The sequence below is a fragment of the Trachypithecus francoisi genome, unplaced genomic scaffold, assembly GCF_009764315.1.
Source record: "Trachypithecus francoisi isolate TF-2019V2 unplaced genomic scaffold, Tfra_2.0 Lachesis_group21, whole genome shotgun sequence".
In the NCBI taxonomy this organism is placed as follows: Eukaryota; Metazoa; Chordata; class Mammalia; order Primates; family Cercopithecidae; genus Trachypithecus; species Trachypithecus francoisi.
This window is the reverse complement of record NW_022681467.1, coordinates 58,597,862-58,710,288: the sequence shown is the minus strand read 5'-3', so window position 1 is coordinate 58,710,288 and position 112,427 is coordinate 58,597,862. Positions and strand designations below refer to the sequence as shown.

Sequence of the window (112,427 nt, the reverse complement as noted above, 5' to 3'; positions counted from 1 at the left end):
GGTTTTGGTAGGGAAGCATTTGTGGGCCACACCTCACACCTTCTCTTTTGGGGCCTGCTGGAACTCCAGTCTGGATCTAGCTCTAGAAGGAAAACAGAGGTGGTGGTGGGTCCTGGGCAGGATGGTGGCGCCTTACAGGGCAGCTCCCTAGGGAAGGCGCTTGAGGGTCTTCAGGCAAAGGGGTCTCAGCTCCCCAGGCAGTGGTGGAAGAGCCGCATGTGCCTTCAAAGAAGACTTGCGGAGTTTACGGGCAGATCCCAACAGACCTGCGGGGCTTGTGGTCCTCAGCGTCACTGGGATCTTCCCACATGCCCCCATTCCAACGTCAGGTTCCAGTTCTTTTCCAACTTCCCTTAAACTTAACAAAAGAGGCACTGCAAAGTCAAAACTGTAGATTACGCTGTAATTAAATCATCCAGGAGACGAGGCTTCAGGTTTGTTTTGCAGAAATCTCAGCCCCATGGCTACAGGAGATAAGGACTTATTCAAGGCATAGAGGCTTTCAGGTTCCTTTTTCGGACTCCAAGCTAGGAATTTAAAGCACCGAGAGCTGGAGCTGCTGTGTCCATCACTAGCAGCTCCTTGTCCTGCTAATTCCCGTCTACAGCGTCACCAGCACATGGGCCAGTGAGACATGCCTGCCTCCCTCTTTCTTCCTCAGCTCTTTCTCTTCCCCCTTGTTCAATTTGCTTGGAAGCATGAAAGAAGAAAGTACAGGGCCGCCCCCAACCCCTCTGCTTCTGCCCATCACAAGTGCCATGAACCTATGGTCCCCACCATCTCCTCTCTCTTCTCCCACCTCTTCAGCAAGAAGCAGGTGCACATTTGGATGGTTTGATTGGATGCTGCCTACACATTGTGTATAAACTGAAGTTAGGGCAGGTACTCACCACAGTTCTTGCCATTGGTTTTAACATGGAAGCAGTAAAATGTAAGAACACTTGTTTTGGGCCGGGCACGGTGGCTCAGCCTATCATCCCAGCACTCTGGGAGGCCAAGGCAGGCAGATCACGAGGTCAGGAATTCAAGACCAGCCTGGCCAATACGGCGGAACCCCATCTCTACTAAATATACAAAAATTAGCCGGGGTGGTGGTGGACTCCTATAATCCCAGCTACTTGGGAGGCCGAGGCAGCAGAATTGCTTGAACCCAGGAGGTGGAGGTTGTAGTGAGCTGAGATCACACCATTGCGCTCCAGGCTGGTTGACAGAGCGAGACTCTGACTCAGAAAGAGAACACTTGTTTCACAGTGTGGGATGTTGGTGGTCAAGATATAATGAGACCTCTCTGGAAGCATTACTTCCAGAATACCCAGGGTCTACATTTGCTGGCAGACAGCAATGATCATGAAAGAATTCGGGAAGCGGCAGATGTGCTGCAGAAAAGGCTTCTGGCAGGTGAGTGTGGAGACGCAGCACCACTGCTCTCTGCAAACAAACAGGGTTTGCCCAACGCTTGGGCCATCAGTGCGACGACAGATGAGCCAGCTCTTCAGTCTCTTCCTAATAGGACATGGCATGTTCAAGCCACTTGTGCAACACGGAGCTGGTGTGGATGAGGGACTTGACTGGCTGTCAAATGAGTTTTCAAAACATTAAATGGAAACTAGACATCTAACCAAAGACATGTTTGATAAAATTGGTCCAGGCTTGCTACAGCAAAATTAGTTTGTATGTTGGTTAAGAAACAGCATCTGGGACTGGCTTGGGCAGAATAATAAACTTAGTTTCTTGCCAATTATTGTTTGCCAGATATAATGTTGTTATTTAGCAATGTGCTTGGTTTTAAAGAAATTCTTCTTAGGAAAAAAGTGTCCCCATTTACTTCCCATAAGCCTAAAACCTGGACATAGTTGTGAAACCTTTAAATAAACCACCTTGGAGATTAAAATACAGAAAAATAAATACATAAGGCGGGCGCGGTGGCTCACGCCTGGGGGAGCCCTGTTGGGGAGGCGGTGAATCCCCTGAGCTTGCTGGAGACCAGCCTGGGCAACATGATGGTCCTTGTCTCTATTTTAAATAAATAAATAAAAAAGGCCGGGCGCAGTGGCTCGCGCCTGTAATCCCAGCACTTTGGGAGGCCGAGGTGGGTGGATCACGAGCTCAGGAGATCGAGACCATCCTGGCTAACATGAGGAAACCCCAAACCCCGTCTCTACTAAAAAAATTAGCTGGCGTGGTGGCACATGCCTGTAATCCCAGCTACTCGGGAGGCTGAGGCAGAAGAATCGCTTGAACCTAGGAGGCGGATGTTGCAGTGAACCAAGATCATGCCACCGTACTCCAGCCTGGGTGACAGAGACCCCATCTAAAAAAAAAAAAAAGAAAGAAAAAAGAATTCAGGCTGGGCATGGTGACTTACATCTGTAATCCCAGAACTTTGGGAGGCCGAGGCAAGCAGATCACTTGAGGTTAGGAGCTCGAGACCAGCCTGGCCAACATGGCGAAACCCTGTCTCTACCAGAAAAATACAAAAAATAGCCAGGCATCATGGCATGTGCCTGTAATCCCAGCTACTCGGGTGGCTGAGGTAGGAGAATCGCGTGAACCCAGGAGGCGGAGGTGGCAGTGAGCCGAGATCACACCACTGCACTCCAGCCTGGGTGACAGAGCAAGACTCTGCCTCAAAAAAGTTAATTAATTAATTAAAAATAAATAAAGCACTGACTCACCATTTTCTTTTCCCAGGTTATCCAGGGCACTTGGGTGAAAGCATCACCCGTTTTTACTAGAATGTTCAATGGCAGCCTTGGTTCCAGAGGCACTTGGTGAATTCTGCCCATCGATGACCATTTGCATGAATTATCAGCGCCTCTTTCATGAGGGAAACGGGGTCATGAATGCTTTTAAATCAAAGGCAATCAAAGATCCAGCTCCAGAAAACCCAGAATCAGCTTTGATCACTCCACATCACAGAACAGAAATACCAACTGGCCCAGGAGTCCAAGAAGCTACAAGAGGATGGGAGGAAGGGGGAGCAGTTGCCCGCTGGCCTGGTGACCCCATCCTGCTCAACCTTCCAAGAATTAAAAAAAGAAAAAAAAAAAAAAAACCCTGCTTGCTATGGTCTGAGTTTGTATCCCTCCAAGAGTCATACTAAAACCTAATCTCCACTGTGGTGGCATTAAGAAGAGGGGTCTTGGCTGGGCACAGTGGCTCACGCCTGTAATCCCAGCACTTTGGGAGGCCGAGGCGGGTGGATCACGAGGTCAGGAGATCGAGACCATCCTGGCTAACACGGTGAAACCCCGTCTCTATCAAAAGTACAAAAAGTTAGCCGGGCGTGGTGGCGGGCGCCTGTAGTCCCAGCTACTCAGGAGGCTGAGGCAGGAGAACCACTTGAACCCAGGAGGCGGAGGTTGCCGTGAGCCAAGATCGCGCCACTGTACTCCAGCCTGGGCGACAGAGCAAGACTCCATCTCAAAAAAAAAAAAGAAAAGAAAAGGGGTCTTTAAAACAATGTCTGGGTGCAGTGGCTCATGCCTGTAATCCCAGCACTTTGGGAGGCCGAGGTGGGAGGATCACCTGAGATCACGAGTTCGAGACCAGCCTGACCAACATGGTGAAACCCTCTCTCTACTAAAAGTACAAAAAAATTAACCGAGTATGGTGGCATGTGCCTGTAATCCCAGCTACTCAGGAGGCTGAGGCAGGAGAATTGCTTGAACCTGGGAGGCGGAGGTTGCAGTGAACCAAGATCACACCATTACACTCCAGCCTAGGCAATAAATTGAGACTCCATCTCAAAAACAAAAATAAAAAATAAGGAGGGATCTTTAGGAGGTGACTAGGTCATGATGGGAGAGCCATCCTGAATGGGATTAGTGCCTTTTTACAAGAGGCCTGAGGGAACTGATTTTCTCTCTCTGGTATGTGAGGATGCAGCAGGAAGGCACCATCTGAGCGGAACAGGCCCTCACCAGTCATCATATATGCTGGTGCCTTGATCTGGAACTTTCCAGCTTCCAGAACTAGGAGCAATACATTTCTGTTTTTTATAAGTGACCCAGTCTAAGGTGTCTTGTTATGACAGCACAAATGGACTAAGACACTGCTGGATTTTTATTGGAACGGCATACATCAATTTTGGGAATAACAGACATCTTAACACTATCAAACCTTCTAATCCATGAACATAGTATACTCTATATTTGTCCATCTTTTTAATTTATTTCAACAGTATTTTGTAGTTTTCAGTGTACAGGTCTTTCTGTCAAATTTATTTCTAAGCTTTTTGTTTGTTTGTTTTTTGAGACTGAGTCTCACTTTGTCGCTGAGGCTGGACTGCAGTGGCGTGATCTCGGCTCACTGCAACCCCTGCCTCCCAGGTTCAAGCAATTCTCCTGCCTCAGCCCCCTGAGTAGCTGGAATTACAGGTGCCTGCCACCAGCCTCGGCTAATTTTTGTATTTTTAGTAGAGATGGGGTTTCACCATGTTGGTCAGGCTGGTCTCCGACTCCTGACCTCTGGTGACCCGCCCACCTTGGCCTCCCAAAGTGCTGGGATTACAGGCATGAGCCACCATGCCTGGCCCTATTTCTAACTTTTTTCATATTTTTTTTAATACCATGGTAAATGCCATCTCTTAAAAATTCGGTTTCTGATTGTTGCTATTGTATAGAAATACAACTGAATTAAAAATTTTTAAATTTGAAATAATTGTAGATTTACAGGAAGTTGTAAAAATAGTACAGAGAGGTCCCATGAAGCTCTCACTCAGTGTCCCTCAGTGGTTACAGTTTACATAACTATAGCCCAATATCAAAACTAGAGGGTGAGCGCGGTGGCTCACGCCTGTAATCCCAGCACTTTGGGAGGCCGAGGCGGGTGGATCACCTGACGTCAGGGGTTAGAGACCAGCCTTGTCAACATGGCAAAACCCCATCTCTACTAAAAATACAAAAATTAGCTGAGCATGGTGGCAGACGCTTGTAATCCCAGCTACTCCAGAGGCTGAAGCAGGAGGATCACTTGAACCCAGGAGACAGAGATGGCAGTGAACCGAGGTTGTGCCACTGAATTCCAGCCTGGGCAACAGAGCAAGACGCCATCTCCAGAAAAAAAACACCTGGGAACAAATATGGGTCCACTGCATGTGTCCAGTTCTGTGGCATCTTCACATGTGCAGATTCATGCAGCCACAGCCAAGACCCAGCTCTCCCTCTCACCACAGAGTCCTTCATGCTACTCCTTAGGGTCAACCCGTGTTTCTACCCCCCATTCCTTCCCCTTGGCAACCATAAATTTGTTATCAATTTCTATAATTTTGTTATTTCAATACCATTATATACATGGAATTATACTATATAAGTTTCCTGGGGCTGCCGTAACAAACCACCACACACTGGGTGGCTTTAAAAAGAAATGCAGCCGGGCGCAGTGGCTCACGCCTGTAATTCCAGCACTTTGGGAGGCCAAGGTGGGTGGATCACTTCAGGCCAGGAGTTTGAGAGCAGCCTGGCCAACACAGTGAAAACCCGTCTCTACTAAAAATACAGAAATTAGCTGGGCGTGGTGGCGGGTGCCTGTAATCCCAGCTACTCAGGAGGCTGAGGCAAGAGAACTGCATGAATCTGGGAGGCCGAAGTTGCAGTGAGCCAAGATCGCACTAATGCCCTCCAGCCGGGTGACAGAGGGAGACTCCACCTCAAAAATATTTTAAAAAATAAAAAAAAATTTTAATAAAAAAATAAAAACAAGAAGTTAATTTTCCCACAGTTCTGACGGCTGGAAGTGCAAGCTCTAAGCGGGGCAGCTCTGGCTTCCTCGAGGCCCTCCTTTGTGGTCGCAGATGGCTGCCTTTCCACTGTATCCTCACGTGGCTTTTTAATGAATCCCTGCTGCCTCTTTTTAATAAGGACCCCAGTCATATCAGATTAGGTCTCACCCTCACGTCCTTGTTTTAACGTAATCACCTCTTTGAAGGCCCTGTCTCCAAATACTGCCACAGGCCGGGCACCGTGGCTCACGCCTGTACTCCCAGCACTTTGGGAGGCCAAGGTGGGTGGATCACGAGGTCAAGAGATTGAGACCAGCCTGATCAACGTGGTGAAACCCCGTCTCTATTAAAAGTACAAAAATTAGCTGAGTATGGTGGTGGGTGCCCGTAATCCCAGCTACTTGGGAGGCAGAGGCAGGAGAATCGCTTGAACCTGGGAGGTAGAGGTTGCAGTGAGCCGAGAATCGTGCCCCTGCACTCCAGCCTGGGCGGCAGAGTGAGACTCCATCTCAAAAACAAACAAACAAAACAAAAAACAGCCACATTCTGGGGTACTGGGGAACTAGGGACTAGGGCATGAATATATGACCTGGGGGGCCTCACCGTTCAGCCCATGACATCTACTGTATGTGGTCTTCTGAGACTGTGTGTTTTTTTTCCACACAGCTCAATGCCCTTAAGACCCATCGGAGTTGTGCGTATCAGTGCTCAGTCCTTCTTATTGCCGAGTACAGTTCCATGGTAAGGATGAGTTCGTTTGTTTGACTGTTCCCCTACTGGTTGTTTCAAGTTCTTGGCTATTACAAATAAAGCTGCTATGAACATTCGTGGGTAAGTGTGTGACGAGATGTAAATTTTCTTTCTCTGGGATGAGTGCCTGTCATTGCTGGGCCATGTGCCAAGTGTAGGCTGACAGATTCTTCGTGGGCCCGCTCGCCGTGGGACACCTGTGCCACCTCGTGACTCTGCAGAGTCCCAGCACCAAGAAGTCCTCACCGGGTGTGCCCCCTCGACCTTGAGCTTCCCAGCCTCCAGAACTGAAAAGAAACACTTTCTTTTTCTTTATAAGTTACCCAGGCTCAGTCATTCAGTTTGAGTTACAGAAAACAGACAATGACAGTCATAACATAAAATATTTTAATGCTGGCCGGACGCAGTGGCTCACACCTGTAATCCCAGCACTTTGGGAGCCTGAGGCCGGCGGATTACAAGGTCAGGAGTTCGAGACAAGCCTGGCCAACATAGTGAAACCTCGTCTCTACTAAAAATACTAAAAATTAGCAGTGGTACAATCTCAGCTCACTTCAACCTCCACCTCCCTGGTTCAAGCAATTCCCCTGCTTCATTCTCTGCAACCTCTACCTCCCTGGTTCAAGCAATTCCCCTGCTTCGTTCTCCCAAGTAGCTGGATTACAGGTGCACACCACCACACCTGGCTAATTTTTTTGTATTTTTAGTAGAGACAGGGTTTCACCATGTTGGCCAGATTGGTCTTGAACTCCTGACCTTGTGATCTGCCTGCCTTGGCCTCCCAAAGTGCTGGGATTACAGGTGTGAGCCACCGCGCCCGGTCTGCTCCATGTTTTTTTTGTTTCGTTTCGTTATTTTTTACTTTTTTGAGACAGGGTTTCGCTCTGTTGCCCAGGCTGCAGTGCAATGGCACAATATCAGTTCACTGCAACCTCTGCCTCCCAAGTTCAAGTGATTCTCCTGCCTCAGCCTGCCAAGTAGCTGGGATTACAGGTGCACGCCACCATGCCCAGCTAATTTTTGTATTTTTAGTAGAGATGGGTTTTTGCCATGTTAGCCAGGCTGGTCTCGAACTCCTGACATCAAGTGATCTGCCCGCCTCGGCCTCCCAAAGGGCTGGGATTATAGGAGTGAGCCACCGCGCCCGGTCCTGCTCTATGTATTTTTAAGCTTTCTAATTAGATGCATTTAATTAGGAAAATGTTCTGTCCCCTATTTCACTGTGAAATGACCAGTATCTCTGGCAAAATTCTTGGCTCTGAAATCTACTTCAGTATTTTTTTTTTATTTTTTTTTCAGACCTGCCCCCTTGACATTGACTTTAGTATTTATGTGCCTATTCCAGCTCCTTTCGACAGTGCTGGGGAGGTATGCCTTTTCCATCCTTTCACTATTTGTCTCTTTATTTATTTATTTATTTATTTATTGAGACGGAGTCTCGCTCTGTCGCCCAGGCTGGAGTGCAGTGGCCGGATCTCAGCTCACTGCAAGCGCCGCCTCCCGGGTTCCCGCCATTCTCCTGCCTCAGTCTCCCGAGTAGCTGGGACTACAGGCACCCACCACCTCGCCCGGCTAGTTTTTTGTATTTTTTTTTAGTAGAGACGGGGTTTCACCGTGTTAGCCAGGATGGTCTCGATTTCCTGACCTTGTGATCCGCCCGTCTCAGCCTCCCAAAGTGCTGGGATTACAGGCTTGAGCCACCGTGCCCGGCCTATTTGTCTCTTTAAAATGAGTTTCTTACAGGCACTGCAAGGTCTGGCTTTTTTTTTTTTTTTTTGAGATGGAGTCTTGCTCTGTCACCCAGGCTGGAGTGCAGTGGTGTGATCGCTCACTGCAAGCTCTGCCTCCTGGGTTCACACCATTCTCCTGCCTCAGTCTCTCAAGTAGCTGGGACTACAGGCACCGACCACCATGCCTGGCTAATTTTTTTTTTTTTTTTTTTTTTTGAGACGGAGTCTCGCTCTGCCGCCCAGGCTGGAGTGCAGTGGCCGGATCTCAGCTCACTGCAAGCTCCGCCTCCCGGGTTTACGCCATTCTCCTGCCTCAGCCTCCCAAGCAGCTGGGACTACAGGCGCCCGCCACGTCGCCTGGCTAGTTTTTTGTATTTTTTAGTAGAGACGGGGTTTCATCATGTTAGCCAGGATGGTCTTGATCTCCTGACCTCATGATCCGCCCGCCTCGGCCTCCCAGACTGCTAGGATTACAGGCGTGAGCCACCGCGCCCAGCCTCCAAGGTCTGACTTTTTATCCATTCTGGTCTCTGCGTTCTCATTGATGTGTTTAAACCTTTTACATCTTATGTGATTTTTTAATTGGATTTAAATCTGCTATCTTGCTATTTATTCTCTATTTGTCCCATGTGCTCTTTGTTCTATTTTTCTTTTTCCTGCCTCTTGCATTTTAAAATTTTGTATCATTTATTTATTTACTTTAGAGGTGAGGTCTCTGTCGTTCAGACTGGTGCGCAGTGGCACAATCGCATCTCACTTTCTGCCCCTTTGAGAGTCTGATTCCATTTTCTCTCCTTTATCGATTATTAGCCATCACTCTTTGTTGTTGTATTGCAGTGGTTGTGCTAAGGCTCATAATAAATAGCTTTAACTCGTCCAGTCTCTTCATTCTTCTGTGGAGACCGTGACTTCTATCCAGTCTCACCTTCCTTTTGTCTGAAGGACTTCCTGAACATGTCCTATAGTGCAAGTCTGCTAGTGATGGATTATTTTAGCTTTTTTAAGTCCAAAAAAGTCTTTATTTTGCCTTTGTTTTTGAAAAATACCTTTGCTGGGTACAGAATTACAGTTATCCCTCAGTAGCCCTGTGGGGTGGGTTCCAGTACCCCCCATGGATACCAAAATCCATGAATGTTCAAGCCCCTTATGTAAAATGTCATCGTGTTTCCATATAACCTATGCACATTCTTCCATACACTTTAAATCATCTGTAGGGGTGAGCGTGATGACTCACACCTGTAATCTCCGTAATTTTGGTAGGCTGAGGTGGGAGGATCACTTGAGGCCAGGAGTTCAAGACCAGTCTGGGCAACATAGTAAGATCCCATGTCTACAAAAAATAAAATAAAATAAAAATTAGCAGGGTATGGTTGTGTGTGCCTATGCTCCCAGCTACTCGGGAGAGTCATGCAGGAGGATCGGTTGAGCTCAGGAGGTCGAGACTGCAGTGAGCTGTAACTGCACTACTGCGCTCCAGTCTGGGAGACAGAGTGAGACCCTGTTACTAAAATATATACATATCGAAATTACTTATAATACCTAATGCAACATAGATGCTAAATAAATACTTGTTATACCATATTGTTTAAGGAACAATGACAGGGAGGAGCAGTCTGCGCATTTCAGTACAGAAGGAATTTTCTGTTCTGAGGATTTCGACCCTTGGTTGGATTCACAGACACACAGCTTGTGGATACAGATGCCTGACAGCGTCAATGAACTTTCCCTTTCCCTCAGCACTTCAAAGCTGTGATTCCACCGTGTTCGGACTCGCATTATTCCTGAAAAAATGTCTGCAATCATTCTTTTTTTTTTTTAGAAGGAGTCTCACTCTGTTGCAAGGCTGGAGTGCAGTGGCATGATCTTGGCTCACGGCAACCTCCACCTCCCAGGTTCAAGCAATTCTCGTGCCTCAGCTTCCCGAGTTAGCTGCGATTACAGGCACGTGCCACCATGCCCAGCTAATTTTTATTTTTATTTTTAGTAGAGACGTGGTTTCACCATGTTTGCCAGGATGGTCTCCATCTCCTGATCTCATGATCTGCTGGCCTCAGCCTCCCAAAGTGCTGGGATTACAGGCGTGAGTCACTGCGCCCGGCCTGCAATCATTCTTATCTTTGTTCCTCTGTACACAATGTCTCTTTTGTGTGTGTGTGTGTGTGTGTGTGTGTGTGTGTGTAGCAGCTTTTAAGGTTTTTCACTGATTTAAAGCAATTTGAGGCCATGCACGGTGGCTTATGCCTGTAATCCCAGCATTTGGCAGACCAAGGTGGGCAGATCACTTGAAGTCAGGAGTTCGAGACCAGTCTGACCAACATGGCAAAATCCCGTCTCTACTAAAAATACAAAAAATTGTCCAGGCATGGTGGCACATGCCTGTAATCCCAGCTACTTGGGAGGCTAAGGCAGGAGAATCACTTGAACCCAGGAGGCAGAGGTTGTGCTGAGTTGAGATCATGCCATTGCACTCCAGCCTAGGAGACAGAGCAAGACTCCATCTCAAAAATAAATAAATAAATAAATAAAGCAATTTGCTTTCCGTCTTTGTGTAGTTCCTTCGTGTTTCTTGTGTTCGAGATATGTTAAACTTCTTGGGTCTGTAGGTTTGTAGTTTTAAAAAACTTTTCAATCATTACTTTTTTTGTTGTTTTGTTTTTGTTTTTTGAGACAGAGTCTTGCTCTGTTTGCTAGGCTGGAGTGCAGTGGCGCAATGTCTACTCACTGAAACCTCCACCTCCCGGGTTCTAGCAATTCTTCTGCCTCAGCCTCCTGAGTAGCTGGGATTACAGGCACATGCCACCACAACCGGCTAATTTTTTATATTTTTAGTAGAGATGAGGTTTCACCATATTGGCCAAACTGATCTTGAACTCCTGACCTCAAGGGATCTGCCTGCCTCGGCCTCCCAAAGTGCTACGATTACAGGCGTGAGCCACCTCACCTGGCAATCATTACTTCTTAAAATGTCTTTCTCCACATCCTTCCACCCCCAGGGGGCTTCAAATCACACTGCTTGAAACGGCCCCACAGCTCACTGATGCTCTGCTCACTTAGCCTTCTCTCTCTGTTTTACTTTAGATGACTTCTGTTGCCATGTCCCTGAGAGTTTTAAGTCCATGCTTTCCTCCTTGGTATTGTTTTCTGAAACCTGATGTTTTGCCCAAAACTGATATATTATTTTCATGTATATGTGTGTGAGTTTAGCTTTGCATGGTTGAACTTTCATAGCCCATTGCTGAATCATTGTAATATATTGGCCTGTGTCTAAACTGTGATGAAATGAGCGAAAGATTAAGACCTGGCTTAGAAGACGATGTGCAAGTCACAGGCCTTTAAGTGTCCTAATGTCTAGACAGAGAACAGGCAACTACTGTGTGAGATGGAAATGTGGGTGAGAGGTTAAGTACAGGAATTATTTCAAGATTGCAAAAATAAATCTCTTAAAGACCATATATTACATGGTTCCATTAACAGGGAAGGCCCAGCCTAGGCAAACTCCTGGACTCAGGAAGGAGATTAGTGGCTGCAGGTGGGGGAGGGGCAGTGTGCTGACTGCTATAGGGGACCCGTGGTGACAGGGGCAGTGGAGGCCAGCCCAGCGCTGGGAATGCACCACTACCGTCGCGCTGTGCATTTTTTTTTTTTTTTTGAGATGGAGTCTTGCTCTGTCGCCCAGGCTCGAGTGCAGTGGCGCGATCTTGAGTCACTGCAACCTCTGCCTCCTGGGTTCAAGTGATTCTGCTGCCTCAGCCTCCTGAGTAGCTGGGATTACAGGCGCACACCACAATGCTCAACTTATTTTTGTATTTTTAGTAGAGACAGGGTTTCACCATGTTGGCCAGGCTGGTCTCGATCTCCTGACCTCCTGATCCACCCACCTCGGCCTCCCAAAGTACTGGGATTACAGGTATGAGCCACCGCGCCCGGCCATGCGCTGCGCATTTTACGCGGATAAAGCGGATGGCCTGGGCACTGTGGGTCCAGGTAGCTGTTTTGACAACGTCTTCATCCCTGCGGCTGTAATGGGGCGCACGTGCACACACAGATGTGGCTTCTCCCCAGGGTGTCACCGTGCAGGTACCAAGCTGACTCCAGCGCAGCTGCCCTCGCAGGGCCTCAGCGGGGCGTGGCCGGACAGCAGGGGCGTGGCTGGGAACTGGGGGCGTGGCTGGGCCGTGGGAGGCAAGCGGCCGCCGACGTGGGGCGGGGCCGGGCGTGCGGGCGGTTGGGCGAGGGCGGGGCCGGCGGCGGCGGGTAACGGAGGGGGCGGGGCTAGCGCAGGGGTGGGGTTGCCGTTGCGGGGTGGGGCGGCGCAGGCGCAGTGCGAGGCACTCAGCGGTTTTCCCTCCCCCAACGGCGCGCCAGCTGTGGCCGGCGCAGCGTAGTGCTCGGGCCGGGGGTCGCCTCCCGCCTCCCGCCTCCCGCCGCCCGCGTCGCCCTCGCCGCCGTTGGGCCGCGCCGCGCCGCCATGTCGGGCCCCGGGCCGCGGGAGCCGCCGCCGGAGGCAGGCGCGGCAGGCGGCGAGGCGGGCGTCGAGGGCGCGGGCGGCGAGGGCGCGGGCGGCGGGGACGCGGCGCTGGGCGAGCAGGGACTGAGCTTCACGACCACCGACCTGAGCCTGGTGGAGATGACGGAGGTGGAGTACACGCAGCTGCAGCACATCCTCTACTCGCACATGGAGGCGGCGGCTGACGGCGAGCTCGAGACGCGCCTCAACTCGGCGCTGCTGGCGGCGGCGGGCCCGGGCGCGGGCGCGGGCGGCTTTGCGACGGGCGGTCTTGGGGGCGCGGCGCCCGTGTACCCCGTGCTGTGCCCGTCCGCGCTGGCGGCCGACGCGTCCTGCCTGGGCCACATCGACTTCCAGGAGCTGCGCATGATGCTGCTGAGCGAGGCGGGCGCGGCGGAGAAGACGCCGGGCGGCGGGGATGGAGCGAGGGCCCGGGCTGACGGCGCCGCCAAGGAGGGCGCGGGCGCTGCTGGACCCGAGGGCGCGCCCGAGTCCCGGGCCAAGCCGGCCGTGCGCGTCCGCCTGGAGGACCGCTTCAACAGCATCCCCGCCGAGCCGCCGCCCGCGCCGCGCGGCCCGGAGGCCCCCGAGCCGGGCGTGGCGCTCAACAAGTGCGTGCCCGGCGGCCGGGGGCTGGCAGGGCCCGGGTGGAGGCCGAGGCCGGGGCCGGGGCGGAGGCAAAGGGGGCCCTCGCTGTGCACGCCCCCAGCCTCCCTCCCGGCGGCACAGGGCGCGGACCCCACCGGGTGTGGGGCCTCCCCGAAAGGCTGTGTGCGCTGTGCGGGCCCCGGGGAGCAGGTACTTCCTGGAACTAAACACCCCCCGCAGTGGCCCCGCCTGGAGAGTGGGGCCGAGCGCGCAGAATTCCTGGGAACCATGTGCTCAGGGTGGCACTCTTAGATGTCAGGGAAGCCTGGGAAGGCCCGACGCGGGTTTGCAGGCTTTGAACTCTAAAATGAGGCTCCAGCCTGCAGCCGCCCCCTTGGTGACCCTCAGGAATGGCTGTGGAAGGGGCTGAGTCCGCAGTTTGTTGCTCATCCCAACCTGTAGTTGCCCGTCGTGGTCAGACTGGAGGATGGCAGAAGAAAGATTGGTGTCAGGATGTGACGAGAGCAGGGAGGTGGCACAGATTTGGGACGTCCACAGCAGCACTAGTTGATAACTGTTGTGTAGAGATTTCCAGGATGAGAGTTGAGTTGCTGTCTGGAAGAAGTGGCCAGAGCCGTGAGAGTGGGATGGTGGATTCTTGTCTGCCACGTATTCCTGACACTTCTGGGCTTTCTTTTGTCTTGGCAGTTTGGTAACTCTCATTCGACATCCATCTGAATTAATGAATGTTCCTCTTCATCAACAACAAAACAAATGTACAACATTAGTGAAAAATAAAACTGCTGCTACAACTACTGCTTTGCAGTTTACGTACCCACTGTTTACTACAAATGCTTGCTCTACTAGTGGAAACTCTAACCTTTCACAGTCACAGGTAGGGAACATGATTTGTGAAGCTTTGCTCTTTTGTATTAAATGGGTAAATTTTAACTTATTTTGGTTAGGTCCCAATTACTTTTTTTTCCCTTCAGTGAGCTTAATAACCTTTTAAGCCGGGCGCCGAGGCTCACGCCTGTAATCCCAGCACTTTGGGAGGCCGAGATGAGTGGGTCATTTGAGGTCAGGAGTTCAAGAGCAGTCTGGCCAGCATGGTGAAACCCCGTACGAAAATTAACCGGGGGGTAGTGGTGGACACCTGTAATCCCAGCTACTCAGGAGGCTGAGGCAGGAGAGTCGCTTGAGCCTGGGAGGTGGAGGTTGTGGTGAGCTGACATCCCGACGCTGCACTCCAGTCTGGGCGACAGAGTGAGACCTTGTCTCAAAAAAAAAAAAAAAAAAACACCAGTACAAGTTGAGTATGTGGTATGGGAATGTTTTAAAATCTTCAGTGCAACTAAAGTTCTCCAAATTACGTATTGCTAGCTTTGATGTTTGTTAAGTGCATTTTATTTGTGCAGTAAAGAGGACATTAAGCCACATATTGATAAAATTCCTGTTGCTTCATTTTTTTCCAGAGTTCTAGTAACTCATGTTCTGTACTTGAAGCTGCCAAGCACCAGGATATTGGATTGCCTAGAGCATTTTCTTTCTGTTATCAGCAAGAAATTGAATCCACTAAACAGACATTAGGTAGTAGAAACAAAGCTTTGCCTGAGCAAGTGTGGATTAAAGTGGGAGGTAAGCGATGAAGCAGCAGGTAGTGGGAGCTTTCTTGTGACCGAGCCGTGTGGCTGATGGTATTTTGGCCTTGGGGGGGTAGGGGAGACAGATGGTTTGTACACATGAGAAACAGTCTTGGAGGTGTCTGTGTATCTCAGGGATCCGTCCACCCGCTTCCCCATCTTCTCACTTTAAACATTATGCTGATTCTCAAATATAATTAACCTTGATGTGGGAACATTGAGTTTGAGGGCTTTTTCATAACATTAAAGTGACAGACTTACATAAATTTTCAGTTATCTTCAAGTTACTGAAAGTACTTTATAGTTTTTTATTTTCTTTATTTTGTACTCCATGAGTGAGGCAGGCATCTCACATCTGCTGAAAGCCTTTGGATGGGTGGATGCTAATAGGAGGACCCTGGGCTGCCAGTGAGAGGCCGTAAGGTGATTCAGAAAGTTTGGAAATAAAGTCACTGCTGAAGGCACTGCTGTGCTCACCTGCCTAGCCCCTTCCTCCCTGGGAAACTGGTTTGTCAAGTGACCCGATGAAAAGAACACTCCTTACACTTAGCTTTCCAGGAGTTGGTGAAGACAGGACGGGGATGAGAGCCACTGCCTTCTCCTGTGTCAGTCACTCCTTTTCCTCCATACAAAATTTTATGCCAAAGTGTATGTTCACATTTGTAAGATACAAAGATGAGTATTAAGTTAGCCTCTGTGCTGACTACTCAGGTTAAGGAATAAAATGTCACCAAAACAACTGAATTCCTCTCTCCTGCTGAAAGCTTCATCATCCTTTTGGAATATGTGCTCTGTGTGGCATACACGTGCACATGAGCACGCCTGACAGTCACGTGCCTGCGGTTCTTTGATGGATACAGTTCCATATATGCACACGTGGCACAGCCTGTTATGCAGCAGAAGAGCTCGGACGCTACTTACGTAATGCTTTGGGGAGGAGAGCCACTTCTGAGGCGAGGGCATACACTTACGCTGCTTCAGTTTTGTTCTGAGCATTGCAGTAAAATACTGTCATATTAGAATAATTGGATTTTTTTCTTGTTCTTAGAATAATTGTATATAAAGAAAACATTTTGGGAGGAAATATGTCCAAGTGGTTTTTTTTTTTCCATTCTGACCTTCAGAAAAAGTAAACAACTTCTTGTTTTCTGTATTCATAGATAACACTTGTTGATTAAAAAGAGGGACTTTGGGCCGGGCGCGGTGGCTCAAGCTGTAATCCCAGTACTTTGGGAGGCTGAGGCGGGTGGATTACGAGGTCAGGAGCTCGAGACCATCCTGGCTAACACGGTGAAACCCTGTCCCTGCTAAAAATACAAAAAAATCAGCCGGGTGTGGTGGTGCATGCCTATAGTCCCAGTTACTCGGGAGGCTGAGGCAGGAGAATGGTGTGAACCCGGAAGGCGGAGCTTGCAGTGAGTGGAGACCACGCCACTACACTCCAGCCTGGGCGACAGAGCGAGACTCCATCTCAAAATAAAAAAAAGGCCGGGCGCGGTGGCTCAAGCCTGTAATCCCAGCACTTTGGGAGGCCGAGACGGGCGGATCACGAGGTCAGGAGATCGAGACCATCCTGGCTAACATGGTGAAACCCCGTCTCTACTAAAAATACAAAAACTAGCCGGGCGAGGTGGTGGGCGCCTGTAGTCCCAGCTACTCGGGAGGCTGAGGCAGGAGAATGGCGTAAACCCGGGAGGCGGAGCTTGCAGTGAGCTGAGATCTGGCCACTGCACTCCAGTCCGGGCGACAGAGCGAGACTCCGCCTCAAAAAAAAAAAGGGACTTTGGATGAGGTCATATTGGTTGCATAGCACTTGGAAGACGTGTTTAATTTGACGATTGATTCTTGTTCAGTTTCATTGTTTTTGTTTTTGTTTTTTTTTTTTTTTGAGGAGGAGTCTTGCTCTGTCGCCCAGGCTGGAGTGCAGTGGTGCGATCTCGGCTCACTGCAAGCTCCGTCTCCCGGGTTTACGCCATTCTCCTGCCTCAGCCTCCCGAGTATCTGGGACTACAGGCGCCCGCCACCATGCCTGGCTAATTTTTTTTTTTTGTATTTTAGTAGAGATGGGGTTTCACCGTGTTAGCCAGGATGGTCTCGATCTCCTGACCTTGTGATCCGCCCGTCTTGGCCTCCCAAAGTGCTGGGATTACAGACGTGAGCCACCGCCCTGGCCGTTCAGTTTTGTTGTATAAAATAGGCTTGGACTTCCCGTTCCCTGCTGACACTGAGTAACTACATTAGTACATCTCTTTGTGGTTCGGTTCTCTGTGCTGCTTACCCAATAATGTTTATATCTTGGATTGAAAAGGCCAAAACTGTGTTCAGCATTAATTGAGATAAGATATAAAATTAAAAACCACTTTTTTTCTTCCTTTGCAAAGAAGAAGCGCTATGCAAACAAGCACTGAAGAGGAATCGGAGTAGAATGCGTCAGTTGGACACAAATGTAGAGCGAAGAGCCCTTGGAGAGATTCAGAATGTGGGCGAAGGTGCCACTGCCACACAGGGCGCTTGGCAGTCTTCGGAGTCCTCACAGTCAAACCTGGGGGAGCAGGCCCAGAGTGGGCCCCAGGGAGGAAGGTCTCAGCGTAGGGAGAGGCATAACCGAATGGAAAGAGATAGAAGGTAATACCTGCGACTGCTTGTCAGGCTGACTCATAAATGATTACCTTAGTCATACATGGTTATCACAGATAAAATGATCCTTAGCCGTTTCTTCGTTCAGAGGATAGAAAGGAGGTAGGAGCGTCGTTAACTTTCCCAGATGGATCAGGGATCCCCCAGACCGTGCCTGGGCTCGCTGGCTTATTAGGAGGACTCCCGGGACTCAGCATGCAGTCACTCTTAGGCTGTGACTTACTATGGAGAAAGGATGCCAGGTGAGATCAGCAAAGGCACATGGGAAGAAGGCAGGAGATGAGGTGCAAGCTTCTAAGAGTGTGCCCTGTGGAGTCAGGCAGGATGCCCCTCATGCCCCCAGTCATGTGGTCTGAAAACATGGGAGAGGTGTTGCCAACCGGGAAAGCTTGCTAGAGACCAGGGGCGTGTCACGTAGGCACGCCCTCCCTGCATGCAGCCACAGTCCAGTCTCCCAGAAGGAAAACAGGTGATCAGTGTCAACCATATTGTTTGCACAGTGTAGGTCCTGGGAGCCACTCTTAACTCTACAAATCGCAGACTCCACTAAGGGCCAGCGCTGACTGCAGGCCTTTCTGAGGAGGGTGATCAGGCTGTTATGGGAACTGCTGCTTAACCAGCCAACTGAGTTCTGCAAGTTTTGCCTGGTTCTTTTAAGATTACTGGGAAGAAGGAGGTTAAAATTGTTATTTAAGTGGTTTTGTCTATAGATTTTATTTGTGGTATCCTCCTTTGTAGAATTAAGAGGTGGTTAGTTTTTTTTTTTATAATTGGGTTTTCTTTTCTTTTTTCTTTTTTTTTTTTTTTGTGAGATGGAGATGTACTCTTGTTGCCCAGGCTGAAGTGCAGTGGCACGATCTCGGCTCACTGCAGCCTCCACCTCCCAGGTTCAAGTGATTCTCCTGCCTCAGCCTCCCTAGTAGCTGGGATTACAGGCATGCGTCACCACGCCCGGCTAATTTTGTATTTTTAGTAGAGACGGGGTTTCTCCATGTTGGTCAGGTTGGTCTCGAACTCCTGACCTCAGATGGTCTGCCCGCCTCGGCCTTCCAAAGTGCTGGGATTACAGGCGTGAGCCACCGCGCCCGGCATGGCAATTTCTTTTAAAGGGACCTATTCAAACTAGCTAGGGCAGGGTGCAGTGGCTTATGGCTGTAATCTCAGTACGTTGGGAGGCCGCGGTGGGAGGATTGCTTGAGCCCAGGGTTTGAAACCAGCCTGGGCAACATAGCAAGTCTCTGTCTCTAAAGAAAAACCAACAATACTAGTGGTGGTGCACACCTGTCGTCCCAGCTACTTGGGAGGCTGAGGTGTGGGAGGATCGCTTGAGCCCAGGAGGTCAACGCTGTAGTCAGCTGTGATCCCGCCACTGCACTCCAGCCTGGGCCACAAAGTGAGACCCATCTCCCAAAGAAAGAAAATAAAAAAGCTAGCTATGTATCTTTTTATGATACTTATATACACATAGACTAACTGAGGGCTTTCCTCAGCCTACTGTGAATTATGAAGGGCATTTTGCTTGCTCTGACATTTATTTAATAGACATTCATTGAGTACCTGCTATGTAGAAAGCCTTACACTGTAGTTGACAGTTTGAAAGTTTGACTTCTAGCTCTACTGCATAGACTTGTGGTTAGAGTTGAATGAGCTGATGCGTAAAGAGTGTTTGGCTCGATACCTAGAAGTCCAAAAGCACCTAGTGCATGCCAGCTGCTGTTTTACCAGCAGAGTCTCTAATTAAAATTCTAAATACACGGTGTGAAGATGAGTAACAAGGGCCATATTGAATAAGTTGCTCAGTATCTGCTTGTTTAGGACTTTGCATGGTACTGAATGTAATATGTAAAAGTTTAAAAAATAGTCTAATAACAAGACTCCAATTGTTTTTCTCTACGAAGACCGAGTTTCAGAATATTACCAGAGTGTTGGGTCGCGATCCTTTCAGAATCAGGGCCCCTTGGAGAATCTGAAAGCTGTGCATGAGCTCCTGGTAGGGTTTTTAGCCCATAAAGGGCAAGTAATATCAGTCTTGAATGAAAGAGTAATCTGCCCAATTTGGACCCCTCACTGGTCCAGACGGAAGAAGGTGTCAGACAAAAAATGTTGCTTCCAATTTCAGGGGCTTTGGAACCATCCCTAATCCAGAGACTTGAACCTGGCCCGTGAGAAGTAAATAAGGAAAGCTCCAGGGAGTGTGTGGGTCATGGGGCTGCCGAGGGCACCCAAGGATGCTCTGGCCTCCCGAAGGCAGTAGCTGCCTCTGTAGACGAGGCCGTGGCAAAGCTGTGGGACTTCCTGTGGTGATGGGCATTTCCGTGGCACTCAGTGGCCAGGCCTCACGGGCTCTGATTCCCTCAAGTACTACAGCGAGATGCTTCCTTTTACATATTTGTTTTGCTCCGGCCTCTCTTGGTGATGACTTTGGGTTTTGACTGTAGGCGCAGAATCCGCATTTGCTGTGATGAGTTGAATCTCTTAGTACCGTTCTGCAATGCCGAGACTGACAAGGCCACAACTCTGCAGTGGACCACAGCATTCCTGAAATATATCCAGGAAAGACACGGAGATTCTCTTAAAAAGGTTAGTGGTAGGCCAGGTAGATTTCCAGAATTTTACAAATTTTACTTATCAATGTCCCTCTTTTTTCCTAAGGATAACTCAGACTATCCTTTGCTTCCTGGAATCTAATGTCAAATACTAAGTCCAGTATGAACAAAGCTCTGCTCATTAATGATATAACTTGTCATTTACTGAAGTGTTAGTCACAGCCTACATGTGTTACACTGCAGTGTATAAATGACTGTGAAGAGTCAATTGTCAGATAGCAGATTGGGCCCCTGCTCTGTACGGTATATTGTACTGGGGCTGACGGGTGTGTAGGACATGATTTTTGCCCTCAGAAAAACTTGTGAAAGGGATAGAAGCAAGAATAGAAAAAGAAAAACCGGCCAGGCACAGTGGTTCATGTCTGTAATCCCAGCACTTTGGGAGGCCGAAGTGGGAGGATCTCTTGAACCCAGGAGTTTGAGACCAGCCTGGGCAACATGGCAAGACCCCATCTCTACTAAAAATACAACAATTAGCCTGGTGTGGTGGCGTATGCCTGTAGTCCCTGCTACTCGGTGGGGGGCTGAGGAGGGAGGATCGATTGAGCCAGGGAGGTGGAAGCTGCAGTGAGCTGAGATCATACCATTGCACTCCAGCCTGGGCAACAGGGCAAGACCCTGCCCCACCCCCACCCACCCTAAAAAAGAAAGAGAAACAAAAATGCAGGTAAGTGACAAATAGTCTGATATGGACTTCAAATATGCCCAGCAGGTTAGTAAGAAATATACGTCTGTGGACCGGGTGACTGTACGTCTGTGGACTGGGTGACTATATTTCTGTGGACTGGGTGACTAGGGAGGAACCGGCGTGTTAGCGCCAGCATATCCAGTCTCTCAGGACAGCCACCCTGCCGTGATCCTGTCTGTGTGGTCATGGCAGTGGCCTGCAGCAAGCCATCATGGTTGGCTGGAACTGGACGTGTGGTTTGAATGTGGGAGTTCAGTCAGCCCCTCAGTGGCCCAAAAGGAAGACGGTGTCAGTCACAGGGCTGGTTCTGGGCCCTGCCTTAGGGGGACCCGAGTTCCAGGTCCCGGCCTCAGCGTTGCAGTGGCCAGGGTGAGTGGCTCTTTGGCCCTCCAGGAGTGAGCACACCTTAGTGAGATAGATCCACAGGGCCCTGACTTTGTACCTGGTCCAAGCTGTGGGGGAATTGCTGCTGTTGACCCAGGCAGGAATTGACTAGAGAACGAGCTAAGGTTGCTGCAACAAACAAGGACCCCTTTCAAGAAGGGCTCCCAGGCCTGGCGCAGTGACTCATGCTGTGATCCCAGCACTCTGGGCGGCTGAGGCGGGTGGATCATTTGAGGCCAGGAGTTGGAGACCGGCTTGGCCAACATGATGAGACCCCCGTCTTTACTAAAAATACAAAAATTAGCTGGGCGTGGTGGCATGTGCCTGTAGTCCTAGCTACTCAGGAGGCTGAGGCAGGAGAATTGAACCGGGGAGGTGGAGGTTGCAGTGAGCCAAAATAGCGCCACTGCACTCCAGCCTGGGTGACAGAGCGAGACTCCATCTCAAAAGAAGGGCTTCTGGCCGGGCGCGGTGGCTCAAGCCTGTAATCCCAGCACTTTGGGAGGCCGAGATGGGTGGATCACGAGGTCAGGAGATCGAGACCATCCTAGCTAACACTGTGAAACCCCGTCTCTACTAAAAAATACAAAAAACTAGCCGGGCGAGGTGGCGGGCGCCTGTCGTCCCAGCTACTCGGGAGGCTGAGGCAGGAGAATGGTGTGAACCCGGGAGGCGGAACTTGCAGTGAGCTGAGATCCGGCCACTGCACTCCAGCCTGGGCGATAGAGCGAGACTCCATCTCAAAGAAAAAAAAAAAAAAAAAGAAGGGCTTCTGTGTCTATGTTGTGGTGGGGCTGGAGAGAGGCCCCCCGCAGCTGGGCTATGTTGAGTGAGGGCTCTTCTCTTCAGCGCCAGGCAATAGTTTGTCTTGTCTCTGTCCCTTTTTTATGTCCACATGACATTTACATCTTGTGAGTTGTATAATTTAGGTTCTTTATTTTCATTATGCATTTAATTGCGTTCTATAGCGATACTATGTTAAATGTATTCTAATTGGATCATTTATGGTTACTTACAATGCAGTTACTCTTGAAAATTGTTGTTAGAGGAAGACTGTTGATTTGTTTTGATAAAATAAAGCTTTTGTGTTTTAAAAATGCTTTAATGTTTTGGTTTTGTGTATCAGCAAATCATTATTGATCTAATTTACTCAAATAAGACAAAGACATTTATAATTTTTGAAATTAAAAAATGTTAATTGTATGTACAGTCAAAGATTAAGTAGACCAGATGTTTATGGATATGATATTTTATATACATTCTGTTTGCTGAATATTTCTGAAATGTAATTACATTGAACCTGATTATTTCTGGGTCACATTATTAGACCCACCAAGAAATAGGCTGAGGTCAAGTCAATTCACAATTTTTTCGGAGAATTAGAACCTAAAAAGCCAAAACACATGGGTTCTTAATTATTTCCTTAGTGGCGTCCCCCTTTTACTTGCGTGCGTATTTTTGTCCTTAAAGACATAATACATTAGAGTTGTAAGTAATTTCTGTATATTATTTGGTATACATTTCACTCAGCAAGTCTTTTCCAGTGTGACCAGGCACTGCTGACGATGCTGGGGTACCCTGGGCAAGACAGAGGCATGTCTGGCATGGAGGGAGGTGGGGATGAGTAAACGTGAAGACAGTGGGAGCAGGGCCTTGTGGATGGAGGATGCTGCTCTGAGCCAGTCTGACTGGGGCGCTGCTTTGGTTGGGTGGTTGAGGGAGGCTCCCAACCAAGGCCCAATGATGACAGGGAGCTGGCAGCCGGGACCTGGGAGCTGCAGGGTCTGAGGAGTGCCTGTCTGCCAGCCAGCGTTGCTGGGCAGGGCCCTGGGGCAGGCTGGGACCTGGGGGACCCCAAGTCCTGAGGGCTGGGGGCCTTGGCAGTCTTCTGGCAGCAAGTGATATGACCTGACCCACGTCACCCCACTGCTGGGGGCACCGGATGCTGGGAAGTAGGTGTTGGACTGGGGTGAGAGTGGAAACCAGGAGTCTGCAGCAGCCGGGAGATGTGGGTGGCCGGGCAGTGGCTGCCAGGGGGCGGCGCTGGGGAGGAGGAAAGGCACGAGGCTTCTTGTGTTTGTGGCGGTACCAGTTGGGGGGTGTGATGGGAAAAAGGCGTCAGGATTTGGCTTCAGTGACTGGGTGGATGGGGCTGTTTACTGGGAGGGAAGACTCGGAGAAGCAGGATCTCAGCATTCTGGGGGCATCAGGTGGGGACATCGGGAGGCAGGGGATAGACAAGTATGGGGTGAGGGCAGGGCGGCGTCAGCCATCAGTGATTCACTTCCTGTTAGTTTTCTAGTGAACATAGGAAGTACAGTGATCATCTGTACGCCTATCCTTCAATCTCTGCAGTGAACATTTACTGTATTTACTTTGTACACACGCACAATTTCAAAGACAATTATAGACACGAACCTTCATCTCTCAATATTTCTACATAAATCTTTGAAAGACAGGCCTTCCACGGAACCCCAACACCACCATTATGCCTCACCAAGATGATGGCTGGTCGCTTTCATATCCTCCCATGCACAGACTGTGTTCAGATCTGTCCAAAATGTTCTTTTATTGCCACCATATGTGCCCAATTTTTTTCATTTTAATGTTTATTTTATTTTTTTGAGACAGGGTCTCGCTGTCTCCCAGACTGGAGTTCAGTAGCAAGATTATGGCTCACTGCAGCCTCTGCCTCCTAGATTCAAGCAGTCCTCCTGTCTCAGCCTCCTAAGTAGCAAGGACTACAGGTGTGTGCCATCATGCCCAGCTAATTTTATTTTTGTAGGGATGGGGTTTTGACATGTTTCACAGGCTGGTCGCATACTTCTGGGCCCAAGTGATCCTCCTGCCTCAGCCTCCCAAAGTGCTGTTATTACAAGCATGAGCTACCATGCCTGACCAATGTTTTAAATTTTTGTAGCAATAGGGTCTTGCTATGTTGCCCAGGCTGGCCTCCCAAAGTGCTGGGATTATAGGCATGAGCCACCACACCCAGCCAAAATATTCTAAAAATGACTTTCATAGCTGTTTTTTTCCCACAGTCCAGCACCCAGCCATGGATTATACACTGCATTTGATGACGGTTTTCAAGCTCTTTGAGCTGCAAGAATCCCACCCACAGCTATTAACTATGGCATTGAGGTTTTGAAGAGACAGGTCAGTTATCTAGAGAGTGCCCCACATTCTGGGTTTAGATGGCTCTATTTACTTTTGGTAGTTTTAAATTTTGGTGTAATTTCCAACTTACAGAAAAATTGCAAGAACAGTACAAAGAGCTCTTTGTAGGCCTGTCCAGGTTTGCTCCATTCTCCCTGCCAGTCCCAGTTTCCCGCCAGTATCTTTGGGATCCATTTGATAGTAAGTTGCAGACACCATGCTTCTTTATACCTAAGTACGTCTGTGTTTTTTTGTTTTTGTTTTTGTTTTTTTGAGACGGAGTCTTGCTCTGTTGCCCAGGCTGGAGTGTAGTGGTGCGATCTCAGCTCACTGCAACCTCTGCCTCCCGGGTTCAAGCAATTCTGCCTCAGCCTCTCGAGTAGCTAGTACTATAGCCGTGCGCCACCACCCCCGGCTAATTTTTGTATTTTTAGTAGAGATGGGGTTTCACCATGTTGGCCAGGCTGGTCTCAAACTGCTGACCTCAAGTGATCCACCCACCTTAGCCTCCCAAAGTGCTGGGATTGCAGTTGAGCCACCACGCCCAGCTAATTTTTGTATTTAGTGGAGATGGGGTTTCACCATGTTGACTAGGCTGGTCTCGAACTCCTGACCTCAGGTGATCTGCCTGTCTCAGCCTCCCAAAGTGCTGGGATTACAGGCATGAACCACCACACTCGGTTTACTTTTTTTGTTTGTTTGAGATGGAGTCTCGCTCTTGTCACCCACTCTGGAGTGCAATGGCGTGATATCGGCTCACTGCAACGTCCGCCTCCTGGGTTCAAGTGATTCTCCTGCCTCAGCCTCCCGAGTAGCTGGGATTACAAACGCGCGCTACCACGCCCAGTTAATTTTTGTATTTTTAGTAGAGACAGGGTTTCGCCATGTTGGCAGGCTGATCTCAAACTCCTGACCTCGGGTGATCCACCTATCTCAGCCTCCCAAAGTGCTGGGATTACAGGCGTGAGCCACCACACCTGGCCTAGTTTTTAATTTTTTTTGTTTGAGATGGAGTCTTGCTCTTGCCACCCAGTCTGGAGTGCAATGGTGTGATCCTGGCTCACTGGAACCTCTGTTTCTTGGGTTCAAGTGATTCTCCTGCCTCAGCCTCCCGAGTAACTGGGATTACAAATGCACGCCACCGTGCCCTGCTAATTTTTGTATTTTTATTAGAGACAGGGTTTCCCCATGTTGACCAGGCTGGTCTCGAACTCCTGACTTCAGGTGATCCGCCTGCCTCGGCCTCCCAAAGTGCTGGGATTACAGGCGTGAGCCACCGCACCCGGCCCACGTGTTTACCTTTTTTTTTTTGAGACGGAGTCTCGCTCTGTCGCCCAGGCTGGAGTGCAGTGGCCGGATCTCAGCTCACTGCAAGCTCCGCCTCCCGGGTTTACGCCATTCTCCTGTCTCAGCCTCCTGAGTAGCTGGGACTACAGGCGCCCGCCACCTCGCCCGGCTAGTTTTTTGTATTTTTTTAGTAGAGACGGGGTTTCACCGTGTTAGCCAGGATGGTCTCGATCTCCTGACCTCGTGATCCGCCCGTCTGGGCCTCCCAAAGTGCTGGGATGACAGGCTTGAGCCACCGCGCCTGGCCCGTGTTTACTTTTTAATATCCATAACGATGAAAATGAGGACATTTAACATTGGTGCAAGACTGTTACTCACATTTTGCCTGCTGTTGCGATAGTGCCCACTACAACTTTTTCCCCAGTCGGGATGGCATCTGGGACGCTGGTTGTGTGTCGTTGTGAGATGCCCCTGCACACTGGGGGCCCTGAAGGCGCCGGCCACACCTGGGGCCTCCCGTGTGGTGTCTGTCCCTCCCTTCTTCACACCAGCAGGTGGCTGAATCCCACTTCGTGTCTCCCTGCCGTCTGCATCAGGCCCTGGTGTTGCTGTCCCTCACATGCTGTCTGGCGTCAGGCCCTGCTGCAGACTCGGACTGGCCTGTCCCTTCTGTCCTCCTTTCCTGCGGACACACTGTGACTTCTCTCATGATCCTCCTGTGAGAACTCCCTGGACCTCGTGTCCTGTACTGGCAACCGCCCATTTCCCTGCTCTCCTTGGCTGCCCGGCGCTTGTCTGTACCTCTTAAGCCACTGCATCCTCTCTTGGATCCATTCCCAGCAGCCTGTGACCATGGCCTCCCATGCTGTTTAGTCACGCTACCATGCCCAGCTAATTTTTGTATTTTTAGTATAGACAGGGTTTTGCCATATTGGCCAGGCTGGTCTGGAACTCCTGACCTCAGGTGATCCGGCCGCCTTGGCCTCCCGCAGTGCTGGGATTACCAGCGTGAGCCACCACGCCCGGCCTACATTCAGATTTTCATTCTGGTTTTGAACATGCCACTGGAGGGCCTCTCGGCTGCAGAGCAAGCCTTTGCCGCTTGTTCGTGGCAGGATGAGCCGAACGCTGTGTTGTGACCTGTTTTAAAAATAAAGCATCTTGAAAAAGAAAAGCCATTCTCTTTGACCTCATGAGTTTATGTCTCCTTAGCTCTGGCCACCTGAGCTCCTTGGTCCACTTTACCCCCCTGGCCTGGGCTGTGCTGGAGTCTTTCTGGGGCTCAGTCATTCACTTTTTGGTTTTTCATGTGGGGTCAGTGGTAGTGCTTTCTCTGTCATAATTTGCTTTTATCTTTATTATCCAAACACCTTATTTCTTTTATTTCCTTCTTTAATTTTATTCTGGCATCTTGGGTTGAAAGCTTATTTCATCTATCTTGTTTTCTAATCAATGCATTATAGTAAATTTGTCCTGGTGTGTTTTTGAAACATTTCACAGGTGAGGACGTAATGCTTTCATTGTTTCTCAGTTCTTTTTTTTTTTTTTTTTTTTTTTTTTGAGACGGAGTCTCGCTCTGTCACCCAGGCTGGAGTGCTGTGGCCGGATCTCAGCTCACTGCAAGCTCCGCCTCCCAGGTTCACGCCATTCTCCTGCCTCAGCCTCCCGGGTAGCTGGGACTACAGGCGCCGCCACCTCGCCCGGCTAGTTTTTTGTAGTTTTTTTTTAGTAGAGACGGGGTTTCACCGTGTTAGCCAGGATGGTCTCGATCTCCTGACCTCGTGATCCGCCTGTCTCGGCCTCCCAAAGTGCTGGGATGACAGGCTTGAGCCACCGCGCCCGGCCCATTGTTTCTCAGTTCTAAGTAGCTTGCAGTTTTTCTTTTTCTTTTCTTGTTTTTTTTTTTTGAGATGGAGTTTCGCTCTTGTTGCCCAGGCTGCCGTGCAATGGCGCGATCTTGGCTCACTGCAGCCTCTGCCTCCCGGATTCAAGCAATTCTCCTGCTTCAGCCTCCCGAGTAGCTGGGATTATGGGCATGTGCCACCACACGCAGCTAATTTTGTATTTTTATCAGAGACGGGGTTTCTCCATGTTGGTGAGGCTGTTCTCAAACTCCTGACCTCAGGTGATCCGCCCGCCTCGGCCTCCCAAAGGCCCGGCCGCTTTCTTCCTGTTAATAACTTCCTGGTATATTTTCCTGACATATAGTTAGAACTATTTCTTTTTTCCTACCAAGAAATTTTTTTTATTGTTGGTATTATTGTTTTTCTTTTTCTTTTCTTTTCTTTTTTTTTTTCTCTCTCTCTCTCTTTTTTTATTTTTAGCGAGGGGCTCTCATTCTGTCACCCAGGCTGGAGTGCGGTGCAACCACAGCTTATTGCAACCTTGTCCTCTCGGGCTCAGGTGATCCTCCTGCCTCAACCTCCTGAGTAGCTAGGACTATAGGCACCCATCACCACCACGCCTGTCTTATTGTTATTCTTCTCATATTCACAAATCTAATATGGGTATCTACTTTGGTACGTTATCATCTCAATATGTTTTGATGTTATAAAAATTCCTTTAAAACTCGACTATTTCACATATGTTCTGTTGCAAATAGATGCTGACTGAGAGTGCAGTGACATCAGTACTATGTCTCTGGCCTGGGCTCGGTTGAGGGGGACTAAAGGGATCTGTTCCCCTCTTTCACAGCTGCCCCAACTCCCAGGAGACGGGTTGTGGGCGGGCCCTGCAAGGGTCCAGATGGAACCACAGCTTAACCCTGCCTCTGCCCAACTGTCCACGGTGAAGGCAGACGCTGGGGCTAGCCTCATCACTGTGTGAAAAGAGCTGAGATCTCGCCAGTGCCTGGTTATGTCTGAGAATGATTATTTTCTTCTTCCTTTCTTTTTTTTTGAAATTATCTTCTTTTAAATTTAGATGGATAATTAAGAATGATTCCAATTTAAGGTTCTAAGCACAAAATCCAGATACGTCAAGTTATGGACTTGCCTCCTGCAGATGAAATCAGCAGAGTTGATGGAAAGAATCCACGACACTCCTGCCGAACAGCAGATCACAAATGAAGCCGGAAGCTTTGCATTTGAAATTTCTATCTGGGCTCATTTCCAGGATTCGGATTCCTGAAGGCTTCGTCAGCACTTAATTCTTTGTTGACTGAAGGGGCTGGGACCGTTTCTGCACACACAGACTGATCTTTGTCATCAGTCACTTTTGTAAGGAGAGAGCAGCTAGGACACGTTGCCACGCCTTCCCCATTCTCCAGATCTTCTTTGGTGATGGCGAAGTTCTCTCCACATGGGCAGGGACAGAAATACGTCTCCGAGTCCTCGTCATATCGGAAGTGCTCGATTTCCACCTCGTCGCGGAACACTGCCATGGTCAGCAGGGTCGCTGAAGGGGTGACGCCCTGGCAGTCTGAGACCGTCTCCGAGGGTCCAACTGTGGTGGAGCCGGCCTGGGCTCTGACTTTCATTTAATTATCCTAAAAGGTGAATTCTATCTTACCAAATACAGGCAATTTTTTTTTTTTTTTTGAGATGGAGCCTTGTTCTGTCGCCCAGGTTAGAGTGAGTGGTGCGATCTCGGCTCACTGCCAGCTCCGCCTCCCGGGTTCACGCCATTCTCCTGCCTCAGCCTCCCGAGTAGCTGGGACTACAGGCACCCGCCACGTCGCCCGGCTAATTTTTTGTATTTTTAGTAGAGATGGGGTTTCACCGTGTTAGCCAGGATGGTCTTGATCTCTTGACCTCGTGATCCGCCTGCCTCGGCCTCCCAAAGTGCTGGGATTACAGGTGTGAGCCACCGCACCCTGCCAATGTTTTTCGTATGTAGGCTTTAGGTATCAGAATGTAGGAAATTATCAAAATGTGGGGTCATCTTAAATTGCATCCTAAAACCTTTTAAAATTTGGGAGGAAACCAGGTGTGGTAGCTCACACCTGTAATCCCAGCACTTTGGGAGGCCGAGGTGGGTGGATCACCTGAGGTCAGGAGTTCGAGACCAGCCTGGCCAACATATTGAAACCCCATCTCTACTAAAAATACAAAAATTAGCCAGGTGTGGTGGCACATACCTGTAATCCCAGCTACTCAGGAGGCTGAGGTGGGAGAATCACTTGAACCCAGGAGGCAAAGGTTGCAGTGAGCCGAGATTGTGCCATTGCACCCCAGTCTGGGTGACAAGAGCGAGACTCCATCTCAAAAAAAGAAAAATTGGGAAGAAATGAGTATATTTATATGCAGGCGTAGATTCTGAGTGTACGCAGTAGTTGGAAATGGCAGCTTGCTTGGTTGGGAAGTTGCTTAAAAGTGGATGGGTGGAATGTTACAGCCACTCCAGATGGTTTGGAAGTTAAATCCTTGGCAGCATGCCTCTTACGTCCTCTGGACTTGAATTCAGTACAAACTTACCACAGCTCATCAGCAAAGAGACTACACAGGCTGGGCGTGGTGGCTCCCGCCTGTAATCCCAGCACTTTGGGAGGCTGAGGTGGGTGGATCACCTGAGGTCAGGAGTTCGAGACCAGACTGGCCAACATGGTGAAACCCCGTCTCTACTAACAATATAAAAATTAGCTGGTGGTGGCGGGTGCCTGTAATCCCAGCTACTCAGGAGGCTGAGGCAGGAGAATCACTTGAACGAGGGGAGGCGGAAGTTACAGTGAGCCGAGATCATGGCATTGCACTCTAACCTGGGTAAATCTCAAAAAAAAAAAAAATTTAAAAGCTGGACGTGCTGACACGCACCTGTAGTCCCAGCTACTCGGGAGGCTGAGCCTGCAGTGAGCCTTGATTGTGCCACTGCATTCCAGCCTGAGAGACAGAGCAAGACCCTGTCCAAAAAAAAGACAACTGAAAAATGGGCAAAGCACTTGAATAGACGTTTTGCCAGAGAAGATACACAGATGGCCAATAAGCCCGTGAAAGATGCGCCAAGCTGTTAGTCATTAGGGAAATACAAATCAAGACCCAATGAAATACTACTTCACACGTATTAGTATGGCTATTAAAAAAACAAACCAAAACAAAAAAAACCCAGAAAATAGCAAGTGTTGGCAAGGATGTGGGGAAATAGGAATCCCCGTGCGTTGCCGATGGGGGTGTGAATGGTGCCACCGCTGTGGAAAACGGTATGACAGCTCCTCAGAAGGTTAAACAGAGAATCACCAGAGAAGCGTAAACCCCAAAAAGGTGAAACGGACCCAAATGGATGCTTTTCTAGGAATATTCATAGCAGCACCTTTCACAGCGGCCAAAAGGCAGAAACTGACTCAAGTGGGCTCCAACAGACAAATGAGTAAACAGATGTTTACCCACAACAGAACCTTATTCAGCCATGACAAGGAATGACATTCTGACCCAGGCTCCCGCGTGGATGGCCCTTGAGGACGTTGTGCTGAGTGAAATAAGCCAGTCACAAAAGGACAAATCCTGCAGGATTCCGTAAACGAGGCACCTGGATCCGTCAGATTCATAGAGACAGAAAGCGGAATGGTGCGTGCCAGGGGCTGGGGGCCGGAGCGGGTGTGGAGTCAGGGTTCAGTGGGTGTGGAGCTGCTGCTTGCGGTGATGAAACGGTGGTGGTGGCGGCTGCACAGCATTGTGAATGGACTTCACACTGCTCCACTGTTCACTTACGTGTGCTCAAAAGGCAAATTTTGTTCTATATTTTAATACCGCAATAAACTATATATAAACCTGGATTTAATCGTGTAGAATGCTATGTTTTAAAACAAACTTAACGGAAATTTTCAAATGTGCACAAAAATGGAGAGAATAATGAACTCCCAGGTCCCTCTAACTCAGTGTCAGGCATCAGCTTGTTTCTCCTATGCCCTCGCCCACCCTCCCCCACTGAATTATTTTAAAACAATTCCAAACATCATTTCATTCATAAATATATCTTTAGAAAGAAAAGGCCTGTTTAAAAACGACCACACCATCAGTCTGCTTCCCAGACGCCTTCGTTCCTTAGTACCCACCTCTGAGCCTCCTTCCCCAATCTGAGCAGAGGCTCCCGTGAGCCAACAGGTGTCTGCAGTCAGCTCGTTTGAATCAGGGGCCAGACGTCGCATTTGGTTGATAGTTTTTAAATGTATCTTATCCCATAATAGCTCCCCCTTCCTTTCTTCCTCACCGCTCATTTGTTGAAAGGGAATGATTTGTCCTGTAGACGTTTCCACATTCTGCACTTGGCATACCCGTGGTGGTGGGCGCCTGTCATTGGGCCGTCACCTGCGCCTCTCTCTGCGTCTCGGTCTCTCCTTTGGGAGGTTGAGAAGTTTTGTAAAAGACAGGTGGTGTGACAGGAGCAAGTCCACCCCACCCCCACCCTGCTGGCAGGGTCTCCCCAAGGACAGAGCCATCTCAGCAAGCAGCACCTCCACCGTGCGGGCCTCAGAACCCTCCGTGTGTGGCAGTGCAGAGGGCAAGGGAGTCGCCCTGGGATGGGGGTAGATGCCCCGACTTGTTGATGGTTGAAACTTTTTAAAAGTTTATTTTTTTTTTGAGATGGAGTTTCACTCTTGTTGCCCAGGCTGGAGGGCAATGGCCTGATCTTGGTTCGCCGCAGCTTCTGCCTCCCAGGTTCAAGCGATTCTCCTGCCTCAGCCTCCTGAGTAGCTGGGACTGCAGGCATGTGCCACCACACCTGGCTAATTTTGTATTTTTAGTAAGAGACAGGGTTTCTCCATGCTGGTCAGATTGGCCTCAAACTCCCAACCTCAGGTGATCTGCCTGCCTCAGCCTCCCAAAGTACTGGGATTACAGGCATGAGCCACCGTGCCCGGCCTAATGGTTGAAACTTTTTAAAAATTTATTTTTGGCCGGGCGCGGTGGCTCAAGCCTGTAATCCCAGCACTTTGGGAGGCCGAGACGGGCGGATCACGAGGTCAGGAGATCAAGACCATCCTGGCTAACATGGCGAAACCCCGTCTCTACTAAAAAATACAAAAAACTAGCCGGGCGAGGTGGCGGGTGCCTGTAGTCCCAGCTACTCGGGAGGCTGAGGCAGAAGAATGGCGTAAACCCGGGAGGCGGAGCTTGCAGTGAGCTGAGATCCGGCCACTGCACTCCAGCCTGGGCGACAGAGCCAGACTCCGTCTCAAAAAAAAAAAAAAAAAAAAAAAAAAAAAAATTTATTTTTTTGAGACAGAGTTTCACTCTTGTTGCCCAGGCTGGAGTGTAATGGCATGATCTCGGCTCACTGCAACCTCCAACTCCCAGGCTCAAGAGATTCTCCTACCTCCACCTCCCAAGTAGCTGGGATCACAGGTGCTTGCCACCACGCCCAGCTAATTTTTGTATTTTTAGTAGAGACGGGGTTTCACTATGTTGGTCAGTCTGGTCTTGAACTCCTGACCTCAGGTGATCCACCCACCTCAGCCTCCCAAAGTGCTGGGATTACAGGCGTGAGCCACCGCGCCCGGCCTGAAACGTTTAGTATATACACTGTACCTTCTCTCAAATGCTGGGGTTACAGATTTATAGCTAGGGCCTGTTAATGGTTGGAACATTCATTATTGTGGTATATTTTACCACAATAATACAATGTGGCCAGACATTCTGAGTACTGGAAAAACTAAATAAAAGTACATGTACAGTGTAACTGCTATTTGAAAAAAAAAGTTCAAATCTGTTTATTACATAAACCCCATTGTGAAGTATGACCCAGGTTCATGAATGACACCTTAAAACAGCATATTTTAAAGTCATTTACGTGGCTTTTAATTTCAACCTTTTGCACTTTGGAAGATAGCAGTTTTCATGTCTATTAATTCAGTACATTAACCATCACTTCTTAACTTTAGGAATTTGAGAGTGTATTTTGCGGTAAAACTGGCCGAAGGCTAAAGCTGACCAGACCAGACTCCGTGGCGGCCTGTCCTGCACAGCAGAGTCTACAGAGTAGCCCCTCGATGGAGATCAAGTGATTGGACTGAACAGGAATCCTTTGGGAGTGAACAGCCATTCCTTTGTGATCTATGCACATTTTCCACAATCCTGGAACTCTGCTCGGATCGTCTGACTTGAAAAGGACGTGACTCAAGCTGACGGGACTCCAGTAGGGACTTTGAGAGCACATTTTGTAAAAATATTTATCTAGAACCAAATACTTATCCATGAATGTCCTCTTAGACCATTTGGGGATGAAGCCATCTGAATAATTAGTAAGCATTTTTTCAATGCCCTGATTCCATCATGTTTTCTTAACATGATAAAAAATTAACATCCCTTGTACTTTCTTTAATCTTAAAAAGTACACTGCTTTTTACTTATTGTACTTACATTTTAAATACGCCCCTTTAGCAATTGGAACGAGTTAAATTGTTAACTGAAAACAGTTTGGAAATTTTATTTCATTTGTTAGGTCACACCCCCTTGTAATGATTCCGAGTCGCGTGGTGGTGTACTGCCACATGCAGGCCCACTTTAAACCTTGGTGCTAAACATTTTCCAGATACTTGCTTTAAAGCTACTTTTCCACAAATGAAATACTGTAACAGTAGATGCTTAAATGCCCACATTTCCATATCGAGAGTCATTACTTTATGTGTAATAAACTGTGGTGTTTGGAATTGAGTTTTTACATGAGTGGCTTTATTTATCACAACAGGTAATAGCAATAGACGTTAGTGCAATACAAAGTCACCCTCAATAAATACTGTTAATTGGAGATGCAAGTTTGTACACAAAACATCAGACTACACCTTTGTATGGGAGAGAATTTACTGTACATTAAATTCTTTATTTTTTGTTACTCTGTAGCCAGTCATTAATCTGAAGATTTAATACATCATTTTATTGGGATGAGATCACAGTCTCTACACAAATGCTATGTAAACAAGTTACTGAATATTTTTCATCTCATGGAATTGTACACAATGTTTTATACAAACACCCCGCCTTCTCCCCAATGCTGGGCTTACATGTTTATTAGCTAGGGCCTTTTGAGGTATGCGCTCAGGCGACAGCCCGATGAGGGTGCTTGCTGGCAGGGCCCACACGTCCAGTCGGCGGCCAAGGGGCAGCTGGGGCGCTCACTCTCCTGGACGTCGCCAGCCTGCCACACCCCTGCTCCTTCATGACCGCCCACTGTGCTTCAGGCGTTCTTGTCACTTGCTTATTTCCTTACGTTGAATTTTATGAGCTTCTAGAGCCTGATTTTTCCCCGACCCCTCCTAACACGGCTCCTTGGCAAGCTGAGGTGTCGCAGATCCCCGGTGTCCCCTGGGCCCCAATGGCACCTGGACGCCCAGGATCTCCGGGAGGCCCAGGCTCGCCGGGAGCACCGTCCTGGCCATCCTTGCTGGTGCCGGGCACGCCTGGGGGTCCTTGGGACAGAGCAGAAGGGTGAGTTCAGCTGCAGCCGGGACTGAAAACAGGGGTACTTGGTGTCCAGCTGCGAGGCAGCCCTGCTCTTCCATCAGCCGTGGGGGGTCGGGGAGGCCGAGGGAACAGGGCGCACAAAGGCTCTCCGCGGGGCTGGCTGTCGGGAGTGCCCCGAGAAGGCCAGGCGTGGCTAGCCCCAGGCAAGGGCACGGAGCCGTCCTGAGGACACCCACACTCTGACTTACTCGGGTTTGGTGGGGGCTGTGTGAGTGAGGAGTGGATTTGTAGTGGGCAGGGGCCCGGGGTGGGGGCCCAGGGTGGCTTTGGTGAGTGATGACAGTGGAACCATGGGGGAAGGTGTGAGGGAAGAGGGAGTCAACCGCCTAAGTCGAGGTGTCAGAGCCATTCACTGAGATGTGGTGACAAAGTCCCGAATGGTGTGGTCATGGCACAGCTGGGAGGCTGCTGTCCATCAGCAAGCGCACCACAGATGCTGTTCAAAGCCACACAGGTGGAGAGATGCGGCTGGGGGCCCGGGACACCTGCGCATTGGGACACCAGGTAGAGGCAGACCTAGGTCAGCAAAGGAGAGCCCAGGAGCATGGGGCACCCAGAGAGCAGTGTGAGTGCATGGAGGAGAGGACAGGGCTCCAGGGCAACCAGGGAAAGGTGGGAGCGGGTGCCTTCTCGAAGACTGTTTGGGATCCTTCTCACCTGGGTGCACACATCCTTGAGGTCTAAGGCCTCCTGGTTTTGAGAAGGCACCAGGCTAAGGCAGGGGCGGGCAGGGGATGGCCTTTGCCAGGGATCCTGGCACACCTCCCTCCGTGACAAAGCATTTATTTTTGACATTAGAAATGGAAACATTCAATATATGCACGGGTCAATTAAGAGAAAATTCTGTCTGAATTTAACTGAAATAGATACTGAATAGCTTAAACAGAATCTAACCAAATCGACTGAGCTAAAATAGATCCAGGAGGATCTGCTTACTGATTAAACTTTTTTTTTTTTTTTGAGACGGAGTCTCGCTCTGTCGCCAGGCTGGAGGGCAGTGGTGCGATCTCGGCTCACTGCAACCTGCAACCTCTGCCTCCTGGGTTCAAGCGATTCTCCTGTCTCAGCCTTCCAAGTATCTGGGATTACAGGCACCCGCCACTATGCCCAGCTCATTTTTGTATTTTTAATACAGATGGGGTTCCACTATGTTGGCCAGGCTGGTCTCAACCTCCTGACCTCAGGTTATCCACCTGCCTCAGCCTCCGAAAGTGCTGGGATTACAGGTGTGAGCCACCGCGCCCATACATTAAACTTTTATGTATTACAGTGGTTACTCAGACAATTCCTAATCTTGCCTCTAAGATTGCTTTGCCAAGAGAAGAGGAAAAGAGACCCATTCGTAACCCAAGCACACCCCACATAAAGCTACAAGATGGCGGAGGAGATGCCACCCAGTGAAGCCGTGCTGGCCGCGCACTCGTACCTTGGGGCCCCTGGTCTCCGTCAGGCCCGTCCAGCCCTGCTCCTGCCACGCCTTTGTCTCCTCTGTCACCCTGGTTTCCTGTCACGAGGTGTGGACACGGACACATGGTTAGAGTATCTGTTGCAGCCACAGCACAGCGGTGTCTGATCGACTTTTCTTTTTTTTTTTTTTTTTTGAGACGGAGTCTCGCTCTGTCGCCCAGGCTGGAGTGCAGTGGCCGGATCTTGGCTCACTGCAAGCTCCGCCTCCCGGGTTCACGCCATTCTCCTGCCTCAGCCTCCCCAGTAGCTGGGACTACAGGCGCCCGCCACCTCGCCTGGCTAGTTTTTTTGTGTTTTTTAGTAGAGACGGGGTTTCACCGTGTTAGCCAGGATGGCTGATCGACTTTTGTAACAAACAGGGTTCCCGCTTTTTACCAAAGTACAGACGTCACACACAGGGCTTGACGGGGTCCGACAAGAGGGACCCACCTGTACACAGTCTTGTGCTGCAGGACGGCTGCAAGTCGACGACCCGCCGTATAGGCGATGGTGGTCCCATGAGATTATCATACCCAATTTTCACCATACCTTTCCTGTGTTTGGATGTGTTTAACACAGATACCCACCACTGTGTTAGACCCGCCCACAGGACCCAGCACAGTAACAGGCTGTGCAGGTCTGCAGCCATAAGCCCCAGGCTGCAGCCATAAGCACACGGCCCAGGGGTGAGGGAGGCCGGGCTTGCGCAAGTGAACTCAGATGTTCTCACAGCGAAACCGCCCAGTGGCACAGCGGTCAGAACATATGCCTGCTGCTGAGCCCTGCATGGCTGAACGACCTCCTGGACCTCCGGCAGCCAATTTGAATGGGATTTTAGTTTTGTTCAAAATATTTATGCCTATTAAGCAGTTGAGTATTTATTAATATTTTGTAATCCTATTTTAAATGATTTTCGACCCATGGGTCATCTAAGGGCATTTTCACGTCCCTCTAATTGCGTCATTCAAACCTTACGCCTGTGTTTTGCTGGGTGAGGAGAGGGGTGTGTTACCATCTTTTTTTTTTTTTTTTTTTTTTGAGGCGGAGTCTCGCTCTGTCGCCCAGGCTGGAGTGCAGTGGCCAGATCTCAGCTCACTGCAAGCTCCGCCTCCCGGGTTCACGCCATTCTCCTGCCTCAGCCTCCCGAGTAGCTGAGACTACAGGCGCCGCCACCTCGCCCGGCTAGTTTTTATATTTTTAGTAGAGACGGGGTTTCACCGTGTTAGCCAGGATGGTCTTGATCTCCTGACCTCGTGATCCGCCCGTCTCGGCCTCCCAAAGTGCTGGGATTACAGGCTTGAGCCACCGCGCCCGGCCATCTATTTTTTTTTGAGACGGGATCTCTCTCTGTTGCCCAGGCCAGAGTGCAGTGTTATGATCACAGCCCACTGCAGCCTCAACCTCCTGGACTCAAGGGATCCTCCCACTTCAGCCTCCTGAGTAGCTGGGATTACAGGCGTGCCACCATGCCCAGCTAATTTTATAGAGATTGGGTCTCACTGTATTGCCTCAGCTAGTCTTGAACTTCTGGCCTCAACACATCCTCTCGCCTCGGCCTCCCAAAGTGCTGGGATTCCAGGCTGAGCCACCACGCCCAGCCGTGTCAACCCTGGCTTTGTGTGCCCGGAAGCCACGAGGCTGGATGCATACAGGTCACTCTAGGATTTGCTCCCAGTAGAGTGAGCCTTTGTCAGCGCAGGGATCCCGTAAGGCAGGCAGCACCACAGAGCCGGTCTGTTTTGTCTGATGGTCATTGCGGCAGCACCAACTTTGTTTTGCTTGGTGTTTGTGTGTCTGTTTCACTTCTGCAATCCTGCTACCTTCTGAAATTGATGAGAAGCACAGGTGCCATTGGCGGTGCCAACGTTGAGGCAGTCACTGCCCATCTGCACATCACGCACGACCATGGGCGGGAGCAGTGCCCATGGCCTGGGAACTCGGGTGGGCCTCCCCAGCGGGGCAGCAGGCTTCAGTGGTCCCTGGTGCCCAGTGTGTCTGGCGTGAATGGCCCGACACTACGGGCTGACCTACTGTGCCCTTGGGCAGCAGAAGGCGGTCCTGTTGGTGCTCCTTTTCCAGGGAGGGGGCTCAAGGCACAGCAGTAACAGAGGCTTCCAAGCGAGGACCTGCAGTGGGTCCAAGAGTGCATTTATATTCACATTCAGTTCCCATGGTCAGCTCTGGGCATCGTGCCAGCTTCACTGACCACGGCCCGAGGCACCAAGCACCTCTCCAGGGAGTGGCTCCTGCCGCAGACGTGCCCATCTTCACAGGGCGCAAAAGTGCAGCTGTCCCAGAGGCCGGCCAGGATGGCCAGGATGGTCAGGACGGTCAGGCACATGGGTCACTGTGGTCTCTGCTCACTAATTCCACCACACCCCTCTCTGAGAACTGGTAATGGTCATTAATGTGCTTTTTGAATTTTCTTTTCTTTTTTCTTTTGAGACGAAGTCTTGCTCTGTTGCCCACGCTGGAGTGCAGTGGTGTGATCTCGGCTCACTGCAACCTCCACCTCCTGGGTTCAAGCGATTCTCCTGCCTCAGCCTCCTGAGTAGCTGGGATTACAGGCACGCGCCACCACGTCCAGCTAATTTTTGTATTTTTAGTAGAGATGGGATTTCACCATGTTGGTCAGGCTGGTCTCGAACTCCTGGCCTCAGGTGATCCACCCACCTCGGCCTCCCAAAGTGCTGGGATTACAGGCGTGAGCCACCGCGCCTGGCCTGAATTTTATTTTCAAAGTCTTGAAGGAGTCCAGGTCTCTATCTGGAGAAAATCTTATGTGGTCTCTTTCTGAAGATTGCAGTCCCTCATGTGGCATAAGACTCACCTAGATGGCCTGAGAAGGTCATAACTTAAAGAAGTTTCCAGGAAAACAGGAAGCTATTTGATAATTTGGACATAAGGACAACAAAATGAATTTGACACCGAAGTGCTGAAAATCTTCAATCTCAGTATCTTTAAAATAAGTGAAATAATATCACTAACTATGGAATACAACCACCTTGCTAAATAGTTCAATTTCGTCTCAGAGATGAAGACGAACTCGCAGAGTTAAGTTTCCTTTAGAAACGTTTTTCTTAAGCTATTTTTGGGAAGCAGGACATTATCTGGTCCGGAAGGTGGGATCCACTGGAATCGTGAGCTTTAAATCCTTCACTTGGGCTAAAGGGCAGCTGACCAGATGTCGCAGATGGAAGGCATCTTGACATTTAAAAATTCTGGTAAGGGTTCGTGTCCAACGGTTAACACAGTTGTGTGTCTTCCATGCCTCCAGACCTCCCCAGTTTATACCTGGGTACCTCAAAGCCTTTCTGGCAAGTCAGCACTGCCAGCCATGCACACAGCACAGCCGCATGGAGGATCAGCAGTTCATCAGCGAATGTCAGGGATTTTCGTCTTGTTTCTAAATTAAAGCTTTCTGTGTTCTTTATAGCCCTTAATATGGAGAGAACTTTGAGTTTCGTATGTTTGCCTTTTCCAACAGAAATTTTCACATGCTGCCAGTTTTCATGAAGGTGCATCTTGTCAATATAAATGCAACTCTGACTTATTCATTCCTCACATTTTATTTTTTTGAGACAGAGTTTCGCTCTTTTTGCCCATGCCAGAGTGCAATGGCGTGATCTAAGCTCACTGCAGCCTCCGCCTTCCAGGTTCAAGCGATTCTCCTGCCTCAGCCTCCCGAGTACCTGGGATTACAGGTGCATGCCACCATATCCGGCTAATTTTGTATTTTTAGTAGAGACGGGGTTTTACCACATTGGCCAGGCTGGTCTTGAACTCCTGACTTCTTGTAATCCACCTGCCTTGGCCTCCCAAAGTGCTGGGATTACAGGCATGAGCCACCGCATCCGGCCATTCCTTTTTTTTTTTTTTTTTATGGAGACGCCAGTCAAGCTGGAGTGCAATGGTGCAAACTCAGCTCACTGCAACCTCTGCCTCTGGGTTTCGAGAGATTCTCCTGCCTCAGTCTCCTGAGTAGCTGGGATTACAGGCGTGTGCCACCAGGCCCGGCTAATTTTTGTATTTTTAGTAGAGACGGGGTTTCACCATATTGGTCAGGCTGGTCTGGAACTCCTGACCTTGTGATCTGCCCACCTTGGCCTCCAAAAGTGCTGGGATTCCAGGCGGGAGCCACTGCCCGGCCTTCGCCACAGTTTTAATCAACCTCTCCCTGCCAAATATTGTTCTAATGGTATTTGAGAAAAATATCACATTTTAAAAATGTTCCAGTTCCCACAGGATTACTAAGGCGTTAACTGCGCTAGGCCCCAAAATATGAGGGGCCCCTGCCTTCTGGGAATTACCACTGAGGGCGCTTGGCAGGCACCAGAAGCAGCGCCTACTAACAAGTCAGTCTCAAGGATTTTTACAGCAGGGTGACCGTATCGTGGGGTCGACCACTCACCTCTGGGCCCGGGGTCTCCCAGCTCCCCAGTGGGACCGCGGTATCCGGGGGGTCCTCGAGCGCCAGGGTGACCAATGGAGCCTGGAGGTCCTGGGGGTCCAGGGGGGCCAGCTGGACCGGGCCGGCCAATGGACCCTGGTGCCAAAGGCTTCCTCAGGTGCGTGGCTAACTGTGCAATTTGTTCTTCGGGAAAACAAGGGCGCAGACGTTTACTTGAGAGAGGATCATCAAAAGTATTGTTACGTAAAGCCTAAAATATCTACAGAGTGCTGCCTTCCAGAAGGAAGTTTTCCTTCTGATTGATGGAAAATGGTTTAACTGCTTTGGGGTGATGAAGGCCGGAGCTAGAAAGGACCCCCCCAACCCCTTGGAGCCTGAGAAGCCTGAGAGAGGGAAGGTGAAGGAAGTGCCCTTGAGGGTGTCCGGGGACCTGCCCTGCCAGCCACAGGGGTACACTCCGCTGTTCTTGTACCCATCGCATTCAGTAGACTTTAGGGCGTCTGCTGCGTGCCGGGCATCTGGTTGAATCCGGGGCCGGAGAGTGGGCCATCCTCTGGTGCAGAGGACGGGCAGACGCCAAGGCGGACGTGGACCCCCAAGGGCTAACAGGCAGGGTGAGTGCTAGCGGCTCAGTCGGGCTGGAAAGTGGTGGTGCGAAGGCTGTGTGTAGCCCCAGGCACGGGAACCCCAGGTGGGGACAGGCCCTGCCGCAGCCGTGCAGGTGTCTGACTTACCGCTGATCAGCTCCCCACACAGCTCCCTGATGTGCTGCTCGCTGGCCTCCTTCCCCTGGAATTCACCCCACACATTCGTCAGCATGCGGGCGGCAGCCTCTGTAAGGCCTTCCCACCATCATCCCGCAAAGTAACTTCCTTCGGAAAAAACACGATCTCAATCCTGTGAAAGCTGGAAAAGCGACGTACCGGAACGCCCGGCTTTCCCGTGATGCCAGGAACACCCTGGACGCCCTGGAGGCCCAGAGGACCGGGGGGCCCGGGGACACCCTGAACGCCGCTGGTGCCGTTAGGACCCTGGATGCCTTTAGGGCCCAGCTCCCCTCGACTGCCAGACTGCAGAGAAACAGAGGAAGGCGGGTCAGGGGCGAGCCCAGGAGCCCAGACCCACCCTGATATGCTCTTTTCCTGGCCGGCACGGAGCCATCTTACCCAGCCTTGACCAGAGCAAGCTTTTTTACAATCTCAGAACTGAGCAGTGCCCTGCAGGACTGCCTGGTTGCCCAGCAGTGGGCAGGAAGCCAGCAGGCACCCACAGATTGTGTCGTCGGAACAGTTGCCGGGCACTCACCTCTCCCTTGGGTCCGACCGGACCGCTGGGACCCTGAGGAGAAAAGAGTTGTGTGTTTTAACTAAGTGTGTATTGTTGGGTGGGTGGGAAGTAGCCAGTCGAGGATAAAACAAATCAACTCATCCATACACCTGCTATTAGACTACATCCAAATATTGACAGTGGTTCCTTCCTTCTGTTCTTCTATATACATTTTTTATATTGCTGTGATTGTGTTGATTGATTGAAGCTTTTTAAAAACTTACTTTCCCGGGAAGAGTGACTGTGGTAGCTGTGCGGTGCTATCTCCTACACACGCTTACTTCGTTTCCATTCCTTTTTCTTACTAACATGCCTAATGCTAGGCTGAACCTCTCTGCCCTAAAACCCTGGAACCCCCTCCAGCCAGGTCCTCAGGAATGACTGGCCGCAGGTGCGTCAACACACAGTCGGCTGGGTTGAATGTCTCCTCCAAAACACATGCTGGAATTGAAGGGCCACTGCGATGCTGTTAAGAGGTGGGGCCTTGGCCGGGCGCGGTGGCTTAAGCCTGTGATCCCAACACTTTGGGAGGCCGAGACGGGCGGATCACGAGGTCAGGAGATTGAGACCATCCTGGCTAACACGGTGAAACCCCGTCTCTGCTAAAAAATACAAAAAAACTAGCCGGGTGAGGTGGCAGGTGCCTGTAGTCCCAGCTACTCAGGAGGCTGAGGCAGGAGAATGGCGTAAACCCGGGAGGCGGAGCTTGCAGTGAGCTGAGATCCGGCCACTGTACTCCAGCCTGGGCGACAGAGCGAGATTCCATCTCAAAAAAAAAAAAAAAAAGGTGGGGCCTTTAAGAGGTGATTAGGCTTGAGAGCTCTGCTCTCCGGAGTAGACTAACGCCATTGTCTCCACAGTGGGTTTCTCATGAAAAGGATGGTTTGGGCCCCTTCCCCCGCTCTGGCACCTCCTCTCAGCCCTTCTGCCTTCTACCAGGGAATGACGCAGTGGGGAGGCCCTCGAGGGATGTGCCCCTCGGTCTGGGCTTCCCAGCCTCCAGAACTAGGAGCCACATGAATCTCTTTTCCTTGTAATTACCCACGCTGTGGTGTTCTGTTACAGCAGCAGAAAACGGACTGACACAGCCTAACCACACATCTGAGGGACCAACCGGACCCGGTACCATGCCCCACTGAGGCCAGGAGGGTTGGGGTCACCTCACACAGCCCAACCGTGCGAGTAGCTGACAGCAAAGCCTTAGGTTTCCCGAAATGCCTGCCAGGGGCTCTGCCCCTCACCCCACAAGCAACAGTAGCCAGGTAGGGCAGCTTCTGGGATTCCAGGGTCCATTTGTCAGGGTTGTCTAAGAATTCACTAAATGGGCCAGGCGCGGTGGCTCATGCCTGTAATCCCAGCACTTTGGGAGGCCAAGGCCGGCGGATCACAAGGTCAGGAGTTTCAGACCAGCCTGACCACCACCATGGTGCAACCCTGTGTCTACTAAATACAAAAATTAGCCAGGTGTGGTAGTAGGCACCTGTAGTCCCAGCTACTCGGGAGGCTGAGGCAGGAGAATGGCTTAAACACAGGAGGCGGAGGTTGCAGTGAGCTGAGATCCCACCACTGCACTCCAGCCTGGGGACAGAGTAAGACTCCGTCTCAAAAAAAAGTTAAAAAAAGAATTCACTACACAAAACACATACAACTGAGATCTTTTGGCCAGAGGCACAGAAAGTTCACATGGGGCTGCGGGGGTCTGCCAGAGACTGGGGTCCCTGAGGCTAGGCTGCTTCTGTTTCACCCAATCACAAAGGAAAGACTTAATCATAGATTAAAAACCCTGGCCTCGGGAAAGCCAGAAAGGCCTTCCTTCCCTCGGACGCATGACTGCTCCATTTGTTACCTCCAGAAGGAGAAATGTGTCTATTAAGGGACTCAAACAAGAACCTAATTTTATGCTTCACCTGAGTTTCAGGCCCGTGGAAGTGGAGTTTTCTTCAGTTAAAACCCAGCTGTGGGCCTGGCGCGGCGGCTCACGCCTGTAATCCCAGCACTTTCGGAGGCCAAGGCGGGTAGATCACCTGAGGTCAGGAGTTTGAGACTAGCCTGGCCGACATGGTGAAACCCCATCTCTACTAAAAATACAAAAATTAGGCCAGGCACGGTCGCTCGCACCTGTATTCTCAGCACTTTGGAAGGCCGAAGTGGGCAGATTGCCTGAGGTCGGGAATTCGAGACCAGTCTGGCCGGCATGGTGAAACCCTGTCTCTACTAAAAATACAAAAATTAGCCGGGTGTGGTGGCAGGTACCTGTAATCCCAGCTATTCAGGAAGCTGAGGCAAGAGAATCGCTTGAACTAGGGAGGTTGCAGTGAGCTGAGATCGCGTCACTGCATTCCAGCCTGGGCAAAAGAGCGAGGCTCCGTCTCAAAAACAAACAAACAAACAAACACCCCCCCCCCACCCAGAAAACATAAAAAATTAGTCGGCTGCGGGAGGGCCTGTAATCCTGGCTACTCGGGAGGCTGGGGCAGGAAAATTGCTTGAACCAAGGAGGCAGAGGCTGCAGTAAGCCGAGATCGCGCCACTGTGCTCCAGCCTGGGCAACAGAGCAAAACTTCGTCTCAAAAAAAAAGCCCCCCAAAAAAACAAAAACAAGAAAACAAAACAAAAACGCCGCTGTGACTGCTTCAGGCAGGTGCCACTCCCCGGGGCAGAGTGCGGGAGCCCCACAGGTCTGACCGGGTCAGGTCAGACTTCAGAGCCGCCTCGCTTTCCTGCCAGGGCCTCTGCCCGACCCTGCCCCATCCCCACGCTGCCCAGCAGAGCTGCAGATCTTCCACGGAGAGCTGCAGATTTTGACCCTGTCCCCAGGACTGCTCCCCGGCCACAGTGACGACCTCGCTCCCAGCTATTGGTGACAGTGAGGTGACCTACTCACCAGTTCTCCTTTCTCCCCAGGAACACCGTCGGAACCTGCAATGCCCTGAAAACAATACACCCCAAAGTTAAAAGAGCTGCTGATGCGTGAGTAGAGACTTCATGCCTTAAACTCCCTGCTCTCAAGCCTCCGTGGGTGTAAAGTTCATCCTGAGGTCCAGGCCAAAGGCCCAGGCCCCAGGGCTGCCTTTTCATCAGCTCCAAAGGCAGCCCAGGACCCTGCCTTGGGAGACCTGCAGGCAGAGGCGGGGCCAAAAAAACGGAAGACATTTGTTTGCATAATGAGGCTTTTCTGCCAAGTAGAACCTAGGGTGGGGGTTCGATTGCTGCAGGCCCTCCAGCTGTATGGAAAGGCCTTGTGCCCAGAAGTGAGAGCACTGCAGAGGAGCCACAAAAACCACCGCCCCACGCACCCAGACAGGCAGTGCAGGAGGGCAGGGCAGCCACGACCACGGCCCCACCCTGACACTTTTCCAGAGAGAAAAGTGCTTGGAAGAGTAGAAATGCATTTCGAATCTGCCTGCAAAACACACATGCAGAGCCTAGCCCCTTCCCTCTGTTAGTTCTCCAAAAGGACAACAGGAAACACCTCGGTCCTTAGGAGGGTCCCTATTGGTGCCTCCTGTACCAGAAGTAGCTGCTGTTGCACCCAGGACCATGCAGGGACACTCTGGCCAGCCATCTGCACCCAGGAAGGCAGCGGGGCACGCTGGGGCATGCCTGGGGGCTGGGTGCCCAGTGCTGTTGTCGCTGTCCTAAGCAGGAGTGGCAGGAGCCAGAAAGGGCGACCGACGGAGACAGCAAGAGGAGAAAGGAGGCTCAGCATCCCTAAAACACAGCCAGGGCCAGAGCCAGGGCAGGCAGAGTCTGGGAGAAGCTGTGCAGCTTTGCCATCATTCCTTTTGCCCCGGCCTGCGCCCAGCTCACCTGGTCTCCCTTAGGGCCTGCGGTGCCTCCCGGACCCTGGGAGTGGAGAAAAGGCTCTGGATTAGAGGAATGACAGGAATCCCTAAAGTAAGCCTGCCCTGGGCCCAGAAATGGTAAACACCTCCCCACATCCCCATCTGTGCTGTACAAAGGGCTTCTGTGAACACAGGCTCCCAGACACAGGCCCAGAGACCAAGGTCCGGTTCACAGCCTCTGGGCCCGATGGCTCTGTCCAGTCTCCCCTTGTGGGTAGTGCAGTCCCGTTAGGTTTGGCATTGTCTGTAGCACCCGTGAATTCGTGCGGGTATTTTTGCGCAATCGCAGGATAATTCCATCACAGTGGAGTCAAAGATGCAAAAGCTCAGCTAATCACCTTCCCCTGGGACTGTGAAATTAGGACATGTCCGGGAGTTGCTATGAACCCCTTTAAAAAACGTCCACGTGCTCACATGGCCGTGTAAGTGAGAACTTGCCCAAGGGGCAGAAAAGCAGGAGGCTTTCCTGTGAGTTTAAAGCAAAAGGGAAATTCAGCCACCAGGCCCCACCCACACCTGGGACAGGCGCAGTACCCGCAGGGCAAGTGCCAGCCCTGACATCTCTCGGAGGCCCTGAGGTTGCTGGCATGGCCCCCACCTCTGGAATGTCCTGCCTGGAGGCTAGAGAACAGCCCGCTATTTCCCATGGGGCGGTGGTGTCTACAGCCCTGGCCACCACCCTGGAATGACCATCACCCTGGAGGCATGGGCATCTGTAGCTGTGTCCTGGTGGCTTCTCAGGATTCACGTCTAAAAAGGGGCCTGTCTGCAGGGCAGAGGTGGCCACAGCAGGCACACGAGGTCCCCAGGGACCTGGTGGAGCGTGGCTGGGGCCCAGACCAGACCCATAGGCTCCTCCCAGTGAGCTGGGGCCCTGGGCAGGCCATGTCCCCCTTCTGCCCGGACCCCCAAGGAGCCAACGCTGCAGCTGCTGCAAGACCAGCAGGAAAAAGTCTTGACGAGGTAGAAACTGTGACTGTTGCAGTCACTTGGGACTTGGTGTTCAAACCCATCTTATAGCAGCGCAATCCTCTGTCAATGGTGCCTCCCCAGACACTGCAGGCAGGAGCAGGCCTGGCTCCTGGAGCCTCAGCCTCCACTGAGGAATGAGCACTGCCTGTGTACAGGTCACCCGCCAGGTCCCCTGCCAGGCCTCTACACAGGGCAGGAGGCAGAGCCCAGGCTCCTGCAGCCGCCCACCCACAAGGAACACCACATGGAAGGTCAGAGGGGCCGAAGGCGCCACAGTTGGGGCCGATGCCACTGCCTCCACCATGCAGGGAGACACTGCCCATGGTCAGAATTGCCACCGGGAGCTATGAGGGCCTCTCCCTGTCTGCGTCCCAGGGCACTGTGGTAGGGGGTGGGGGACTGTGGTAGGGGGTGGAGACTGTGGTAGGGGGTGGGGGACTGTGGTAGGGGGTGGGGGACTGTGGTAGGGGGTGGGGGACTGTGGTGGGGGTGGAGACTGTGGTAGGGGGTGGAGACTGTGGTAGGGGGTGGGGGACTGTGGTAGGGGGTGGGGGACTGTGGTAGGGGGTGGGGGGATTGCGGTAGGGGGTGGGGGTGGGGGCACAGGGGTGCTTCCTGCTGAGAGGGCCACTTACCCGGTCGCCCACATCACCTCGGAGGCCCTGGGGGCCTGGAAGGCCGGGGTCTCCCGTGCTGCCCTTCCGGCCCTGGGGAGGGAGGTCCTGGCTCATCAGTGCCCGTACCCTGTCGGGTCTCACCCATCTGGGTGTGCCGCCCCCTGTTAGGCCCTTGCCCCAACCTCACCCACCTGGAAGCCTCGGATGCCAGGGGCTCCAGGAGGGCCTTGCGGGCCGAGGGCCCCCTGGAAGACAAAGGTGAGGTGTGAGCGGATGTCTCAGGGTTCCAGGAGCCCCCAAGAGGTCCCAGGGAGCCTGGCTTGGCCTCCCCCCAGAGCTGGGTGGACACTGGAGCCAGTTCTAAGCCACCTGGCTGGATTGCTGGGGACAGAGGCAGGGCTACCTCCCAGGGCAGTTTAGGGGGTCTCAGAACTCAGGCATGCCCTGGACCCAATTTGTCAGGCCAGACTCGGGGCCAGGCACCCATGCCCATGGCTCCCCTGACCAGGGTCCTGTGCTGTCATCTCAGTCTACGGGCCACAAGGCTAGGCTCGGCATAGAGGGCTTGAAAACAGGGCAGCTCCGGCCTGGCCCGGACCATCTCCCAGTGGGCGAGGGACACGAAGGCAGGGCCCCACACCTCCCGGCATCCTCAGCTTTTGTGAGCCTGGCTCATCAAGGCAACCAAATGCCACCTCGGCCTGCTCAGAAACTGGGCCCATGTGCCAATGGCTCAGTGCTAACCCCCAACCCAGGGCCACATCCCTGCACTCACCGCTGAGCCCCGGTGGCCAGCCTCACCGCGCTCCCCAGGCATGCCAACATCTCCCTACAGGGAAGGGAAGGAGGGTGTGAGGGCAGGGCCTGCACACATGCGAGATGGGGTGGGGTCTGGGGCGCCACAGATACTCACAGGGACGCCTGGCTCTCCCGAGGGGCCAGCCTCACCCAGCTCCCCAGCTCTGCCCTGCAGGGAAAGGAAAGCTGTGAGTGCCTGCCTGCACCTGCATTGGGGCCAGGTCACTGGCCTCCCGGCCCCTCGCCTCCCGCCCTCTCGCCTCCCCTTGCAGAGAGAAAGCGGCTGCAGCCACATACCCTTTCTCCCTTCTCGCCTTTGGACCCTGCTCGTCCGGGGAGGCCCTGCCAGGAGAGAGTTTGAGGTCAGGCCTGCCGGTCAGGGCAATGTGCACACAGGCAGGGTGCAGGGGCCAGAGTGAGTGCACCCAAAGGGCAGGGCTGACTTCTCCCAGCCTTGTCGACCTTACGTGCAGCTTTGAGAGCTTCCCTGGCCTTGGATGCAGGAGCCCCTACTCAGGGCCCCTGGGGGTGATGACTGCACGGCATCCAGGGATGGCCATAAACATGTTCACACATGTCCCATGTACATATGAATAAGCACACATATGCAAACCCACCGGCACAGCACCCACTGGGAGCCAGGGGTTGTGCCAGGCCCTGATGGACACAGGCCCCAGAACCCCTCACAGGGAGCCAGTCCTACAGCGGCCAACCCACCCAGCCCAACAGGGGCCCCTGGGCAGGCAGAAGCTGTGGTGCCCCAGGCTGGCCCCACCCACCAGGCACTCACCGGCAGCCCATTGGGGCCCTTCTCTCCCGGAGCACCGTTGAGACCAGCCTCTCCCTGTGAGGACAAAGATTGGGGTGGGGAAGGGGAGGCTGAGGCCTCAGAAGGCTGAACTCCTCTCCAGTCCCCTCCCTCTCATCACACCCTGAGCCCCATGCCAACCTTCTGGCCATCGAGTCCTGGCACGCCATTCCAGCCGTCCTTGCCCGGCATGCCCTGGGAACAAGGGATGCGTAAGGCCCATTGGGCAGGCGGCCCCCACTCCCTTCCTCTACAGTCCCGCCCTGGGGGCAGCCTCCTTCCCCATCAACCTAAAACTGTGTCTGCCCCCAAACCCTGGCAGTTGTCTGGTTTCATGATCGAGGTGGCCTGTGGCAACCAGTGCTGCCTTGGTGACCACACAGGCGAGGGGTGCAGGGGGTGGCAGAGGCAGTGCTGAAGCAGCGCTGACGCCCGAGGCCTCGTCCACGAGGCACATCATGGTACCCTAAGGGAAGTTCGGTTCTGGCCCATTTTACGGTGGAAAAACTGAGGCTTGGGAGCCAGGACTTAGGCCAGGCCTGCCTCGTCCACCCTGGACTGGTTTTGAAATCAGGACACAGCCAAGTGCTGGGTGTCCCAAGAGAGGGCACCGCTCCAGGGGTAGAGGCAACATGAGGGGCTGGAAGGGAGCTCCAGTCTGGGCTGAGGGTGGGCACACAGTAGGAAGGAAAGTGCCTGCACGGGTGCCTGGGACCCCAGGAGTAGCCACCTCTGCCCACTGGTGCTGCCCACCCACCCTTACTTCCCGTGTCCTCCATGCAGGCAAACCCAGCCTGAGGGCCCTACTCCTGCACACTCGTGAGGCTCTGGGCAAAAGAGAAATGTGCAGGGCAGTGGGGCTGTTCAACCGTTAACCCGGATTTCAAGATGGCCACAGCAGAGGGCACTGAGCTCCATCCCTTCTGAGTGCGGTCTCTGCCTGTACGTAGCCAGCACCCAGGGGAGGAGCATTCTCTGGGGAGTAGCCACATGCACTCACCGGCTCCCCACTTGGCCCGGCCACTCCGGGGATTCCCTTGGGACCAGGTCTGCCCTAGAGGACACACAAGTGACAGAGGCAGTGGCAGTCTCTTCCCAGATGGCCTCACGCATTCCCCGGCCAGCTGCTCGGGGACACCAAGGAGCTGTGGGGGGCAGTGGCAGGGGCCATCCCTGACCACCACCCTGGGGCCTGTGGGTGCGCGGAGAAAACTGTGTTTGGATCCATGGATGCTGCAGCACGGCTCCGTGGCTCCCTGCTGCTCCGGCTGCGAGGGCTCGGTCGAGAGAGGTGTGGAGGTTGACCAGTTTGGGGACGGTCACTTCAGTTCCACTCCTGGAACGCTTGACTTTCCTTATGTCTCTGGACTTTCCTTATGTTCACTTGCTCAACCCAAAGAGCCGTTTCTCTGGGGGCAGGATCCAAGCCCTGGAGCCTGGTCCCTCCACCCGGCCCACTGGCTGCTCTGCAGGGGGCCACAGAGCTCCCATGCGGCTCTGGGAGAACGGCTGGGGCCAGGGAGAGAGCTGGGGCCCTCCAGGGCCAGGCTCACCCCCATGCACCCCCAGGCCCAACCAGGGTGGCCCCTCACAGTCTCACTCCCAAGTGTGCCCCATCCCCAGCACGAGTCAGGAGGGAAATTGGGTTCTTCCACATAAGGACCCAGGGAACCAAGTTCCTTCTCACTTACGAGGTCACCCTTGGGGCCGCGGAACCCTTCTGGGCCCCTCTCGCCTCGGTCACCCTGGAAATGATAAGGTGGGACAGGGACAGAGTTAACACCACGGAGATGGTCAGAGTGGGATGGGGGCCCTCCAGGCCTGAGCAGGGGACAGCCCTCCAGGAGTGGTCAGAGATGGCTGGAGGTGCCACAGGGACAATGGTGACCTCTCATTCCACATCCAGAACCAGAAAGGAGGTGAATGTCCCACGAAGAATGGATTCCATTGGTAAGCACCCACTACTCATGCCACAAGCCCTCCCAGGGTGTCCAGGGAACAGCTCAGCCACAGAAGGGGGGCCCCAGTGGGGCTGGGGGCATCTGGGAGGAGCACAGGGAAAGGGGAGAGAGGCCATGAGGCACGGGGCCCACCGTCCACGGACACACGTACCGCTTTCCCAGGCGCTCCTGGGATCCCAGGCGGCCCTCGGAACCCGATGGGACCCTGCAGAGAGAGGGGATCCGGGGTCATCTTGTCTGAGGCCTAGCTGGCATCCCCCCAGTGCTCCCTCAGGGGAGGCCCAGACACAAGCAGCCCTTCCTCTAGGGCTCCCCAGCAAGTTCCCCCAAGATGCCACCTGATCGTCTCCAAATCCCTCCTGCCCCTTGCTCTGGCCTAAGCCACAACAGCCCTCACAGCAGCCTGGGACTGCGTGCTGGTGTCAGCGAGCAGTTCATCAGCCCTCGCCCAGGCACACGTGCGAACAGCCCCCACAGCAGCCTGGGACTGCGTGCGGGTGTCAGTGATTGCTGACTGTCAGCCCAGGCACACGCGAGAACAGGGGCCCAGAGCAAGGCCTGCGCCACAGCGGCGGCGGCCAGAGCCAGGGTGCCGGCTGCTTCAGAGCGTCACTCATGGGGCCCATCTGAAGTCTGGAGGTGTGGACAGCCAGGCCCCCAGCCACCTGGCCGGCCCCCACTAGGGGCTGCAGGACTTACCCTGTCCCCAGGGGGCCCGAGTGGCCCTGGCAGTCCTTGTAATCCCCGGGGCCCCTGCGGGAGAGGCACAGTTGCAGAGACTAGGGCTTCACCTCCACCCCGGGGAGTACCCAGGGCCTCGGCCCTCGGGGTACCCCTGGGAGCCCTGGTGTCTTCCATGAGCCCTCAGCCTCAGCTCAGGTCCCCCAGAGGTAGGGGGCACCAGCCTTGAAATCAGCAGCCTTGGCAGAGGTGAGACCCCCAGCCAGGTCGCGCTCCTGTGCCTGGGTATTGGCCAAATGCTCCCCAGCCTGAGATGGCCCCTCGGGGGTAGATATGTGCAGGGCTGAGTTCCCATCCCACCAGCCTTACCCCTTCCTAGCCTCACCTGCAGCCCCACGCTGCCCGGGAGGCCGGCGGGCCCAGGGGGGCCAGGGTCGCCCTGAAACAGAGGGGACAGGGTGGTCAGTGGCCCAGTCTGGCTCTCCTTGCACCTTTCGCTGCCTCCAGTCACCCTAGTCAAGCCCAAGCAGCTGGGGGTGTTGCCCCCTTCACAGTTGTCCTTGGAGGCTCTGTGAAGGGGTCACTTGCCCACAGCTCCGGAGCAGTCCTGCGAGTCTCGGTGGCCTCGCCCTGCGGGGCTGGGTCCGTGGTCACCGTTCCCATAAACCCTTCAGCCCTGTCCAGGCCCCTCCTCATGGCCAAGCAGAGACCCCTCTGATGTGCACCTGGTGTCTCCTCATCTGATCACTCCAGTCATGCTAAAGGCCATCCCAGACCTGGTCCCCTGGCCTGCACGTGACGATGGACACCCTCCATGGATAGCAGCCACAGGTGAGGGAACGCTACAGCCTAAAGAAAGTCATCCTCACAGACGCCTCTTGCCCTGGCCACAGACACAAACCAGGGAGCTTCCACAGCCAGGCCAGGCAGGAGGGATCTGTCCAGGGACCCTGCCCAAATCGCGCAGCTCTGGCCAGCCAGGCCCCCAGAAGACGGGCACAGCAGGTGCCAGCACAGGCACACCCATGAGACAGCCCCTCTCTCCTGCCTGAGCCCAGCCCCCAGGCCCCAGCCCCTCCCCAGCTGCTGTGCGGTAGCTTTACCTTCTCGCCGTCCTTGCCGACTTCCCCCTGCTCGCCTTTGTAGCCAGTGGGTCCCTGAAAGCAAACATGGGGTCACTGCCCACCCCACCCCCGGACACCCCCCTCCCTGGCAACACTGAAGTGAGGTCAGCCCAGGGCCCGCCACACGGCAGTGCAGGACTGTGGGCCTGGGCCCTTACGGGGAAACCGAGGCCTGAGAGGCGCTGGGACCCACCTGAGGGTGCTCTGCGGTCAGAAGCGGGCCAGGGCTGGGGGGTGGGTGGGGGCTTGAGGCTAGCTCTCCCCCACAGTCTCTCTCTGATGCCCATTACTAGTCCCACCCTGGCCACATCAGCTTGTCACTGGGGTGCTGAAGGCGGGACAGGGAGGCTGGACTGGCTTTCTTCCTGGGGCAACCCTGGAACCAGGGCCCGGCTTTCTGGACCTGCCACCCCCACAGCCCCATGGGAGCCCAGCTGCCTCCTGCCCAGCACAGGGCAGTGCTTGGGTCCCAGTGACTCACCTTGAACCCCGGCATTCCAGGGGGCCCTGGAGGACCTGGTGGGCAGATACTTGGGCACTGGCAGAAAACAGAGCAGTCAGACCCCTCCCAGCCAAACAGAGCAGGACCCTCCGACGCAGAAGTCAGCACCCACGGGACCCCAGGAGGCCACTCCGCACGGGTGACGGGACCCCAGGAGGCCACCCCGCACGGGTGACGGGACCCCAGGAGGCCACCCCGCACGGGTGACGGGACCCCAGGAGGCCACTCCGCATGGGTGACGGGACCCCAGGAGGCCACTCCGCCCCGGTGACAGCACCAGGACAGGACACAGACAGAGTCTCCTTCAGCACTGGCCAAGCGCAGCGGAGGCTGCATAGAGCAGCCGGCTCGGATTTCTCAGCCCCACGGCAGACACTGGGTTTCAAAGCAGCCATTCAGCACAGCACAGCAGTCGGCTCTGCAGGGAGCCTTGCAGCAGCCTTAGGTCGGGGGCTGTCCTCAGCACAGGAATGTGCTTGGCACGGGGCTTTTAGGAGGGACACCATGAGCCCAGGCAACAGGCCTGATGCTCAGGAAACCCAGGGCTGCTTCTAGATTATCCCACAGCTGCAATGGGCAGGCTGGGCCAAGGGTTCAGACCCGTATCTTCAGCCCCCGCCCCACTCATCCCATGGTCAGGGGCCCAATCACACACCACATTCTGGAAGGTTCCCTAAAGCCTCCCTTCTGAGACACAGGCTGGCCAGGCACCCAGGTCCCGGGGTGGGGTGAGGAGAGAGGCTGGTAGACAGCCACCGGTGGCCAGGTCAGAGTGGGCCGAGCTTTTCCCTTCAAAACTATCAAACCTTTCTATGGAAACAAGGCACTGACTGCCAAACAGAGGAGAGACAGATCCGTGGCCTCCCAAGCCCATTTTCTTTCCTCTTCACTTTTTTTTTTTTTTTTTTTTGAGACAGAGTCTCGCTCTGCCGCCCAGGCTGGAGTGCTGTGGCCGGATCTCAGCTCACTGCAAGCTCCGCCTCCCGGGTTCACGCCATTCTCCTGCCTCAGCCTCCTGAGTAGCTGGGACTACAGGCGCCCACCACCTCGCCCGGCTAATTTTTTTTGTATTTTTTAGTAGAGACGGGGTTTCACCGTGTTAGCCAGGATGGTCTCGATCTCCTGACCTCGTGATCCGCCCATCTCGGCCTCCCAAAGTGCTGGGATTACAGGCTTGAGCCACCGCGCCCGGCCTTTCCTCTTCACTTTTTAAAAAATTTTTTTTGAGACAGGGTTTAGCTTGGTTGCTCAGGCTGGAGTGCAGTGGCTTGATCACAGCACACTGCAACCTCTGCCTCCTGGGCTCAAGTGATCCTCCCATCACAGCCACCTAAGTAGCTAGGACAACAGGCATGCCACCACGTCTGGCTACTTTAAACATTTTTTGTAGAGACAAAGATCTCACTATGTTGCCCAGGCTGGTCTCAAACTCCTGAGCTGAAGCAATCCTCCTGTCTTGGCCTCCCAAAGTGCTGGGATTACAGGCGTGAGCCACTGTGCCTGGCCTGAACCTGTTTTCTTTTCAGGCGATTGACATGGTTCAAAGATCAAGATAAAGGTGGGCCTCAGACTCCAGTCCCGAATGCAGCGAGGGACTATTCTGTCGCCATCTGTGGCCAAGGGTGCCCTCTGCGGATGACGCAGGGGAGCTCGAGGGCTCTGTAACATGATTATGATTCATTACATTTGCACAGCGCCATGCGCCTGGTGGCTTCGTGAGGGACAGTGCAGGTCTAGGCGGTGGCGAGGAGGGTGGGAAGCGGGAGGGGGAGGTCCCAGCCAGGCTCTCTGCCAGGTTGTATCTGAGCTGTCTGCACTGAGCTCTCATTCCCAGGGAGTGTTCAGGCCCTGCCTTCTTGCCAGGATGGACGAGTCCCTCTCCAGGCCAGACCCCGCCCCCCAAGGTAGGCACCTCCCAGCGCCCTTCATATATGGCTGCAAGTGCCTACCTGAAGGTCAGTGGCGCCTTCAGGGAGGACTCCTGGGTGTCCCTAAGACACAAAGAGACAGCTGACATTCTCCTGCCCTCCCTGTCCACCTGCACCCACCCAACCCATCCACCCACTCTCTGATGGACCACAATCTTCCCCATCTACCAGGGGACTTGGAGACCCTTCATCCCATCCCCCAAGTGGCCAGTGCTGGGTGCTGCTGGCCCACCCACAGGGCATGTGACAATGACAGAATCCACCTGTCCTTGGGGCAGGGTGGCCATGGGGACCTGAGCCCTGATCATCCCCAAGTTGGCTGGCCTAGCCATAGCCACTGCCCCCACCACTGACTGTTTCTGGGAGTGGCCAAGTTAGGGTTAGGAGATCTCGGAGGGCATGGAGCCTGGGGAGGGGGAAGGGGAAGGGGGGGGAGGGGGAGGGGGAGGGGGAAGGGGAGGGGGAGGGGGAGGGGGGGGGGGGGGGAGGGGGAGGGGGAGGGGGAAGGGGAGGGGGAGGGGGAGGGGGAAGGGGGAGGGCCCAACCCGGTGCCCTAGTCCATGCCCAGCACTTCTTAGAGCCTTTGCCCAGTACTTACAGGGGGTCCGGGAGGTCCTGGGGGGCCAGGGAGGCCGGGGAGTCCAGAAGGTCCCTGGAGAGAGGCTATTTCTTAGAGTGGTACGACTTAGACTGGGACCAGCCCCCACCTAAGTGAGGTGCCTGGCTTCTCCCAGGGAGGTGGACACGCCCAGCTCCCGCCAGCCCCCACTCCCACGCCTCTGCTGGTGTCTGCGTCCTGAGGTCGGGTCTGGATCATTGGCCAGGGCTTCTACCAACACCTACCAAGGTAGGGGTCGGAAAGAAAGGGAAAGGCGAAAGGGGAAGAGGGTCCCTGGCTGTTGAGTCTGGGGGTGGAGGCCACAGGTGAGCACTCTAAGGGGGTCTGGGACAGCCACTCACCGGGGGGCCGCGGAGGCCGATCCCACCTGGGGGGCCGCTCACTCCTGCCTCTCCCTGGAGGGAGGTAAAGAGAGGTGAGGAGGTCTGCACCTGGGAACCCCGAGGATCCCCACCCAGGGTCGGTGTGCCGCCTCCGAAGGGAGGGGGGCTCCAGGTATGGGGTGGTCAGATCACCGCCCCTGAGAAGCCCCACCCCCAGGCACGGTTTGGGACATCCCAGCCTGGCAGGCTCTGGGTACTTGCGTGCTTGCTCAGGGCCCCGAGGGCTGTCAGTACTCACGGGGGGTCCAGGGAGGCCTTTGCCCTGCAAAGCCAAACATGGGGTCAGAGCCTGCTGGGCACAACATGGGCTGTGCCTCACCCCTCCCTAAGATGGCCCAGGTGGGTCCCGGGGAAAGGGCGGTTCCAGCATGGGCATCTGGTCCCAGCCCAGAGAGGGCTCCAGGACTCTGTCCAGGCACCAGCCTCTGGAGAGGCTGCAGAGGAGAGGGCCAGGGATGGCCCCTGAGATTCCTGGATGCCATTTAGACCAGACTCTCCAGTTCCCCAAACTCCATGGAGAGGAGAAGACCACACTCCATACTCACCCCCAGCCCAGGCGGCCCCGGGGGTCCCAGACTTCCCTGTGGGAGGAAAGCAGGCATCTAGGTTGGGCTGGGCCTCTATTTGCAAACCCAATCCCCTCCCGCTGAAGTGGGACCCGCAACTCCAACTCCCAGGGCAACAGGGTCCAAGTCTGCACTTCGCAGAGGGGCAGGGCCTTCGAGCCCTCTTGACCTGGAGGGTCTTTGCCATCCTGGGGAGCTGCTGGAGACAGATGGCACCAGAGTCCCAGTGCCTGCTACAGAAAGGCGAAGGCGCGACCTGGGGCAGGTCTGAGATGCACAGAAGTGACCCCAGGTGCCCGTCTCCACCAGGAAGCCCTCCCGATAACCCACCCATGGAGCCTGCTGAATCCTCAGCCCCCGCCCACGTCGTCAGCAAGTCCCCGGAGCCTTGGGCAGCCAGGTCCTGTCTGCTCTCCAAACTCTCTGGACCCTGTCTGGCCCCTGCTGCTTGTCTCATTCCCTGGACGGCACACACGGGCCCTGCTCTAAGGCTGGAGGCCCCTCCTGAAAGCCTGGAGACGAGCCCACCCCACACCCCCGGGCACCACGGACTCGGCCGCCAGCAGCTACTATTTCCCTCCTGTTTTCAGCTCAGAATCCGCCTCATGCCTGACGAGCTCTCAAGGGGCCCACGGGCAGGGCTGTGTCCTTGTGTCCCCAGCCCAGCCTTCCTGCCCTCTGTGATGCTTTGAGTCTGGGGTCAGTGGCACCCGGTTGGCTGACTGCCGAAGAGAGAATGCTGGTTTCGGTTTTGTACTCAGAAGCCACGAGGGGAGAAAGGCACCCTTGGGCGGTGGTGCCGCTCAGTCAGGGTAAAAGATTCAGTGTCCAGCAGGCAGGCACAGGGGACTCTGCAGGCTGCGTGCCCAGGGGTCCCTGGTGGTGGTCCGCCCAGGTCCTTGGGGGCTGCAGGGACATTCTGAGGAGGCACCTGGGGTGGGTTCCCCCAAACCATCCCTCTTCTCCCTGCCATGGTCTGGATACCAGGACAACTCTGACCCTATGTGGGGGTGGGGCAGGGAGGCAGGCACAGGGGACTGGCCACGTGGCACCCTTCCCTTCTGCCCCTCCACCCCAGGCACGGGCAGGGCAGCTGTCCTTGGAACTACCAGCTCCTTGGCCTTGCGGACACAGAACAGCCAGAGGTGGCCGAGGGACTTCACTGCTGAACTGAAGCCACTGGGTTTTGCACAGGCACTTACCCGTTCCCCAGGGGCACCCTTGGGTCCAGGGGGTCCATCTCGCCCAGTCAGACCCTGGGGAAAGAGGCAGAGGGCGAGTTCGAGGGGCCGTATGGGAAGCACGTGCCACTCCCAGGCAAAAACGGAAGCATGGACCCTTCCCTTGGCGCGTCCAGAGGCACAGAAGACCCTTAGGTTGGCAGCCTCCTCTCCTGGCCCTGTCCACTGTCTACCTGCTGTGCCCAGAGGGCCTGGGAGGAGGGGGGCAGCCAGCAGGAAGCCAGCAACGGAGGCCCCTGCTGTAGTCAGGCCTCGGGGAACAACCCAGTAGGACCGGACAGCTCACTTCTCAGGCCTGGCTTCCCGAATAAAGCTCCAGTGGCCCTGGGGTCAGGCCTGGAGCCCATGATGACTGAGCGAGGCCAGCCTGGGGCTCACAGGGGCCCGGGCAGCAGTGGGCAGAGGGGCCTGACAATGGGCACTCGTTCCTGGACAAGCGAAGGCTGGCGGGACTTCCGACTCCACTGGGCTGGCTCTGTCCTCTGCCAGATGCTAGTGGCATCTGGGATAAAGGCCAAAGGACCCCTGTTGGGGACTTCTGGAGACTTCTCTCAGGACTGGGCTTCCCGCCTGAGCAGGCCCAGCTGGACAACAGCAATTAAGGCTGGACTCCTCCAGAGCCTCGGAGCGGGGAGTGGGGTATGGGGGGAGGGGCAGGCGCACTCACGTCCACACCCGGCAGTCCGGGCAGCCCGGCCTCTCCTGGTTTCCCCGGCTTTCCTGGGGCCCCCTTGGGTCCCTGTACAGGAGGAAAGGGCAGAGATGTGAGGGTGGGGTCTGGCTCCGAGCCCAGTCCTTCAGCAAGGAAGCAAAATGCTTTCCAATTCCCCCCACCTGGGTCCTCCCTGCCGTCTGGCAGACCCAGCTCAGCTGGGGCACGCATGTCCTGCTTGCCCACACCTTGCTGGCCCAGGAAGGCTGCCCGCCTCCTCCCTCAGTGGCATCTGTAAGATCTTCGTCTGGTCACCTCAGCCTCCCTGGCTAAGGGCCAGCAGGCACCTCTGTTGGACCCCCAGTGGGCCCAGACAGGACTCTGAGCCCCAGGACCCTCAATCCCTGGAGCTGGAGAAAGTGGGAGGGCTCCGTGCGACCTTGGGCCTGGGGGACCTGAAGGGCTGTACCAGCTCCGGCCCTGGCCTGCCTGGCACTGGTCCAAAGAAAGCTTCAAAGTCAGGCCCTGCCCAGAACATGCAGAGGGTGAGCCCACACACTCCCCTCCCGCCCCCTGGCTCCGGGCCTGCTCCGGGCCCTCTGAGGCCTCCCCTTAGGCAACCCGGGCTCCGGCAGGATGAGACAGGACATCAATGACCCCTCTGTTCCGAGTCCTCTCTTTCTCTCCAGACTGGAAAAAGGTTATCTCCCTAGCCAGGGACACTCACCGGGGGCCCAGGCAGACCTGGAGGACCAGTTTCTCCCTGTGAGGAAAGATACCCACATGTAACCCTGAAAATCAGAGGTCGCCCAAGAACCCCGCCTCAGGGAAAAGAGCAGTGCTGGCCTCCACATCAGCCCTGCAGGCCCAGCTCAAGCAGACAAAAGGCGTCCCTGAGCCCCCGATCCATACCTAGGGGGCGCCCTCCCATGTGTGGGGCAGCAGTAGGCAAAGGGGTGACCTGGAGAGAGGGGCTCAGCGCTTGCAGCCACAGGGCATTTGGGAACCACTTTGCAGGCGTGGGGACACAGCTCCCAGGAGTAATGGGAATGCATCACTAATCCCCCTCCATCAATGGCCTGGGGCTTTAGGAAGAAGGCCTGGGGGCTGGGAGGCCCCTCTGTTCCATCTGCTGCTAAGGGCAGCTTCCCCACAGTCTCCAGGAAGATCCCCCAGCTCCCCACCCTGTTGACGACCACCGGGTCTTTAACTGAGACGTCAAGACCAGGCTTCAGGTGGGAGCCCTGGGGTCCAGGTATCTGGCCCAGGAGGAGCCTTAGGGAGGCCAGGGCCGTGGGCCATGGGGGTTCAGGCCCACATGCCTGTCCTGAGCACAGCCCTGTGGCCGGGCAAGGAGGCTGTGGCCATTGAGGCCGAGCTGGGCGGGGGGCAGAGGGTGGGTCACGGGGGGCTCTTGGTACAGCCCTCCACAGCCCTCCATGGAGAACCACGCAGCGAGCACAGGCCCTGAGGGGACCCCTATCCTGGTAGTGGCCACATGGGAGGTTCACCCCAGACGGTCCCTCAGAGAGACACACAGCTGTAGAATTTCAGCTGCCCCCTCCTGCTGCTTGGTCCATACCAGGCCTGAGATACCCGTGAGGGACGCCATCTCTGGGACCGAGTCGGCTCCTGAGCCCCCTCCATGGCTGGCTCCAGAGCCCAGCAACCTCCAACAACACCCCCGGTCCCCAACCACCCGAGGGACATGCCCCTCCCCACTTCAGCCCAAGGGGCCAGAACCCAGAACACGGGGGCACAGGCCCCTCAGGGGACCCAGACACACATACCTCAGTGCTGGCATTCTGGGTCGAGGACCACCACGTGACACCCTCCACCCCTATCCACCAGCAATCCCCGCAGGGCCACCTCCATCCCATGAAGGCTCTGGCTGCCCCCTGATGTCACCCTGGCTCTGGGAGGTGGGGCCTGGTTTTCTCTCCATCAGGCTGGGGAGCTCAGGGAGGTGGGGGCCAGAGTCAGAACCCCAGAGCGCTCGGGGCCCTCCCCACCCCCAAACTCACGTCAATGCCGTCCTGGCCGGGCTTCCCCGGTGGCCCTGGGGGACCTGGAGGGCCTGGGAGTCCCACTTTCTGAAACGGAGAAAACTCATTAAGGAGCGCAGGTGCCCCAGGGGGCCTGACCCAGCATTCCCTCCTCCCGGGTCCCGAGCGGCTCCGGGGCCTGCTCTCCTCGGTGAGCCCCAAAGCCTCGGGCGGAGCCAGGCACCCCGGGCAGTGTGTCCCCCGCCTCCCTCGGGCCACGGGAACAAAGGCCTCCTTGTGCTCCCAGCAGAAGCGGCGGCGCCGGCCGACCAGGGCCAGCGAGGACCCATCGAGGACGCGGTCGGTCCGGGCTCATCCCGAGGCTCTGGCGACTCCGCACCCCGACGGCGACACACGGGCTGGGGGCGTCGAGGCTGCGCCGGGCACCCCGGAGTGGCGGGTTCGGGGCTGGGGCCGTCCCTGGGCCGCGCGGCTCCACGTCCAGCGTCAGAGCCCGGAGCTCACGCTCACCTGCCCCCCGGCGGCCGCCAGGAGCTCCCCGAGCAGGAGCAGGAGCAGGAGCGGGGCGAGCGCGGGCGGCCGGGCCATGGCTGCGCGGAGTCTGAACTGCGGCGGGGCTGGCAGCGGGCGGGCGGGCAGGCGGGGAGCGAGGTGGGCGGCCCCTTCCCTTTCCCCTTCCCCGCCCCCGCCTGCACAAGCCCCCCATTCAGCCGGGCCCACCTGGGCGGGGGGTTCTACCCGCCCCGCGCCACAGCCCAGCCCTCCAGGGTGAAAAAAAAAAAAAAAGACGCCAGGCGGGCGCCGCCTTCTCTCCGGCCGCGAGTTAAAATTATCCTGGGACTGGCGCGTTGCACACACGCAGCTTTGAGCAAGAGAGAAAGACGCTCTTTTCTCCCCTTGCTCTTCAACCCAAGTGTGGGGGAGGAGGCGTGCGGCGCTGAAGGGCTCCCTTCAGGAAGGGGCAGGGGGGACCCGCGAGTTTCCGAAGCCGCAGACCCCTCTCCAGTCGCTGGAGCGGACCCAGGCAGCCCAAGGCCCAGGAAGACCCCGGGGAGGGCGAATCCTCGGTATCAGGGCCGGGTCAGTGCCCACTGCAGCCCTGGTTCCTGCTCTGGGGTCACTGTCCAGGGCTGCCTGCTGGGCTGGGAGCACCCCCACTGCGGCCCCTCACCTGTGGACCTGGACAGGCCGGGTGGTCAGGCCACGTCAGCTGCCACTGCCTAAGACAAGACTCCAATCCCAGACTCCCGGGAGCAAGCGCAAACCGATGACCCTGGCCCAGGGGAAGGGTGCCTCCCCAGATCCCTGGCCTGAAGGAACTGTGTCCTGAGCAGGAACCTGAAGGCGGTGCTGGCCATGTCCATCTCCCACAAGCTCGGGGGTCGCCAAGCCCGGCCAAGGTCTGTCTCAGGCTGCCCGGGCAGTCGCTGCCCTGGGGGACTCAAACGTTCCAGTTGCCTGCAGGGTCCATGAAGGCGCAGAATGGCAGCCTCTCCCCCAGGAGTCTGGAGAATTCCCCGAGAAAGGCTGCCCTGGGGGTTGTAGGAGGTTGCAGGAGCTTCCTTTGGGCAGGTGGGGACTCATGACTGTTGCGATGCTGTGAGTTAGCAAGGGCAGGAGAGGATGAGAGGGGAGTGGGCGCAAAACCGCTCAGCAGGAGTGCGGCACTCCCGCCGGACGCAGTCAGCCTGGGTGACAGAGGGAGGCCTCATCTCTACCAAAAATTAAAACATGGGCTGGGCATGGTGGTGCTCACCTGTAGGCCCAGCTACACAGGAGGCTGAGGCAAGAGGATCGCTTGAGCCCGTAAGTTTGGGGCTGCAGTGAGCCAAGATGGCGCCACTGCACTCCTGCGTGGGCAAGAGAGTGAGACCCTGTCTCAAAATCATGAAGTGTCACTCTAATCTCTCCCGAGGTGAAGTGAGTGGAGGGAGATTCTCCCTTCACTGCTGGGGGAGAGCGGTGACTGCGAGGGGTGTGTGAATTCCATCAGTGTGGTACCAGGGTCTCCAGCCAGGTGGGAGGAGCTGGAAAGGCCCACCCTCCTGAGGAGTGCAAGTCATCCTGGCACAGAGCTTCCTCACAGAGGACTTTTGACAAGGGGGAGGGGTGGGTGGAGTAGGTCAGCCCAGACAGCTGGGGGACTTAGGGGCTCCTAGCAGCAGCCCCACCCCAAGCCCAGGGTCTGGGGGACAGGATGAGTCCTCCCTACCAGTTCCACCTGGCAAGATGACCCTGTGGCCAGCCCCCTCCTCAGCAGCTCTCCCCTGGTCCCTGGCCCCACACCCCACTCTGCCTATCCCCACGATGCCCAGCATGCAGTCAGCAAGAACTGCTATCTGATCCAAATGAGACAAAAGAGCTGGCCTTCACCTCAGGCCAGGGGAGCCGCCTCACGCCTGGGACACCTACTTGGTGTCCCCCTGAACCACCTTCAAGTCCCTCAAAAAACCACCCCCAGCTCCAGGCAGATCCTAGGCAGAGGGTGGATGCTGCCAGAGCTCAGCCTCCCCCGGCTCACCTTTGACTGGTGCAGAGCCTCCTGCTGCCCACCCGTTGTGGGTCATCACTCTCCCTGAAGCCCGGGTTGGCTGGCCAGCACTGCCTGCTGTCCCCAGGCGCCCACCACCAGGCACCAGCCCCCAGGGCTGCTCCAACAGGGGCTCCTCACTTCAGGTGCTGATTTCCACCGACTGCAGCCCCGCAACAGCCTGAACCAGGGACGCTGGATCTGCTGGGTGCTGCCCCAGTGACTGCATTTCTAGCCCTATGTCCCCCTCACTGCCTCGGTTTCCCTCCATGGCAGGAATCCCCTCACTGAGCCACCCACACTTGAGTTGAGGCACCAGGGGTCCCACAGCTTCCCCACCCAGCTCTGGGGGATTATTGAACCTGGGGTGTCTCCTCCCAGTGACTTCTGGCTTGTGTATCCAATGCCACCAGATGGGCCCTGGGCATTTTCCCTGAAGTGGTACCAGGTCTACAGCTTTAATCCTCCCACCCAGGGGTGCCCCGGGTCTGCCTTGTCCTTCACTGAGCAAAGACAAGTGTCCGGCCCCTCCTCTGAGGCCCCACAAAAGCTCCTTACCCCGCATATGCAGAAATGTAGGTGAACCGGGAAGGGTGGGGGTCCTGGCCCAGGGTGACAAGACCAGACTGCAGGGAGGGGCTGCCCAGGGGGTACACCTGCCTTCACCAGACCTGAGGGAGCCAAGGGGCCTGACAGAAAGTACTGCCAAGCCTGCCTGAGGCACAGCATCGCACCCTACATCACAGCAGGCAGAAAGGCCAGGTCTACACCCCCACCATGCACAAGCACTGCCCCCAGCCAACCCCAGGGGGATCCCCAGACTCATCTGCAACAGGTGGCAAAGCCTGCTGAGGGACCTCGGTCCGACCTTCAAAGGCCCTGAGAGGCTGCAGCCTGCCCACCTGTGCACGCCTGGTGACTGTGGCCAAGTGGGTGTGTGGGGAGGGCTGTGCCACCACTCTGCCCCCATGGGCACCTGGTGGAGCAATGTGAGGCAGTAGCCGGGCCAGGCCACCAGAGCCTGGAGGGACAGCAGCTGTGATACCAGCCTTACCAGCCACCTAACAGGACCCCACTCCATACCAAAGACTCAAAGTCAAATGAGTTTATTCAGAAAAGGCCTTGCTTGGCACCAGACTAAGAAAAGCAGCCCTGCCCCCCCACCCCCTCCACCCCAGAAGGGTCAATTTACAAAGACAAGGGTGCAGGGGAGAGCTGAGTGGGGAAGACAGCCAGGCCAGGAGGCTTCTGCGGGCCTTGGCCTTCCCTGAGGGCCTCGCACCTTCCGGTGGCTGCTACAGTGGCCACCACAGGAGGCCAGCACTGTGGGTCATGGGTCACGGAGCAGAGCCTGAGGGGAGCCCGCAGCAGCTCTGGAGGCCCCAGCCCCTGCAGCAGGGCCAGGAGGGCCAAGATGCCATCGGGGAATCCTTTCCTTAAGGCTTCCCAGATTTGGCAAAAGGCTTCACCTCTGTGTCCTGCACCTCTGCTGCCTCCCCTGCCTTGGCTGGCTCGTCCCCTGCAGGTGCTGCCGGGCTGTGGCCTGGGGTCTCCGACGGGCTCTCAGCTGGCCCGTCCCCTGCAGGTCCTGCCGGGCTGGGGCCTGGGGTCTCCGATGGGCTCCCAGGGGTACCTTCTTTGGGCCCTGTTCGACCTTCTGTGTCCTCCTCAACCCCGTTCTCACTGTGTCCAGCCTTGGGGTACCCCGATGGGGCAGGGCACCCGGCAAGGCCCAAGGTCTGGGCACCACCACTGGCTACCGCAGCACTGTCCCCAGCACCCTTATCCACCTTCCTCCGCTTCCTCACCTTGTCGGCCACCCTGTCTCCCAGGGGTTGGGGGCAGGGCTGCACGGCCTCCCTGGGGTCCTGGCCCCCCACTTCCTGAGTCCCCGTCCTGAGGCTGCCCTGGCTGAGGGCACACCCCTCCAAGTTCAGAGCGATCTTCTCCACCTCCGAGGCACTCTGAGGGCCTGGCTTTGTTGGGGGCTGCTCCCGCCGGCTCAGCTCCAGCTTCCTCTTCTTGGTCTCCTTGGGGCTTAGGGGTTCTGGCCCATCTTCCCCATGACCCCCGGCCTCATCCCCCTGGCTCCTCTCCAGGGGTCCCGCATCCTGGGGCTCCACACTCCGTGGCTGGGGACCCTCGTCCACCCTGCCCCTACCCTTGCTGTGCTCTGGCCCACAGGTCCGACCCTGGGTGCTGGCCTTGCGGTCGGGGTCCCTGGGGCTTCCTTCTTCCTCCACCTTCCTGGAGCCCTCGAGCGGACGGGGCAGAGAGCTGGGCTTGAACCTCCGCAGCTTGTCCGGGGGCCCCCAGACAAACTTGCAGCGGGGCCGGAAGTGCTCCCAGGCGAAGTGCACCAGCTGGCGACGCTGGTTCCGGCAGCGCACAGCGAACATGAAGTAGTCCAGGGCACTCTGTCGCACGCCCGGCAGCTCCCGCCGCACCAGCGTCTCCTCCAGGAAGAAGCGGACCAGCGGCGCCTGGAAGTGCTCAAGGCCCAGCTCACCCAGCGACTTGAGGATGCGCGTGATGCGGAGGTTGTTGTGGCTGCGCCTGTGGGAGGTCCAGGTCAGCGGAGGTCAATGGCCGGGGCCCCTCCTGCTGGGCCGCGCCCTGTCCCAGTCTGCACTCCCACCCAGCTCCACCGGAGTCCCCCCATCCTGGCCCACGATCCAGTCTTTCTCTCCACTTGCCTCCCTGGGCCCAGGGGAGGACTCACGCTGTCCCTGTGAAAATGGCCTGTGGGCCCTAGACACCTGGGGGTTGGGAGGGATACTGACACATCACCTACAGGGTGGCTGTACCCCGAGTCCCCCTGGTGGGGAGGAGCTGGCTGGACAAGAACGACAAGGGGCCCCTCCAGGGTACAGGGGCCTTGATCACCCTGTGAGAGCTGGCTGTACCGCTGCAGATTCTCCCTCACCCCCGCTTGCTTTTCTATGCGGACTGCCCCCTCCCGGGTGCAGGAACAGCCTGCAGATTCTCCATCACCCGTTTGCTTCTCTGTGCGGACTGCCACCTCCCGGCTGTAAGAACAGCATTCTTTACCTTCTCACCAACCCTACTGGGGAGGGACCGCCTGGCTCTACAGGCAGCAAGGAGGGGCTCACAGCCTTGGTCTATTGCCCAAGCGGCCCTGGAGTTCTTTGTCTGCAGCAGCGCTCTGTGACCTGCCCGAAACCTGACGTGACCCTGTTCTGTGCTGAGGGTGGGCAGGAGTAGCTGGGCCTCACCAGTTCAGGTTCTGGAAGCGCTTCTGGTAGTTCTGTGCTCGGCCCACTGTGCCCGTGCCTCGGTCCTCCAGCTGGATCCCATAGAAGCCCAGCATGAGTTCATAGGCCCGGACAAACCGCTCCTGGATCTCCGGGGAGCTTTTAAACACCTGGAAAAGACCCCCTTGGAGAGCTCAGGGCACCATCCCTGAAGCCCCAGTTCTCTCGGGGAGTGTGGGAGTGGCCTTGGGTCCCGACTCACTCAGAGGCCTGGACTAGACAGACATACATACACACATACATACATACATACACAGGCAGAGTCTTGCTCTGTTGCCCAGGCTAGAGCGCAGTGGTGCAATCTCAGTCACCGCAACCTCTGCCTCCCAGGTAGCTGGGGTTACAGGTGCCCGCCACCACGCTTGGCTATTTTTTTTGTATTTTTAGTAGAGATGGGGTTTCGTCACGTTGGTCAGGCTGGTCTCAAACTCCTGACCTCAGGTGATCCACCCACCTCAGCCTCCCACAGTGCTGGGATTACAAATGTGAGCCACGGTGCCTGGCCTGAACTTAAGACTTTTAGGGTAAAATGACAAGAGACACATTCATGTCTTCATCTCTCCTCTGAGCTGCTCTGAGCTCTTGCCAGGGCCCAAGGCTGTGGCCCTCCCCCGAGAGGAAGTCGCTGGCCATGGGAGCGCCAGGAGGGGTCCCTTGGCTCTCTAAGTCCCTGCATCCTTCAGGGGCAGCTTCCAGACTTGGGTGACCCCACTCCAGCCTAAACCAGTGGTGAGAAAGGCAGATCCCGCCATTCCAGGTCTCTCAGAGGCTCAGACCCAGACTCCCGCATGGGGACAAACAGCCTCGGAAACCGGGTTTCTCGAGATGCCTGGTGGGGCGAGGACCACTGGGGAGGGAAGGGCATCATACGGAAGGTCATCATACTGGACCTCTGCCTTTCAAGGGGCCCCTGAGGGGGCACTCAATGCCTGCTGTCAGATGTGACCCTGTCTCTGAAGAGGCGTGGCTTGCCCAGGCCTCCCCATCTCCCCCTCCAGCCACATCCAAGGCCTGGCTCACCTCGACCTCCCTGAGCGTGAGGGGTTTGGCATGCCAGTTCACTCCCGGTTCTCGCAGAGGAAACAGCCTGCAGGAGAAGAGATGCCCAGGCAAGGGGTTAGGAGAGCTGCTTCCAGCCCTCAGGCATGCACTTGCTGTGTAGCCCGGGGCAGCTCCCACCCTCTCTGGGCTCCCAGGCTTAACTCTAGGAGGGAGTGGCTAGGCAGAGGAGCAAGGGTGGGAGAACTCAGGTGAGCGGACGAGGGCTCAGAACAGGAGGTGTGTGGCCGTGAGCCACCGCAGCACTGGGGAGGTGACTCAGACAGCAAGGGGCCCTGTAGCCATCCACCCCGGGCAGACCAGGGCCTTCCTTTCTACTCCTCACTTGTGCTCTCTTGTGCTGTCACTCGTGACACATTGCACACCAACAGAGGCTCCCTGTGGACGCCCAGAGAGCTGTCCCCAAAGTAGGGCCATGCTGTGTTTCCGAGGCTACACTGTGGATCCCCGAGACGCCTGCCACGAGGCTCACCCCAGCACTATGCCAGGACCCTGCTCCAACTGAGTCAGACACAGGGGCCATCTCTTGAGGCTCACAGAGGCCTCCTGACACCAAGGCTGCCCCTCTGGCAGGCAGGACCCGCCCCTCTCCTGTTTCAGGGAGCTTGTGTGCAACCCTTCCTGTCCCCCTGGTCACCAAGAGCCCACAGACTGGGGACAGACCTAAGCCTTCCCTCAGTGGCTCTTGCATGTCCAGTAATGTCCATTCGTGTCATATGGACACCAGCTTCCAGGAAGGACAAGGAGTGCTCAGTCACGCAAGGAAGCAGCATGGGGTGGGCTCCTGCCTGGGAGGGCCCTCCCCCGAAGCCTCCCCCACTCCCCATCCTCCCATTCTCCCCAACTCACCACTGGATGTAGGAGTGATTGTCCTCAAGGAGGTCATAGTTGTCCCTCCAGTTCTGAAGAATGTCCTCAATGAAACAGCCTGGGAGCCCCATGGGGACAAGTCAGCTGTGGCAGCTACCCTGCCCGTGCTCAGGAGGACGGGGTGTGTAGGGGGGCAAAGGGAGACAGTGCTGCCAGCAGCTTTCCCAAGCTACCCCTCGTCCCTGTCTCCTGAGGCACTTCAGGGTGCTAGGCTCAGCGGGGCTACCCGTCCCTCCTCCGACGCACAGCCCTTGCCCTGCTGCCATCTGTGAACTGGACCCTTGCTGCTGGCTGGCGGCAAACCCGAGTGAGAGCCCGGCAGGTCCCTCTGGGGGAACCAGTGGTCCTTGACCAGGACCTGTCTGTATAGGAGGGGGCCTCAGTGCCTCCCACAAAAGGTGGCCTGTCAACCACAGAAATCTGTCCTCAAACAAAGCCCCCAGCTGAAGCCAGCCCCATGATGTGGCAGGCACAGTCTCCCGAAATGGGGGCCTGACAGTATTGTGTGCAGCCACCCAGTCTCTGTTTCATGTTGCAGCCATGACAAATGCATAAACAGGTGTGGGCACGTGCCCGTGAAACTTTATTGACACTGAAATTTTAATTTCCTATAATATTGAAGTCATAGAATACTGTTCTATTTTTTCTGAGAGGGAGTCTCGCTCTGTCGCCCAGGATGGAGCGCAGTGGCGTGATCTCGGCTCACTGCAACCTTCACCTCCCAGGTTCAAGTGATTCTCCTGCTTCAGCCTCCTGAGTAGCTGGGACTACAGGCGCACACTACCACACCCCGCAACTTTTTTTTGTATTTTTAGTAGAGACGGGGTTTCACCATATTGGCCAGGCTGGTCTCGAACTCCTGTGTGATCCACCTGCCTCGGGCTCCCCAAGTGCTGGGATTACAAGCATGAACCACCAGGCCCGGCTTCTACTTTAATTTTTTTCCAACCATTTAAAAATATAAAAACCATCCTTCGCTCCTTGGTTTACGTGTGGCTTTCATGAGGTCGTGGAGGAGCTCAGTGGTGTGGCCTGAAAAGCTGCAGAGATTCAGTCTCCGGCTCTTGACCGAGTTAGCCCACCCTGATCCAAACACCTCTGCAGAAATCCCAGGCTGGGGTCCTGCAGTCCCTCTGGCCGCCTCCAGGGGGCACTGTGGCGCTATTTGAAAGCCGTGGTCCTGGTAATCCCCCGGTACATCCCAAACCAGGCCCCAGTGGACCACCCCCGCCAGGCAAGGATGGAAGTGCCGGTTGCCAGTGGTTGTGGGGCACCTACCGTTGGGCAGGAAGCGGATCTCATTTCTGTAGAAACTCAGGTTTGGCGTGTCCCCATTGCAGTCTCGTTCCACCAGATCCTGAAGAGCCAGAGAAAGGGGACAGCAGGGACCCATCAGACACAAGCTGCCCTGGGCCCTCCGTGCCTTTCGGGGAGGAGCACCTGCAAACCTCCAGGCTGGCCCAAGACCCCAAGAGCCCGCATGGCTCCTCACTCTGCAGGTGGGGGCCATTCAGAGGACAGCAGCTGCCTCCAAGCGGCAGGGACCCCCCTTCCCCATCTCGCCGGCCAGGCCAGGCCTGGCAGGTCCCCTCCTCAGCACCCTGAAGGCAGCACAGGGGTTTCTGTGATTCAGGGGTGTGGAGGGTAATTGCTGAGGACAACCACCACCCACAGGAGACAGGACTGGCATGGGGGTGTGGTGCCGTGTGGGTGACATCATGGCTAGCACTATGGCCACATTTGCAAGGCTACGGTGTGCTGAAGCTCAGAAACGTAGGGGGACACCGCTGGTCTCCCATGAGAGGGGATGGGCAGGGCTCTGAATCTACACCAGGCTGTGCCCCAGGCAGGGTCCTGCCCAGAACTGTGGCCCGGGCGCAGCAAGCCAGGCCTGCCTTCCAGAAGAAGCCGGAACATTCTGAGAAGAGCAGCTGGTGGGAGGGCTCTGTGTCCTGGGGCAGGGGCAGGCACGTACCGGGTAGTTGTGCCGGTACCTACACATGTCCCTCGTGGCTCGCCAGTTTCGGGACCCCGTCATCCTGGACTGGGAAGAGAAGAGATGGGATTAGGACCCCCATGGGAGACCCCCAAGTGAGCCCCCACCGTGGTGAGGGCTGCAGGGCCTGGGCCTGTCTTTAAAGGATGGGGGTTTCACTCCTTTATTCTCCCTTTCATTCCTCCCTTTCATTCTCCCGCCCTGGCTCTTTTTTGGGGGTTCCCAGTGGGGCAGATTTGGGCCTCAGTAAAGCACCCCAACACCCTGCACAGAACCAGAGAGGGCTGCAGTAGCCAAGTGGGGGCCTGCTCCTTCTATAGGCCCCCTTGGGACTCCTGGCTTCCACCTTAGGATGGCCCCTGGCTGACATGCACCTGCCCTGGGGTATGGCCCTGACCCTCTCCTCCTCCTAGGCTCGCTGGCCACCCCCCATCCTGGGTTTAGCCTCTGTTCTGTGCCCCTGAAGACTCCCCCTGCTTTGTGCTCTAAAGTCACCAGGCTGTGTTCTTGGGGGCAGTGGTCTCACCACCTATAGCGCCAGGAGGGGACCCAGGTGCTTCTGGCAGGGTCTAATGAATGAATGCCCCTTCTCTGTCCAACCCCACACCTCACAGGCCATGGTGAGGTCAGGCCCTGAGTCTCCAGCCTCCAGCCCTGTCTGGGGATGGCTTCTCAGCAAGATGTCAGGTCCCCTTGATGCCCCAAGCCCTTCAGCCCCTATCTCTGCAGGGCAAGCATCATGAGGCTAAGCAAAGGACTGGAAGTACCTAGTGATGAGGATGCTAGGACACAGCCCTGACCTTGCGATGAGGGTAGGGGGGCTGGGGCTGAGCCCCATTCGGTGGGTAGGGCAGGAATGGTTGTGCTCATCCAGGGCAACAACTGGGACCCAGGATCCCCGGGGAGTGCTAGAAGGGGGTTTGGGAGGCCCGGTCAGCCACTGTATCCCCTGGTTGCCCGCTGAGCTCAGGCTGGGGCCTGGCACTGCCTCTTTGCCTGATTTCCTTTTTCTTTCCCCCGGAGATGGAGCTTCATGCAATCTCCACTCGCTGCCTGATTTCCTTTTTCTTTCCCCCGGAGATGGAGCTTCATGCAATCTCCACTCGCTGCAACCTCCACCTCTCAGGTTTCCGTGATTCTCCTGCTTAAACCTCTTGAGTAGCTGGGATTACAGGTGCCCATCACCATGCCTGGTTAATTTTGTGTTTTTAGTAGAGACAGAATTTCACCATGTTGGCCAGGCTAATCTTGGACTCCTAACTTCTGGTGATCCGACCGCCTAGGCCTCCGAAATTGCTGGGATTACAGGCCTGAGCCACCGCCACCAGCCTCACTTCTCAACAGGGCCTGCTCGTGTTGTTCTCTCGCCTCGCCCAGCCATCAGTTTCTGCTTCTTCCTGGGGCCAGTGGGAGCCTCCCTGGGTCAGTTCTGGAGGCTGGGTCCTGACTGGATGCGGCCACAGTCAGCCCACAGGTGCATACATGACACTGCCCAGGAGAAAGTGCAACAGCCCCGCCAGGGTCCAGCGCAGGCAGCTCGGGAGGCCTGAGGGGTCCGAAGGAGAAGGGGAGGGGCTTGGGGACAGAAGCCGCAGCAGGAGGCAGAAGGGAAGAGGTCAAAGGTCACAGGCGCCTGGCAGGATGGTCAGGGCCTCTGAGCACCACTTCAGGAGAGTGGCCTGAGGAACTCCAGTGAGGGGAGCCCGTCAGAGCTCACCCAGGGGTCACACCGTCCTGGGGGACAGTGCCAGGCCCCGCCCCCCTGCCCAGCCTGCCTGGCAGCTGCCCTCCCGGCGACAGGGCCGAGCCCCTCCGTGCTCTCTCACTGCCCACTCCACCATGGCCAGGCGCAAACGCAAACAGTGCTGGGTGCCAACGGGAGAAACCATGCGGAGCCCATGGCTCGGAGTTCCAGACACTTCCCAGCCCTCCACAACCCGGGCACTCAGCTGGAAGGGCGCTCCCAAATAAATCCCAGCTCCCCGACCCGGCACCGGACTGCGGCAATGCGGCGTTCCCAGCGCGGCTCAGGGAGCCGCTGGCAACAAAAGTAACCCCGGCGTTAACAGGCGCCCGGCGGTAACAAAAGTAACAGGCGGAGGCCCCAGCAGCCAGCCCCGGGCTCCCGCAGGTGCAGAAGCGAAGCCTCCCAGGCCAGACCCGGCCCCGGCCCCGGCTCCAGACCCAGCCCCAGGCCATGGGGCCTGCGCAGGGGCCGCCAGGAGGCCGAGGCGCGGGCCCGAGGCGGGGGGTCCCATCGCGGGCGGCCAGGGCGGCCGGAGACAGGACGCGCCTGAGGCACCCCGGGGGGAAACGGCGCCCACGCACGATGGGGCCCGGGAGGCTCTATCCCCCACGCGCGGCGCCCGCAGTTCCCCGCCAGGCCCTGGGGCCGGGGGTCGGCCGGTCTGGGGTGGGGTCCCCGGGGCTGCGGGAGCTCCAGGAGACCCCAGGTGTCTCCGCCCAGGAGAGGGGGGTCTCCGGTCCACGCGGCCAGGCGGGGGGCGCCGGGGACCCCAGGCCTCGTCAGCGCCGCGGGCCGCACCTGGAGCGCGCTGGGCCGCGCCGCCCGCGGCTCCTCCGATTCCTCGTCCTCGTCCTGGTCCCCCGCGTCCGCGTCCCTCGCGCCGGCGGCCTCGCCGTCCTCGCAGTCCTCGTCCTCCGCGTCCTCCGCATCCTCCTCGTCCTCCTCCCAGGTGGAGTCGCAGTCGGGGTCCTCCATGCTCGCTGCGGCGGGGCTGGCGCTAGAGGCGGAAGCGAAACCTAAAGCGGAGGAAGCGCGGGGGGCGGGGCGGGGCGGGGCGGGGGGAGGGGAGAGGGGGCGGGGGGCGGGGCGGGGGGAGGGGAGGGAGCGGCCCAGGCCCCGCCCGCGTCCGCGCGCAACGCCCCTCCCTCCCCCGAGAATTCCCCAACGTCCGCCCGGGAGGATGCGCCTCGTAGAACGCCCACCCCCACCCCACGATGCCCACCCGGGAGGATTCGCCCCACCCCGTCTCGCAAGGATGCCCGCCCTAGGAGATCCTCCCTCCCGAAAATGTCCCCAAAGCCTGCCCGCCCCCCAGAGGACCGTCTCCCGGAAGATGAGCCGGGCTCCTCGGGAGGATGTCTTCCCGATGATGTTCTCCCAGCAGGATTCTCTCCCCGGAGGATGCCTGCCCCGCAGATAATCCCCCCTTCCAAGAATATTTCTGTCCCCCAAGAGAAATTCCCCCAGAGGATGTCCCCATCAGAAGAATGGCCCCTGGAGGATAACCCCTGGAGGGGCCACATGTCCACAGGGGCCTCTCTCCCCAAGCTGGGTTTGTGGGGGTCCCTGTCCTTTTGCTGCGGGCTGGGGGCCTTACTCAGCTCCCGGAAGCTGCTGGCAGACCCCTGTCACTCCACAGGCAGTGCAAAGCATGTCCGTTTTCTTTTTGAAGCCACCAGGGGAGTCTTTCTCTCTAGGGTGCCGAGTCTTATATAACCAAGATGACATGGGCAGGCTGTCATCCTCTCTCGCCATCTTCTCTCAGTTGTAAGAAGGCACTTAGGGGAGAGGACCACACAAAGCCTGCGCCACCAGGAGGGTCACCCTGGGGATGGTTCAACACAGCTGATGCCAGTTCAGTGCCTTCTCAGGGCCATCTCTCTGAGTACTGGCAGATCTGGGGCAGCACACAGTCACTTTCAGCTGCCGTTTCCCAGCACCGCGGGTCCCTTGCTCATCCACCTTTGACATCTGCTGGCGATACATGGCAAAGTTGGTGACATTTTGGAATAAAAGTCGGGAGTGGCCACCCCAGATAACTTCTTCTGTAACTACTATACCACTTCATTGCAAAAAATTTAGGTAAAACTAAATCTGGATTTTGGACTTGGCCATGAGGATAGCTTCTGGCAGAGTTGTCCCTGGAATGATGGTGGTGGACAGGTGGAGTGGGCCCCAGCCCAGCCCCCAGGGGCACTGCCATCTCCTAGCCCTGCAGGCCCACTGGCAGGCCTCAGGCTGCTTGGACCTGGGAACTGGTGACATTCCTTGTACTATGTGCCAGGGACAGTCGTGAACGGAAGTCTTCCAATCCTGGTCACAAGTACAGGTTAAGGACTCTCTGGGCCCTAATCTTTGCTGACCTGTTGACCGTTGTTAGCAGGTGCAGTCTCACCTGGCTGGAACCTGTGGACATACATCTCCCTTTCTTAAAACGACAGTAGTGATTCCCCGAAGTTTTGGGGCTCTGGACATTTCTGCAAATCAACTTACTGCAGTGGCCAGGGCAGGTTTCCCAGGGAGAGTGAGTGAGCTGCCTAACCTTCTTGTTAGATGATTTACAGCTGGGATCTGCTTACAGCATCAGAATAGATGGTGGGGAGGGGGTGGGGAGGCTCTGACGGGGATGTTGATGGGTGCTGGGCGGTTGTATAGGGTTTGGATGATCTGAGACTTGGGTGGGCACGCTGCTCCCTCCACTGCCCCAGAAAACAGAAAGACAAGCATACTGGGTGCTGCCAACATTGTTCCAAGGGGGCAGCATTCCTGCTGCTGCCCTACTGTTGGCAGGATATAGAACCACTTCCCTAAAAAGAGTATTAGAGACATTGCCCAACTTCTGTTTTACAAATATCACCACACTGAATTGCTTCTTTACAAATATCACCACACCAAATTGCTTCTTTAGTTGCTTTTGTGTCGTGTGTGTGTGTGTGTGTGTGTGTGCGTGTGCAGAGCTCATTTCAGGGGCATGCTAATCCAAGAAGTGCAGGAGCTGCTGCAGGGGACTGTGCAACAGCATTGCTTCTTCAGAGCGTCCTCTGCAGTTCAGTGACGCCCTGTATGGCTCGGCATTCCAGAAGGGTTTGCTGTTGAGGCTGGGGAAAGGGGCTCTCTTTCTCTGTCACTTTCTCTCTCTCTCTTTCTCTCTGTCTCTCTCTCACACACACACACAGACACACACACACAGAGCTCCCAGGCACCCAGGAAGGGCAATGGTCTCTGTACATGCAGTAGGCGATGTGCCTGGAGCAGGCATCGCTCACAGCTAAGGAGCCCAGCAGAATTTTGTGTGGCTCGGGGCTTGGATTTCAGCCTTCATATCTTCTCCACGTAAGACCAGTGGCAGCCACGTGATTTGGCCCAAACATGCCCTGTCCTCAATCAATCAGCCAAGCAGGGAGCCTCGCTGCCAGTGCCCTGCCGCTCAGTATTTATTTGCTGCTATTTGGGGAGCAGTAGAGCCCAACTGCCTTTCCCAGTCACCCCTGGGTCGCCCTGGGTGGGGGAGGCAGGGGAGTTCAGATCACTCCCACTCTCAGCCTTCACTGAGTCCCCACCCACAGCTGCCAGCCATAGAGAAAATGTCTCTGCAGCCGCAGGTGCTCTCGGGCCCTGGGTGTCCCAGGCAGAGCCGCTGCTGAGGCTTCCAGGCTCAACATCAGTAGCCGCTTCTGACCCATTCAGATCTTGTCCTGAGCGCGCACTGTGCCATGTCTCGCCTCTACAGCAGCAGGTGCCTGAGCGTCCGTGCGCGGGCCAGCCTCATGCCAGCTCCGTTTTCCTTTTCAGATTTGTGTTCGGTCTGCACCTTCTACATGACATGGTGGAGTATGCATTACATAAAGCCCCCAGGTTAGAGACAGGACCCCTAGGGCCAGGAGGGGGTAAATACAGCGCTGACCAGGACTGGAGGCCATGTCACCCTTGCCCCAACACTTGTGAATTTGACCTGGTCGTCCCACCTGCCAGCAGAGCGTGAACTGGGCCTCCCCACAAGGAAGCCCGGAAGTCCCTGTGAGTCCATAAGGGCTGCATGGCTCCTGACTTCAACCAGCCTCTCGTCCAGAAGGGGAGGCCCGGGGCGGGGGGCATGCTGCTTGCCTGCCCGGTGGGCTTACTCTGTGGGCTCTCGCTTTCTCCTGGAAGTGCAGCAAAATGTTACAGTAATCGAGATAAGGCAGATTTTTTTTTTTTTTTTTTTTTTTGAGACGGAGTCTCGCTCTGTCGCCCAGGCTGGAGTGCAGTGGCTGGATCTCAGCTCACTGCAAGCTCCGCCTCCCGGGTTTACCGCCATTCTCCTGCCTCAGCCTCCGAGGAGCTGGGACTACAGGCGCCCGCCACCTCGCCCGGCTAGTTTTTTGTATTTTTTAGTAGAGACGGGGTTTCACCGTGTTAGCCAGGATGGTCTCGATCTCCTGACCTCGTGATCCGCCCGCCTCGGCCTCCCAAAGTGCTGGGATTACAGGCTTGAGCCACCGCGCCCAGCCCAAGGCAGATTTATTAACTAGTCTTTCCCAGCACAATCTGAGGTCACCCAAGATGCAGTTTCAGATGGAGGTTTACAACAGTGAGCCTGGGTAGAGCAGGACTCCTTCTGGCCATCCCGTGACACCCCGTGTTAGTGTTTGTCCCCCTTTCCCCTGCTGCTTCTGGAGTACCTAAGAGCCACGCTGCTGTCCCAGACCGAGACTCCAGGACAGGACCTGGCACAAAGCCCTGACTGAGGCTGACCTCACAGGAGAGATCGGACGGGCAAGGGGGCACACTTGGGCAGCAAAGGGAGACCCCACCCTTCCCTGGCTGCAGGGCTGAGTATTTGGGGTGTGAGTGGAAGAATGCCAGGCGGGTTCAGTCCTTCGGTCCGTGGGTGTGGGGCCCTCCAGGTGCCTGCTCTTTGTGGCAGGCTGTTACAGCAGGGCTGTGGATTTGTCCCGGCTCTACAGAAAAGGGACCCACAGGGTCTCCCAGGCAGCTGCTCTACCCTGGGAGTGCAGCTCAGGCAGGCCGTAGACCAGCAGCTTCCCTGGGTTCTTCTGCCCCAGAAGCAACAGCAGGTTTGGTGCAGACGAGCAGCAAGTGCCACACGGGGCGATCACACCACAGGATTCCTGGCTTTGCCTCTTTAGTGGGTGCCTTGTGATCTGCATCATGGTGAGGAGGACTCCAGGGACAGATGGCCAGGGACGTTCCCATGTGGTGGAGGAGACTCCACTGGCAGAGAAGCAGCGTCAAGCTGAAGACATTGGGGTGCGCTGGCTGGCCAGGACAGAGCTTGTCTCCCTGTCCACACATGGAACACTGGACTTCACTCTGCGGCCCAGCCAGCGGTCTCATCTCGCAGCCGCAGCTTTCAGCAGGAAGGAGCTTGCTGGTGCCTGCCTGACCTACCAGGGCCCACACCGTTTTGCCCTCCTAACATTCTGTATTTTAAGTGCTTGTAACAGTCCACAAAATAACCACTCAGAATCTGTTACTATTTTGTTTATACATTGTATCAAGTGAATGTTACCAAGTCATCTAAGTGTATGCTTTACTTATAAATCTTGGAAAAATAAAAACTTCGTTTTGGAGGAAAAGTTAACTTACTTTGGTATGAAAATCACACAACTCCAGGATGGATTTTTTTGTGCTTTAATGTTCGCAGTCACACAAAAGTGGTATCTCCATCAGCACTGGGGCGGCCACCTCCTCCTCATCAGCCCGACAGCTGCACGGTCCCGCCTCTCACCCATTTGGTCTGTTTGCAAGTTACTAGATCATACAAAAATAACCGCTACAAATTCTCTGTATCTGGCATATAAAAACTGAGCAAAAAGTATCTCTTAAAGCAAAACATCTCAGAAAAAATACAACACAGGTTTAACTTCTGCAGTACTTTGTTCATATAAAACACTAGCAAAATAGGCTTCTTAAAAATTAAATAGTGAAATACGAACCAAATTATATACATTGTTACAGTACAAGTGAATGAGGCAAAATATCCAGTTCTTAGTTTCCCAGGTGGAGGGGGGGCTGTCAGTGCGTGGCACGGACGGGTAACAGGAAGGCCATGTTCTGATGTCACAGTCAGTGCAGAAAGAGGCTTGCAGCGGGACAAACAGATGGAAAGAACTGAGTCACGCAGGGAAGACCAGTGGCTCCTTTGAGGAAGAGTGAGGTCATGTTTTTATTGCTTGCTAATCCGAGGTTTTCCCCTGGCCTGATGCCCCTCTAGGTAGCCTGGATCCCAAATGCTGCAGCCCATGTAGAGCTAATCCATGTCACCAAGCAGCCCCGGGGAAGCCACAGCTGCTCCAGAAAAGACAGAACAAGGCTTCGGAGCTCTCAACATCTGAGCTGGACTGATCCTGGTCTTTCAGGTCCATCAGGGTCCCACATGGTCCAACTGACACACGCTTCCCCGCTGACGGCCACGTTCACCTGAGAGCCTGAGGGCGGGCAGTGTGGGCTCACGGCACTGGGGTGGTATCACTGTGGCCTGGGGGGTGGCACTCAGACCCAGCCGACCCCGTCAGTGACCACAGCTCTTCACCCGCTTCTCTGCTGCCACCAGGACCGAGGGGTCTATGTGCGGCGCCGCTTGGCAGCGCTGGGACTGGAGGGGTTGCTGTTCGCGGTCAGGACTTTGTCGGTGACCCGGCTGCGCTTCCGCTTGTCTGCGCCTTCTTTGCACCCCAAGTCTGAGGAGTTCTTCTCTTTGTCTTTGCTGGATTTTTCTGTTGCTTTCCCCAAACTCCCTGAAGATGAAAAAACTGAGAAACGAAAAATCACTTGGCTGAAAACAGAATATCCAGAATCTTATTTTTGTCTTCCCGTTCAGTTAAAAAATCTGCATATTGACACGTGACCCTCTGAACCCAAAGCTTCCTCCTGAGCTGGGAGCCCTTTGCATGTGGGCCCGCAGAGGGGCCTGGTCCTCCTGAGGACCTCCCTGCTGTGGGCACTGCAGGGACCGCCGCTCAGACCCCGGCCTACAACATGGAGCCGGAACTCAGCTCCTGGGGAGGGGGCACTGCAGGATCCATCCTGTGCCTAGATGTCCTGCCCGGGGCCTGTGCACCGCAGGCTCTACGCCCACCTGACTGTGCCCTGCCGGAGGGTGGCCTCAGGGTGCTGAGCCCCAAAGGGCATTAGGGCAGGGTGAGCTCCAGACTCACCATCGTCAGCCCCATTGTGGGGGTCCACGTCTTCCTTCATCTCCTCTTTCATCTCCTCTTCTATCATCACTTTTCCTGTGGAGGAGACAGCTGACGCTCACCGAAAACCCACGGTGGTGGCCGACGCTGGGGGATGGTCAGGCCAGGGACTGCTCCGACGCTTGCTGCCCACACGGGCCTCAGCTTCCGTCCAGCCACTGCTCTCAAACAAAGTCCTCTCCAATCCCGGAGGTTCCAAGACCACCCAAGCACAGGTGGGGCGGGGTCTGCGCTGGACCCTCACACCTCCCTGGAGGCCCGGGGTCCTCACCCTCACCTCCCAGCCCTTGGCCAGGGTCTGGCCTTTTCTGATTCCCAAGCCCAACCTCTCCCGAGTCTCACCTTCTCGGACCTCCTGAATGATCTCTTCCGGAAGGACGAAGTTCCTCTCTGGATTCGGGAATGGAAGAATCTCAGACTCATGCTGATGTCAAACAGAGAGTTTTAAGAAACAAGGGTGAAGATGCGGTTTCAAGAAGCCACTACAGCCAGTAGGAGCCACCTGGCGAGCAGCCCATGAGCACACATCACTGTGTTGGGAGACTGCGGTGGGCGGGGCGTGGGCAAGGGGCATTTCTTCCTTTTGTGAACAGTGCCTGCCACAGCTGGGCTTTTCAGACAGACCCAGGGAGGGCAGAACCAGTGGAAGCATGTGCAGGGGTCAGGAAGACCCACTGGGGCCGGCATCACTAAGGTGGGGCCTGAGGACCAGGCAGCCCTGGTGACACACACCTGTGGGCCCTGCCTGCCCACCACGGCCTACGGTCTAAGAGGCTGCGTTCCCCAAGGCGGCATGCAGAGGGCACGGTGACAGCCCTGGGGAAAGGCCGCAGGCGCCTCGAGTTCTCATCCACGTGGCAGGAACCCATGGACACTGAGGGTGTCAGTTGGGAGCGCCACAGGCACAGAACCAGGCAAAGAAGAGCAGATGGAGCAGGGCCACCCGAGTGCTTGCCAGTCACTGCCCTCCTGAGGTCACAGAGCCAGAGGGAGAGACCCGGAGCCAGGGAAAAGTGGAGCTGGCGAGAAGAGCCTTGGACTGGGAGGCGATTCAGGAGGGGGCTTCTGCTGGGCGGTTTGGGTGCTGTGTGGAACAGGCCGTCAGGCCACATTTGTGCTCCTCAAAATCTCCTGGGCCAGCTGCTCAGCCTCTCGGGGATACTCCAGGGGCTCTGTATTTCATAAGGTCTGAAAGACTCAGATCTCAGTCACACAGAAGTGTCACGGTCCAGAGAACGTGCCAGCCTATGGTCTTGCCCAGTCCTTACTGATGTCATAGGCCACTGCAGGAATAAGGAACAGGGCCACAGTCCTAGGGCTGAAAGGCCTGCCGGTCCCACATGGCTTCCTGAGTGTCATGTGGGCTGCTGTGCTCATCTGAGCCAGCACCCATGCCCCAGGGGACATTACGGGCCTTGGAGCTGTTTGTCTTCCCCAGAGACAGGCATAGATTTGCATCGATCTCTCCAAATCTCGGTGTGGGAGGTGTCTGGGGACCAGGTGCCCTCTCCCACAACCAAGAAGCTGCTGGGAGTTTGGTGATAGGGGGCCTCTGACCCTGAGGGGTGGTGACCAGGGTTCAATGGCTGATGGATACGCTCTAGGCAGGAGCGGGTCCAGGGAGGACCCTGTGAGCTTAGTAGCCAGCTGTGTCTGGGCCACTAGGTACTGGTCACCCAGTGCAAATGCCGCACTGGCTCAGAACGTCCTCAACACATGACGTGGTAGCAACAGGGGCTTAAGCTTCCAGGGCATTTCTAGGGCTGAGCATCCTTCCTCTCCTCAGACAGCCAGGCCCCTGCACGGCTGGCATCTCTGTCCCCTTTCTACAGCTATGACAAGGAGACCCATGTCACTCCACCAATGTCAACGGCAAGCATTCCTTGCCCCAGTGGTGCCCCTATGTCTTACTGGAAGGGCTGGTGTGGCCCTGAGTCCAGCGTGGCTGGCACAGACTCTCTTTCCACCAGCACAGGTCCCCACTCCTCCTGGTCACCTGACCCCTGACCCCCACCCCACTCTCCAAGTATACCACCTTCTTTCAGCTCCTGGACCCACCACCTCCTGCTGCCACAGAGCCTGGAACACCGTCTCTTCTGGCCACCCTGCTTACCTAGTTAACCCGCTCACCTGTCACACACTGCCAGCTCCAAGCTCTGTGAGGACTGGGACTCTACTTGCCTGACTCCCACAGAAGCCACCAAATTCACCTTGGTGTGACGCAGATAGGGTCACCCTCTGCCTAAAGCACTTCCGGGGCATCCCAGGAGGCTGACAAGGGCCTAAGGGCCCGGGGCCTCTGCATCCTTCCCTCCCTCCCCAGGGTCTCAGCTGGAGGCTCTGGCCCAGCACCCAGTCTAAAGCAGGCCCCCTAAAAAGCTGGCCAGCTGCTAGCACTGCGTTTGTGCTTTCCATGACAGGCTCTGGACCCCTGGGATGCCCTCCTTAAGGACAGGTCTCACTGCAGGGGGCTCTGCCCAGCGGACCCCAGCAGGCATGGAGGGGCCTCTGCTCTGCCCAGCGGACCCCAGCAGACATGGAGGGGCCTCTGCTCTGCCCAGCGGACCCCAGCAGGCATGGAGGGGCCTCTGCTCTGCCCAGCGGACCCCAGCAGGCATGGAGGGTCCTCTGCTCTGCCCAGCGGACCCCAGAAGGCATGGAGGGGCCTCTGCTCTGCCCAGCGGACCCCAGCAGGCATGGAGGGGCCTCTGCCCAGCTCAGGCTGACCCTCAGTGGTGTGTGGGTTCATGCCCCCATCGGGCAGCACAGGGAGGGCGGGTGGGCTCACCAGCGCCTGCATGTCGTACATGGTGCTCAGGTGGTCCCAGATGACCTTGGATGGGACCTGCCGCCCGATGTTCTGGCTGAACTTGTCCCGGATACAAATCATGTGGAAGTGTCGGTTCACACCTGGGGGGAGGAGGGGCGGCGGGACAAGCGGTCAGCGGGCAGGAGAAAAAGGATGGAGGGGACGGGGTGCCCTGAGGACTGGAGGGGCAAGGGTGGCCGCGGTGGGATGGGGCGGGCCAGGGTGCGGAGGTGCTGTCTGGGGGCAGGGCTGGGTGGTGTGTGTGGGAGGGGGTGGGGCGTCCCGGGGCAGGGGTGGGGGTGGGGCGCTGCGGGCTGGTGCCTCGTGGTGTCACGGGGGTAGGGGCCGGGGGCGGGGTCCGGGGCGGGGTCCGAAGGGCGCGTGGGAGGGGGCGGGGGTCCCGGGACGGGTGTGGCGGGGGTGTCACGGCCCAGGCTCGGCGGGGCGCGTGGGGGCGCGGGTGTCGCGAGCGCAGGCCCCGCCCCGCCCCGCCGGTTGCCCGCCCCGCCCCCACGCGCGTCCGCGGCCTGGGCGCTCACCGACGGGCTTGTGGCCCAGCATGGCGTGGAAGAGGCACACCTCCACCTCGGGGCTCCACACCACTGTCTCCTCCGCCGGGCTGGTGGCCGCCTCCCCTGGGCCCTTGTCGCCTGCGGCGCCCCCGCCGCCCACCTCGGCCTCTCCCATGGCCGCGGCCGGGCCGAGCAAGGAGCCCCCGGCGGGAGCAGGCGCGGCCACGAGCTCCGCGCAGGCGCACTCGGGGGCGGGCGCGCGCTCCGCCAGGCACGAGCTTGGGCTCACGCGCCGGCGTCGGCGCAGGCGCAGCCGAGGCCTCGAGTCCCTTCCCGCCGGGGACTCGGCCCTGCTCCGCCCCGTGCGGGGGTGCTTAAAACGTGTTCCTCTTTAAAGCACAGTAAGTGTTCTAACACTTCACCCGCACAACAACAGAAAACTTTTTTGCTTCAAAGGAAACCATCAGAAAAGTGAAAAGACGACCCACAGATTGGGAGAAAGTATTTGCAAATCCTATATCTGATAAGGAACTTCCTTGCAGAAGGTATAAATAATTATTATAACTCTATAACAAAAAGACAATCTAACTATAAAACGGCAAAGGATTTGGATACACATTTTTCCAAAGAAGACGTACAGATGGGCCGGGCGCGGTGGCTCACGCCTGTAATCCCAGCACTTTGGGAGGCCGAGGCGGGAGGATCATCTGAGGTCAGGAGTTCGAGACCAGCCTGGCCAACATGGCATAATCCTGTCTCTACTAAAAATACAAAAAAATTAGCCGGCCGTGGTGGCGGGCTCCTGTAATCCTAGTTATTTCGGGAGGCTGAGGCAGGAGAATCGCTTGAACCCGGGAGGCGAAGGTTGCAGTGAGCCGAGATCGCACCATTGCAATCCAGCTTGGGCAACAAGAGAGAAACTCCGACTCAGGAAAAAGAAAAAAAAAGATGTATAGATGGCCAATGAGCACCATCGGTCACGCGAAACGCGAACCAGCCCGCGTGGGGACCCCCTGCCCCGCCGAGACCGCCGCAACCACGCGGCCGGGGTGGCGAGTACTGCGAGGATCGGGGCTCGGGACCCTCGTGCGGTCGTGCTGTGGGGCCAGATGGGGCCGCTGCTGCAAAAGACAGTCCGGCCGTTCCTTCAACGATGGAACCGTCTCCCGAGGAGGCAGCAGCTCCGTGGCGGGCGCCCGCGGCGGTGGAACAAGACACAGGTTCAGGCTGGGATCTGCAGCCACAAGGCAAGCGCCACCCCCAACCGGGGCTGAACCGGCTAGGGGCGCACGGAGCGCGGGCACCCGCACGGCGCAGCCGCGTTCAGCCTAAAAGCCGCGAGCGCGGACTGCGGCAGCGTGGGTGCGGGCTGAGACGAAAGTCAGAGAATTCAGACACCAAAATACGCAGCATGGGAATCCATTCACAGGAAGAGCCAGAACTGGCAACTCCATAGAAATAGAAAGTAGACGCACAGTTGCCGGGGACGGGGGAGGGGGAGGGAAACGCGAGTCACTGCGAATGGGGATCGGCTTTTTTGTTTTTCAGGCAGAGTCTCGCTCTGTTGCCCAGGCTGGGGTGCAATGGCGCAATCTCGGCTCACTGCAACCTCTGCCTCTCGGGTTCAAGCAATTCTCTTGATAGACTCCCGAGAAGCTGGGACCACAGGCGCTCACCACGGCCGGCTAATTTTTGTATTTTTAGTAGAGACGCGGTTTCACCATGTTGGCCAGGCTGGTCTCGAACTCTTGACCTCAGGTGATCCTCCCTCCTCGGCCTCCCAAAGTGCTGGGATTACAGGCTTGAGCCACCACGCCCGGCTAGGCCCAGCTTCTTTTTAAGGAGGTGAAATGCTCTGGAATTAGATAATGGCCACGGTTGCTCGCAACAAAACCCCACCGATTCGTGCGCTTTAAGCGGGTGAACTCTATGATCTCAATAAAGGTGTTAAGGAAAAAACAAAACCAGCAATCCCACAATTACTGCAGGCATAGGGCTCACTGCCCGGGTCTGGGCGCGGGATGGAGGGCCTCACGCCCGCCCCCGGAGTCCAGCGCCTCCTGGGAGCAGGGGCAAGGAGGGGGTCCGGCCCTGTCGGCCTTGACCGCCTGCCTCCGACTCCCGGCCGCGCAGCCGGAGCTCTGGGGAAGCGTTAACCGCGGATCTCTGCGGAGGCCCCACCGCGGGGTGGGGCCGGGGCCGGGAGGTGCAGAGGGGGCGTGACCAGGGCGGGGCCTAGGCTGGGGCCGGGCAGGGCAGCGCTCGGGAGGGCGGCTCGGGGACGGATCAGGGGCGGGGCCGCCAGTCAAAAAGCACCCGTGACGAGCTTAAGGCGGCATCCAATCAAGGCTGCCGCGGCCGCCGGCTCCACCCACCCCGCCTCCGCCCTGCCCTCACGGGCTTCTCTCCGCCCCATTCCCTCTCGGCCACGCCCACCACGGGCCATTGGCCAGGCACCCGCTGCTCAGATATTTTCGCCTCTGAGGGTGTAGGCTCCGGGTCTGTCTTCCGGGTCCCTTTCCTGGCATTGGCGCCTTCCAGCTGTGTGACCGGGCGAGGCCCTGAGCCTCTTGAGGGTTTAGTGTCCTCCTCCGTACAATGGGCCAACAAACCCTTCCCTGAGGATCTCGGGGAGGTTTGGTTGCTCTGCAGGGTGCCCTGGGCCTGTGCCAGCGCGCTCTGGCAGCCTGGTGACCAACCAGAGCTGGCACTGGTGAGCTCAGCCTCTTAGCCCATGCAGACTGTTGTCAGCCTCACCTGCTGGGACCGCTGAGTGGTCGAAGAGCTGGCTTGGCTGTCTGGGACCTGGGCCCCAGCTTCCCCATCTGTGCAGGGTGCCGCTGGTGATGCGGGTCCCTGCCATGGCCTGGTGGAGACATTGCCCAGTGAGACCTCGTGAGGGGTCTAGGCCACTGCTGTCACGTGGTACGTCCTCTACCCTGGCCCCCAGGTGGGCCTGGCCTCAGCCTTGCTCTAAAGAGGAATGAAACCCAGCCTACAGCCACTTAGCACAGACACGCTCAGGAGACAGGACCCTCACCATTACTCATCTCCTTACTGTTCCCTGGACACCCTGGGGTCCTTGCGCCTCCCCACCCTATCCCAGCCAGGTACTCTCCTCCTTCAGTCTGGAGCACCTCCTCCCTCGGGGGTGCCCTGTACCTGTGCCTATTGAGAAAAGATGGCATAAAAAGGCGAGACAGGAGCCTGGACCAGGAGACCCGAGGGTGCTGAGCCCCAGATTGGGCTTAGTCCACATGGAGACACACGCTTGGCTCATCCCAGCTGAGGCTGTCTGCCTGCTCTAGTGGGAACCTGGGCAGGGGTACTGTCTCCAGGGCTCTATGCTGGGCATTCGTCATGAAATACCTGCTTTCCCCACACGCCCCCTCCTTTCTGAGGCAGGTGCCACTGTCACGCCTGCTTTGAGGGGAGGAGTCAGAGATGAGTAGAGTGGAGAACTGCCTGGGTTGAGGGCAGAGCCAGGAATCAACCCTCAGAAGCCTGGCTCCAGCCAACTCCTGACCACCTCCCTTCCTGGCCTGCTCTAGTCCCTGTGGACCCTCACCTGGGCTCCCCTTGCAAATCACCCTGCAGCCCCTAGGGTGCAAATGCCTGCCCCCACCCCTTTGCCTGTCTCTCTCCTGCGCACACCCAGCTGTGAGGGTCCCATTTGGTCTCTATGGCCACACACCTGTGTTTCTCACTCAGCAAGTTCTTTGTGGGACACACTTTGCACACCTGTCATTCTGAATCATGGATGATAATTTGTTTAACGTGTGCTTCCACTGCCAGGCTATCAGCTGGCTCCAGGGGGCCAGGGCTGGGTCTGGTGTGGCACCACTGTCCCCCACCTCCCAGACAAGGCCAACACATAGCAGGTGGACAGTGACCATTTGTGGATGGCAACCTACTGACCCATTCCCTGACTCATGGGGATGGAATGAATGATCCTCACTCTATGATCCCTGTTGCTCAAATTTCCTTCAAAAGATGGATGTGGCTCCCCACATATCTTGATCCTAGGAACAGACAACTTGGATCCCAGGTGGGAAATGCTCAGGCCCTAGAAAGGCTTTCCCATGGTCAGCGAACATACAAGCCTTCCAGGTTATAGATCAGTCTTGTATAAGTCTAGCTAGTGTGAATCATTCCCCAGATCGGCTCTGGATTCTGACTAAGTGGAGTTTCTTGCCTGGTGAGCTGATGTCATCTCTGGAAAGGGGTGACCACTGCTAATCAGAGGGTGCCCATCTCCCAGCCCCATGGGGACACCTGGTTCTTGGTCATGAGAGTTGCGTGTAAGGGAAAGGAGGTTTAGAAGACTTTGCTCAAACATACCCTTGCGTGTCCACATGCCTGTGGTCACAGTTTCCTCCCCTCTGGCTGAGTCCCTGGGACAGAAGTGGAATTCCACTGCAGCGAGGCTGACATGGCTGGTGGAACTGCTCCCTCTGCCACTCACACCTGAGACCCCAGACATCGTAGAAAGAGCACAGCCTTTGGAGCTGGGTGGCCACTGTGGGTTTTGTTCCCCCAGGTCCTCCTGCTCCACCACAGGCCGTCCTCCTGGGCCTCATCCAGACAGCTGGACACCGAGCACAGCTCTGTTGTCCCCTTCCCCGGGCTGAATGGCCTTACCCGGGAGGTGCTGGGGACTGCATGGCCACCAGATGGCTGGCCTTGCCCGGAGGTGCTGGGGACTGCATGGCCACCAGATGGCTGGCCTTGCCCGGGAGGTGCTGGGGACTGCATGGCAGCCAGACGCCGAGCACAGCTGTGTCGTCCCCTTTCCCGGGCTGAGTGGCCTCAGAGGTGCTGGGGACTGCATGGCAGCCAGACGAGGCGGGGGGTTTCTGACCCAACACCACCGAGCCTGCCTCTTCCCGCCCTGGAGGCTGTGTCTTCCACAGAGGCGCTTTTCCAGCACAGCCAGGTGGGAGAAGTTGTCACCTAATTAACAGCTCTCATGTCCCCTCCCTTCGCTTTCTTCCTATTTGGGGGAAATTAATGCTATTGAGGTTCTGATCTAATTATTTCCCTTCTGACCAAAGTAGCCTGTGGTTGCAGATAAATTAGAAGTTGGGCTTCAGAGGAACCCCTGACTGAAGGCAACCTGGTGAGGGTGCCCCCAGGGCCAGCCGCCAGGCTTGCAGCCAACACATCACACCTCTAGGGGTCGTTTTCCACCCACTGTTGGGACCCAGATCTTGGCTCCTGTCTGAACCCTGCTGTAGGGAACCAAGGGAAGGCGTTTCCTTTCTCTGGGAACCTGCCCACCACCAGGGGCCCACTCTCAGCATTTAGAAAAGAAGCATGATTCTTCACATGGGGCATCTGAAGACTCACCATGCTGACCGAAAGGTGGGCTGGTCGTGGCTCTGGGGCAGCGCCCATGATGCCCCAGCACTAGACGTGGACAATTATTGTTCCTACGACATCCCCTGCAGGGCCAGGCCACGGCCCGAGAGGGAGGGAGCTGCAGCGTGCTGGCCTGGCTGCCACACTCTCGACTGCCTGAGGGGGTTTTGGCTCCTTTCAGGGGTTGCCAGATTTAACATAAAAATATAGGATGCTCAGGTAAATTTGAATTTAAAGTAAACATTGAATAATTTTGTAGTATAAGTATGTCCCAAATATTATATATATATGTGTGTGTGTATATATATACACACATATATATGTGTTTGACCAAAGCTTTCTAAACATCCCTTCCACCATACCCAGCTCTTGTGACCAAGAACCACGTGTCCCCATGAGGCTGGGAGACGGGTGCCTTCTGGTTAGCAGTGGTCACCACCTTCCTAATAAAATAATATGATATAATATAGCACAATGTAATATAATCCATGTATATATTTGGGACATACTTATACTATAAAATAATTCACATTTTAATTATCAAATTTGAATCAAATTTGAATTATCTGAAATGCAAATATAACTGGGCATCCTATATTTTATCTGATGATTCTGCTCCTTTGCCTGAATTACCTCCTGGTCAGCTGCTTGATTTGCCTTGAAACGTGGGGCCTACCCAGGTCCACAGCGTCACGTCTGCCTGATGTGAGCTGCATGAGTGAGGGGCAGGGTGGGTGGTGCTGTCCCTGCTGGGTGCTCCTTAGGGTCTGTAGAGGGAGGGAGAGAGGCAGGCCATGATAGCCCAGGGGAGATCTGGGCCCTGGCTCTCCAGGTACTGCTTTTGTGGGCGCGGAGGATTCCTAGGCATGATTTCACCATGCCTGCCTTGATGGACAGCTTCTGCTGTGTGTTTCTGCTGTAAGAAGCCATGCTGTCCTGGAACCCCCGTCCACATGCGCACCTCTTATCCTCTGGCCTGTGGGATAGGACAGGAAGAGGAGGAGGAGGGCTTATGTTCTGATAGACCCAGGGTGGTCAGAATGCGGGCCCTGCAACGGCAGACTCAACCTCACCCGGAGACTTGTCAGAAATGGGTATTCTTCCCACATGTGCACATGTGTGTATACATATGCGTACATACCTGTACACACAGGCACAACATATGCACACACGTGCACACATGTACACAACACACATACATGGACACACACATGCACACCCAGGTGCACACACATGCATGTGTATGACACATATATACACGCACACACTTGTGCACACACGCACATGGTCAGCACACCCAACACACAGCTCTGCTGCATCAGATGCTTTGGGGCGGGGCCCAGCACTTCTACGGGGTGGTGGGTGCAAGTACCACAGTGGGAAAGGCCACGCAATTGCCACTCAAGTTGTTTTTTTTTCCTTTTTTTTGAGACGGAGTCTTACTTTGTCGCCCAGGTTGGGGTGCAGTGGCGCGATTTTGGCTCACTGCAAGCTCCTTTTCCCGGGTTCATGCCATTCTACTGCCTCTGCCTCCCGAGTAGCTGGGACTACAGGTGCCCGCCACCGCGCCCGGCTAATTTTTTGTATTTTTAGTAGAGACGGGGTTTCACCGTGTTAGCCAGGATGGTCTCGATCTCATGACCTCGTGATCTGCCCGCCTCGGCCTCCTGAAGTGCTGGGATTATAGGCATGAGCCACCGCGCCTGGCCCAAGCTGTTTTTAAGTTGGCTTACATTGGCTGGGGAGTGCCAGGCTGAGCTGCTTCTCATTGTCTTTTTCCAATCTGCTGGGGAGATAAGCCTCACGTTTCCTGCCTGCCATGGGATGTGTGGCCCTTTGAGTCCTCAGTCACTGCCCCATTGTCACCAAGAGCCAAGCTCAGCCAGGGACAGTAATCCCAGCACTCTGGAAGCCCGAGGTGGGAACACTGCTTGAGTCCAGCAGTTTGAGGCCAGCCTGGACAACATAGGGAGCCCTCCATCTCTACCAAAAAATAATAAAAAAAATTATCTGAGTGTGGTGGTATACACTTGTAGTCCAGTGACTCAGGAAGCTGAGAAGGGAGGATGGCCCGACCCTGGGAAGTCGAGACTGCAGCGAGCACTCCAGCCTAGGCAACATGATTGAGACTTTGTCTAAACAAACAAACAAACAAACAAACAGGCTGAGCTGGAAGGACCTTTGTCCAGCTGGCAAATAGCGGCTTTGAGAGCCAAGGGGCCATGCCTTCGTCCTGACCTGCTCAGCCAGAGCCCAGACAACAAGGGCCAAGCTGTCGGGATGTGGGAGTGTGTTCCTGGTCACTCTCTGCCCGTGCTGTGCCAGCTCTTCATGGCATGACATCACTTATGCATCAGAGAAACTGCCCGGTAGAGCCATTGCTATCGCCATTGCAGATGGGGAAACTGAGGCTCAGGAGTACTGAGTAATGGGTTTCCTACATCAGGTGGAGGAACTGGGCATGTGCTGTGCCCGTGGTGCCCCAGGGCCCATCACCTGCCCTCCCCTTCCCTGAATGGTGGGTTTGAGGGGGCAGCCCTCCTTTCTCCTGCCTGGGAATAGCCAGTCCTGCCCATCTTGCTCCCCTTCCCATGTGCCCCTGGGAGTTTTCTGCAGGGTTGGCAGGAACCATCCTCTTCAGGAGAGGTGTCAGATAGCTGAGGGTGGTGGGGAGTTGGGGTGCAGGCTTGGGGGGGCACCCCAGGGACCTTGACCACAGCAAGAGACCAGCTCTCAGGGGCGATGACGTCCGGCAGCGAGGACAGGGCTTCTCAGGTTCTTGGCCGGGCTGGGCCCTTGACCCCAGAGGCTGGAGTCTCACTGATGTTGGCCATGAAGCTTCCTCCCCAGGCTGATGGGGAGCCTGGCGCCAGCAGCGCCTCTGCCCATGGAGCCAGCCTCTGCTTGCATGTTTCCAGATAAGGCTCTGACACGGCCATCTGTGGCGAGTGTCATGCATCATTTCACACTGCTGTTCTCATCTCCTTGGATCCCTCAAAACCCTGGGACAACCACGACTTTAAAAACACTCAGGATGGAGACATGACACTTGCAAAATGCCAAGGAGGCTGGCCTGGGTTCCCAGAGGTTTCAACTCTCCAGTCAGGTTCCTGTGGGTTCACAAGGGGCAGAATTTATTTTTTAAAAAGATGGAAACTTTCCCCATTCATTCAGCTTCTACAGGCCAGCTCTGCTTTTTTTGTGCAACAAAGGGAAATTATTCTTTGGGTCAACATAGAAAACAGCCAATGTCCTCTTTGTAAAAGGAGCAATTCTTTTCACAGGCAAGAAAAGTCCTTCTGAAGTAAGTCCCTCTGCCCTAGCACGTCCCTTAAGCCGGGCTCTGTAGCACCTGGGCTTTGGATGCGTTTTCTGTCGACTGTTAGGAGGGAGATGCTGGAGTTTCAAGGGCCAACTCGGTGGGTGTCATCTGCAGCTCCATGAGGACAACACAGAAGGGAACAGAGAGACATGAGCCAGGCTCCCGAGTACTGAGCTGGATTGAGGCAAAGGGTGTTGCTTCCCCTTCTGGTGACATTTCAGAATCTGGAGGTAAGGAGGGAAGGCCCAAGAGCTTCTGGAGAGGAACTGAGTGCCCACAGGACTCAGAGCCAGAGTGACAGCTGCTTGGATCAGCAACACCGGATGCTCGAAGACAAAGTTCACAAGGAACCAAGAACCTCGATTGCAGCCCACGTCTTCCCGTGTGAGGACAACGTATCTGCCAGGACCTGGGGCGCTCAGTGCACCTGAGGCACCTGAGGCACAGCAGCTGGGAAGAAGGAGGCCAGAGGGACGCAAGGTCGTGGAGAAAAGGTGAAAGTCTAGAGTGAAAACGAACGGGGTACAGAGAGCTTGTGCTCCGTGGAGTCTGGTTAACACGGAAGGGTTTAGAATGGAATTGTATTTCCTGCCCTAGTACATAAACATAGCACTTGGCTTCTCAAAAGATGATATTTAAATCGTCATAATACTTAAGTGCTGTTTATCAGGATGGCCTGGTGTATGAGTCTGTTCTCACACTGCTAATAAAGATATAACGGAGACTGGGTAATTTATAAAGGAAAGAGGTTTAATTGACTCACGGTTCCACGGGGCTGGGGAGGCCTCAGGAAACTTACAATCATGGTGGAAGGGGAAGCAAGCCCATCCACGGGGTGGCAGGAAGGAGAAGTGCCGAGCAAAAGGGGGACAACCCCTTATAAAACCATCAGATCTTGTGAGAGCTCACTCACTGTTGAGAGAACGGTAACCTGGGGTAACGGCTGCCATGATTCAACTACCTCCGCCTGGGTCCCTCCCATGACACGTGAGGATTATGGGAGCTACAATGCAAGATGAGATTTGGGTGGGGACACAGCCAAACCATATCACCTGGTTAGAATCATCCTATAGACGAAAAAGAAGGTCTCTAATGTGTGATTGAACAGAAGGCAAATGTCCAAGATCTTGAAGGGGACATAAGGAAAAGATGAAGGTGGGAATGAGGGTGGGAGGGGGAACCCAGGCTTTCCCTCCATGGGAGTAGTCAGAAGTCACCAGCCAAGAGGCACAGCTCCAGTGCATTGCCTACAGGTATAAAGTATCCACTGGCCGTCTGAAAATAATGCAGTAACTACGAAAAACTGTGGCAAGTGGAAGGAGCGTCAATGCCCCAAATGGACCATCTTCCAGAGCATGTCTACACTGAGATCAAGAATGAAAAGGTGGGAGCAGATTTAAGGCTTTTGGGCAGTTCTGTGGCCTGCGTGTCAAGTGCCCTGGTGAGCAAATCTCTCAGGTCTGGGTGGTCAAGCTGGCTGTGGCAGTGGCCAAGGCAAGACAGATGGGCATTGCTGGTCCCTACTGGACACACTGCAGCCCTGGGACACAGGCAGGTGCTGGCAAGAGTCAAGTGGCCTCTTGTCCTTGCTGCATCTGACCCATCCAGCCTGTGAGCCCTACCTTCCTCTTGGGGCTAAGCGGCTGGAGACTAGGCTTCCCTCTCAGGACCTCAGACAGTCCAAGCCAGAGGCGTGGGCAGCTGGCCAGGCCGGGAGCACTCCTCGGCCATCTGGGCTTCCAGCAGAGTGGGGGGCTTGTGCATTTGCCCACGCCACAGCCACATGGGCTCCTCTCCTGTTTGCTGGGAGCTGGAGCAAAGCGTCAGGCTTTGTGCCCTGCAAACCCAGAAATGCTGGTGGGCACTGGGGCCTGCCTGCTGGCAGAGGCCGAGCTGACTCCAGGAGCCCTGGGGGTGGCTCCTGAGCTCCATGGGGAGGTGCACAGGCTTGACGGCCACATGAGGACCCAGATGCCGCGGTGCTTGCTGGGAAACTCTGGGAAAGGCTCTACATGGCCTTTGTGACTTGTTGGGGTAATTAGGGAAAATGTCTTTGGGTGGGTTTTTGTTTCCTTGAAGTTTCTGGTAATTGAGCCCCTGGGAAGTGAGGCTGGCTTTTGCTTGGTTATCTCAGGGCCTCAGCAAAGCCTGGAGGGGCTTGGCGGCCGGTGGAAAGAGGACCTTTAAGCCGCTTCCTCTGGGACCCATAGCTGGGCTCTGCTGGTGGGGCCTTCACGGGCTGAGCGTGGCAGGCAGACGCTTCTGCCCAGAGTCTCTGGGTCTGTGATGGTTGACAAGCCCCACCGGGTCCCTTTCTCTTCCCCTGGAATCAGTGGGGTTGTGTGTGGGTCTCCGCCCAGGCCCAGGGGTACAAGGGTCCTCACAGGGCACAGGGCCCTCACAGGCTACAGGGGTCCTCAGGTGGCCACGGGAGCCCTCACAGGGCACAGGAGTCCTCAGGGGGCACGGGGGTCCTTACGGGGTGCAGCGGTCCCCAGGGGGCTCAGGGGTCCTCAGGGGGCACGGGGGTCCTTACGGGGTGCAGCGGTCCCCAGGGGGCTCAGGGGTCCTTACGGGGTGCAGCGGTCCCCAGGGGGCTCGGGGTCCTCAGGGGGCACGGGGGTCCTTACGGGGTGCAGCGGTCCCCAGGGGGCTCAGCGGTCCCCAGGGGGCTCAGGGGTCCTCAGGGGGCACGGGGGTCCTTACGGGGTGCAGCGGTCCCCAGGGGGCTCGGGGTCCTCAGGGGGCACGGGGGTCCTTACGGGGTGCAGCGGTCCCCAGGGGGCTCGGGGTCCCCAGGGGGCACGGGGGTCCTTACGGGGTGCAGCGGTCCCCAGGGGGCTCAGGGGTCCTCAGGGGGCACGGGGGTCCTTACGGGGTGCAGCGGTCCCCAGGGGGCTCGGGGTCCTCAGGGGGTGCAGAGGCCCTCACAGCACTTGCTGCTCCTCCAGGTCTGGGCAAGAGGCCCCCCGGGTTCCCTTAATTCTCAGGTCTTTGGAGTGAGTGCCTTAGGCCTCCGAGCCCCGGGCCTTCTCGGTGTCAGGCGCTCACACTGGGGGAGCTGCTCTCTCTCTCTCTGCTCGACTTCTACAGAGAAAGAAAATCACGAGCATTTCCCACACGTCCCCCAAGCCTTGACGTATCACAGTTCACTCATGGAGCTGTCAACAGACACAGGCACACACAGACCAGATTGTGGGCTTGGGAGGCGGAAACAAACCCCCTCCTTCAGGAGAGCCAGCAGCAGGTCAGGGGGCACCCCAGGGCCCACCCGCCCAGTACAGGGGCAGGTAGCCGCTCCCTTTTGCCCCTCGCCTGCTCCAGCTGTGGGCACTGGGGGCTGCCCCTGGCCCGCCCCGCCCTTCATCCCCTCACCTCTGCCTCACCCCACACTCCATCCCTGCCATGTCTCACCCATCCCACTCTGCCCTCACCCACCTCCATCCACCCATCAATTCCCCAACCTCTGCCTCACCCCACCCTCCATCTCCCCACCTGGCCCCACCCAGCCCCATCCCACCTTCCATCCCGCACTCCACCCCATGCGACCCCACCTCCATCCCCCACCTCTGTCCCCCCCACCCCATTCCCTTCCCCCTTGCGTCCCTCCAGCCCCGCCCCTCCAGCCCCGCCCCTCCAGCCCCGCCCCTCCTCCACCCAGGTTATCCTTCCTGCAGCACTTGGTGTGTTTCGGTCTTTGGTAAATTTAAAAGAAAATGTGTAATTTTCCCTTCGTAACTGTTGAGTCTGGACTCTGTGCACACAGGTGCATGCGATACTAGTCTCTCCATTTTTCTGTCTGATTTTTTCATAATACAAAGTTGAAGAATATAAACAGCTGTCTCTATGCTGATGGAAACGATTATTACAGAAACTGAGCCAGTCATCGTGCACACAGCAAAAACACTCCAGGTAAAAGAGTCCCTGCTGGAAAGTATCCCCACCAAGGCCACCTCCGTGAGGAGAGCTGACTCCCTGCCCCGCGAAGCTCGGGTTTCTGCCATTCCCTAATCAAAAACCAAACCAGTGGAAGCCGCCCTTCCCACGCTTGCCGCTCTCCCCTCGCTGTGTGGCCTGTCCTAGAGGCCACGCTTGCCGCTCTCCCCTCGCTGTGTGGCCCGTCCTAGAGGCCAGGCTGTGTTGGCCCCCGGAGATCTGACCCGGTTAGCAAAGTTCTGCTGGGTGCGGGTGCCATGCCCAGAGCCGTCCTCATGCTGAGAGCCTGAGGGAAGGGAGTCCTCGCTGGGATGGGAGCTGGAGGAAGGCGACCCCACCCGAGGGGTCACTTCCAGACACTCTGCCTTCTGCACGGGGCTTCCTTGGCTTTTGGGCAGGTGATGCCCCAGGAGCAGCTGCTGCTGATGCCAATGGGTGTTGGTGGGGAGCACCCAGCTCCTCACCCCTGGGTGGGAGGTTTATACACCCCTCTCAAGGGCCCTGGAGGGGCTGAGCCCCAGCGGCCTCAAGTGTTGCCTCTCTTTTCTTCCTCCACCTACTTGTGGAGTGTGGCCTGGGGAACACTGAGCCCATCGCTTCTCTCTGAACAGGCACCTCTGTGGGATCAGGGGCTCCAACAGTGGCCCAGTCAGGCACTTAGCAGACTGTGTGCAGGGGTCATTGAAAACCCACAGGGAGAGCGAGGAATCTGACTTGGCAGCGAGGAGGACGCAGCGGCCAGGATGTTGGGCCAGGCCAGTTCCTCTTGATTGTATGTATGTATGTGTGTATTTATTTTGAGATGGAGTCTCACTCTATCGCCCAGGCTGGAGTGCAATGGCATGATGATCTCGGCTCACTGCAACCTCTACCTCCTGGGTTCAGGTGATTCTCCTGCCTCAGCCTCCCAAGTAGCTGGGATTACAGACACCTGCCACCACACTGAGCTAATTTTGGTATTTTTAATAGAGACAGGGTTTCACCATATTGGCCAGACACTCTTGAACTCCTGAACTCAAGTGATCTGCCCACCTCAGTCTCCCAAAGTGCTGGGGTTACAAACGTGAGCCACTGCGCCCAGCCTGTTTTGTGATTTTTTTTTTTTTTTTGAGACGGAGTCTCGCTCTGTCACCCGGGCTGGAGTGCAGTGGCCGGATCTCAGCTCACTGCAAACTCCGCCTCCGGGGTTTACGCCATTCTCCTGCCTCAGCCTCCCGAATAGCTGGGACTACAGGCGCCCGCTACCTCGCCCGGCTAGTTTTTTGTATTTTTTAGTAGAGACGGGGTTTCACCGTGTTAGCCAGGATGGTCTCGATCTCCTGACCTCGTGATCCGCCCGTCTCGGCCTCCCAAAGTGCTGGGATTACAGACTTGAGCCACCGCGCCCGGCCTGTTTTGTGATTTTTGACACAACTTTCTAATTTTAGGAATTGGGATCCTGACACATCCACCAAAGAGCCTTTGAGTACTTAGAAATCACTTGGAACAGGTTCCTACAAAGCAAACCCTTCTGGGCTTGAGAAGGAAATGGACCCAGAACATTCAGCCCATCTGAGCACATTTCTGGTGACCCGAGAGGCTGAGGCCTTCCCGTCCCCCACTCAGACCCAGGAGACAGCCTGTGCGGGAGGAGCCCGGGCATGGCCTGCGAGGTTCTGGAATCAGGCAGCTCCTGGGGGGCCGGATGGTCCTGGGCTGGCCGAGCCAGCCTCTGTCGTCCTGTGGCTGGTGGGGCTGTGTGTGCGTAGCCTCTGCATAGGGACACACTGTGGGTGCTTTGACGGACAGTGTCTCAAAACCCAACTCAGGGCTCGACAGATTCGTCCTCCACTACATGTGCATATGAGCAAAGAGAGTTAATGCAAAGCTTTCTTCATAGCAGAAGGTTGAAAACAATGTGCCTTTACATTGGCAGAGCAGGCGAGGGGGATGCTGTGTGCTTCCCACTGCTGGTGGGACAAATTAGAACACGTGGCAGCGAAAACCAACGTCCATTTTTCTTTTTTTTTTTTGAGGCGGAGTCTCACTCTGTCACCCAGGCTGGAGTGCAGTGGCCCGATCTCAGCTCACTGCAAGCTCCGCCTCCCGGGTTTACGCCATTCTCCTGCCTCAGCCTCCCAAGTAGCTGGGACTACAGGCGCCCACCACCTCGCCCGGCTAGTTTTTTGTATTTTTTTTAGTAGTAGAGACGGGGTTTCACCGTGTTAGCCAGGATGGTCTCGATCTCCTGACCTCGTGATCCACCCGTCTCGGCCTCCCAAAGTGCTGGGATTACAGGCTTGAGCCACCGCGCCTGGCCCCATTTTTCATCTCATGCTCTGGAGGTCAGACGTTCTCCTGGGTTTTTCTGGTTTCTCTGTTCAAGGTCTCATGAGGCTGAAATGGAGGTTTCAGCTGGCAGGGTTCTTGCTGGGAGGCTCCGGGAATAACTGGCTTCCTGCTCTGACAAGCTGTTGTCAAAATCCAGGCCCTGCTGCTGCAGGACTCGGGTCCCTTATCCTTGCTGGCTGTTGGCCAAAGTCTTCTCCCAGCTTCTGGAGGCTGCTCCGTTCTCTGGCTCACGGCTCCGTCCTCCATCTTCAGAGCAAAACCAGGTCAAGTCCTTACCTTGAATCTCTCTGCCCCCACCTCCTGCCTTATGGTTCGGCCTCCAGGGAGAAGCTGTGGCCAATGTACTCTCCTTTAAGGGTTCATACCCTGGGTTCACTGGGGATTCCAGGACTGTCCCCACCTTAATCTTAACCACAGCTGCCAAGTCTCCTTCCCCTGCTATTGGGGGAACCCCAACCCCTGATATTCAATGTGGTTTCTTTTCTATTTCCCGAAGCATCCGCTGGTCTGAGAAATAAAGGGAAAGAGTACAAGAGAAAGAAATTTTAAAGCTGGGTGTCCGGGGGAGACATCACATGTCGGCAGGTTCCGTGATGTCCCCTGAGCTGTAAAACCAGCAAGTTTTTATTAGCGATTTTCAAAAGGGGAGGGAATGTACGAATAGGGTGTGGGTCACAGAGATCACATACTTCACAAGGTAATAAAATATCACAAAGCAAGTGGAGGCAGGGCGAGATCACAGGTCCACAGGATGGGGCGAAATTAAGATTACTAATGAAGTTTCGGGCACGCATTGTCATTGATAACATCTTATCAGGAAACAGGGTTTGAGAGCAGACAACCGGTCTGACCAAAATTTATTAGGCGGGAATTTTCTTGCCCTGATAAGCCTGGGAGCGCTACAGGAGACCGGGGCTTATTTCATCCCTTTGTCTTCGACCGTAAAAGACAGCTTTCCCCAAAGCGGCCATTTCAGGGGCCTACCCTCAGGGGCGCATTCTCTTTCTCAGGGATGTTCCTTGCTGAGAAAAAGAATTCAGTGATAGTTCTCCTATTTGCTTTTGAAAGAAGAGACATAGGCCGGGCGCGGTGGCTCAAGCCTGTAATCCCAGCACTTTAGGAGGCCGAGACGGGCGGATCACGAGGTCAGGAGATCGAGACCATCCTGGCTAACATGGTGAAACCCCGTCTCTACTAAAAATACAAAAACTAGCCGGGCGAGGTGGTGGGCGCCTGTAGTCCCAGCTACTCGGGAGGCTGAGGCAGGAGAATGGCGTAAACCTGGGAGATGGAGCTTGCAGTGAGCTGAGATCTGGCCATTGCACTCCAGTCTGGGCGACAGAGCGAGACTCTGCCTCAAAAAAAAAAAAAAAGAAAAGAAAGAAGAGAAATATGGCTCTGTTCCACCTGGCTCACCTGCAGTCAGAGTTTAAGGTTATCTCCCTTGTTCCCTGAGCATTGTTGTCATCCTGTTCTTTTTCAAGGTGCCCAGATTTATATTGTTCAAGCACATATGCTCTACACCCAATTTGTGCTGTTAATGCAATCATCACAGGGTCCTGAGGCGACACACATCCTCCTCAGCTTACAAAGATGACGGGATTAAGAGATTAAAGACAGGCAGAGGAAATCACAAGGGTATTGATTGGGGAAGTGATAAGTGTCCATGAAACCTTCAAAATTTATGTGCAGAGATTGCAGTAAAGACAGGCATAAGAAATTATAAAAGTATTAATTTGGGGAACTAATAAATGTTCATGAAATCTTCACAATCATGTTCTTCGGCCATGGCTTCACCTAGTCCCTCCGTTCGGGGTCTCTGACTTCCTGTAAGACCCTGCCATACGTCAGGTAGTGCATGAAGGGACTGGAATGTGGGCATTCTGCTTCCCACGGACACTGAGCTGCTTCTCCCAGCAGGAGGTGGTGCTGGGTCTCATGTGGAAAGAGCTCTGGGCTGCAGTGAGATGAAGAGACCTCCACGCTGGTGCTGGGCAGGGAGAAGGTGTTACTGGTGGAGGGTCTGGACTGCAAGTTGTCCAAGTTTTTGGCATTTAAACAAAGAATTGGACAAAATGCACAGCAAAGCAAGGAAGGAATGAAGCAATGAAAGGAGGGATTTATTGAAAATGAAAGTATGCCTTAAATGTGGGAGTGGGAGGGTGCAAGGGCCCTGGATACAGAATCTTCTTGGGTTCAAATACCCTGTAAAGGTTTCCCATTGGTACTTGGTGCTCACCTTATGTAAATGAAGGGGTGACCTGCAACCAGTCTGATTGGCTGCAGAGAGCAACCAATCAGAGGCTGAAGTGAAGTTACAAAGTTACACCCTGGCCAGGCACTGTGACTCACGCCTGTAATCCCAGCACTTCAGGAGGCTGAGGCTGGCGGATCACCTGAGGTCAGGAGTTCAAGACCAGCATGGCCAACATGGTGAAACCCTGCTTTAGTCTCTACTGAAAATACAAAAATCAGCTGGGTGTGGTTGTGTGCACCTGTACTCCCAGCTACTCAGGAGGATGAGGAATGAGAATTGCTTGAACCCAGGAGGCAGAGGTTGCAGTGAGCTGAGACTGTCCCACTGCACTTCAGCCTGGGCAACAGAGCAAGACTCCATCTCAAACAAAACAAAACAAAACGAAAACAAACCACACACACAAAAAAACACAAAACAAAGTTACACTCCTATGCAAACATCTGATTAGTTGCAAAAACCAATTTTCATTCAATTTTACATCTGCCAGGTTTGCAAAGGGAGTAGCCTGTGGTCCTTTTGTTACTTAGGCCTGGAATGTTAGGGTTTTCCTTTCAATTTAGTTCTAGTAAGTCAGCGTGAAACAGCCTTAGATTCCCTGACCAGGCCCTATTCTCTGCCTCAAAGGGACAAATTGTCCATAGGTGGGACAGGAGGGACCCCATTCCCCTCATCCCTCTAGGAGCACGTAAACGCCTCCCAGGGCTGCCTCGAGGAGGAGGCCTGGGACTGGGAGGACGTGGACTTTGCTTTTGCCTCCTGTGTGTGGCTCCATGTGCACGCACGTGTTACCTATTGGAAATTGTACTTTTTTTTTTTTTTTTTTGAGACAGAATCTCACTCTGTCATCCAGGCTGGAGTGCAGTGGCGTGATCTTGACTCACTGCAACCTGTGCCTCCCAGGTTTAAGCAATTCTCTGACTCAGCCTTCCGAGTAGCTGGGATTACAGACACCTGCCACCATGTCCGGCTTTTTTTTGTATTTTAGTGGAGACACGGTTTCACCATCTGGGCCAGGCTGGTCTTGAACTCCTGACCTCGTGATCCACCTGTCTCAGCCTCCCAAAGTGCTGGGATTACAGGCGTGAGCCACCACGCCCAGCCTTATACTCTTATTTATAAATTGTATACTTTTGAAAAACACAAAAAATGAAAAGACAAGACTCAGACATGTCCTGGTCATGGCACACATGGAGCCTGGTAGACTGGGAAGCTATTTTGGGCTTCCTAGCAAATGATCAGTGAAGGCCTCTTAAAGCCATCCTCGGCCCCTCCCTTGAGCTCAGCCCGGAGCCTGCAGGCAGCCGGCAGCGTCCGCTAGAATTCTCCTCAGACTGGGCATGAGGTTGGCTTTCCCGAGGGATGGGAAGGCAGCAGCAGGTATGCTCTGCAGGCTGCATCTCCCTGGGCAGAGGCGGGCAGGGTGTCCGCGGCTGTGCCCGGAGTGGGGGCTGGGCCGCACTGTTCTCACAAGCTTGATGTCTTGGGGTGCAGCACGTTGCACTCCCTTGGTGGCACCTGGGTTCTTCTCTGAGCAGACGCCTCATCTGCCTGTGAGAGTCAACAGCAAAGCTGCAGCCAGGAATAAGCGTGGTGGCAGAGCGGAGACAGTATCCTGTGCAGGGGACTCCAGAGGGTTCCTCCCTTGCCCCTTCCTAGTCACACAGAGTTGGAGCATCTCATGGGATGTGGGAGAAATACAATTAAAAGCAAAATCTCCCGCTACCCCCAGACCTCTCCACCAAGGTAGAAAAGAAAGAAAACTGTTTGGTCATTGATTGAGCATTAAACCAGGATGCCAGGTGCATGACATGCAAGCTGCTGAGAGTTTGCAAAGACAGAGAGAAATCTCAGCCTGCGCACAGCCGGGCGGATGCAGTCCGCTACATGCATCTCTCCCTGAAAGACAAACAGGAGCTTGTCTTCCAGCGGGACGGCTTGACGGCACCATTTGTCACACAGACTCCATTTCACATCCACCTGGAGACTGGGGTGACCATCTGTGCCAGCAATTAGCTGGCTTTATCCAAAGGAAAAACAAACTCCTCGTATTTCTAGGACAGGAGGTGGTTCTGAAGCATCGTGGCTGCCAAAGTCAGGCTTCTAGCCTTGGGCAGGGAGCAGGGAGGCAGGTGCTGCCTTCCTTGATGTCCACGTTTCAAAGGTGGTGTATCCTGCCCCTGGGAAAGACATCCCCAGCTTGTCCCCAGGCAGGGGACTTATTCAGCTTTTAAAAAGATTTACTCACATTTGGCCAGGCATGGTGGCTCATGTCTGTAATCCCAACACTTTGGGAGGCTGAACTGGGCAGATCACGAGGTCGGGGGTTCGAGACCATCCTCACCAACACGGTGAAACCCTGTCTCTACTAAAATACAAAAAATTAGCCAGGTGTGGTGGCAGGCACTTGTAGTCCCAGCTACTCTGGAGGCTAAGGCAGGAGAATCGCCTGAACCTGGGAGGCGGAGTTTGCAGTGAGCCAAGATCGTGCCACTACACTCCAGCCTGGTGACGGAGCAAGACTCTGTCTCAAAAAAAAAAAAAAAAAAAAGATTTACCCACATTCAAAGAATCCACAACGAAGAGCTTTCTGAAGTAAAAGCTGAAAGAAAAGGGGTCTGTTTTTCCTTTTTGCAGGAAAGAAGATTTAAAAATTTTTTTCATTTGTGTTTGACCCTTGCAGGGACCACTGTCGAAGTGTCCGTCTTGTCTGTCTGGCCTTGCAGCAGCAGGGATGAGCTCATGTCAGCACATGGGGTGCGGGAGGGTGGGTGCTCCCAGTGCAGAGTGGTCCTGGCTCCCAGTCTCTGCCCTGCCCCTTCTCACAGCGGGGTGATCCAGTCCGAAGTACAGACACCCTTGAGCCTCAGTTTCCCCCTTCATGAAATGACTGCGTGGCCAGTTCATTCCTCAAGTGGTATTACAGGGACGAGACTGCAGGGGATTGGTGAGCACAGCGGACTACAGCCACCATTGGCACCGTGGCCTGTGGGCGGGGCCCCGGGGCTAACAGCTCCTGCTTTCTGAAGGGAAGGTGGGGGCGTGTGGGGGCTGCAGGGGGTGGATGTCACTCAGAGGGGCGCATGGTAGAGAGGGGGCCTATGGCAAGTTTCTGGATCAGAGGGGCATCAACACAGAGCTAGAACCCTGAGGGTGAGCTGGGAAAGGGCAGGGGAGGGCTCAGGGCTTCAGCTCTCTCCTGTCGCAGCTGCCCTGGCCAGGTAGCCCAGTGGGACGAAGCCTCCTGGTGGCAGATGCTGCCTCTCATGACTGTTGATGTGCCAAGAAGGTATGGCCAGGGGCTATCCTGGCTGGGACTGGGATGGGGGACGGGAGCCAGGATCCCAGGGTGGAAAAGGGTGGATCTTAAAGTCCATGCCACACACCCCAACCCAAGGTGGATTCTCTTTCCTGCCACACCAGTCAGGGCCTGGGGAATGAACTGGCCGCTAAGGGTCACGGGCCCACCCTCCTCAGCTCCTCTCCTCATCTGTAAATGGAGACAGGGAGGAGTCATTGCCTGGGGCCACTGGAGGCCAGCAAGGCCGGGCTGCAGAGCCACTGCCCAAATGCAGGCTCCCAGGCCTTCTCCTAGACACTGTGGTGTGGGTGCCTGAGACCCTGAGAGGCAGCCTCATGCGCTGGGGTGGGGAGCCAGAGCGAGGGCACCCAAGGCCTCCCACACCAGCCTCCTTGATGTGCTGCTCCCACTGGGCTCGGTGCACACAGTAGGTGCTCATTAAATGTGTGTTGAGTGAAACAGACAATTGCAAACTGGTAGAGCGGGGGCTGTGGGAATAGGCACAGGAGCCCAGGGGCTGCTCAGGCCCAGGCTGTGTGGTGCAAGGGCCCTGGAGGAGGGGTCATCAACCTTAGGTCATGTCCTGCAGGCCAGTGTGCACAACATGAGACAAGACGCAGGACCATGCCGGCCAACAGGGGACAACCCCATCAGACAGGCTGGGGACCACACCAACCACGCCATCAGATAGGCCAGGGACCACGCCATCAGACAAGCCGGGGACCACGCCATCAGACAGGCTGGGGACAAAGCCATCAGATAGGCCGGGGGCCACGCCATCAGACAAGCCAGGGACCACGCCATCAGAGAAGCCGGGGACCACGCCATCAGACAGGCTGGGGACAAAGCCATCAGATAGGCCGAGGCCCAAGCCATGGGGCCTGAGGTGGTGCCTGCTGTCACCTGGTCAGGGAGTACAGTGTTGCCCATCAGTGCCACCTCCCTGAGGCCCTGGCAAGCGTCATTCTCTAATGCAGACAGATGGCTGGGGCGCCAGCAGGAGCCAGACTGCCGCGGAGCAGGAACTGGGCAACTAAGCGTGATTTGGGCCGTAGAGAAGTGATTGATGTGGACAATGGAGCCAGCAATGCGGGCCCCGCGCCACCCTGGCTCCCTGTGCGAACCCAGGGCTCTGCTGGCCTGGCAGGGCTGACTCCATGGACAGGGGTGGCTCATATAGAGCTGACTGGAAGTCATCATGTCACCCCCTGCAATCATGCCCCCAGGAGCTTAGAATAGGACCCTGATCCCTCCTTTCTGTCCTATCCCCTCCTTTCCTTCCCATCTCCTCCTTCCTGCCTCATCTCTTCCTTCCTGTCCCATTTCCTCCTTCCAGTCCTACCTCCTTCCTGCTCCCACCTCTTCCTTCCTGTCCCATTTCCTCCTTCCCATTCCATCTCCTTCCTGTTCTCATCTCCTCCTCCTGTCCCGCCCCCTCCTTCCTGTCCTGCCCCCTCCTTCCTGTCCCGCCCCCTCCTTTCTGTCCCACCCCCTCCTTTCTGTCCTGACCCCTCTGTCCTGTCCTGGCCCCTCTTTCCTGTCCTGTCCCCTCCTTTCTGTACCTATTGACCTCATCTGGGCTGCAGCTGGTCACTGCTCCAAGGGGTGGGGGAACAATATAAAGTCCTGGCCCGCTCTCTCCTTCAAGGGCACCCCTGAAGGACCACATCCACTGTGGACCTCCTTGGGATCAGCCAAGGTTTGTAGAGGTGACCTCACAGCCCAGTGCATCCCTCTGCCCTGCCCTCCTCTCTGGGCAGCTGACTTCGAGTTTGTGATCTGAGCTCTCCAGGCCCCTGAGTGGCTGGTGCCTTGGCCCTGCAGTTCTGTGATCTGAGCTCTCCAGGCCCCTGAGTGGCTGGTGCCTTGGCCCTGCAGTTCTGCGGCCGAGACCCCGCCTCTGGGATCTCGTCTTGCCCTGCTGCTGGCACCAGGGCTGCATGAAGCAAGGGCGAAAGGCCCTTCCACCCGGGTGCTGCCCTCTGCCTTCTGGCCCCAGGACACCCTCTTGTCTCCAGGGCTTCTGTGCTCCTGTTCCCCGTGGCTGCTCAGGGACAGGTGTGTGGGATGGAGGAGGGCGGGAGAGGCTGAATCCTCCCGAGTGGGCCCCCAGATGCAGACCCTGAGGCAAGGGAGAACGAGAAAGTGAAGGAAAGAGCACAGCCGGAAACCAAGAATGAACCCCAGCCGGGGCCACTGTGAGCAAAGAGAGCCGAGACCCGGGGAGCCCTGGGACAGTGGGGGAGCGGAGGCCGGGGCCGCCGGGCAAGGCGGAGGGTGTTTATGCCCCAAGCCCTGCCAGTCGTGGATGGAGACACACACTTTAGTGTGGGCTCCAGAGACAGAGGGAGTCCCAGGTCGAGAGCTGCGGGTGCTGGGCCAGGTGGGCGTTGGCCAGCGTTGCCCCCACTCATGGCGGGTCCACCTTAATTCGACGGGTGTGACACTCTCCTCACACACGTGCACATTCAAGAGGTAGGAACTGTCTGTTTCCATAACTGGGTGCATTTTGGTCTGGAGCCATCGAGCCGGGCAGTGGCCATGAATCCCAGGCAACTCGGGCGGCCCACTCCAGGGTTGCCTTTTGGGGCCCTTGGGGTGGCTAATGCAGTCCCACGTGCTGTTAAGGACCTTGAGATGGGAGATTATCCTGGATGGTCAGGGTGGGCACAGTGTAATCATAGCCCCTGTAAGAGAGCTTGGGAGGGTCAGAGTCAGAGGAGGAGAGAGCACAGCAGAAGGGAGAGAGAGGCTGGGAGATGAGTCAGAGGAGGAGAGGGCACAGCGGAAGGGAGAGAGAGGCTGGGAGCTGCTGTGCCGCCAAGGAGGGCAGGAGCCTCTGGAAACCACAAAAGGCAAGGAAACAAACAAACCCTCCCCTGACGCAGAGACCCAGGGCTGCCCGCAGCATCGCACAGACGGTGCACTGCCCTGCCCCTGGGGACACCCGGGGCCGCCCCGCACCGTCGCGCAGACCGTGCACTGCCCTGCGCCTGGGGAGACCCGGGGCCGCCCCGCACCGTTGTGCAGACCGTGCACTGCCCTGCGCCTGGGGAGACCCGGGGCCGCCCCGCACCGTTATGCAGACCGTGCACTGCCCTGCTCCTGGGGCTCATTCACACAGGTGACCATGGCTGTGGGGTCCCTGGGGCTGGGCTATCTGCCACCCTGGGGGATGCTGTACCCTGCTTTCTGTCCCGTCTACTCCATCTTTTCACACTCTCTGGTGCCCTTGTCCTGGGGCATCTCAGGAACTGGAAGGAATTGGGTCTTGAGACACAGCCGAACCTGTGAGTGCCGACCTGAGCAAAGGAGACGCCGGAATGAGACATCTCCACACACAGAGAGCTGCAGCCGACGCCGGCCGGCGACTTGGGACTTGAATGCTTAACGCGAGGCTCCCCCTCCCTTGCGAGGGTAGGACGGGGTTGGGGGCACATGTCCCAGGGGCTGGCTGCACTTGCTCCTCAGCCCCAGCAGGTGCGTCTCCCCTCGCGAGGCCCTGGTTGCCGTCATTCTTCTAGAAGGCTGCACTGAAGGGACCCTCTGATCCTCATGCCAGCTGCTCCACTCTTAAGACAGAGACAGGAGCTCCCGGGCTCATGCACTTCCCTCTGCAGGTGTCCAGGAGAATGGGCACTCGGGGGTCACAGTGTGGGCTTGTGGCCCATGGGGTGGGACTCGAGCCTGCTCTGCCTTGGGTTCTGAGCCCAGAAGCAACACCTCCCTCATGTGGCTCCTCACGAGGACCAAGTGGAAGACTGGCAGGGGGCGGGGCCTCAGAACCCCACCCACATTTGCACACCCAGTCTTCCCACGCCCAGCCACAGCTTCCTCCCTCATCACTGTCCTATCGTGGTGGTGAAAACCGTATCTCTGTCAAAGGGGTTTATTTTCTCCATCCCTTTTCCTCAGGTTGTAGTTTGGGGCAGAGGTTTGAAAATTGCCTGTCCTTTGTGGGGAAAAGAAAGAGAGATCAGACTGTTACTGTGTCTGTATAGAAAGAAGTAGACATAAGAGACTCCACTTTGTTCTGTATTTGAGATGCTGTTAATCTGTGACCCTACCCCCAACCTTGTCCTTGCAAGAGACATGTGCTGTGGTGACTCAAGGTTTAACGCATTTTGGGCTGTGCAGGGTGTGCTTTGTTAAACAAGTGCCTGAAGGCAGTATGCTTGTGAAGTCATCATCATTTTCTTAATCTCAAGTATCCAGGGACACATACACTGCCAAAGGTGGCAGGGACCTCTGCCTAGGAAAGCTAGGTGTCGTCCAAGGTTTCTCCCCATGTGATAGTCTGAAATATGGCCTCGTGGGAAGGGAAAGACCTGATCGTCCCCCAGCCTGACACCCGTGAAGGGTCTGTGCTGAGGAGGACTAGTACAAGAGGAAAGAAGGCCTCTGGGCAGTTGAGATAGAGAAAAGCATCTGTCTCCTGCCCGTCCCTGGGCAATGGAACATCTCGGTATAAAACCCGATTGATTGTATGTTCTGTTTCCTGAGAAAGGAGAAAACCGCCTTAGGAGGAAAGGTGGGACTTGCTAGCGGCAATGCTGCTCTTGATGCACTAAAAAGGTTTATGGAGATGTTTGCATATGCATATCAAGGCACAGCACTTTTCCTTAAACTTATTCATGTCACAGAGATCTTTATTCATATGTCTTATTGCTGACCTTCTCCCTACGATGATCCTATTATCCTGCCACTTCCCTTTTTCTAAGATGGTAACGATAATGATCAATAAATACTGAGGGAACTCAGAGACCGGTGCCGGCGCGGGTCCTCTGTTTGCTGAGCGCCGGTCCCCTGGGCCAACTTTTTCTTTCTCTATACTTTGTGTCTGTGTCTCATTTCTTTTCTTAAGTCTCTCGTTCCACCTAACGAGAAACGCCCACAGGTGTGGAGGGGCAGGCCACCCCTTCATCCTTGGTAGTCAGTGGGAGTGCTGGGGCACCTTGTCTTGGGGTCTCCTCTTCACACAGACCCCTGTTGTGGCTTCCATGGTCCCCTCAGTCCCTGCCTGGAAGGAGCACGCAGGGCCCTCCACCTGCCCCAGTGGAGGGAGCACAGGGCCCAAGCAACCCCCTGGAGCTGTCCCCAGCACGGCCTCATGGTCTCGTGGTTTCTTCTCCAGGTAGAGAGCAGTGAGGAAGGGAACTCAGTCTCCATGCCTCCTGCCAGCTCAGCTGCGCCCCGAATCACCTCCCTCATGAAAGGACGTCAGCCTCTGCTTGGACACCACGGAGACAGGGCTCTCCTTGTGCTTCAGAAGCATCGGAAAATCATCTTAATGCCAAGTCTGGAAAAAATGGCTTTGAGGTTGTGCACACAAAGGAAGGAGGGAGAGCCCCAGGTGTCGCCGAGGGCGGTGCTGACAGAGCCAGCAGGGCAGTGGCGTGTGAGCCGTGCTCTGGACATGTAAGGATCCGAGGCTGCTGCAATGTCTGAGCTCTGTGTTCACCCGTCTGTCTGCCACGATCATCTCTGGGTGGGATTAGCGGAGACCTTCACTCTGTATGATCCACTCTTTCATATTTAAATCTTCACAAGAGAATGAATCACTTTTATAATAAAAGAAAAAGGCTGTCCATGTTGTCAATGTGCACACAGCAAGTTGGAAGGCCGGGGAGGGCAGCGGGTGGGGACGCTGACCCAGGTGCCCCCCTGCAGCCTGGAACAGCCCCGGGCCTGCTCCACTGTCCCCTCGGGGTTCCCTGTGGAAGAGGCCACAGAGTGGAGGGGCTGGTGGGTAGAGCGTGTGGAGCTGTAGGTGTGCAGTGCGGCTGCACCTGGCAGAGGTAGTTCATTATCAAGCAAAGGCCGAGACAAGGTACTTGGAGCTCCTTCATTCGCAGCTGGAAACCCCCTGCAGGCACAAGGCCGGGCTGGACTGGGGTCTCCGGGAACCCATGACAGCCTCGGGCAACCTGGAGCCCACCGCTGCCCCTCCCCAGGTGCTGCCCTCGCAGCTTCGCCCCACGATTGAGTATTTTAGAGCTGGCACATCTCACTTGGACGAGAACAGCCATCACGGAAACAAATGCTCAGAGCGGACCGGTGTTTTTTCCCGGCTACCCTGGGGTGAGCATGGCTCACGTTGCACACCAGGAAGCCCAGGAGTGGGGAATTGGACCAGTTCCGTCCAGTCCGTGGCAAGGGACCACCCTGTGTCCGAAGGCCACGTCCATTTTTCAGATTGCAGGAAACGGCTCAGCCTGAAGTTCAAGTTTTCTTCTGAGCTCCTGTTGATTAATGTGGCAAAGAGAGTATGCTGTGGAATATGCGGCAGAAACGTCAGGAGAGCTAAAGCATTTCATTGCAAACACTCAGGCTGGCGGGGAGGTGCCCTGGCACAATTCTGCAGAGGGTATTTGGCAATAGCAACAAAATCACAAAGGCACAAACCCTGTGACCCAGAAACACCAATTTCTCGGTAGCAGCTGATGCCGCAGGGGTTTGCCCAGAGCACAAGGAAAGATGTGCTCGCTGTGCTCGCAGGGACAAGCAAGAGATTGGAAACAGCTCGGTGTCATCATTCAGGGTGTCGTCTGTATCTCCTGATCACTTAAGGGGTTCCAGGCTGGGCCCCGGGGGACGGGCTCCTGATCCCGCAAGGGCCCTGCCCCCTCCCCAGCACAGAGCTGGTGAAGGAAGTGGACGTTCATTCGTTCAAGATGTTCTGAGTATTTCAGCACCACCAGGCCCTGTGAAATCAAGGGCTCCACAGATGACGGTGGCAGTTTGAGTTTTGGCTGAACTGTCCTCTACAGCAGTCACTGGGGGTTGCGTTTTTCTCACACTGACTGGTCATGTGGCACACGGAAGCCGTCCACGTGCCATGGGGAAGTGCTTTGTCTCCTGCCTGGGCGCCCACCCGAGCCAGTGAGTACAGCCCTGCCTAGTGACGAGGCGAGTGTCCTGTTCCCAAGTCATGAAAATGCTCTTCACTGGCGCGGGTCTGCCGAGTTGGGAAGGGCACTTACGGTGTAAACCGAGAGATGCTCCCTGCATTTGAAATGGAGAACATAGAGTTCTTTTCCTCTTTTCTTTTCTTTTCTTTTTTTTTTTTTTTGAGACGGAGTCTTGCTGTGTCTCCCAGGCTGGAGTACAGTGATGCGGGGTAATGGGGCAGACAGTCAGGGCAGTCAGGTGGGACCAGGTGGGCATTTCCCGAGGATGACCCTGGAGGTCAGCTGCCCGGTGTGGGCGGCCATGACCTTGGCAGCCTGTGACCTTGGTGGCCGTGACCTTGGGTGACGACATTTTCTTTTTCTTTCTTTTTTTTTTGACACAGAGTCTTGCTCAGTCGCCCTGGCTGGAGTGCAGTGGTGCGATCTCGGCTCACTGCAAGCTCCGTCTCCTGGGTTCATACCATTCTCCTGCCTCAGCCTCCCGAGTAGCTGGGACTACAGACACTCGCCACCACGCCCAGCTAATTTTTTTTTGTGTGTATGTTTAGTAGAAACAAGGTTTCACCATGCTAACCAGGATGGTCTCGATCTCCTGACCTTGTGATCCACCTGCCTCGGCCTCCCAAAGTGCTGGAATTACAGGCGTGAGCCACCGCGCCCAACCTGGCAAGGACATTTTCTTCTGCCAGTGCAATGCCCAGAGAGGCAGGCCGTTAAGGGCTGGACATCCCCGGGGACATCGCATTGGGAGTCCCTGGGCGTCACAGTGCAGTGTGTACTCCGCCGTGGCTCCTGGATGACCACCCATGGGCAGTGGAGCTGGGGCAGGGATGGCATTCCAGGTCTGCAAAGTAGGGAAAGTGACGGCCCAAAAGAGCGAGGGTCCAGGTGAGCTGCACACCGAGCAGCGAGGGTCTGGGCCGGCCGCACATGGGACAGAGGCTGCAGAGCCCGTGCTGGGACGGTGCACACCAGGTGCTCGGCCTGCTGTCCCTAGAAAGTGTGGGTCAGAAAGAACGGACGCGCCTGTGTGCTCCTTGCTGGAAGTGGCAAGCGGCTCTTCCCAGGCTGGATCTCTGGACACTCCCTGTGGTGCTCTTGCCTGGTGGTCCACCACTGCACACGGTATATGGCAGGCTCCGTCCCCTCGGTGGCCACTCTGTCTCCTCATAAGGCACGTCAGAGAAACAAAGCCCTGGACGGCTGTGGCTGGGCTGGGCATTCCCCTCAGTCCCTGTAAGGGTGGGACGTTTCCAAAACAATCTGTTATCCACACCAAGCTCCTTGACCAGAGTCCAGTAATGGGATGCTGGCGGTGTCCAGATGCCCCGAGACAGGCAGGAGAGGCACTGTACTGGGTTCATCCAAGGCCAGCTTAGGTCCTGGGAGCCCAGGACTGCCAGAGAGGAGAAAGGCAGGGGAGGGACACAGCACTGAGATGGAAGAGACCACCCCCAGAGCAGAGACCCCCAGAGCAGAGACCCCCGGGAGGGCAGAGACCCGGAGAGGGCAGAGATCCCAGGAGGGCAGAGACTCTTGAGAGGTCAGAGACCTCTGAGGCCAGTGACCTCCAAGAGAGCAGAGGCCTGTGAGAGGCCAGAGACCCCTGAGAGTAGGGACCCCTGAGAGGGCAGAGACCTCCTAGAGGGCAGATACCCTCTTCCTTGTTTTTCCTTGTTTGCCAGCTTCAATGTCATTCTTGCCCTCCCTTCCCCGCCTGAGTGGGCGGCCGTGGTGGCCTTAGTTACCCTCACGTGGCTTTAGGACCCTAAGAGCATGACTGAGCCCCCAAAGGCTCTGGTCTTCCAACAACATGATTCTTAGAGAGCAAAGCTCCTGCGGCTCCTGTGGGTAGCCAGGTGTGACTCGCTGTCCCCGGGAGGCGGGACCCTGCTGGGCACCTCTGCCGGTAAGAATCGGGGTGGTCTTTCTGTGCGTGGCTGCGTGGGGTGAGAGCCTCTGTCCCAGGGCAGATGTGGGGACAGGCCCTGGTGGAGTGTGCGGGCCTGCTGGAGCTGGGGCGCCCGTAACTGTGGTG

The 112,427-nt window shown here is 55.7% G+C and overlaps 5 protein-coding genes and 1 pseudogene across 13 annotated transcripts; 2 read left to right on the top strand and 4 right to left on the bottom strand.

The window, feature by feature from the left end:
* Window positions 1-766: 766 nt before the first annotated feature.
* LOC117068327 lies at window positions 767-1,599 on the top strand (annotated as a pseudogene).
* A 10,927-nt stretch (window positions 1,600-12,526) lies between these two features.
* TCFL5 (transcription factor like 5) lies at window positions 12,527-34,562 on the top strand. 7 transcript variants are annotated; one of them, XM_033187027.1, is made up of 6 exons: window positions 12,527-13,320; window positions 14,006-14,192; window positions 14,773-14,935; window positions 17,325-17,565; window positions 20,016-20,157; window positions 28,702-28,927. In XM_033187027.1, exons 1-6 carry the CDS (start codon window positions 12,671-12,673, stop codon window positions 28,825-28,827), a joined length of 1,509 nt encoding a protein of 502 aa, XP_033042918.1. In that variant the 5' UTR covers window positions 12,527-12,670; the 3' UTR covers window positions 28,828-28,927. The 7 variants fall into 7 exon arrangements, with proteins under 7 accessions (XP_033042918.1, XP_033042916.1, XP_033042922.1 ...); XM_033187025.1 differs by having other exon boundaries at window positions 12,528-13,320; window positions 17,322-17,565; XM_033187031.1 differs by having other exon boundaries at window positions 12,528-13,320; window positions 17,322-17,565; window positions 28,621-28,765.
* DPH3P1 lies at window positions 28,832-29,080 on the bottom strand (the record flags this gene model as incomplete). Its single annotated transcript, XM_033187081.1, has 1 exon — window positions 28,832-29,080. A coding segment is annotated over exon 1 (249 nt), but the record flags the coding sequence as incomplete, so codon positions are not given.
* On the bottom strand, window positions 34,483-62,270 carry COL9A3 (collagen type IX alpha 3 chain). Its single transcript, XM_033187024.1, has 32 exons — window positions 61,487-62,270; window positions 60,995-61,063; window positions 59,698-59,733; window positions 58,986-59,057; window positions 58,280-58,333; window positions 57,057-57,092; window positions 56,750-56,773; window positions 56,470-56,523; window positions 56,108-56,161; window positions 55,531-55,572; window positions 53,561-53,617; window positions 53,059-53,112; window positions 52,341-52,394; window positions 51,974-52,027; window positions 51,426-51,479; window positions 51,005-51,058; window positions 50,314-50,367; window positions 49,455-49,508; window positions 49,296-49,349; window positions 48,803-48,847; window positions 48,621-48,674; window positions 48,483-48,536; window positions 47,899-47,952; window positions 47,726-47,797; window positions 46,084-46,119; window positions 45,158-45,202; window positions 42,253-42,285; window positions 41,871-42,017; window positions 41,682-41,736; window positions 40,948-41,130; window positions 36,517-36,594; window positions 34,483-35,035 (listed from the first exon to the last, which is right to left on the bottom strand). Exons 1-32 carry the CDS (start codon window positions 61,562-61,564, stop codon window positions 34,845-34,847), a joined length of 2,055 nt encoding a protein of 684 aa, XP_033042915.1. The 5' UTR covers window positions 61,565-62,270; the 3' UTR covers window positions 34,483-34,844.
* A 2,326-nt stretch (window positions 62,271-64,596) lies between these two features.
* Window positions 64,597-73,487, bottom strand: OGFR (opioid growth factor receptor). 2 transcript variants are annotated; one of them, XM_033187022.1, is made up of 7 exons: window positions 73,252-73,487; window positions 70,686-70,754; window positions 69,989-70,067; window positions 68,690-68,768; window positions 67,802-67,868; window positions 66,743-66,891; window positions 64,597-66,062 (listed from the first exon to the last, which is right to left on the bottom strand). In XM_033187022.1, exons 1-7 carry the CDS (start codon window positions 73,426-73,428, stop codon window positions 64,943-64,945), a joined length of 1,740 nt encoding a protein of 579 aa, XP_033042913.1. In that variant the 5' UTR covers window positions 73,429-73,487; the 3' UTR covers window positions 64,597-64,942. The 2 variants fall into 2 exon arrangements, with proteins under 2 accessions (XP_033042913.1, XP_033042914.1); XM_033187023.1 differs by having other exon boundaries at window positions 70,686-70,749; window positions 73,252-73,486.
* A 4,584-nt stretch (window positions 73,488-78,071) lies between these two features.
* On the bottom strand, window positions 78,072-83,237 carry MRGBP (MRG domain binding protein). Of its 2 annotated transcripts, XM_033187021.1 has the most exons (5): window positions 83,001-83,234; window positions 82,441-82,562; window positions 79,995-80,076; window positions 79,614-79,688; window positions 78,072-79,208 (listed from the first exon to the last, which is right to left on the bottom strand). In XM_033187021.1, exons 1-5 carry the CDS (start codon window positions 83,146-83,148, stop codon window positions 79,021-79,023), a joined length of 615 nt encoding a protein of 204 aa, XP_033042912.1. In that variant the 5' UTR covers window positions 83,149-83,234; the 3' UTR covers window positions 78,072-79,020. The 2 variants fall into 2 exon arrangements, 1 of the variants encoding a protein (XP_033042912.1); XR_004431366.1 differs by having other exon boundaries at window positions 79,017-79,208; window positions 79,614-80,076; window positions 83,001-83,237.
* Between the last annotated feature and the right edge of the window lie 29,190 nt (window positions 83,238-112,427).

What these genes read in the sequence shown, in the direction of transcription:
- TCFL5 (XM_033187025.1), top strand. Translation starts at nt 12,671, where the DNA reads ATGTCGGGCCCCGGGCCGCGGGAGCCGCCGCCGGAGGCAGGCGCGGCA. An exon ending in CCGGGCGTGGCGCTCAACAA is followed by an intron (nt 13,321 to 14,005) that starts GTGCGTGCCCGG and finishes TTGTCTTGGCAG; the next exon opens with TTTGGTAACTCTCATTCGAC. An exon ending in AGTGTGGATTAAAGTGGGAG is followed by an intron (nt 14,936 to 17,321) that starts GTAAGCGATGAA and finishes TCCTTTGCAAAG; the next exon opens with AAGAAGCGCTATGCAAACAA.
- COL9A3 (XM_033187024.1), bottom strand. Translation starts at nt 61,564, where the DNA reads ATGGCCCGGCCGCCCGCGCTCGCCCCGCTCCTGCTCCTGCTCCTGCTC. An exon ending in TGGCGGCCGCCGGGGGGCAG is followed by an intron (nt 61,064 to 61,486) that starts GTGAGCGTGAGC and finishes TCTCCGTTTCAG; the next exon opens with AAAGTGGGACTCCCAGGCCC. An exon ending in CAGGTCTGCCTGGGCCCCCG is followed by an intron (nt 59,058 to 59,697) that starts GTGAGTGTCCCT and finishes CCTCCTGTACAG; the next exon opens with GGACCCAAGGGGGCCCCAGG.
- OGFR (XM_033187022.1), bottom strand. Translation starts at nt 73,428, where the DNA reads ATGGAGGACCCCGACTGCGACTCCACCTGGGAGGAGGACGAGGAGGAT. An exon ending in TCACGCTCAGGGAGGTCGAG is followed by an intron (nt 66,892 to 67,801) that starts GTGAGCCAGGCC and finishes GGTCTTTTCCAG; the next exon opens with GTGTTTAAAAGCTCCCCGGA. An exon ending in CGCTTCCAGAACCTGAACTG is followed by an intron (nt 66,063 to 66,742) that starts GTGAGGCCCAGC and finishes GACCTCCCACAG; the next exon opens with GCGCAGCCACAACAACCTCC.
- MRGBP (XM_033187021.1), bottom strand. Translation starts at nt 83,148, where the DNA reads ATGGGAGAGGCCGAGGTGGGCGGCGGGGGCGCCGCAGGCGACAAGGGC. An exon ending in GCTGGGCCACAAGCCCGTCG is followed by an intron (nt 82,563 to 83,000) that starts GTGAGCGCCCAG and finishes TCCTCCCCCCAG; the next exon opens with GTGTGAACCGACACTTCCAC. An exon ending in CATTCAGGAGGTCCGAGAAG is followed by an intron (nt 79,689 to 79,994) that starts GTGAGACTCGGG and finishes TCTCCTCCACAG; the next exon opens with GAAAAGTGATGATAGAAGAG.